Below are 112,581 nucleotides of genomic sequence, written 5' to 3' on the forward strand. Positions count from 1 at the left end.
TTGGGATTAGCAGACACAAACCACTATAAATAAAATAAACAACAAGGTCCTACTGTATAGCACAGGGAACTAACTATATTCAATATCCTGTAATAAACTATAATGGAAAAGAATACAAAAAAGAATATATATATATGTAACTGAATCACTTTGCTGTTTACCAGAAACTAACACAACACTGTAAATCAATTGTACTTCAAAAGAAAATAAAAATAAATAAATAATCAAGAAAATAGAGTTCTAGAGACCTCACTAGATTTAATCATTGTACTTTCAATAATAAATTCCTTTTTACTTTCCTTTGGCTTCTGGTAGAACTCCCAGCTGCGCTAAGGCACACGAGAGGAGGGGAGCAGGGTGTCTGGCAGATGGTAACCAGGAGGGGGTGAGGAAGAGGGGATGGCGAATGGCAGCAGGAATCCTGGTGAGGACACCAAGGGGAGCTGGGAAGATGGCATGGATGTTAAAGGGCAGCAGCTCCCCTTCAGCTCCCAGGGAGTCCCCTTCTAGAGTCCTATTCAGCTACAGTCTGGAGGGCTCAGTGTTCTGTCACCCCACCCATGACCACCCTTTACATTTCCCACAGGCCAAGATGCAGCCCATGACAAAAAGGAGCCAGTGGAGTACTTAGTGTGGGGATTTGATGCGGGTACTGACACCTTGACCACCTTTCTCTGGTAGGAACCGAAAGGAACTTCCCGCTGGCCTGTGGTTCCCTGAGGTCATTTCATTCTCTCCAGGGTCCTTGTTTCCTCCCCACAGTCTCTCACACTCTTGAGCTTCTGAGGAAGGGAGTGAGGTTTTGCCACCGAGAAGGAAAGTGGGGATGGAGTGGGGGAGTCCAGGGTCTCTGATGAAAGAGGGGAGGGGTGGCTGGGCCTTCCAGTTGAGGCTTCTTTGCTACTTGCCTCTCTTCCTCTTGTTTTGCCTTCCCAGACCATATGCCTGCATCTGCACCTGTTACTGCACCTGCAACTCTGAATCCACCTTTTCCTGGGTCAGGGTGCTGTGCTAGGTGGTCACCCAGCCTAGGGCCCTGTAGAACCCGGGCCTCCCATGTGAGTGGGATCTGGGCCTGTTCCTGCAACCAGCTCAGTGGTGCACCTGCAACTGAATGTCCCTCGTGGGGATGAGGGGTGCAGAGGACCAGAACCAACCTTACCGGAGGACGCTGGGCCACAGACTGGTTTGTCAAGGTAGCTGACAACATGTGTGTGGCTTTGCCCAGCCCGTGCAGGCTGCTGGCCCACCGCCGCCCGCCCGCCCCCGCGCCGGTCCCTCTACCAGGTCAAATGCTTTCAGCTGCACACAAGGAACAGCGGGACTGCCTATATGCTGAACCACGAGACGTTGCAGCTCTTGGCGGCTGCGCCGGCCTCAGGCTGCTGTGTCCTTGCAGTCCTGTGCATGACACGGGGGTGGGCAAATGTCTGCCTCAGCTGAACATGGAGTTTGTGACACCAGGGACATCTGTGATTGGGAGACCTTCCATCCCTTCCCTCCCTGCCAGGAGAGGGACCCCTACAATAAAGCTCTACTTCTGGTACCAGGTGCTCAAAGTGGGTAGGCTGGCCTGGGGCAGTCCTCCAGGACTGATGCTGGAGCCCCTACCAGGTGCCCTCTGAACAGATATTGTTCAGATTACAAATAAACAGATGCCACCAAGGTAACCTGCCCAAGATCACCTAACTATGAAGTGGAGGTACTGGTGTCAAAATCAGATCTGACTCCAAAGTTCCTGCTCTTAACCAAAGCTACTCTATCTTCTCACCCCTCCAGCAGCCCCCCTCCCCTGTCCTCTTCTCTAAGCTCCACACCCCAACTCCTTCCCAAAACAGGAGTCATCTTGGGAGTCAGTGACTTCTCTGCTCCCTGGGTCCCCACTGTTGCCCTGACCTGCCCATCTCCTTCCACTACATGAACCTGGAACTGTTGTACATGATGGAGCATCTGACCTACTGCCCCCGCGCCCTTGGATACTGCCCTGACACCAGCCCCAGCAGGAGGCACCCTCCCTGGCCCTCTCCCACCTCCAATTCCCCACCTTGACCAAGGCCATTCCCTGACCCAACTCTTCAAGAACAGACCAGCAGCTCACCCCCTAGACAAAATCACTTCCTCTTTAATTGCTGTTGAAGAAGATTCACACCACCTGCCTTGGAGGAGATGAGGGGCGGGTATTCCCCCCCTGCCCCCGCCCCTCTCCTCTCCCCAGTTACCTGGTCCTTTGCAAAATATTTTAGCCAGGAAAAAAAAAAAATACCGGAAACCACTGACACAGACGGCCCAAGGGCTGGGTTGACTGAGGGAGGCGGGGCTGGGCCAGGTAAATTCACCCCAGCACCCCCTTTCCGGAGATGAGGCAGGGGGCCTGGAGACCCTCCCAGCCACCTCACATTCTCTTAACCCTGGCTGGGAGGGATCCTGGGGTTGAGGGCTGGGTCTGGAGCTGCTCCAGTGGAAGGGAGGGGCTGGACAGGAAGAACAGTGGGGGAGGGGTCCCATTGTAGGGGTGCCGCCTACCCCAGATCACCACGGGCGCTGCACAGTCACAGGTACGCAGTCACGGTCACAGACACTCACAACCCGAGAGCACCCCACCCCACCCCACCCTCTGCCCACCCTTGGCTTCCCCTACCCTGAAACGCCCTCCCCAAGCCCTGCCCGCCCCCGCCCCCTTGTTGGGGAACAAAGCAATAAATTACAAGGCCCCTCCCAAGTCCCCCTTAGCCCGCTCCTGCTCCATCCCTTCTCCCTCCCGAGATGGTAGTGAGGAGGGACCCAGGCTTTAGGCTCCCCCGACCCTCTAGCTTCCATCCATGGGTGGATGTGGGGGGAACGTCCTGATTTCCACTCCTCATGGTCCCTTTCACGGAAAGGGTTGGGGACCCCCTACCCCCATGGGCAGCAGGGGTCCTGCCCCTCGCTGCCCTTCCCCCTTCACTGGGCAGTGAGATTAGCATAGAAAGGGTAGGGTCCCCCTTATTGGCCTCAAGTCCCAGGGCTAGCCCTCCCACTTACTAACACCTCCCTGTGGCGTGACGTCGCCCCAGGAGCCAGCCTGGGTAAGTGCTCGCGCGCCGTGGGACTGTCGAGCACAGGCAGGACTGGGTCTTTTCCCCCACCCCTAGGGGGCGCGAGCGGGCACATCCAAACGGCCAGGAGCAGGGACCGCGACGGGGGCGTCCCCTGCCAACACCCAGAGGGTAGACCCAGAGCAATCCGAGGGTGCAAACAGTGGAGAGGGGGCGTGTCAAGATGGGGTCTCCATGCCTCGTTGGGGAGAGGGAGGTGAGTTTGTGTCTTCTGGGAGGCGTGGGGGCTGTGCCCTCTTGGGGGGGGGTAAGAAGTGCTCCCATGGGACGGGGTGCGGATTGGAGAGGTGAGTGGGTGCATCTGTCCAGCGGTCCACCCAGTGTGGTCGTGCCCGGCCCGTGGTGGGGTAGGGGATGTCTCTCCGGCGGCGCAACTATACCAGCGCGACGGGGGCGTCGGCTCGGCCCACGCTGGCGGCGCTGCTCCGGCGACGGGGGCTGGGCGTGGCGGTAATGCTGGGGGTGGTGGCCGCGCTGGGGGTGGTGGCTGTGCTGCCGCCCTCACCCGGGCAGCCGTGCTGGAGGAGGATGTCGGCGCACAGCTGGCTGCCAGCCTGGCGGGCGTAGAACAGCGCCGTGCGGCCCTGCGCGTCGCGGGCGGACACGTCGGCGCCGTACTAAGGGGCGGAGACGGCCGCGTTACGGAGCGTCCCCGGGGCCAATCCCCGCCCGCCGGCTCCCCGGGATCGCTGGGCCCACTTCCAGGGTCCCTTTGGGGCCCTCGGGCTCTCCCGCGCCTGGCTGTTTGCCAGACGGAGCCCTCAGAGACCCCTTTACCATCTCCCCGCTCACGTACCCATAGCAGCAGTTGCGTGATGACGACGTGGGCGAGTTCGGCCGCCAGGTGAAGTGGAGAGCGAAGCTGCGGGTCCTCTGGGCTGGTGTCGAGCGGCCCGTGTCGCGCATGGGCCAGAAGCAGGAGAACGGCGGCCACGTCCTGGGCCTGCACCGCGGCCCACAGCTGGCAGCCCAGCGGCTCCTCGGAAGTGCCCAGCGGCGCCAGGAACAGCAGCTGCTCGTACTTGGCGCGAATCCATGACTCACGCTCCTCCCTGCAGGACCAGGGATCAACGGGAAGGGCTCTAGGGACCCCGCGCCCAGGACCTCTGCTCCCTACCCAGGGGACCCTCTCGGGAGCCGCACACCCTAAGTCTCCCCTACCCCTCTCCTGCACGCGTACCGCGAAGAGTCCCGCGTGGGTTTGGCACGGCCCCGCGTGTCACTCTCCCACACGCGATTGGCCATGTCGTTGCCAATGGCTGTCAGCACCAGGGTCAGCTCCCGCGGCCAGTCGTCCAAGTCGAGCGAGCGAACGCGGGACAGGTGTGTGCCCAGGTTCCGGTGAATGCCAGAACACTCGATGCAGATGAGAGCGCCCAAGTTCAAGCTGGCCCACGTGGGGTCTGGGGACGGAATGCAGGGGTCAGCTCCTGGCCGAGCAGCACGGGAACCCCAGCATTCATCAATTCCAGCGAACCACACTCCCTCCCACGTCCCTCCACTGCTCCCTTGCGCTCACTGGGGGCCCCGCAGTCCACGCAGATAGAGTTCCCCTTGGCATTCCGGATCGCCTGGATGGCCACGGCTTCGCTTTGGCTATCTGTGCGCAGCTGCAGGAAGGGTTGGGGTTAGTACTGACTCTCCCTCTGAGCCCTTATCCGGACTCCTCAGACACTCACCTCTGCTCTCCGCCCGACCCCCGACCCATTACCTTGACCTTGCTGCTCTCACAGCATTGCAGACTGGCTAGAATCTGACTTTCGATGGCCTGAACCCAGGCGTCCCGCTCCTCAAAACTGGCTGCCTCAAAGTGCCACGTCTGACCAGTGCTGGACACGATCAGGAACTCGAAGTTTTCCTCTGGGTGGGGGGATGGGATGGGGTCATGAGGGACAGAATTCCAACAGGAGCTGCCTTCCCCAAACCCTCTTCCTCCCTGATATCCATCCCAAGCCCCTGGGAGTGGGGCAGAGTCACTGGGGAAGCAGAGGGTGGGGGAGAGCAGGAAGCCCGAGCACATGCAGGGGAAGGCAGGAGCACCCCCGCCCCTCTGCACCCCAGCTGAGCGCCCCACCCAGCTCCCCGCTTGTTACCTGCTTTATAAATATTTCTTAAACTACCAAAGGATTTTAGTTTCCACATTTTGCGCTTGGCTGGTTTCCCGAAGCGAAGGAGATAGAGACAGAATGAAGAGCAGAAGAGAGAAAGAGACGAAGAAAGAAGAAAAAGAGGCAGATGGAGAGATGGAGAGAGAGATAGTGACAGACAGTTCCAGAGACAAAGCAGGACAGACAGATGGGGAGAGAAAGCAGAACTAAAGTCAGTGGCCCCGGAGCAGAGTAGAGCGGAAGCCAAGAGCCATGAGAGTAGGCAGATCTGGAACCCGGGTCTGAGCACCCGGCAGAGAGCAGGGGCGGTGGGGACTGGTTATCATGACCGGTGAGGAACCGGGTCTCTGGGAGGGGAAGGGATGGCCAGCATCTGAGTGAACACGGGGAAAGGGGACAGGAGTTCACAGGCCTGGGGTGAGGGGTCCCTGGGGTTCAGGGGGAGTCTCAAGGATCTGGGGGGAGTCGCTAGGGGCAGGAATGGGAATCATTGTAGTCAAAGGCTGTTGGGGGAGCTTGGCAATCACAGGATGTTATTGAGAACAGGAGCTGGGTGGTCAGAGCCCAGGAGCTGAGGAGTCGTGGGGGACATAGAGGTCAGGGGCTGAGTCCCTGGGGGTTGTGGGGCCTTCTGGGCGCAGGGGCTGGGGTGACAAGCAGAGTTGAGGGCAGCAACAGGAATGAGAGGGTCATTAGGAGGGGGGGCAGGAGCTGCAGACATGGGGGGTCACTGAGAACGGGCTGGGGACTATTGGGGTAAAAGGCATTGGCTGGGGAATGGGAGGAAGGACAGGGGCTGAGGGGCATCCATCCATTTTTCACTAAATAATGTGCAGAGTGGTAATCATAGTCAAGCACTCAGCTCAGGCACTTTTCCTCCTCCTGCAGGAGTGAGGTCAGGGATCTGGAGTTTAGGGGTGAGGGTGCAGGGTGGGAGTAGAACTGTCCGCCAGGGCCTCACCTTCAGCCTGCCCAGCCGAGCCTTCAGTTTTAGACGGTGTTGTCAACTTTTTCCTCCTCTGCTTCTTCACCATGGGAGAAGGAGGGGGTTCCCGACTCAGGGGGCTCAGGTCTCCAGATGGGGTACAGTCTTAGGGAGGGGGACACAGCTGCCTCAGCTGCCCCCTCCATAGATTTCCTGATTTCTCCATAGCCTGTCTCCCCTGAACTAGATTTGGCATTTTAGGGTCCCCCTCCTCACCAACCCTCTCTAGGAGGTCCCCCTTGGTCATTCCTGGGGAGGAGGGCAGATGAGTGGTTTAGAGTCAGACCTGTACTCAGATCCTGGCTCTGCCACTTACTGGCCTTGACACCTTGAGCAAGTCACTTAATCTTCTGAGCCTCAGTTTCTTCATCCCTAAAATGGGGATAATAATCTTGACCCGACAAAGTTGTTGTGAGGACCATTTGTTACGATGTTACTCGCTATTTTTAAAAAATACGTATTTCCAAACATTCCAAATATTGATGGCTGGCTATGTGCTGCACAACGTCCTCAGTATAAGCCTCAAAGCAACTGTCTGAGGTAGAAACTATTATCTCCCTCTTACAGATGAGGAAACTGAGGTGTGGAGAGGTCAAGTAACTTGCCCAAGTGGCAAGCCAGGATTCAAGTTCAAGTTCAGGCAGCTTAGCTCTAGAAGCCAGTTGTGTTAGCCATTATGCTAAACATGCCTGGGCACCCAGTTGATGCTCAAGGTGTCCACTCACGCATTCAGCCTCCAAGCTCCCACCCCAATTTCACTTCCCACTGCATCCCATCTGGATCTGGAAGACAGTGCAAGGAGGGTGAGTCCTCACTGACCAGTGCTGAGCGCTCGGGCCAAATTCCGGTCTGGCTTCAGCAGGTGCTTAGATGTCTGGTCTGGTGGTGGCTGCAGGGAACTGGGGCTGGGGCTCGGGCTTGGGGTAGGAGTGGTGGCTTCTGTCAGAAGGGGAAGAAGATAAATCCTCAGTGAGCTACTCAGTCTCTGGGCCCCACTCCTTACATGGTCCCTCTTCATCACCCACCTTCCCGCTTAACCAATCCCACTCCCTTCTTCCCTACTACCCCTCCTTTTCCTAGCCCTGGCCCCTCTCCTGCCCCTTTGTCATCAGCCCCACTCACCAGGGCCTTCCCCCATCTGGACAGTGCTCATGTCCTTCACCAGCCCATTGATGCTGGCTGAGGGGCCAAAAGCAGAGATGGCCCGTGGCGGCCGCTTGCCGGGGACTTTGACTGTTGTTCGTAGCAAGTCCATCTCCTTGCCATGGGTACTGTGGATGTAATCCTGCAGCAGTATAGGGGTTGAGAGTATAGGGAAGGTTGGGGTCCTCAGTGGTGCTGGGAAGCAGCCAATAATATCGGCTAGAGAAGGGCTGGAGAGGGGGCTCTAGGAGCGGACTGGGTTGGGATGAGCTCTAGGGGATGAGCTCAACAGACCGGGCCCAGCACTGTCTCCTCCAGAAAGCATCCCCGAATGGCAGGCCAGGTGGAGGTCCTTCCTCCATTTTCTCCCACTGGACTGCAAGTCCTAGGGAGATGTATTCACATTTCCATCTCCTGCATGGGCATATGGTAGGTGCCTAACAGATGTTTGCTAAACTGAAAAGAATAGGACTAGTGCTTCCGAGAACCGATGTTGGTGTTTGTCAGAGGCACAGACTAGGAGACCTAGAAGTGCATCCAAGGCCAGCCGGTGTGGCCCAGCCAGTCTCTAGCACTTACATTAATGCTGGGATGGTAGAGTAGGAAGCCATTACTGGACAGGGTCACATATTTCTTCTTCCATTCTTTGTTCAAGGAGTTGCCACTTCGCTTTAGTAGGAAGCTCTGGAGAACGGAAAGAGGCATATGGGAGAAAACCAGTTAAGAGCACCTACCCCCAGCCTGCCCCCGGTCCCTGGGCCACCCACCTGTTTGATGGGGATGGCTCGCCCACTCCCCGTTGTCTCTCCCCGACTGTCCAAGCTCCGCTTCTCAGAGTCACTGCCCCGACGATTCTGGAATGGTTACTGGCATCAGTTAGAGGGTGGATAGAGGGATATGCTGACGGAAGGACAGGGAAGACAGATGAAGAAGGGCCCAACAGAGAGGTCTAGGGATGAGGGAAGATGGGCAGGTAACAGAGGACAGGATGATAGGAGGTTACAATGTCCAATACCGCAAAAAGGCTGGTCCTGCGCTTGGCTGCCCGGTGCAGGGACCCTGGGGTGCTTAATCCAGCCACGGCAGCTGCCTCAGCTCGGAGCTCCCGGTGACCAACATTGGGTGAGGATGGGAGGGAAGAAGAGTAATCGCTAGTGTGGCCCCCGTTACTAGCCTGCAGGCAGATGGAGGGGTCAGAACAGTTGAGATGCCCCCCCCACCAAGCTACAGTTACATCTAGTTCTGAGGAATTTGAGATATTCCTTCATCTCATCACCATTTATTTGTATTATCATTAATAATAAAACTCCTCACTAGCACTGCCACAGTGCTTTAGATTTTGCAGAGGCTGACTTCACAAGTATCATGCCATACAACGTTCCTGACAACCTTGGGACGTTTAGGTGAGTTGCTCAAGGACGCTGCAAAGGGTGTTTCAAGCCCGGTTGATTTCCAGTCCAACGCACTTTCTACAAATGGTATCACTGCCATTTCCATCTGCCCCCCGCAACCTCCTTGGGTTCTCTGTACCTGTCCTTGGATCACCAGCCCTTCCTCTGATTCCTACCGGCCCCTCTGTGGACCCTGAAACCCCAACTCACCTGCCCAGCTACAGGAGTGGAAGCAGCTGAGTGGCTTGGGGAGCTGGGCAGGGACTTGCAGGCAGCCAGAAGCTGTTGCTGTTTGCGCAAGGTCACCACCTTCTGGGCCACTGAGGGGAGGGGGAGGAGGAGGAATGAGCGGGGCAGACACCCAAGACCACCCTTCGTTGCCCAGCTTTGAGAACTCCCCAGGAGATAACATAGGTCCCAACTTCCTTGTCACTGTGGCCTTCATGCCACCTGTAGCCTAGCCAGCTCCTCCTGTCCAGAAGGACCTGTGGCTATGAAGCAAACCTTCTCTGACCTCCCTGGTCCCTCCTCCCTCCTATGCAGGTTAATTTCCTGTCACTCACAGAGAGAGGCCTGGATGTGTGACCTCCAAGAATATCCTAGTCCCCAGCTCCCTGATTCCCACATATGTGGGGATCGCCACACTCACCCTCTTGGAAGACCCGGTCCACGTTGAGCCCATAGGTCGCACAAGTCTCATAGTAGCTGCAGCGCTTCATGTCGGCACACAGAGCCCTGGCACGAGCATCGCCCACAACCCGAGGGGAGGAAGCACTGATCCGGTCTAAGGGGACAAGAAAGGGGGAGGACTGGATGAGGGGGGCCCATCCCCACTCTGCTGCTTTCCTTTCTCTTGGGCTCTAGTCCTAGACTGGGACCACTAGGACAGGGTATGAGAGAATATCCCTCCTATGACCCAGGGCGATGGGAGCATATAAGCCTTTTGTGAATGCCGAGCCCAGCTCACATGCCCCGCTGCAGCATGAGTAGGGTGGGTTAGCCCTGTGTGAGTGTCTTCAAAGAATACTCCAGAGGTGAACGGAACGTCCTGATAAGGTCTGAAATGGCCGAGACTCATGAGTGACAGTCACCCAGCCTTGCAAATTCAATGAACCCTGAGCTGAGTGGGAGGACACCTGGCATATGAACCAGGAAGAGGTTGAATGTCCACGGATAACAGGTGGACTGTTCATCTGCAGCAAGAAAGCAGGAGGCAAGCGACAGGTGGAAGCAGCCACCTGCAAGATAGGCATCCAGATAGAAAGTCCTGCCGGCTTCATACAGGTGGGTACCGGAGAAGCTTTTCCTGGCTCGGCTGGAAAAGATGGCCTGGTGGCCCTCTCTGTGTTCTCTCCATCATTTCATTTGTGTCTTCTCTTTGTTTTTAGATAAGTTCCTTTGAAAAGTGTCAGCCTGACCCAGCTGTAGCAAGGGGAAGATGCAGAAGGCTTTCTAGCCACACTAGGGCCTGAGGTTTTCACTGTATTTACCATGGTGGTGGCATCAGGAAATGGCAGCGTGAGAAACACAAGGTAGGTGACATCTCAGAGGAATGAGGACTGCCACTGTAGCTGTCCCTTCCATCCTGGAGAGTCCTCTTTTCTCTCTCAGACCTTGGTAAGTTTATGCTTGCTTTAATGACTCTCTTATTTGGGAGATCAGGCTCCTTCCAGAGGGTTACTGAAGTTATTTGGAGACGAGGCTCCTTCCAGAGGGTTACTGTAGTCCAAGTAGCCGTGTCCACACATTACCAAGCTCTCACCTATGTTGGGTGATACCCAGTAGGAACTCCCCTGAAAGCAGCACTTCCCCAGCCCCTCCTTACCTTGTGTCCCCACCAATGCCAGGGCCAGGCCTCCTCGTCCCTCCCCCCGAAGGGAGCTCAGCTGCCCATGAAGACGGCTCACGGCCTGGAAACTGTTCTCATCCTCCAGGCTGAAGACGAAGATCACAGCATCTGCCCAGCCTGAGAACTTGCGGAGCGTGAGGGAGCAAACGGATGGTCAGACAGGTCCACTCCTCTGGATGCTATTCCCAAGGAGACCTGGGAAACCAGAGCCCTCTCCTTTGGCTAGTGCTGACCCCAGCCCACCTGCCTACCCCATCATCTCATCCCTCACCTTGGTATCAGGTGCCCCAGCTTCCTCTCGGATCAACACCAGATGAGTCTGTCCATCCACTAACATTTCTTTCTTGTGCTGCTCACCTGTCCAGAAGAGTTGGATGTGGTAGGAGGTCAGAGGTCACAGTCACCAAACCTCCCCATTCTCCGTGTACTTTAGCTATTCTGGCCTCATTCTTCCCTCTGGTCTCCATACCTGCATAGTCATTGATCACACTGCCTGGATCCCTGACCCCAATCCTTAGCTTACTATGGCTCCTGAGAACTCACTCTCTGTCTTCTCCAGCACCTGGTATGAACCGGTCAGGAATCGGTGGATGAGCGATGACTTCCCACTCCTGGCATCACCCAGCACACCCTGAGGACAAGGTTGTAGAACAGAGATTTCAGGAATTAAGAGGAAGGAGGATAATTGAGTCTGAACACTCCAGAGAACTCAAAGGGACTGGCAGTGTTAAATCATCCAAGCAGGGTCCTACAGGGCCTGGCTGACAGTCAGTCAGGAGACAGCATTTGGGAGGATCAGGCCATGCATGTATAAGAAATGATCTCAAGCTGGAAGTGTACAACAAGCTGAAGAATGTCAACAACTCAGTACCTTTTTTTTTTTTTTTTTTTGGTGTTGTGTTGTTTAGGAAACATACTAGATGCATGTCTGGTGGGGGGCATGTCACACCTCTGGGCACTAGTTGGAAAATTTTACCCAATTCTAGGCAACAGAACATGAAGGGCTAGAGGGGAGATGTCAGAAATAAGAAGCCTGGAAGAGGACCATGGACAAGCAGGAAGAAGGGAGACTATAGAAGAAAAGGTTGTGCGGATGTATCAAGTCCTAGGAAGGTGCCATGAAGGTAGAATCTCAGGAGAACTGGAAAACTATTCCCCATCCTCACAGAGAGGGAAGGGAAGAGGTGAAGAAGAGAGAGTTGAGAGTTTAGTGGCGGGCGGGGTTGGGGGGGGAGGTCAATCTTCATACAGACAAGGGGACTGGGTTACCTACCAGGCGCAGTTCAGGAATGGAGCGGCTCAAAGTCCATTCCTGGCTATTGACCACAGCTTCTGTAACGGAAAAGTTGTAAGAGGGGATGCTCCAGGCCAAGGAGGGCTCCCAAACCTCAGCTAGCCCTCCTCCTTTTGTAGCTGCCCAGCCTGGACTGGAGAGCTCTGTGGAAAGGCTAGGTTTGAGAGTGGTCCCCAGTCCTCCCATCCTAGCCACTCTCCCCACAGCTGTTGCTGCCGCTCAGTGGTTGCTTAGCAACGGAGCCAGCAAGACAAAAATACTTCGGTTGGCATCTCCCTTTAAGCACATCCCCAAACGTAGGTCCCTGCTCCAGACCGAGGGACCAAGGCTCTGACCGTGGCGGGTTCTTCCCTCGGGAAGGAGAAAAGGTGTCCTCTCCACCGGCCTGACAGATTCTCAGGGCAGATCTCAGGAAGAGGGGCTGGGACATAGAAGGGAGTGGGTCGTCCTCAATCTCCATTTCACAGGACAGAAACTGAGGTGAGGATATCCTTCCCCCTTTTCAAGGTCAACGGCACGGTGGCCCTGACCCCTCCCCACAGCCCAAGAAATGGAGCTTGGATTTTTTCTATACCTCCCTCTCCCATACCCTTCCCACAAGCACCCTCCAAGAGAACGGTGGGGAAGGGCTCCACTCCCTGGCCGAGAGAAGCCACAGGCCTGGGGAGGGATGGGGGGCACGGGGGAGGGAAGGATGCTCCTTCCGCCCGCCGGGTCCAGCCCCCGCGCCTGACACTAGCCGGACGTTCCCGGGGCGCCGCAGCTGCGGCGGGAACTCTGGGATCCGGAGCCATCTGCTCCCACCCGCACCAGAGCCAAACCCCGGGGGCCGCCCGCGCTCTCGGACCCGCCTCCTCTCCCGGGAGTGTGAGCTGAACCAAGACGCCCTCGCCTCTCTCTTCTAGAAAATAAATAAATAAAGACACCCCCCTCCCCGCAAAAAGACACTACTTTCTCCGCACCCTCTCCCAAGTCTCCAGGGGTAAGAATTGCCTTTGCAGCAGTTCCACCCCCCTGAGTCACTCCTGGTCGGTCCCCTGCGGGTTTCAATGCTGCTAGGGGGCCGGGGTGGGCGGTGGGGGAAGTGAGGCTTCCTATCAGCCCCTCTCCCTTCACATTCAAGTATTCAGCATGTTCCAGCCCCCACGTACTCCCGTACTGCCCAATCGGCCTTCACTGCCTGGAAAGAAACCCACTGCCTCCCTGCTGCCTCACTAGCCTGCTCTCAGCCCAGGAAAAGACCTGTCCCTGGCGAGGAGCTGCCTGCAAGGTCACGCTCATGCCACCTACCCCAAGTGCTCAGGAGAAACTGAGGCTTCCTCATCCCTTTCACCTTCAGTGTTCCTCTGGGTAAGGCAAAGCCCAGTTTCCATCTCCCAGAGTCCAGCTGAGGCTGGAAGTGGGGTCTGGGGCTTCTCTGGGAGCAATTTCCTACAGCCACGCTGACCAAGGGCATTATTTTCCCAGAAAGCTCTGAGGCTTTCTGAGTCCCTCTGAAATCAAGTCTTCTCTCATGTCTCGCAATGCCTACTCACCCCTCTCCAGGACCTCTCATCCTTTGCCCCAGTCCTTGGCAGAGAATTGAGCCTGGTTCATCCACCCACCCAAGAAAGAAGCTTCTCTAAGTCAGTCCTGCACACCGCTCCCCCACCCCAAGCTGAGCATTTCAGGTGCCCTCCCCTCGCTGTTCTCAGGCCCTGGTCCTACTCACTAGGGGAAGCGCGGAGCTCTGCACCCAGCAGCTCCCTAGACCCGCTGCCAGAAGACAGGACCGGGGGTCCGGGAGGAGGTCCGGAGCCAGGAGGGCCCCCTGTGCTCTTGGTAAAGATGCCGCTGATAAACTTGAGCATCTTGCGATCTCGAGTGGATGCTCGGCCCCCCTCCCGGCCCCGTTTCAGCCCGGGAGCTGGAGGCTCCAGAGTGATTGGAGGTGCAGGCCCAGTGGGCAGCGCGGAGGCGGCGGTGACAGCAGCGGCTGGAGCCAGGGTTGCTGGGACGGTTAGTGGAGGAGGAGAGCCAGCAGGCGGTCCCGGGTGCAAGTCACTGTTGTCCAAGGTCTTACTCTTGCCTTTCCGAGGGGACAACTTCCCGCGGGCTCCGGGCCCAGCCCCGACCCCACCTGCGGTCGTGGCTGCCGCTCCCCCTCCCCCGGCGGCGGCGGCGGCGGTGACAGCAGCAGCAGCGGCAGAAGCTCCAGTCCCGGTGCTGCTCTTTGACCCCTTGACCCTGGGCTTGCCCTCGCTTTCGGGCCATGACAGGCGGCTACCGGTGCCCTTGCCCCCGCCGGCTTTGGCGCCACTGGTGGTCACGGTCTTGCAAGGCTTGGGAGCCGGCGGAGGAGGCGCCACCTTGAGCCTCCGGCTGCCGGTGCCAGGGTGCGGGGAGGAAGAACCGGGGACGCCGCCGCCCGCCCGGCCTTCGGGTTCCGGACCTCCCCAGCTCGGGCTGCTGAGCAGGGGGCGCCGGGAGGAGGTGGGGGCGCCCCCGGGCTTAGGGTCGGGACTCAACCCCCCGGAGAGTGGGGGCCCGGGAGGGGCGGCCCAGAGGGAGAGGCGGCGGCCGGGAGCCGGGGAGACGGGGCGGGCCGGACTGGCCGGAGCCGGGGACAGGGCGGGGGGCTCGGTGCCCCCGGCGCCCGCGCTGCTCGTGCTGATCCACAGCGCATCCTGCCGGTGGAAGAGACGCTCGTGCCGCTTCTTGCCCGGCTCCTCCGCGCCTCGGGGGCTACCAGGATCCCTGGTCTCGGTACCTCTGGTCCCCGGGGCACCAGCTGCGGCCGCAGACGGAGAAGGCGGCGGCGGAGGCACCGACTCGAGCTTGACCAGGGTCAGCGAGATGAGGTAGGTCGTTGTCCGGCGCTGAAGCGCGCCCGCGCCCCGGCTCATGGGGCCCCGAGACCCCCGAGCTGGGGAGGGGAGGGGACTCCCCCGGACTGCCTCAGGGGGGCCCGGCCATGGGGCCGCCCTGCTCGCTGCCCCCAGCCCCCGGACCCCGCTGAGCCCCCGGCCCGGCTCCGCTGTCGCCGCCGCCGCCGCCGCCTCCGCTTGCGCCCCCCTCCCATCACACGGGGCGCCCCCTCCCCATGCTCCCCGCCCTGCCCCCCCACCCCTTTGGAGCCCCGGGACCTTGGTGCTGCTCCAGGGAGGCGCGCCGGACCCCGCACCCCGGCCTGGGTGGCGGCGCTGAGATGGGCGGGGGAGGGCGGGGAGGACTGTAGAGGGGCAAAGAGGGGAGAGGGAGGAAAAGGGGGCAGAAAAGAGGAACCCGAGGCTAGGGAGAAGAACCGGTGCGGGGGAGGCGGCGGGGATGGGGACTCAAGGGGCAGAGGCCGCGGATGGGGGGTCGGAGAGGGGGTCTTAAGGAGGGTGGGAAGCTAATGGGGCTGGTCGTGCGGGGGATTCGCAGGGGCGCGGGGAGGATGCTGGGGATGGAGATACAGGCGCCGGCGGGGGAGGAAGGAGGGAAGCCGGAGGGGGTGGGCACCCACGGGTCTGGGGTCTAGGAGAGGAGGGGCGTGAGATCCGGGCGCAGGGTCTGGGGGGCTCGCCGGGGCTCGGCTTGGTCCGGATGCGCGCTGTGTCCGGGCGCTCCCCTCACAGTGAGGAGGAGGCGGCCCCCGGCCCCCCTCCCCACTCTATCTCCCCCCGCACCTTCTCTCCCCCAGCACGGCTGTCTGCGAAGGCGGTGCAAAATCCAGGACTGGATTTCCCTCCCAAATCCTGGGCTGGATTTCCTGGAACTTGGACTCACCTACTCCAACACTCCAGCACCCTCCCTTAGCACACCCCGGTCAGGGAGCGCTACTGTTGGGTATGACATTTAGGCGCGAGAGTAAAGATCGGTGTATGGGTGGACAATCCTCGGAGAAAACGGAGCAAATGCGGGTTCACTGCCAACTCTGGGGAAGCTGATGTGGGAAAGTGGGGAGCCCTGAAATCCCTTTCCCAGGACCCCTTGTTTCCCCCAGGTACTTGCACGAGTCCCCTTCCCCATGACCCAGCCCCCTCGCCCACCCCCACCCTCCATACGCGGTGCATTGACTGGGCCGTACTTGAGCCTAACTGTCCCAAAGTGAACTTGGAAAGTGTTCCCTGGGGATGGGGACAAACATGGAACTTAGCAGGGTGGGTGGAAGGAGGGGGTGCCTCAGGAGGGGAAAGATCTGAGGAGTCGAGGAACACAGGCCGAAAAGTGAGTCAAAAGACTCGAGCTCGGGGTGGAAGGAGAAGGAATAAGTCTACAGACTGACACCACCCCCCATACCAAAATTCATCCGGTCTCCATAGCAACCGTAGCTCCAAGAGTGCCTCCGAAACAGCGGGGATAAGCAGAGAGGAGGATCGGTGTGCGTGGTGGGCGGGGGCGCCCGCCAGGGGATTCGGGGTTAATGGAGGCGCCACCTTCACACCTGGCTACCCACGTGTGGGGTATTTAGCGCCCCGAATATAAAGACCGCCCTCAGTTGAGGCAGAGGGTACAGGCCTCTTCTGGGTTTCCATTCAATCTCCTGAGGTTTTCGGGGTGGGGCTTTTTTAGAAGGTTAAAGAGGAGACAGACAGCAAGAATGGAAAACGTCTGCTCTGTGTCCTCCACCCCTTTAGGGACCTTGGAGTTGAAGGCTTACTGTCCTCCAGCCCAGGGAGAAGGTTGAAGTGGGTAGGCCGATGGGGGACAGAGGCTGAGACCAGCAGTTGTGGGGTGGGCGTCGAGGGAGGCCTCCTCTCAGCCTTGGAGACCCCTCCCTGGGACTCGGGGAGTCTCAGCGCTCCCCTAATTTGGCGTCCCACCCTCCTGACGCAGCGGAGACTATAATAAGTGCTGCCGTGGGCGGCTCTCGGAGGCTGGAGCCAGCGGCATGCTCGGCCTGGTAGGGGGTAAGGTAGGGGGGCAGTACCAGGATGCTGGGTGCCCTTTCCCTCCGCGGACCTGTCCCGAGGTCAGCACCGCCCCCCAGAGCCCCCCTCCCACCGCAGCATCAGGATGACACCATCCCCAGAACAGAAGACCCTTCAGCAGCCTTTTCTGAAAGAGAAGGTGAAGATTTGCTGATTCTGGCTTAATTCTCCTTCCTTCCTTTGGTGGCCTCAGTTTTCCTTTAAGTTCAATGGGAACAGAATACTGACTCTTAGAGTGGAACAAAAATCACTTATGAAGAGTGGTCTTCTCAAAGAGTTCAGCCTCCACCCCTCCTCACTCCCTCCTCTCCAGAGCTAAACTGAGTTCCTCTACCTGACTAAACCTCTTTCCTCCCCCACCCTTTTCTTTTCCTACTGGGGTGGAGCTTGGAGTTCCTCCCTAGGAGGCCCCATGGGGCCACTCCCCCCTAGGTCTGCCTTTCCAACAGCTGTAGGGAAGGTATCAGCTATAGTTCTTGGCAAATGGTGGGGGACAGGAGGTGAGAGGGGCACTACTGGAAGAAAGGAAATGGGAAGGAAATCAGACTGTTCCCTTAGGAACCTGAACCAAACTCGTTCTTCCCCAAGTTATGCTCTGACGGCCTCTACTATCAGAGGGGTCTGGCAGGAGGTATCCTTGATGGAAAGAACAGTATCTTGCCCATCCCCCCACCCCAACCCCCAGGTAAGCAGCTAAGAATGGAGAGGCTGGAAGAGACCAGGATATGATGGAGGATGTGCTTCTCCCAGACACCTTTCATGAGCAAAGCAGCCGGCTTTTATTGGCTCTCTGCAGCTTCGGGGCAAATTAGATGACACCAGACCAGAGGTGACCTCCAGTTCCACCAGTTCCTTAGTGGTGGGGCCTTGTGGATAGAGAGAAGCTGTTCCTGCCAGGGCCCCACCACAGGATTGAAGGCTGGGGTGGGCAGGAGGATGTGGCGGATGGTGTTGCCATAGCAGCACTTCCTCCCTGTGTTGTCATCACTTGCTCTAATGGCACTAAGGACGAAGGGCGGAAGGTGTGGGGGGGGGCAGACAGGAACGTGAGCACGGGGAGGAGAGGGGACCGAGGAGAGTCCTGGGAACTTCTTTGCACTTCGGCTGTGCAGAGCATGCTATGTGAGCGTTAGTGTATGTCTGGGAGCCTGAGATACTCTGCGTGGTGTATTTCAATCTGTTGTGGTGTGTGTGTGCGTGTGTGTGTGCGTGTGTGTGTGTGTGTGTGTGTGTGTGTGTTCTCTCTACAGCTGGAGAACAAGAGGTCACTGATCCTTCATGGGTCCTGGGAATGACCACATTATCCAGTCCCAGAACCTCCTGCCCCAAACTGCTTCCTGCGACGGACTCCCCAGGCAGGGTCCAAGTCTACCATGGGTCTGTCACGGCCTGTCTTCCCCATGCTCACCCACTTCTCCATTGTCAAGTTCAGCTCAGCAGTGACCTGTATTTTGATCCCCTGGGAGAAGGATCAGAGTTGGGGAAAGAGGAAGAATGATACCTCCCATGTCTTTTTCCATTCTTTCCAAATATATTCTTCCCCCAGAGTCCCAGCTCCATCTTGGGGACTAGAAAGTGGCTGATTGGGAAGTGCTGTATGATCCAGCAAGCCCTTATATGCCCCTGCTGGTCCCCAATACACCCAAGATGGGAGCTAATCCTTCTCTTACCTCGTATGCGGTCCACTGAGGTCTGAATGCTGTCCCGAAGTTCAGGGTCGCTCACCCTCTCTGCCAGCTTCCTGAGGCAGCTTAGAGCCTGCCTGGTCACCTCATGTCGTCTGACTTCTGCTCTCACTGCAGCTACAGCCAACTGCCTCTGGGCATTCATGTTGCCCAGATCTGTCTTGCTGGGCTAAAAGCAACCTCTGGCCCTGAAGCCCATGGCCCCACAGCCTCCAAACCCCAGAAGGCCTCTTCTGCTGCGCCCCAGAACTCCCCTCCCCTGCCTGCCCTTCCGTCTGTCGACTTCACTTCCTGACTGGTGAGTTTCAAACCCACAGCCTGGGTCGGCACTACCTCCTACACCACCCACCCCCTCTAGCGTTGGCCTATCAGCTCTGCCAGCTGGTCCCTGCTACGATTCCCCAGCCAGGTGGATGGAGAGACCTTAACAAGCATCCCAGGGCATCCTGCGGGAGGTGGCTAATTAAGATGGGTGTTGGTGCTGGGAGAATGTGGCACACCAGGTCCCAGGTGTAATCCCAAACTCTTGATGACCTACAGGTTTGTATTAAGTCTCAAACTCTTACAGGAATCCATACACACCCGGTCTGCCACCTTTAATGCCCTGCATTCCAGCTTACAGTTGTACTCCCCACCTACTCCGCACATCCAAAGAGTTCAAATACTTACCTCTTGCAATGTAACCCTTCCTTAGTCGGCTTCCCCACTGCAACCACCTCCTGCTTTAAAGGGCCAAGTAGGTACAGGGAGAACAGGTTATGGAGGACAGTAACCTATAATCAGACAAAACCACAAGGCTCCATGTTCAATTAGTTTCATAATAATTAACTCATCTATAACACTTAATAGTTTACAACACACTTTCACACATATAGACTTCACGACAGGCCCAAGGGGTAGGATTTTTATCCCTATTCTGCAGAAAAGGAAACTGAAGCTCAGAGAGGCCAGTAAGAGGTGACACAAGGATACCGATCTAGGTCTTCTGATTATAGTCCTGATACCCTTTTCACTACACCAGCCAACTAAGATGCTTGCCAACAAGTTCCCCTTATCCCCAATACCACTGTCTTGCCCTTGATTTAGGACCTGAGAGAGAAGAGGGTGGATGAGGAATTGAAGGACAGAATGAAGATGCAGGGGTGGGTGAGGGGGGAAATAGTGGATAGTTTGATGTAATCATTTTGTTTCAGAGCTCAAACCTTTCTGGCCCTGCCAAATGCCTCTTCTCCTGCGTATCTAACTGATACTAATTCGTGAAGGATAGCGGATTTTAATATATTAATGTGTAGCTGGAGAGGAGAATTAGGGTTAGGATTACCCACGGGCAACTGTAAAATAGCCCGAACAGTAATAACTAACAATGAGTGTTTACTATGTGCCGGGTACTGTTCTAAGCATTCTATATACATATATTAACTCATTCAATTTTCACAACAACCCAAGAGGTAGGTGTATTGTTACTTATCCCCATTTTACAGATGAGGAAACGGGCACAGGCCAAAGCTTAAGTAACTGGCCAAGGTTACACAGCTAGTAAGTGGCAAAGTTGGAACCCATGCAGTCTGACTCTAGCGGTAAGATGATGCCACTTACGCAGTCATAGAATCTAAGTACGCACAAATGTAAATCATTCTGTGGGTTTGAAGGGAGGTTTTTCATTTGTGTTCCTACTATGACTGCCTCTTTCTCTTGGGGGAAAGAGGAACTATGCCCTTTCCCATCCCCACGAAGAAGGCCGTGTGTCAAAGCACTTATTTAATAATAAACAAATATTGATCAACCACTATGGCCGCGCCTAGTGAAAATGTGGACTCCTCCTTCCCCTCATATTTATGCATATTCCAGACCCCTCCCTTTGTCTTTTTTTTTTTTTTTTTACGCGCCCAGGATCAGGCATGTACTCTGAAGACTCCAGCACACTCATGTCTGTACCTGTGGCTTTGTCACATACAGGAATGCGCTGGCCCGAGGCTGCTGTTTTTCATATTGAATGTCTAGCATGTTCACACATCCCGTTAGGAGGGGATATGGAACAGACTATGTGTACCAGTGGACGCACTTGCAAACATGTATTTGCTAGGTGTCGCTGTGCCCAACCCGGGGCCTCTGTAGCCGGGGTAAATAGCTCAATATTTTGCTTCTCTGGGTGTTCCAGCGTGTGACGCAATAGCAGCGAACGAGGGCGTCATCATGAAGTCACTGCAGGAGAAGGGGAAAGGGGCGGGAGGGCACTCCCTTGAGGGGAGGAGCCCTTTCACCCGGCCCTCGAAGCGGCACCTTCTCTCTCTTCACCGGCACCTTCTCTTTCTTCACCGGAGTTTCTCTAGAGCCTCCTCCCTCGGATAAGACCTCTTCCAGCTGCCACCACAGAAAGCTCTGTTTTCAATCCGGGGTTTTGAAGTTTAGGCTCTGGTCACTTTGAGAATCTCTGGAAGCCCTGCCCCCAGTTTTAAGTTTCATCCAATAAAGAACCTAAAGGAGGGGCCGGCAGGCGGTTCAGTGACGCAATGCAGATTGATTGGCATTCAGGCCATCGACGTCCTGGATTAGCCCCGAGTTTCGCCAATGCAAAGGCAGGGGTGGGACGGTGCAGGCGCAGAGGATTGGGTTTGGCTGGACTCGATTTAAAGAGACAGAAGCTGTCGGGGTCCAAGAAGACGGTACCCACGACCCTCCCCCCAAGTCCTTGGGACCACTTGGGTCCCCAAAGCTGGGGAGATGGTTTGCGGAGGCTTTGCCTGCTCCAAGAATGCGCTGTGCGCGCTCAACGTAGTCTACATGGTGAGGTTTTGGAGGTGGGGGAAGCTTCAGGGCGGAAAAGCGAGCAGGGAGAATCTCTAGGGTACTTCCGATGGGGAGAGGGGTGTACTGGGGATTCCGGGAAGATTCCCGGGAACTTCCGGCGAAGAGGGAATTCCTGGGGACTTCCGTGGGATGAGGGGAGACTTCCGGTGATCAGAGGGTTTGTCTGGGGGTGGGGGTAATGAACTGAAGGCTGTGGGCTTAAAGGCCCAGCCCTCCCTCTTGTGAACTTAAGTTTCTCCCAAATAGAAGTGATGGATGAAGCTAAACGTTCCATTTTACATTCATAGACTCTACTATCCCTGCCACCTCCCACCCCTATCCCAGCCGTTCTGACCTCTGATGGGAGGAACGCCCAGGGATGCTCCCGGCCCTGATAGTAGCACCTCCTCTCCTTCATTCACACAAAACTCAGTTCTTTTTTGTCCAACCCCCGGGCCCCGCCCCCCCCTCCCCGGCCATGGCCTTTGGCTGTGGTGCACACTAGAATTCTTTTGAGATGTACCTGCTCTGTTTCCCATAGCTGGTAGGCTTGTTGCTCATTGGAGTGGCTGCTTGGGCTAGGGGCCTGGGTCTGGTGTCCAGCATCCACATCATCGGAGGAGTCATCGTTGTGGGAGTCTTCCTTCTTCTCATCGCGGTGGCTGGACTGGTGGGTGCTGTCAACCACCACCAAGTACTGCTGTTCTTTGTATCCTGACCTGAACTGATGGGGGCACTGGGGCTCGTGGGAGGGCCGAGTCAGCTAGGAAGTTAGTGACAAGGGTAGGAGGCCTCAGGCACCTTGGGGATATGCCTCCTTGCCCTCCCTTATACCATACTCTATGAAACAGAAGCTGATGATTTTATTGTTTCCAACTGACATAATTTTATAAGTTCTATGACTAGATCAGATAGTTATTATAGGTGGAACATAAAAGAATCTAGGACTTTTTTTTTTTTCCCATAACTCTTCCTCTCAGTACATGATCATCCTTGGTTTGGTCTTCATCTTCCAGTTTGGAATCTCTTGCTCATGTCTGGCTATTAACCTAAGCAAACAGGTAAGAGGGTGCCCTTTCAGGTACTTGATTTTTTTCCGCCTCTAACCTCTAACTCTACTCTCAGTCTGGCCCCAAAGGTCATTCTTAGGTCCACTACTTCCAGCATCTGGAGCCATTTGCTTCCTCTGGGATGTCTGGCTAATTGTCCATGAGGACGATCCAGAGGAAGTGGGTAGCTATCATTGTGTCTGCACCTTTGCTTCTGAAGGATGTTAACTCCCTTTACTCGAACTGGGATCACGATGTAGGGGGTTCTTAAGGTTAGCAGCAAGTAATTTTCTTCTGCCTGTACCCTGCAGACAGATGTCATCAATGCTTCCTGGTGGGTCATGAGCAACAAGACCCGGGATGAACTGGAAAGAAGTTTTGATTGCTGTGGCCTGTTCAACCTCACAACCCTAGACCAACAAGATTATGCTTTCTGCACTGCAGTGAGTTGGTGTGGGAAAGCGTGCAGGGTGCCAGGGCGGGAATGGACTGACACTGGGCAAGGCCAATGCCCAAATTGGCAGATTTGAGTTTGAACGTGATTGCCTCTCTCTAGTAGCTCACTTGTATTGGGGCTGTGTGCTGGTGGGAGTGGTGGGGTGGATACAGAGACTAGAGAATTAGCCAAGTGAGATTCCAGTCTGTAGGGTACTGATCAGGAACTGGAAGATAGTTTCTAGGGTCATTCACCATAGATATTAGGATAGAGCACTGTAACGATTCTGCATCCTCAGACACACGTACGTGTGTTTTATCCTCAGATCTGCAAGAGCCGGAGCCCCACGTGCCAGATGTGTGGAGAGAAGTTTCTTAAGCATTCCGACGAAGCCCTGAAAATCCTGGGGGGCGTTGGGCTCTTCTTTAGCTTTACAGAGGTAACATTCTCTAGTTCCCTTATGTCCTTTCTCTGCATCTCTAAGGCTTAGCCCCAGAGATTCAGAAATGGTGCTTATCTCTTTCCCTTTGCTTCTACAGATCCTTGGTATGTGGCTAGCAATGAGATTTCGGAATCAGAAGGATCCTCGAGCCAACCCCAGTGCCTTTCTATGAGACTTTGGATCCTTCTGACTTCTCTCCTGCTGTCTGCTTTCCCTAAGCTTTTTCTTCCTCCCTTAGGGAAAACCTGGGGTCTACAGCCCTTTTTGTTTGAGAAAAAGGAAAGGCCCTTTGCTATGCTCCCTAAAGATGACTGAATAGCTAGGCTTTATGCCTTGGCATCTTTTGTTGGGAGTAAGATTATAAGGAATAAAGAAAAACCTTCCTTCCTCTCTCCCTAAGTGAATATGGGAAGCTCCTGGCAGTGCATGAAATGGGATGGGGATTGGAGTCATTCTTGGCTGTTTCCCCTCTTCTCCCTTCCACATACTAGACCATCTCAACACATCTTTGCTCCAAGAGTAAATCAGGGACAGATCCAGAGAGAAAACCAAGCACTCTTGTAATAAGCAGGACTCGGTTTGGGGAAGTTCAGTGAATATAAAAATAAAAACCATTTAAACTCCATAATCAAAGAAGCAACGTAAGTGCCTTTTCTTCTCTTTAGTTAGTTGAGGGGCTCCACTGACTATGTAGGCCCTGTGACCTAAGGAGAATGTGCGGGGAAGTTCCATCTTCCAAATGGTTTTTTCAAATCCCCAAACGGCAAAGCCAACCAGAGAAAGAAACATTAAAAAAAAAAAAAAAAAAAAAGACCAGATTTCTTTGTTTTGTTGTTTTTCCTGTATAAAAAAGGATCCCAATATCAAGGTATAGGGAAGGGGAAGAACAAGGGACATACCCCTTAGCGTAAGGACACAGAGGGGGCAAGAGGAGGATAAGCCTCAAAAGGAGGGGTGGGAGGGGAATGTCATTAAGGCAGCAAAATATTCTCTATAAAAAGTTGGAGTCATCTCCATAGCCTCAGAGATGAAGGCAGAGGATCACCTTCTTAGTGGGGGGCTCTCCACTCAAATGTTCAAAGGAAGGGAAATGTTGGCTTCTCTTCTCTTGGTTCTGCTGCAACCATTCCATGGCTCACTCTGGGTTACCTTCTGCCTTATGTAGATAGGAGTGCTGCAGGGCTCGGAAGGCAGAGATCCGCTTGTGTGGGTTAAAAGTCAGCATCTCCTGAGAAGGGAGGCAAAGGTCAGAAAACCATGAAAAAAGACTTCCGCTCACCCCCAACAATACCAGGGATGAGCTATTTTCTATATCCCTCTTTGTGGACAGCCATTCAAAGCAGCAATAAAAACTAGCCCATCCACCACCAAGTCTCAGTAACCACCATGTGTTTGGGTCCCTTTTATCCTGCTCCATTTTCCACCCCAATCTCACCCTATGCCCATGCCCAAGCCCAGTACCAGCAGCAGCTGTGCTCCAGACTCTTCCATCTCAGGTACCACCGACTGCACGGGGCGGGGCCCTCTAGGGGAAAAGGCTCCTCGGGGTAGAGACACATCTCGGGGCCAGTCATCCTCTGGGGGCAGTCCGATCAGGCTATGGGGAACAGGAGAATTCTGGTCAGGAGGGCCCTTCTCCAGCCCCCATCTCCAGGGGCAGAGCCAGTTGCCATTCAGGGCTCAGCAGAAAGAGAAGGACTCAGAATGGAAAACTCTTCCCCTCTGCAGGTCACTTACTCAAAGATTTTGCCTAACTGGTCAGCTTCAGAGTTTCCACAGAAGAGAGGCCTAAGGTGAAAAGAGACATTCATTTAGGTAGCAGTCATTTTCAAAGATACGGTAGTAGAACGACTACTGCTTAGTGGCTCAAAACATAGGGTAAGAAGAATAAAGGGTTACGAAATTCCTAATCCCACGACATTTCAGACCTGCTGGTTATGGACCAGGTGGCCAGAATTCAAGTGGAAGAGTGGGCAGGGGATGGATGTGGTTTATGAATATGAGATTTGGGAAATTCAAGATGTTCAGGATACTTGGGCCCCATACTTTCGACGAAACATCTCTGCAAAGATACAGCCAACACTCCACATGTCCACAGGTGTTGCGTATGTAGACTGCAAAAGAACTTCCGGAGCACGGTACCAGAGTGTAACAACCTAACGGGAATAAGAAGAGTGGATGAGGGCCCTACGAATTACCCTGAAGCACAACTGCTTCACTAAAGTCAAGGATGTGACAAACACATGCCTTCTCAACTGCTATGGACAATCACTCTCCTCCCCCAGCCAGAACCCATTTTGGCTGCCATCATTCTACTGACCACAGGTGTAAGTGCCATCTGGTAGCTGTAGATTCTGGCCAGGCCGAAGTCGGCCAGCTTGACTGTCCCACCACTCGTCACCAGAATGTTCTCTGGCTTCAAGTCTCGATGAACGATGCAGTTGGCATGAAGGAAATCTAGGCCTCTTAGAAACTGGCGCATCAGATCCTGGTTTGGAAGGGGGAGGTACAGAGAAACTGAACTAGGCACCATACCTGAAATCACAACAGATGCTACTACAAAGGTCCCAATCTACCTCTCAGTGTCTGCCCACCTTACTCACCTTGATGGTCTCCACTGGCAAGCCTGGCGGGGGTGCCTTGTCCAGATATGTCCTTAGGTCTTGGTCCACATGCTCAAACACCAGGGTCACTTTGGTCTCCCGGTCAGTTCGGGCTGTGGCACAGACGTCCATCAGCCTGTCCGGAACAAATGGTAACTCACTGTGCAATCATCTTTGACCCAACATGGCCTCCTCTATTCCCTCAGGGTCCCCACTTCTCTCCTGACCACCACTCCACACCTATAGGTTAGGTTGTCTTTTCCCTTTTACTACCCACTCCCAACCCTCCATCTTCTCACCGCACAACATTGGGATGCTCAAAAGCCTCCAGCCGCCGCAGTAAAGCCACCTCACGGACTGTGCTGATGGGCAGGCCCCCTCCAGCACCTCCTCCATTGGGGACTCTTACGCTCTTGAGGGCCACAAAGTGGCCACTGTGGGGATCACGGGCCTTATACACCGTCCCATAGGCACCAACACCAATCTCAGCCACTGGCTCATATCGAGGGGTAGCCATTCTCAGACCAGAGGAGACCCTACAATCACAGAGACTCCTACCACCGAAATTCCTTCCACAGTTCGGATGGTATGAGCCTGCAGCAACAAAGTGACTCCCACAAAAGACATCACAAAGACAACACCAACAGCATCCCGTCCCTTTCCCAAACTTCCATGATGCCGACTCCCAGGTAACACAATGACCCTAACCCCAACCCCTCCAGCCGCGTGAGCTCCTAGAATAAAAAAATGCATTTTCCTTTGGGGCGATCGAACCCCGCACAAGGTAAATGCCACACGACACACTCCCTACATCGAAGACCCTACACCCAGTCCCTGAAATTGCACCTTCCTACGGCCACAAAGGCACATATCACACCCTGCCCCACTTCCCGCCCTCGAGCGACCCTTCCATAACCAACCCGCGTAGGAAGCCGTGGAGGGCGAGTATGGTCTCCATTCCTGGAAAGGGCTACACTTACCTCACCCCGTGTCTGGAGCTGCGGGGGCGGCCCGTTATCGGGGCCCCGGAGCCGGTTCCTGCCGCGCCATACACTAGAGCTCGGTTCGGGGCAGCTGGACGCTACGGGCCCGACCATAGACACAGGCCACAGGCTAGAGCGGCCCCCTTTACCCCCACCCTCACCATGTGACCAGCTGCCAAAGAGGCGCGCGGAAATCGAGGGGGCGGGGAGAACGCCGGACGTTCGGAGCACGTGACCATACTACTCAGGCGCAGAGGGGCAGCCGGGAGCGGCTTTGAACGGGAAGGGGGCGGGGAGGGGAAAGGGGCGGAGGGGCGATGGCAACCACGTGATCTGTTGCTATCACACGTGACCGCTTGACATTGCTTGGAGAAGCAGAGGTGTGGTTACGCAGCAGGGCACGTGACTGGCTGCCGTAACTCTGGATCGGGGCTGGGGCGGGAGAAGAGAGAGGGTGGAGTCCAACGCGATGCCATGGCAACCTGGGCCACCCAGGATTCCCAACACTGGGCTGGAAGCCGAGCCTGAGTGCATCTCCAGTCTCACTACCCGTCTCTCACTCTCTCTCCTTGTGGGGAGGTGGGTCGGGGGACGGGAGGTGGTGCTGTCGTCTTTCTGCTCCACCGCTATCGGAAAAACATATTCTCATTTGTGTCTTTGTTTCACTCATTCAACAAATTTTTACTGAGTCCTGCTTCCTGTATTTATGTGGGGGTTTTGTTTGTGTCCTTTAAACTAGTGATAAGGCTATCTGTAAAGATATAGCCACATATTTTATATGTGGTCATATAAAATAGGGAGTAGACAGTACCCATATGAGGGCGAAACTAGGATTAAAGGATTGATGGAAGGAAGATTAATACAGTAATCCAACAGGAAGAGTGGCAAGGTAATACCCTTCCCTCTTCTCAACTTTCACCTTTTCCTGGGAGTGTTAAGGCAGAGACCAGATACCTTCTGGCAGAGAAGTTATTGATGAGCTGGAAACAGGAATACTTGACCTTTAAGGTTCTTTTCTGCAGTAAGATGCTATGACATATGTGTGTATGTGTATATATATGTGTATGATACTATATACAGCACATATAGATGGATAGATATAGGAGTGAGCATGTGCAAGGAAGTTACCACCACGCTGCATGAAAATGACTGTGCCCTTCTGCAAAACCTTGTGACTCCTTATATGGGGTCATTGTGTTTCCCTTTTTTCCCCTATCGCAAGCTTTCTTAGCCCTTGCCCCTCCTCAGAACAGACTTTTCCCAAATAGCCTCTGTTCACAGACATCTAGGTAGACAACAGGCAAGTTTCTCTGACTTCCCTTGTCTTACCGGCTCCAACTTCTTTATCTCCCAACCCTTTGGGTGAATGGGAATAAGGGAAGGAAGGAATCAGTGTCTCATGTATGATAAACTGTCTAAAATCTGAAACCATTCTATTACTCTATTTGCTCTCCTTGTGCCCTAACTTCTATTCTCCTTAACCATCTGCCTGAGGATGTAAGAGTTCAGGCTTGAGATTAATATAAACCATGCTCCAGGGCAAAATGGAAGACATGTCAGTATAGATTCCCCCTCTTTGCATTCTGCTGGTTGTAGTTCTGGGCCCTTGCTGGCAAAGGCAACTAGGACACTAGTAAGAAAAATCTCAAGGTCCTAACTGGCTAAGGGGCTTGTGAGGAGTATGTTTCATTGGCTATTTTGCTAGGATTGGTTGGTTTGTAAACCTTCTGGAAGGCTAAGTGTCTCTGAGTGTGTCAAACTTCCATCCTACACCAGCAGGGTCCACTTTAGCCTCACCCTCCACTCACTGTTTTTAAAATAGAAGTCATCCTCTATGTTGACTTGGGTTCCAGCCCCTTTTTCTGATTCATTCATCCACCATCCAAAATATTTGAATGCTTCATAAGAGCATTACTCTCCTTAATCACTTTCTATTGAGGATCTTTAGTTTGACAGTCTGTCCCTGATTACATACCCTCCCTTCTCCTGTTAATTACTCTTTCAGTAATTAGTTTTTTCCATTGTGTTTGATACAGTGAGCTCCCCTGGAATTCCTTTTCTCTAAGCACTGAAAAGGAGAGGAGAGGGAGAATGTAAGTGTAAGGCAGAAATAATGTGATGAGGGGGTACAACTGGTTCTCAGGGTCAAGACCCCCATAAAAGCAAAGAGCTAAGCATGTGTGTGTGTTACGTATTGTTCACTTCAGTTGCAGTGGTGGTGGATCAGGAGAATACCAGGAAAGACACTCATCCCTTTAGCACTCCAGTCTCCCTTGCTCACTCACCTCCCTCACACATTACAATTACACACTTCTGTTTCTCTTACAATCCAATTCGATCTCTTACACACTCATCTCTTTTCCATAGTCACACACCGTGCACACTTTTCAGTCTTTTGTGTAAAAGTGTTTATTGCTTGAGTCCATCTCTTGCTCACTCACCTCTGACAGTTGCATAGCTTGCTTTCTTTGCACACTCCCATTTTGCACAAGCCTCTCCCTCCCTGGTGCACCTGCGTCTTTGACCACTCACCTTCCATCCTCACCCGTTCACCCCCCCCAACACACACACACCCATTCACACACCTATTCTACCCGAGCACACACCCCTTTCCTTGGCCACTCCTCTCCCTCCACCCTCCCCCGGGCTCGCACACTCGCCCCCGCCTCTGGGGACACCTGCTCGTGCCGGGCAGGGCGGGGATGCGCAGCCGCGGCCACTTCTCCTCCTCTCCCCTTCCCCGCCCCGCCCCTCCCTCCATCCCTCACCGGCTCCCCGGCTCCCGCCCCGCCCGCCCGCCGCTCCGGGGGGGTCTCCGCCGCCGCCGCCGCCGCCGGAAGGAGCCGCCATTTGCCACCGCCGAGCGCACGGGCCGAGCCGGAGCCGCGAGCCGGAGCGGGACTGGGGCCAGGAGGACGGCGATGGGGGGCGGCCCCGCCGCAGGAGGACCGGGGCGCGTAACCCCGGGAGCCCGGCCCGCCCCGGACCCGGACCCGCGGGGCGCGACACCCTGAGCCCCCCTCCCCGCCCACTGCCCCGGCCATGGCTGCCCGCCCCCCCGCCCCCGGGCCGCCAGCCCTCTCGGCCCCGCAAGCCCCGCAACCCCGGCTGTGGCAGCAGTGAACGGCTCTCGCAGGCCCCGAAGACCCCGGCCGGGCTCGGCTCTCCAGCGCGCGCCCCCTTCCCGGCCTTGTCCTCTCCCTTCCCCCAGCCGCCCGAGAGTCCCCCTTGCACGCCGCCCCCCGCCCCCCGGCGCCCGGACGATGCTCAAGTCTCGGCTCCGCATGTTCCTGAACGAGCTGAAGCTGCTGGTGCTGACGGGCGGGGGGCGGCCCCGGGCCGAGCCGCAGCCCCGGGGGGGCGGGGGAGGCGGCTGCGGCTGGGCGCCCTTCGCCGGCTGCTCGACCCGGGACGGCGACGGAGACGAAGAGGAGTACTACGGGTCCCAGCCGAGGGTCCGGGGCCTGGCCGGCGACAAGGAGCCGCGGGCCGGACCCCCGCCGCCGCCCGCGCCGCCGCCGCCGCCCCCGGGCGCGCTGGACGCCCTGTCGCTCAGCAGCAGCCTGGACAGCGGGCTCCGAACCCCCCAGTGCCGAATTTGCTTCCAGGGCCCGGAGCAGGTAAGGCCCGGGCATCCGGCGGCGCAGGGAGGGGTGGGGCGCGCACCTGGGGCGCCCGGGGAGACCGGGAACAGGGGGCGGGGCCTGAGGAAGCTGGGCGGGACCCAGCGCCCGGGGTGGAAATGGAGTGAGGTTGGGGGGCTTGGCTGGAGACTCCGGGAGCGCAGATTTGGCGTGGAGGGGGATCAGGGGTCCCCAGGAAGGGGTGGGGCTTTCTCCTGGGAGGGTTCAAAATCTCTCCCCTTAACCGAGACACCCTTTCTCGCCCACTTCTCTCACCCCAGGGTCTCTGTAGGCTGAGAGGGCCTATCCTCTGAGAGGTGGGCAGAGAGAATAATGCTTCTTGAAGGGAGGGGTCCAGCCGGTGCCCTTGCCTTCCTCGATAGTTCTCTACGTGGGGCACTTTTCTTCATTTCCCATTCCACAACTTTCCTTCTCATTCCGAAGAATATCCTCTGTTTAAATGTTATGGACAAAGTTGTCCCGGGATAGTATGGGGGGGGGTCTCTATGTCGTGAGAAATTACTCTTTGATTAAAGGGGAACACCCTCCACTCACACCCTTAGGATTTCCCCCTTTTTGATACGTGGAAACTGAGGACTGTAACCTATCCCAGTCTGCACCACATCTGTGAAATACTTTACAGTGATGAGGAGTGGGTTAGGAAGGCATGGCTCAGAAGCTCTGACCCTGCCCTCCTGTCTCTCCAGATCCTAAGTGGTAGCCTTCCATTTGGGAACCTTTAAAGAGCACCCTTCTCAAACTCTGGAAACAGGGAAGACCCAGTATTCACCGGCCAACCCTCCCCCACCCCCCTAGTCCCTTTCCATGTCTCTTCTATTGGGCCAGGGAAGTTTACCTTGAGCTCTAATTTTTTTCTTTTAGGGTGCAGCCTTAGCTTCTTGCCTTGTTTTGGGTGAAAAGCCTGATTTTTTTTTTTTTTTTTTTTTTAAGGTGGGAGACTGACCTGGAGAGGAGGTTTTCCTCTCCTGTAGTGGAGAGGACTGGGGTCGGGTGGCGATAGCTGACAGGAACCCTCCTCACTCTTCCTCCAGGGGGAGCTCCTGAGCCCCTGCCGCTGCGACGGCTCCGTGCGCTGCACGCACCAGCCCTGCCTCATCCGCTGGATCAGCGAGCGGGGCTCCTGGAGCTGTGAGCTCTGCTACTTCAAGTACCAGGTCCTGGCGATCAGCACCAAGAATCCCTTGCAGGTGAGGTGCAAGGGGAGAACTCTGAGACTGGGGCAAGGGCCTTTCAGCAATTAGAATCAAGGACCCTCCAGGAAGCCTATTTATCCATTTACTCTTGATTTCAAAGTCACCCTCCCTACCATTGCCATAATTTAGTATCTGTCTGTAAATCCTCCCTTCCTTCATTTACTCACAAAGACATTTATTGGGCGCCACCTGTGTTCCAGGCCCTGGGATAACAAAAGAAGAAAAGATGGTAGTGCTGCTGCTACTGCTGGTAGCAAACATGTAGAGTTTTCTATGGGTCAAGTTCTTGGTGTGTATTAACTCTTTTAATCTTCATAATAATCCTAATAGTTATGTTACTCAGCCAGTAAGTAATGGAGTAAGGATTTGGAATTCAAACCTAGATGGTCTGGCTTCAGAGCACCTGCCTGATCATGCCTTTCTAAAATAAGACAGAAAATGGTCTCAATGTGAGAGATGCCACATTCTAGATGTGATCAAGGCACAGAGAAGCAGATTGTTAATCCTGCCTGAAGGGTTTCTGGAAGGCTCCTGGTGTATCCTTCTATTCAGGGCCACCCTAATCTGGCCCTCTGTCTCTTTCTGTGACTTTTTGGAGCCTTTTCTCCCACACAGTGGCAGGCCATCTCCCTGACGGTCATTGAGAAGGTCCAGATTGCAGCCATAGTTCTGGGCTCACTCTTCCTTGTCGCCAGCATCTCCTGGCTCATCTGGTCCTCACTCAGCCCTTCAGCCAAGTGGCAACGGCAAGATCTGCTTTTTCAGATCTGCTACGGCATGTACGGCTTCATGGATGTCGTCTGCATAGGTGAGGATACCTCTCTCTCTCTCACCTGCTCAGCATCTTTCTCCAACTCACACACTTAATTTTCCCTGCCCATTCCCTCAGTTTCATGGCCACATTTTCTACCATTGGGGGCCTTTAGGGCTATCTCCCTTCTCTGCTTCTCCAGGCCCTTTGCAAATTCTGTCTCCTCCCCCTGGAGAAATGCTTGCTTAAGTACCTCTGGCCTAGGTCTGGGCAGCAGTTGACCCTGGATTTCTTATCCTCTTGCTCAGGCCTCATCGTCCATGAAGGCTCCTCTGTCTACCGTATCTTCAAGCGCTGGCAGGCAGTAAACCAGCAGTGGAAGGTCCTGAATTACGACAAGACCAAGGACATAGGAGGAGATGCAGGGGGAGGGACGGCAGGGAAGCCGGGCCCCAGGACCTCACGGACGGGCCCCCCCACTGGGGCCCCCAGCCGCCCCCTGGCCGCCCAGCGCATGCGGACGCTCTTGCCTCAGCGCTGTGGTTACACAATCCTGCACCTACTTGGACAGCTGCGGCCACCAGATCCCCGTTCCAGTTCCCATTCCGGCCGCGAGGTTGTCATGAGGGTCACCACAGTCTGAACTAAACTCCAGGAGTGGGGATCTTGAAACAATGCATCAGCCAGAGATAAGCTGTCATGGCTGCTGGAGGTACCACCTGGACAAGGTGTTTGGGGCACACTGCCCCACCACTGAGGATCTCTGTGGGCAGCCTCAAGCTGGAGACATTGGCCTCTACTGCCCACTGGGTAGAGGTGCCTGGATGACATTCCAGCCCCCACTGACAGCTCCCCACACTCATCTTGCAGCAGCCAGTGGGCAGGTGGGGAGAGCATCTTTTCTTCCCTAGAGAACCGTCCTTACCTCAGCTCCTAGGGCCTCCAGCCCCCCAGCTCCACTATGGTGACTTGGTGAAGGGGGTCCAATGCGAGAAGAAAGGGGCTGTAGACCCCCCCCAATCCCCACCCCATGGCCACAGGGCAGCTGGCAATAAGACTAGTATACATTGACCTCCCATTCCCTGCATGAGGGTGGGGGTACTTCCCCCGCTCCACCCCCCATTGCATGGGGGGAGGGCATAAAGAATCATTTATATGCACGTGGAGACTCCTTTCTCATCTGGGGCTTTTCTGGAGGGTTGGGAGGTGTGGGCAGTTTTCTCTGCAGAGGCTGCAAATCCCAAATGCAGCAGTGGATTCTGAGTTGGAGGTGTAACTCCCACTTGGTGGTGAATAATTCACATTGGCTGCTAGGTGGCAGTGCTCAGAAGTATCTAAGGGGTGGACCTGACACCTGCGTGTTGTGTGATTTAGAAAAAAATCTCTCCACCGTGGTTTTCCTGTCTACCTCATAGGGTTGGACTGAGGATAAATGAGGGATAGGTTGAATGCCATTGCAAAGAAAATCAGTGATGGCATAAAAAGATCTCTAGACTAGTTGATGGTCCATTTATTTCAAATAATAGCTGGGTAACAAATTCCAAAATGTTTTTCATCTGCAGTTGCACAGAGCCTTGGAAATTCGTGTTAAATGTTATAATAGATATGGAAAATATGAGGGGAAATAGACACTGCACATGTGAAGGATCGTGGTTATTTGCAAGAATGAGAGCTCCTCCAGCCTCCCTAAACACTGGGGAATGGGAAAGGCTGGAGCAATCCTTCTAGTTCTGGGGATCTTGTGGGTTCTAGTAATCCCTACCAGGTAATGTGCTCACCCAGAGAAGTGGTATGCAGTGAATTTGGGCTCGTTTGGAGTAAGACAGACAGAATTTCCTAGAGTTATGAGTCTCCAACCCCAGTTTAAGCTACTGCTGTGGCAATTCAGGGTCACAGGTCTGATCCTCCTGTGCCCCAGCTAGTGATATTAACTGGAAGATGTGCTTGGAGGCAGCAGCATAGAGGGCTGTTGTTTATAGAGAAAAGGTTTGGGAAGGACTGGTTAATTGTCAGCCTAAAGCCTGGTCCCTTTCTCTCGAGGCCTTGGGGCTGTGTATTATATGAATGATGTCTTTTATGTGAACTATCCCTCAGCAATTAAAATAATTACTTCATAACATTGCTTAAGTCAGATCCAGAGACCTTTCCTATTATTGGTCCTTCTTTCAGGGAAGATTCTGCTCTGCCTTCTCCCTGGAGATGTTTTGGGGACAGTGCTTCTCTATTAAAGGTCACATATCCTTGCCCAGGAAATGGTCTTCTCCATCCCTCTCCAAAACGGGTCTTGGTCGCTGTCCACGGTGCTGGCACCCAGACTCGCCTGGGAATATAGGAACCAAAGCTGTACTTGGGTTTGAGTTACCTGGAAGTGTTGAAGTGCATCACCTCCAGCCTTGGAGGGGATCAAAGTGGAGAGAGGACTGAGGCTGAGCCTCCCATTTTTCCAGTGGGAAATCGTTTCCCAGAGAGAGAACCTTCCACATTCCCCACCTGGGGAGACAGAAGGGCCAAACTTCACTGATTTGCCTTTCACAGAATAGCTGGTGGAGACCAAAAGGGAGACAGTAAATCCAAGTGACTCTTAGTTCTTATCCTGGAAGACAGGGCTTAGGTAGCTATGACACAGTTGAGGCTTGTGCCAAGCCTGGGCTGTCCCCTACAATGGCCGCACATGGAGGCTCAGACATGCCCAAGAGCATAGGCACGCTTACACACAAACACACCGCCTCTGTTTCCACCCTGCGTCCTAAAACGAGGCCCAGTGAGAAGGTATGTTCCCCTCCCCTTCAGGACCATTGGAGGTCTCGGTATGGAAGTTGGGAACAGCGATCTGTAGGGTCCTCTCTCCTTTCCTTTTTCCACCTTTAAGAGATTCTTGTCCAGGAGAGGGGTCATAAGAACTGCTGCCCTCCTCAAGTGAGCCATCCTATTTTCCCATGAGGAGTGTGGGTGTGCAAAATCTTCCCCACTGATTCCAGGGGAAAGAGTCTGAGAGGAAGCTGGGCGTTACTTCCCCTCCAAGCTCAAAACTGCTAAATATCGGGTCACTTAGGTTCAAGTTGAGCTTAGTGGTAGGGAACGTGAGTGGAGACTGAGAACCCAGTAGAGAAGGAGCTGAGAGGAGGGGCAATAAGAGCACACAAACCTTGGTCTCTGCACAGGGCCTTGGGTATACCCTGCCCCTCTGTAGGTCTTACATAAATAGATACCTCCCAGAAGGCCAGTGGCTGACGGAGTTTCTGCAGTCAGGGAGCCATGTCTAGGGCAGGGGCTGAGGTGGTGAGAGGAGGGGGAAGTGTGAAGTGAAATCTCTGTCTCCATCTGCTAATTGGAGTGGAGGGGAGCAGGAGGAAGGGGAACAAGTCCTGACACGGGGAGGGTAAGCTAGGCTACAGAAGGAGCTGCAGGGAATGTGCTGAGAGATGTATTTGGATGGAAGATGAGTTAATCTATATACATCACAAGGGGAGAACGGAGCCCAGCCTCTGGGGGGCCAGATAATGCTGACTCAGGGAAACAGAGGCTCCTGCTGCCCACCCCTCTTCTCCTGCCTCGGTGCCCTAGGGCTCCTGGCCACCTCCACACTTGGCTTTCATCCTGTCTGTCTGACTTCACTTCTCTGTATCCCTGTCTTTCTCTGAAGGAAATTGCCTTGGAGCAACTTCTCCAGAGAGGACAGAGTGTCCATGCTAGGGTGTCCTTTGGTCCTGGCACTCCAGGTTCCAAAAGCACTCTTCTACCAAAGAGTCAGCCGTCTCTGGCCGTCTCAGCAAGTCCCTATCCACCCTTTTAACAGCCTAACCCTCGAAGCTACTTTTCACCACCATCCCCTTCATCTCTTACAGGGAGCCAGACTTGGCTGTTCCCACTACAGATAGAAATGTGTCTGGCAAAACTGACCAAACATAAAGAATAATTTAATAATTAGTCCTCTTCATGTACCTGTGATAGTCCCCCAAATTTTTATAAATCTTGTCCTCAATGATCTTCTCTATATTTTGGAGATAATTAAATGTAGAATGACAAGTGAATAGTAAGTTCTGTGGTTAGTCTTTAAGTTAAGATAATAAAAAATTAAAATTGCTAAATTACCTAGACCACAGTTCTGTAATTTAAATCACTGCCTCAACCTGTGATGGCCGTAATTATTAAAAGTATCTTCATTAATTAAGAAAAGAAAAGAAATGTGTCTGGGTTTGTGATGCAAACCATTCTCCCAGGTGTCTAGACCTCCCACTGTTATGGGGTCACTCCCAGGACCTAAGAAACCAAAGTGGAGGATTTGTATGATGGTCTGGCCTCCAGGTCTTCTAGGAAATGAGAGTGGAAAATAAGTCAGTCAAAAGTCAAGGATGGAACATTCAATTTTTTTTTTAATTTAAAAACTGAATATTTAAAAACTTCAATATATAAAAGGAAGGCTTGGGCAGGGACAGGTCCAAAGGTATCTCTGCCTGTGACCTAAGTGGTGGGACAAGCCAAACCTAATAGTGACCAGAGAGCCAAGGAGAGTTTTTTAAAAATCATACACCAGGTGAGGATAGACTCACCTTCCTAGGGGCAAGATGAGAAAGGAGCAGGGTAGACAGAGCCTGGTAAGCTGCTTATCCCTTCTGCCACATTGCCCAAATACAATCTGAGAATCGATATGGTGTCAACCAGTCAGGGATAGGCCCTGGCAGGGTGTATAAAGACAGAATAAGACCTCATCCTTCCTCTCAAAGAGCTCACATGCAAGGAGAGAGGATCAACCAGGTGCAGACCAGATGCACAATTACTTAGCTCATGCCATGATAAGTGCTTAGCCAGCAGCAAGAGTGAATACTGTGAAGCCCCAAAAGGCCAGTGGTCGAATTCTTCCTCAGGCCACCCAGCATTATTAGTTAAAATCAGAGCTGGCCCTTGAAGGATGCATATGATTTGACCAGAAGGGCTAAGCAGGCAAATGGACCATGGTTTTCTCAGGGCTTGCTGGGTCAGGCCAAGTGCATATTTCACACCTCGATCAGGGCTGCTTCAAGCACTTTGCTATGGTCTTTTAACCAGTTTGGTCAGATAGGCCACAGGGGAATACACATATCTTGGTCTTGTGCCTGATAAACGCCTATGATGAGAGAAACGGTGATGATGACAGTGTGCTTCCACGGGACTATCTGTCCACAAACTGTAGGTTGATGCTTCTCTCAGGTACCAGGACAGTCCGGGTCATGGGTCTGACGGGGGCAGCACCTGGCTCAGGCTGCACCTCAAAGTGGATCAAGATCTGGAAAGGGAGGAGGAAGGCTATCACTATGGGAGGGGTCTACAATGGTGGGCTTGACTGGTAACGGGCATTATTAGTGTTAGGATGGTCAGTGTTGGAATGGCACCTGTGGCGGGTAGGGGATGTCTTAGTTAATGACAGTAAGAGATTGTGGTAGGGAAAAAGATAGTCCAAATACCCTCACTCACCCTCCAGGCCTATGATGGGATTGACATATTTCAGAGGATTAGGTCTCCCAAGTCTTATATATTTTCCTATGCCTATCAGGAGAAGAGCTCATGGCTTTAGAGCTCCAGTCTGGGGAAGGTAGAAGATCTAGATCACTCACCTGGGCCAAAGCCATTTGCAGCTCAAGCTCTGCCAGGCGTCTCCCCATGCAGCTGCGCTTGCCAAAGCCAAAGGGGAGAGAGGCAAATGGGTGGGAGGCTGGACCATCCCCTAGCCAGCGAGCTGGACGAAAAGAATTTGGCTCTGGGAACTGGGCGGGATCCCTTGAAGTGGCATAGTGACACAGAGTGACCAGCGTCTGGTGAGGGAGGAACACAAACTTGTCAATTTGGGCTCAGGAACAACGCCAGGAGGGAATTAGAGAACAGAATCTCTGGACTGGGACAAAGGCAGGCTCTGGTTGGTTGTGATGTGGAAGTTTTCTGGGGCTACTTTTCTCTACTGCCCCATTATATCCTAGAGAGGCATTGAGGCCAAGGAGAGGGTTTGAAGGGCTTATTGGGAGTATTTGAGAACAGGAACAGTCCCAAGGTAGTGAGGGATGGCTTAGCAAAAGGGGCCCATAGGCTCTACTCACATTTTTGGGGATAATATATTCACCCACACAAATGTCTTTGTCTGGGACACGGGAATTTCCAGGTACCACAGGGTACAGTCTGGATTGCAGGGCACAAAAGGGAGACAACAAGATGAAGCTGGGGGCTGTAGCCTCCCTCTCATGCCCACCCCCCCAACTTCCAAACCCATTCTTGGCCAGGCGTAAAGTACCATTTTCCTCTGATCTCTCTCCCTGCTCCCATCTGCTAGCTGCTTCCCCAGCCCTTCCCCAGCATCTTCTCTAGCTCTCCTCTTCTGCCCCCTCACCTTAGCACTTCCTTGATCACAGCCTTCAGCAGGGGCATTTGCGACAGAGCAGTGGCTGAGGGGTGGGCACTGGAGCCGGGGCCCAAGGCAGCTGTGATCTCAGAACGGAGTGCCGTCTGGACTTCGGGGTGCCGAGAAAGTTCATACAGAGCCCAGGAGAGCGTGTTGGACACCTGAGGGGACAGGTGAGAGCGTCAGAGGGGTTGAGAGTGGGGACCCAGCATAGGGGGCAGAATCTGAGGCAGTCTGGAACCCAGGAGGTGCTAAGCCAGGCTGGCCTGGAGGACCATAATGGATCCCCTGCAGCAGGAAAATGGCCCCTGAGATTGAGGAGGTTAAGCTGCGGAAGTGGGACTCCCAACATGGAGGGAGGACCTCACCGTGTCCACTCCAGCTAGCAGCAGCTCCGTCACATTCCCTAGGATGGACGGGGCAGGCAACTCTTCCCGGAACAGGAAGTAGGTCAGGTGCGCCCCAAATCCCGTGTCCCCCTCAGACTTTCCCTGGCTCCTCATGGCTACTTCGGCCTCTCGCCGCTCCACGTGCTGCTGGGCTGCGGGCACAGGGGACAGGGACGCCTCACTACCGCTGAACAGCTCTATGCTCCCCCACTCCTACTTCATTTCTGTGCTTTACCAAATGCAAACATCTGGTCCCAGTCTCGGCAGAGGCGGTCCCAGGGTCCGGGCACGAGGCGGTGCAGCCAACCGGGCATCGCCATGGTCAACAGTGTGGACACAAACACCGATCTCACCGCGCGGATGAAGGTCTCTGTGTCTGGCGGCACTTCGGCCTCCAGGCAGCCGAGGCGGGAACCCAGCAGCACCGCAGCGATGCCTGGCCGGGAGGGGGCGCTGTCAGGGCACCGGGAGACCCGGACCAGGTGCTTCCTACACTTGCCCCTGTCTAGGGACTCACCTTCTAGTCCAAACTTGTAAAACTCTCCTGCCACGTCTCGAACCAGGGCGGGCGGCCCAGCGCCCAGTCCCCGCTGGCGCCGCAGTCGCCTCACAAGGTCACCGACCACGTCGTGCAGGGTCCCGGCATAGCGGGCGGCCGCCTGAGGCCGGAGGAGGAGCGGGGCCAGGAGGCTGCGGAGCCTCTGCCATTCTTCGCCTTCCCTGCGGGGGTGCGGAGAAGGGGCGCATCAGGGCAGACGGTGGTGTGTAGAGGCGGCCCGACGGGGCTGGCTGCGCTTGAGAAGGAGCGTGTTGGGCTGGGGTGGCCAGGAGGGGGGCTGCGTCTGTTCCCTTGGGGGTACAGAAACCTGCCCCTGCCTGCACCCGCTTTCCATCCACTCTCCTCCCCCCCTCCTCGTTACTCATTTCCTGCCCCGGAGGGGCCTGGGTTCCTGGGTAAGCTGAGTCACAGAATCTTACTTTACATCTAGATCCTGGTGCCTCAGCCCCTTCCGTGAGTTCCCAGGATTCTGGCTTCAAAAGAAAAAGAGCGGAAAGCGAGGCGAGAGCCGGGCTCTACCTGAGCTTGGGCGAAACAGACTGGGGTGGAAACGTCGATTTGCCAGAAGGTTGGGGGAAACGACCGACCTCCCTCCACATCCCCAGACTGCCTCCAGACCGGCCACAAAAGAGCAACGCAGCTGGGCGTCGGGGCTTTGGGGCCAGAGGACTCACGCGGTGAGCAGTCCGCAAGCCCGCTGGCGGCGGCGACGGTGCTCCGCCCAGGGTGAGAAGCTGCAGCGTTCGGGCCGGGGTCCCTCCTGTCGTAGCAGCTGCTCGACGAGTGTAGGGGTCGCCACGTACACAGTGCGCACCGTCCCGAAGCTGGCCAACCACACCGGCCCAAAGCGCGCGGCGCCCTGCACCTAGGAGTACAGGAGCAGCGGACACTGGAGACCCGGGCCGGCAACTGCCACCTCGGCTCGTGCCAACGCCAAGGGCGTCGTTTGGGGTTAGAAAAGGGGAGCTTCTGCTCTCAAGCAGTGTAAGGCTCTGATGCTGCAAACCCCTCCTCCTCTTTCCCTCACTTCCCATCCCTAGGAAGTTTGAGTGTGTTTGGCAAAACGGGGGGCTGGCGGGGAGGAGGGACTTGGTGCAAAGCTGACATTCTGGATCTCTCTTTGGTCACCTGGGCGGAGAAACCCCTAAAGGTTCCTCACGTGGGCTGTCCATCTCAGGACGAGCCTCCACTGAATGTACAGGAACGCACTAACTTTAAGCCAAACGTGCCTCCCGCGCACTTGTCCTGGATCTACCGAGTCTCCAGAATTCTGCACAGCGAGAAGGCGCTCTCTGAACGCACTCCTCTGCTGGGTGTTGGGACAGACTCCGCCCCTGGGGAACCACCGACCCCAGTCCCAACTTGTCTTTTCCATAATTCATGGGCATCTGTTCTCACTGGCCCTCCCTCCTACGTTCTGCACTAGGGTGTTGTTAAAGCCAACCTCCCCAGCTTGCAGTCCCGAGAACGGTGCCCTCTACCTGAAGCTCGTGTAGCCGTGACAGTCCCCCCTTGCAGAAAAGTTCAGCAAGGAAGCCCGGCGTGGAGGGGCCTGGGATGTCCGCCAAGCCCCGGGGCGCTGAGTCCGAGCCTCTGGAGCCCAGTGAGGCGCCCAGCTCAGGAGGGCAGCGGACGCGATGGAACACTCTGGAAGCGAGCTTGAGGGTCTGGGTCATGGTCTGGCTGGGGAACCCAGGAAAGAGTGCTTCTCCGGAGCGCCTTGCCCCAGCCCCTATTTAACTCTTCGGCGCGACAGTGGCGACGCCCCCTCTTCAAGCTCCTCAGCCAATCCCCTCTCCTGAGTGGTCTGTGCTGGGGATGAGCACCCAGGAACCGTAGGCGGGGCCGGAGCTGCCACAGAGGCTCCCGTGGACCTCATGTTGCAATGACCATCTTGGGAGGGGAGGCTTCTCCTCCCGGGCTGGTGCCCTAGTCCAGCAGCCTAAAGATCTCTTCCTCGGAAAGGCTATTTGGTGAGGCTTAGGTGACCAAGATACAGGCTGGGTCCCTGGTATTCCCATCACTTCCTCAGGCCCACTGGGGCCCATCCTCAGGAATTCCCCATCCTCCAGCTCCTCCGGGAAGGGAAGCAGGGGAGAGGCACAGCTGTAGCTGTCCTCAGATTCCAGGCTCATCGGGATGCACCTTTTTGGTATGTGAGCACAATTCTCCTGCATTACATCTCCCCCTCCCCCGTACCTGACACTGGGCAGATAGCAGGTGGGTTAACGGGTTAAGATGGTTCCAGGAGCCTTCATCTTTATTCCTTGGGAAGGGGGCTGGGTCTCTTCTGTCAACAAGCCCTGTCCCTCCAGTCTTGGTAATTTGGTGCTTGAGGAGCACAAATGAAGGAACTTTTTGCAAATGAGAAAAGTTGAGAGATTTATCTGGGCTCCTGGACAGAGCAAGGGCTAAGCGAGTGCTCTGAATCGCCAGCTGACTCAGTCCCCTTTGTGGGGCTTTCTAGTCAGCAGCCCCTTTCCACTTTTAGCCTCAGAATCCTCCCCAGTTCACCTCTGCTCCTCACTCCCGCGCCCCCGGCCCTGGCAGGCTCTGTGTCAGCAAGACAGCTCTGAAGTTCTGGGATCAAAGCAAAGGTCAACATGAAGAAGGAGAGGGGCTCCACCACCACACCCTCCCAGGATCTCCAGAGACAGTAACAATAAACGGAACACAGATTCCCCAGGTCAAGTCTTAGGCAGGGAGAGGACAGGAGTGATACACACTCTAGCCTTTCCTGAGAAACAGCAGCATGGGGTGTGCACACATACACGTTACCCCCTGAACTGCAAAGTAAACACGAGTGGGCAGGTGATTTGAGCTTAGAAGGCAGTTTAGATGGACAGTGGAGAACTGCGTTCTTCACTCCAGCTGAGAAGGAGAAATCCCAGGAGAAGGGACTGCTAAGGGAGAGCAAGATTCCACTCCCTTCCAAAGATCCCTTCTGGTCCAAGGTCTTGTGACCTTCCCAGTCAGCTGCTTTTGCTCTCTGCTGCCACTGGAAGGGTGAGAAGGTGAGAGGAGTCAGGGGTGGTCATGAACTCCAGGGTTCTGCCCTGGGCAGCTCCTCAACTTCTTTGAGAGACTGTTGCCGCTCAGCCCTAGGAGGCTCAGCTCGGAAGGTCCAAGGGCCCAGTCTTCTTTCCAGTCCCTGGAAGATGGGGTCCAACTAAGGCAAAGTCAGCAAAGGCAAAGTCAGTGATCAGGAAGGGTAGGATTGGGGGTCACTGCCTAGAAGGTGGGATCCTGTATTCTTCGGAAGATAGCTGGGAAATTCTTTCCTCCATTGCGTAGAACTTTCTTCCCCTCCTCGGTCGAGGTGCCCAGATGTCCCACAATGGGATCTTCACTCTGGGAGAAGGAAGGGTTCAATAAGTCCTTGCCCTGGTCCCCAGACACCCATCCCATCCTCCTGGCATTAAGCTAGATTCAAAGCATACAGAACCACTCTGGAAAGGACCTTTCCAGAAATCTTTGCAATTTCCCTTAGGCCCCCTACTTACCAGCTCCTCCAGAGGCACGCGCTCAAACAGGGGGTGCCCTTCAAAATGGGTGCACATCCAGTCATGTAGCTCCAGCACATCAGTTATGGTGTATACCAGCCCCTGCACGGCAAAGTCACCCTAGATGGGGGGCTGCATGCAACTGAGCAGCAGGATCACGGGGGTGGTGGTGAGTCCTAAATGCACCCCCACTGAATTCTTAGTGGAAGGTCCCTTATTAGGTCCCTGACCCCATCCTCCCTCCCACTCTCGACTCACCCCAACTCTCAGCACGTAGGCGTATTCTGCCAGCAGCGTGGGACTGATGATTCGCCACTTGTGCTTTGTCCGCTTGAAATGTGGGTCAGGGAAGAGGAAGAACATCTTTGTCAGCTGTGAGACAGACGTGCAACAACAGGATTGTGAGAGCCTGGCCTCCATGCCCCACCTGCTTACCAGACTAACCCATGGGTGCCCCTCCCCACCTGGCCCTTGCGGAAGAAGTTAGGAAGGTGTTTCATGGCATTGCTACGGAGACAGGCGATGTTCTGGAAACCACCTCCAGGAGCCGCTCGTAGGGCCCGAATCCGGTCTTGCACATAATCTGAGACTTTCACCCGGATCTCCAGACCCAGAATCAGCGTGTCTGGGAACAGCGGTGACAGTTCCACTGGTCACAGAAATAGGAATGGAATCATCAACCTCATACTTGCAGGATATTCAAAGGAGTCAACACAGGAAAGGAAGCCTCAATCTGCAATTACCAAAATCAATAATGACAAGTGTGGCAAGAGAGCTACCTGTATGGATGGCTCTGTGCTGTAGGAGTGGGCTGGGGGAGACCCAAAAAAAGTCACCAGGACTGGAAGTGGGAGGGCCTGGGAATACATGTATCTTTGCATGTGCTTTAAAGTCTTCACAGTGTTTTCACACATGTCTCATTTAATCCTCATTACATTCTGTGGTAAATTGCAAAGATGAGAAAACTGAGGGTCAGAAACACCCAAAGTCACAGAGCTAAGAAGAGGTAGAATCAGAACTTGAACCATGGTTTTCCGCCACCAAGTACCATGAGCTTCCTCTCTGTCATGCTGTTATTTCTATGGAAGATCTAAAAACAGAGAAGTCGGTCCAGCATGTATGGCTGGGACAATACAGACAACACAAGAGAAATTAGAAAATATGAGCATGGAGAAGGAATGAGTTCTGGTGAGGAAGGGGGGAGGGGGAGGGGTGGTGGTGGAATCCCTGAGAAAGACAGTTCAGGATCACTGGCCACAGCGACTAATCTCTGACGCTTGTGCTGACCAGCTCACTGACCCGGCACCTGGCAGGTGAAATGGCTCACGTAGGGACTGGGGCCAGGGGCAGGGCCAGACAAGACAACCCAATTTCTAAGAGGCTTTGAGGCAGCCCCCTCCCTTCTCCAGGGCAAAGGCCACAGACCCAGAGTGGAGGGAAAGTGGAGGTTCTCCACACTGATGTCACAGCACCAATGTCTGGTCCGAAGGGGAAAGGCCAACTATGCCCCCGCCCCAAACCTGCTGAGTTGGCAGAACCTAGGCGTTGCCTCTCCTTGCTCCAGAGAAAGGGCCAGAGTGTTACCTAACAGGCCGCCATAGCCACAGCCTATGTCTGCAAACTCCACTTGGGCTTCAGCTCTCTTTTCTTTCTTATCTTTTGGGTCATCGTGGCTCTGATTTTGAGTCAGTGGAGCAAAGAACTCTGGGTATAGCTCAGACCAATCCATGTCCTCTGGCTTCACAGGGCTATTGGAGAGAAGACGTGAGAAACATGAGAAGGTTGGTCATACCATTGCAGAAGCAGTACTGTGTGTGTGGGTGGATGGGTGAGGGTGGGAGATGGATGAGAGAAGGGTTTCTCAAAAATTCTGTCAGAGCGCGCCCTTTGGCCTCTAGGAAGCACAATGGAAACCACCCTTAACCTCCCAGTGTGAATCATAGGCCTATCAAGTGGCCCATTATTGCTGATCTGCCTGTCTCCATTTCCAGGGTTGATGTGACTCTGGCTGCGCGGCTCTCCTTTCTGGGGCTCAAGTTCCCCTTGTCCCAGAGACTGGCTTCCTAAGGCATAGGGACTTTGCTTTGTTGAAGTTCTCTGCGGGAAGAGGATGGAGTAAGGTGTGGGCAGATTGTGTATAAGTTTGTCTTCTTTTTTTTTTTTTTTGCGGTACGCGGGCCTCTCACTGTTGTGGCCTCTCCCATTGCGGAGCACAGGCTCCGGACGCGCAGGCTCAGCGGCCATGGCTCACGGGCCCAGCCGCTCCGCGGCATGTGGGATCTTCCGGGACCGGGGCACGAACCCGTGTCCCCTGCATCGGCAGGCGGACTCTCAACCACTGCGCCACCAGGGAAGCCCTGTCTTCTTTTAAAATTAATTTTTATTGGAGTATAGTTGATTTACAATGTTGTGTAAGTTTCTGCTGTACAGCAAAGTGAATCAGTTATACATATACATATATCCACTCTTTTTTAGATTCTTTCCCCATATAGGTCATTACAGAGTATCGAGTAGAGTTCCCTGTGCTATACAGTAGGCTCTTATTAGTTACCTACTTCATATATATAGTAGTGCATATGTCAATCCTAATCTCCCAATTAATCCCTCCCCCCAAGTTTGTCTTTTTTTAAATCCCACAGATGAAACTGAAAGATGGAAACGACATTCGGCCTCCATTACTCTAGTCTCGGTAACAATTTCTTTCTCTTCCCAGACTTGCAACCCTACCCAGCCTTCGGCCAGAACGCCACGCCCCCTCCCAACCCGCCAACTCCGCCCTCTGCCCAATCTCCCAGACCCACCCTCCGCAAACTGACGTCACCCAGCTGATCCTCCCGAGCCTACCCTAAACCCTCCAACCGTCGCAGCACAATCGCTTTTCCCGGCTACTCTGAGAATTCTGCCCTACTCTCCCTCCCCCGCTCGCCCCTGCCCTGCTCACTCACTAGCGCAACGTATGGTCCGCCATGGGGTTGGAGTGAGCCCGCTGCCGATAGTAGCGCTTCTGAGGCTGAGGGGCCTCGGCTCCTGCTGCGGCGTCCCCAGTCTCTGTTCCCGCCATGATCCCCAGCCCGGGTTTATCCACCGAACCCACGTGGACCACGACCGAGGCTCAGGGCGCACGAGGATGACGCACGAAGGCACGTAGTGAGCAGAGCCCACCCCTTAAAGCTCCAGGAGTGAATTCTAATGGGCTGGGCAGGGAGGAACGCAGGGGGGCCGCGCGGGAGGGCGCCTCCGGGCCGCTGGTCTTTAACTGGGCTGGCAAGGCCAGACCCCACCCAGCCTCTTTCCTTAGCCTGCTTCTGTTTGGTCTGGGTTACCACCCCGGTTGCAGGCCCCCGTGCACCCCGCAGGTGAGAGGAGTCCAGGGACCCCGCTTCCTACGGTGAGTTAATCCTCCCTCCTCTCCCCTTCTCCCGCTCTCCGAGCAGTCGACCGGGTCTGACCCCCGTGGTGCGGCGTGAGTCCCATCGTGTGTGCGCTGGGGACCGGAGCTAGGGAGGCAACTCCTCATTCCATCTCCAGGAAGTCAAACTGGAGGAAGGAGGGCAAACTCGGGGAGGCGGGGCTCGGTGCCACTGGGCAGCCGAGACGGCCCGCGGTCCTCAACCCCCACGCCGCTTCAGATCCGGGATCCGAGCGCTGGCCGGCGACCCGGCACTCTCGCGGCCAGATGGCGGATCCCCGCCCAGATCCTGAATCAGAGCCCGAATCCGTGTTCCCACGGGAGGTCAGACTCTTCGCCGACTCCTACTCGAAGAAAAGCCGGTTCTATTTCTGTGGTCACGTGCTGAGCATCACGGAGAACTTCGGGTCCCGCCTCGGGGTGGCAGCGCACGTGTGGGACGCGGTGAGGAGTGAGCGGCCCTGGGCTAGGGTCCGCGTAAGGTCAGACCCCGGACTCTCGCTTTCCCATATGGAGCCAATCCCCGCTGCAGTCTTATCTTTTCTCTCTTTTCTCCCATAGGCTCTAAGCCTGTGCAACTATTTCGAGAGTCAGAATGTGGATTTCCGAGGCAAGAAAGTGATCGAACTGGGCGCTGGGACGGGCATCGTGGGTATCTTGGCAGCGCTGCAGGGTGCGTGAGCTTTGCGGTGGGAGGGGGTGGGGGGGAGGAGGGGGATGTGGAGAAGTTGTCACTTCCTGTATTCTTGGGAGAGGGGAATGGTTTGGAACCAGCCTAGTCCCTTTTTTTAAACGTTTTTCGTGTGTGTGCCCCTACTTGCTCCTGTGTGCCAGACAGCGCAGATTGGCTGTCAGAGCACCCAAGGTGGTTAATTTGGGGGCAAGGAATAAAAATCGGGCAGGCCTTAGTAGAAGGAGTTTTTCCTAGCTTTTTGCTCTTTGTGATTTCATGGATATTTACAAGGAAAAATCTCCTTTGCTTTATATATGGTCTTCTGTCAAAATGCATATATGGGTATATCCTGTAGGGGGAGCAATTTGCAGGTATTAAACCTCATGAGTACTTTATGACTTCATTGTGAATATATTTTTGATTCTTTAGGATTTCATTGCTTGGGAGGAACAAGCTTATGAGTTTCTGAGGGTTAGGGTGTGTTTTGTGGGAAGTGGGGTAGGAATTAGGCACTGCAGACTTGGGAAAGGAAAAGGTAAGGAAAATTTTGCTCCATTTTTGTCAACCAAAAACTACAAAGGAAACGATTCCTTAGTTTATAATCTAACGGGCAGGCAAAACTTCACACCGAAAACGTTCCTTTAAAAACACTTATGATGTCATCTCCCTAGGAATGCAAATTAACATGTCCTTGTTCATAGGGACATAACACGAAACACATTCAGGGAAGTCTTCCCAGAGGCAGGCATTCTTTCTTCTATTCATCCAGCCAACATGTATTTGGAGTCCCCTGTGTGCCAAGAATCATGCTAGGTATTGGGATACAACAATGAGTAAGATAGATTTCCTCTCCCCAAGGAGTTTATGGTCTAGTGGTGAAGATGGGGAAAGATGTTACTGGATGAGAACTATGGCGAGGTATGTGCAGAGCCAGTGGACATGCTCTGGCCGTGTCTCCCTTGACTCTCTGGGAACCCATCAGGGAGAAGCTCTGTCAGATGAGGAATATGAACATAGCAGGATCAGAAAGAACCGAGGGAGTGTCAACAGCAGCTTTCCATGAAGGAATGGGTGGATGAGAAGTGGGCAGATATGCTAAAATGGGAGAAAAATGGGTGTAATATGGATGGAAACATCTTTCACTTGCTCCCAGACTGGCTTCTCCTTCTTTTGCTCCCTATTCTGCTGCCAAGTCGGAAATCTGGGTGTCATTCTCATCTGTTGCCCTCTCCACTCTCATCCTGGCAATCAGTGAGTCCTTTGGGTCATATGAACTTAATACTTCCCGAGTTCTCTATTCCTCTTCCCTCCATCTCTAGCTCAGGCCACTGCCATCTTTTCCCTGGATTTTCACAAGTGTCTTCGAGCTTCCCTATGGGGAAGTTTGGCTTGCCCAAACTAGATCTTGTGCTCTTCTGCCACCAAACCTGTTTCTCCCTCAGCCTTCCCCATCTCAGTGAATCAAATTACCATCCACCCAGTGGGACATCTAGACCCACAATTGACACGTCCCTTTTTCTCACCCCCAACTCCATTATCCAAGTCCGACGGATTTATCTCCTAATAATCTCTTGAATCTCCTGTTTTTCCATCCACACTGATGGCTCCCCAGTCCTTGTCACCATCACTTGCCTAGAAGGCTACAATTAGTCAAAATGGTCTTCCTGCTTCTACCCCTTGCCCACACCTAGACCTCTGCCCATTCCACCCGACTGGCAGAGTGATCTTTCGGCATCTCTTGCCCATCTTTCAATGGCTTCTTGCTGCTTTCAGGATAGAACTAACCCCTTTGGCATGGCCTCCAAGGCCCTGCGTCTCCCTCTAGCCTCTTTCTCTGCCTCTCCCTCTCCCTCTTGTACTCCTTGTGCTACCTAGTGCCCTCCTATCAGTTCCTCAAGCCTATCTCGATGTCCCCTTCCTTGGAGCCTTCACACTGGCTGCACTCTATGTCTGGAACCCTTGTACCACCTGGTTAATGCATATGCCTTCTTCAGCGCTCAGCTCAAACATCACTACCAAGGGAAAGCCTCCTGGACACTCCCACCCGCAGGCCCTCCTAGTATAATATACAACTGTGTTGACTGGTTTTATTTTATTTATTTATTTTGGCTGCTCCTCGCAGCATGCAAGATCTTCGTTCCCCAACCCGTGACCCCTGCAGTGGAAGCACAGAGTCCTAACCACTGGACCGCCAGGGAAGTCCCTGGTTTCATTTTAAATTTGTTGTCACTATCCTCAGATGCGTCCTTAAGCGCTGCCCAGCTAGCCTCTTACCCTGCCCTCACCCACTTATTATTCTGCTCTCCTAAACATCGTTTCTTACCTTTTTGCCCTTCAAACTTCCAAATGTCTCCTCAGCTGATGACTTTGTTTCCTAGCTCTTCTGATCGCTTCTGTTTTCTCATAGCAGATATCCACATGTTCTTATCACAGCATCTCTTCCCCAGCTGTGTCTGTGTCTGTCTGCACTGCCTTCTCTCCTGTTACCATGGCAGACGTGCTGTGCTCCTAGTTAAGGTCAAGTGTGTGTCATGAGACCCCAAACCTTCTCATCTACCTAAAGACATTGTTCCTGCAAACACCCTGCTCTACCACCTCTCCTGCATTATCCGTTTTCCCTTCTCTCGGGATCATTCCATATGTGTGTTTGTGTGTATTATGCACCTAAATAGGCTGTAATGTCTCCTATCAGAGAAAACTCTTGATCCCACACATCCCTCCAGTTCCCACTCCATTTCTCTGCTCTGCTTTATGACAAAACTCAAAAGAGTTAATGCTCATTGTCATTCCTCTCTTCCTATTGTTTCCTCAATTCCATTCTAGATTCTACCCCCCTCCCCAGCCCAGCCTGCCCCCTCCACTCCAGTTGCTCCAGAAAGGCTGTGAGCCTCACTTCTGACTCCATGTTGTTAAGTACAAGAGTCAGTTATGAGCCCACCTTACTGGACTTGGCAGTGTTTGTCTCTCCCTCCTTTGGCTTCCAGGGCACCCACCTCGCTGGCATTTGTTCCATTCTCCTTTGTTAGTTCCTGTTCTTCTTCACAACTGAAAGTCTGAGCGTGCCAGGGTTCAGGAGCTGTCCTCTGACCCCTCCCCTTTTCTGTCTACACTCACTTCCAAGCAGTTCCGTCACCTCGTGGCTTTAAATGCCCTTTCCATGCTGATGACTCTATGACTCTCCCATTTGTATCTCGAGATTTGTTTGTGTAATCAGCTACCTACTCGATATATTCCTGTGGTTGTCTGATGTACATCTCAAGCTTAATGTGCCCAGAAATACACTCATGATTTTCCTGTCCATACCTGTTCCTCCTGCAGCCTTCCTCACCTAAATAAATGACAACTTAGTCTTCTAGTTGGTCAGGCCAAATATCTTGGAGCCATCCTCAACCTCCCGCTCCCAGTGTTTTGTATCTAATCTGTCAGCAAATCCTCTTGACTGTACCTTCAAAATATATTCAGCATCTGACCCATTTCCTAGACATTGCTGCCCTGCCTAGAATCTGGCCCTACTATTATTTCTCTCACTTACTCTGCTCCAGCTACTGGCCTTCCTGCTGGTCCTTAGACTTGCCAGGCACACTCCTGCCTCACGGTCTTTACACTTGCTAGTCCCTCATTTGGTACATCTTAACCTGAGAGACCCACAGAGTTTGCTCCATCACTTCCTACAGGTCTTTACTCAAACATAATCTGCTCCATGAGGCTTTCCCTAACTACCCAATTTAAAATGACATTCCTGCCCTGTCCCTCAAGCAGTTCTTATCCTCCTTCCCTGCTTAATGCTTCAGCGTAGCATTTATTACCATCTGACTTACAGTGTGTTTTGTTTGTCTCATTTTGTTTGTTGTTGTAGGTCTCTTGCCACTAGACTGTAAGCCCCGGGAGCAGAGGGATTTTGTCTGATTGGTTCACTGCTGTATTCTCAGCACCTGGCATAGAGGCACATAATGAATATTAATGAATGAATTCTGAGTATTTTCTCTTTCTGTAATAATCACCATGATCGTGATTAAATAGTTTTGCATTACCTCGTTTGTCTCTACCTCTATAACAGAACTCAAGGGAGGCCAAGGTTTTGTTTTACTCATGCCTGTACCCCCAGAACTTAGTAGATGTTCAATAAATATATTTACTGCATGAACGAAGCTTTCTGAAGTCCTAATCTAATCATCTTCACCCTCTGCTTCTGCCCTTAAAACCTATTGCTCTCGGGATCAAGCCTGAATCTCCTTAGCATGTCATAATCATTTTCCTCTGTACTCTCCTGTTTTGACACTTTTCTCTTCCCTTCCACATCCTCTGAGATCCAGCCTTCCTTGAATACAGTGTGCTCTCTCCCAACCAGGCCTTTGTACTCTCTGATCTCTGCTTGGGAAGCTCCACTTGACTAACTCCTCCTTGTCCTTTAAGGCTTGCTGAGGTTATGTCTTCTGGGAAGCTTTCCAGATCCATGAGGGCTGGTTTGTGTCAGTAAGGGGTGGGTGTGCAGCCCACCTCCAGCTTAGTCCTGCCCAGGCTTCTGCTGACATCTAATTGTCGTGTGTTGGGCAGAGAGGTTGAAGATTAGCTTAGAGAGAATGTTGATGTTGTAGAATGTAGAGTAATGAGATGGCTGAGGTTGAGGTTAGGGCAACTAAAATTCAAAGTGTAGACTTTGGGCTGTCCAAACATTATCCTCTAAGCCCTGAGGTCCCTGCACCTTCTGGGCAGGAGCCGAAACCCCTTGGTTGGTTCCTCTGACTTGCATTTCTTCTCCTTCCTCTCTCTCAGGGGGGGATGTTACCATCACTGACCTGCCCCTGGTCCTAGAACAGATCCAGGGCAACGTCCAGGCCAATGTGCCGGCTGGAGGCCGGGCCCAGGTCCGCGCCTTGTCCTGGGGGATTGACCAGCATGTCTTCCCTGGAGACTATGACCTGGTGCTGGGGGCTGATATCGTGTATCTGGAGCCCACCTTCCCACTGCTGCTGGGGACCCTCCAACACCTGTGCGGGCCCCATGGCACCATCTATCTGGCTTCCAAGATGAGAGAGGAGCACGGGACAGAGAGCTTCTTTCAGCATCTCCTGCCCCAGCATTTCCAACTGGAGCTGGCCAAGCGGGATGAGAATGAGAATGTTAACATCTATAGGGCCAGGCACAGGGGACCAAGACCTGCTTGATGTCACCCTTCTGCTCCTCTGAACGCCTTGTTCTAATGAAGGAACTGCCATATGTCCAGAGCCGTAAACATAAGGACCAAAAACGATGGATTTCCCTTGCCTCTGTCTTTCCTCCTTCCCTTTTTGTTTCCTGAGATACTCTTGGGCAGGTGCAGGGAGGTGCTATGTGCTAGGAATACTAGAGCCCTAGCTGTACCGGGCTAGAGTGCAAAGGAAATTCCCAGTTCCTGTTCTCAGCAGTGGAAGATGGGAGGGTATCCAGGATTTTACGGGAAGGGGAGGTAAGTGGGATGTGTGAACAGTGGCTGCAGAGAGACAGTCATGATCCCATCTAGTCCTGCTGTTGTCTTTTTATACAGAATGGATTTTTTTTTTCCAGATTCTACTGGAATTTTTTAAAAAGGAAAATAGGGCTTCTCTGGTGGCGCAATGGTTGAGAGTCCGCCTGCCGATGCAGGGGACGCGGGTTCGTGCCCCCGGTCCGGGAAGGTCCCACATGCCGCGGAGCGGCTGGGCTCGTGAGCCATGGCCGCTGGGCCTGCGCGTCCCGAGCCTGTGCTCCGCAGCGGGAGAGGCCACAGCAGTGAGAGGCCCGCGTACAGCAAAAGAAAAAAAAAAAAAAAAAGGAAAATAAATAAGCATTAAAGATCTCTTCTGCATCCAGAGAACTCGGGCTTTTACTGGGGGGCTGGGAAGCAAGAAAACTCCGACCACCCACTTCTTGCTTCTAGAGATAGTCTGGAGGAACCATGGCTCTAACTGGGTTAAGTCCTCCCAGCCCGGAAGTTGGGGATAGGCAGCAGAGCTGTCCTTTGGACCATAGCTCCTTCACTCTTTCTGGAGTTGGACCCCTGATCACTAAGTACCAGGTTCTCTTTGATTTTTCTTTAGGTTTCCAGTCCCTATCAGTCCTTCCTTCCTAATGTGTTTTGCCTTCACCTCTTTTCTCCTCCCACTGTGGGGCCTCTGATAGGGGCTCTTCTGACTTACTCCTTGGGCCACACATCACCTCCTGGGGCCTCCTGGCCTCCATTCACTCCCCTTCAAACCATTTTGTAAACTCTGGTGATCATCCAAAATCAGCTCTGATTAGCTTCTGCTGCTGCCCAACAGAAGCAAGAATAAGCTCTTCTGCTTGGTACTCAGTGTGTCCCGTGTGATCCCAAATTATCCTGCTACTTCATTTCCTACTGGTCTCCTACATGTATGGCAACCTCTGGCCAAATTACAAAAGGTCTACTCTTTGTTCCCTAAATCCACACCAAGATTCCCTGGCTTCTTCCTTCATTCTTTTTGATGATTCCCTGCCTGGAAGGGCTATTTCTACCTCTCAAACTCTTCATTATTCTTAGCTTCTCTCCTGAAGAAAGCTTTTCCTGAGCCTCCTGTTTGAATGTGATTTCTTTCTCCCTTGAGACGCTTTAACTAACTGTTCGTCTTGTGAGGCTTACCTTGTCTCGTGTGATCATTTGTCTGCTCCCTATTTTCTCACCATTAGATTACCTTGGAGGGCAGGGCTATGGTTCCTGGCACACAGTTGGTGTTCATCAAATATTTTTGTTCGTTCAACAAATATTTACTCCTCCTCCCTGTGTGACCTTGGCCAAACTTCTGAACCTCACCCAACTACCTCACAAGTTTGTCATGAGTCATAAATGGATAATGAATATGAAGTACATTGGAAATAAACATGAAGTGTTACCACGTGTCTTGTATTGTTATTTTGTGACACTTCTGTCTCATGCTTTCTGTTATTTTACCTGCGGGGGGTAATTCCCTTGTGAAATGTAGTCTCAATACGCCAAGTAGAGGAGGCGAATGCACCCCCCGGACAGCAGGTGGCGCCATCTCCTCTTGGCGCGTTCCGGTGGAGAGTTTTGGCCGCGCCGCTACGCCGTAGGCCCGTGGCCTCACGGGTGCGGCAACAGCGTACGGCCCCCGGAAAGATGTCGCTGCTGCGCTCGCTGCGCTCGCTGCGCCTCTGTTTGGTCGCGCGGGCCGGGAGCTGCCCAGTGAGTGCTCTTGGTCCTGGCCCCGTTCTGCCTTCCTTGCAGGTCTCCCGTGCGCCGGGCACGCTCACTCCCCTTCCGCTGGCTGCGTTCGGCTCCATCTCCCCCTTCCCCGCACCTCAGTCCCTCTTCATGGTGCAGCGTCCGGGCGCTGCCTTTCCCCCACCCCCGGGTCTGTCTCTACTAAGGTCGCCTCCCGGCCGACGTGCTCCCACCCCACGAGTTCCTTGCTGCTTCCTGCTTCTCATGCTTTCTTACTCCCTCCAGGTGGGGCCCCTTCTGCTTCAGTCGCCCCAGCCGTGGCATACATTTCACGCTGGGCCCTGGCTGTCCTCCTCGGCTTCCAGCAAGGAGCTCCTCATGAAGCTGCGGCGGAGAACGGGCTACTCCTTTGTAAACTGCAAGAAGGCTCTGGAGACTTGTGGCGGGGATCTCAAACAGGTGTGGGAGAGGAAGTAGAGGGGAGCAGGCGCGGGGGTGGGAGTGGGGTACTGGGGCCCGACCCCAGTGCGTTTGGGAGGTCGCGTAGAAGTCAGATCTGCTGCCCAGTGATCCATAACGATAGAGTCCTAGATAGGATTCTGACTTCAATGACAGTCTCACCCATTGACTCTTACCTATTTCGAAGCAATTGACTCAGGGTCGCAGGGCTAAGAAACTATTCCATGCAAGGCTGCTATGAGGTTTCCTGCTGCTTGGGGCTGAAAGGGCTCGTGGGAGCTTTGGAGTCAGACCGACGACTAAGACCCAAATCGTGGTATCCTCACACTAATCCTGTGACCTTGGACACCTTACTTAATATTTCAGAGTTGCATTGGTTTTTTTTATATAAAGAAAATAGTACTATCTTCCCCATAGAGTTGTTGTGAAGATTAAACTTATTCAAAACACCAGGCACAATGCCCACTGTTTGTCATTTAGTGGTAGGCTGCCAATAAATGATAGATTAGTTTCTCTTGTAGGGCTGAGGGGAAGGAGAAAGAACTGGGGAACCTGAGGTATTTTAGAGCTCCATTCTGTTCTAAATTCTGTGCCTTTGTCATCTGCCTTTTATCTTTTTTATTTATAGGCAGAGAGCTGGCTCCACAAACAGGCCCAGAAGGAGGGCTGGAGTAAAGCTGCCAGGCTCCATGGCAGGAAGACCAAAGAAGGTCTGATTGGGCTGCTGCAGGAAGGAAACACGACTGTGTTAGTAGAGGTGAGTTGTCAGAGTTCCAGATGCCAGGAACAGCTGTCCCTTGGGTGTAGGCTTTGTGGTAGACCCTTTGCATTCTTAAAGAAGAGGTGTTTGAGAACCATAAAAGCTAGTTAGAATTAAGCCCGTGAGACCGCAGTTACTAGCTATGGATTCATTTAAGTATAGAAATGCACAGGTTGTGGGTGAGAAAAGGCCTAGTAGTGTAGACTGTTATTCCTAAATGTGAGTCAATTGTGGCCTTACACCTCGTCACTGATTGTTTCCTGGAATAGTTAGATTTTAAAGCTAGGAATTAGACTAATCAGATGATGAACAGCAAGCAGCTGTTTTAGAGGAGGTTTAGGGGCCCAGCTGGTGAAGAATCAGGTGTGGATTAGTCTAGAGCGAGAGAAGAGATAAACAAGCTGATAAAAGTGGTTTGGCATTGGAGGAGCCTAGGGAATGAGGCGATTATGGCATGTGCCACAGGCAGGTGGTGAACTTGTAGTGAATCCTTTGGGGGACGTTATGGAACCGTCCTGTGAATGCACAGGTTATTGCTAACTCATTGGCACAGCAGGAATCACTTCATTCAGTTTCTGGCCTCAAGCTAGTAGAGGAACTGTGGATTTAATCTTAGAGACATTTATTTCTGTTTTGTTGCGTCTGCTGCCTGTATTACCAATACCTTGCTTTAAAGCATTTTTGGAGACTATTAGTAAACAGCTTATACAGCAACATCAATTTCTTCCCACAGGTGAACTGTGAGACAGATTTTGTTTCCAGAAATTTAAAATTTCAACAATTGGTCCAGCAAGTAGCCCTGGGAACCCTGTTGCATTGTCAGAGCCTAAAGGATCAACTGTCTACATATAGTAAAGTGAGTTTGGGGGTTGTCTCCAACATGCTGGATTTGTTCCTCCCCTCTTAGGGTCTTTGCTATTCCATTTTTTCAGACATTCTCATGTCTCACTTCCTTATTTTATGTTTCTGCTTAAATGTTATCTCTCTGGAGAGGAGTACCTTCCTCCTATTGCTCTATCCCCTTATTTTGCTTCATTTAAAATTTGTTGTTATAGTTCTTATATATTACGTTTTAATTTATTTATTTCTCGTTTGCCTTCCCCAATAGAATGTAAGCTTCATAAGGCAGGAGATTTGTCTTTTCACTAGTGTGTCTCTGGTGCATGAGGAGTGGGCCCAGCGCTTGCTAGGGGCTCTGTTGAATGAATGAATGAATGCCAGTGCAATACAGTCCATAAATCAGGTGAAGCTTTGTGTTCAGAAATCTAGAATGGCCTGAGGAAAGGATTTCTAAATATAGATACTGGAGAAGGCACAATTTAGGAGACTAAGCATATTCTTATCTATAGAAGGATCAAGGAAGGAATTGTATCAGTACGCCTTTGATCCATCCTTATGGCCAAGGCAAAAATGAACCAACTACTCACAACAATTTTTTTGTTTAGTACCACCCTTTTCCTTCTGTTTATCTTTCTTTTGAGATCTTGTGGTAAATGTTAATTATTACTGCCATTAAATAGTCATATTACATGGAAAACTATGTTGAGATTATTTTTTAGAATTGTACTGAATAGATGAGTCACTTGAAGTAGAAATTCTAATCTTGACTTTGCCAGTAGCTGTTTGTAACCCTGAGCTATTCACTTACTTTACTGTGTCTCTGTTTCATTATCTGTAACAAGGGACTTTGGTCCCTTTTAGCTTTATTAATTTTTTCCTTTTGGGCTTTATCTTTTTAAAACTTTTATTTTGAAGAAAATTCAAATTTGCAGAAAAGTTGCCAGTATTCTACAGTAAACTAGAGAGTAAATTTATCTAGATTCACCATTTGTTAACATTTTGCCTTATTTACTTTATCACTTTTTATATTCATATTATCGTCATTCCTATTGTTTTTTTATCCTTTTGGGAGTATGTTGCGGACATTAGAACCCTTTATCCCTTCAGCATGTATCTCCTAAAAACAAGGACATTTTCCTATATAACCACAGTACAGTGATCACATTCAGGAATTTTAACATTGATACAATATTTTTATTTAGATAATATACAATATACATTCCGTTTTTGGCAACTAGCAGTTTTTCTTGTGATCCAGGATCCAGTCCAGTAGCATGTGTTGCAATTAGTTGCCATGTCAGTTTGGTTTCCTTTCTTTGTTCCTCAGCCTTTCTTTGTCTTTCATTACATTGACATTTTTGAAGGGTACAGGACAGTTGTGTAGAATGTCCTTCAATTTGGGTTCAACTGATGTTTCTTCATACTTAGAATATGGATTTTTATAAGAATCTTAAATAAATTACCCTCTGTTTTTCTCAGAACATCACATCAGGAGGCACAGGGGGTTAGGACTGTGGTCTTGTTATTGATGGTGCTAATTTTGATCTCTTGGTTAAGGTAGTATCTGCCAGGTTTCTCCACTCTAAACTTACCATGTTCCTTTTTTGTAACTAGTAAGTAATCTGTATGGGAGATTTTTTTGAGACTGTGTAGACATCCAGTTCCTCAAAAAACTTGTGCCTAAAAGTTTTAGCATCCCTTGATGATTCTTGTCAGGACCAGTTGTTACTGTGATAGTTGCATAATGGTTATTTTTCTAACCCTTATAGTTTCTTTCACATGGGTTAGTTTTATTAGGTGGCATTCTATTGTAATAAGGAGATATCTCCTTCTCCCTTTATTTAGGGATTTACTTAGTAGCAACACTGACTCATAGATACTTTTTTTATACAATTCATTATACAATCCATTAGTCTTTTTCTTTTTTTTAAAAAAATATATGTATTTATTTATTTATTTTCGGCTGCGTTGGGTCTTTGTTGCTGCACGCGGGTCCATTCGTCATTTTAATGCTCAAATTATCCCCGGATTTGGCAAGTTTAAGCCAAGCCTATGCAAGCTGGCTCCATTGTCTTTTTGGTATGGCCGTATTATTTTCTGACTATTTCCGTACTTTTTGGCATAACAGAGTATTCTGGGTTTATGTCATACTTTCCTTGCCCCAGCCATGGGATTGGCAACTTCTCCAAGGGGTCCTGATCCTTTCTGGTGGGGGAATGGTTTTTAGAAACCAAGATCTGGGCAGCATTAGGTATGCTTAATTCTACTGAGATGTCATTGCTGCTCTGCTCTTTCAGCAGAGCTAGGAAATGTGTGTGTGTGTGTACGTTTCGGTTCTAATCTTGCACCACAGGCTTCTTTCTTTTCTTCCCCCTTTCTGTATTTGTACCTTCCTTCTCTCATAGTGAATACACTGGCTTCTAGCAATTTCAGTATGTTTGCTTATTTACTCTCTGTAGGGTACACACTTTGTTTCAGAGTTACTACCCCTGACCGCTGCAAATAACAAACCTACTAAGGAGTTCAGGATTTCTTTGATGTTCTTTTTGTCCTTACTTTGAAGTTATGTGGCCAAAGGATTGTATCGAAAGTAACTTGGATTAGTTTTTTCCCCCCTTTTGAGATTGTGTTATTCCTTTGAAATACAGTTAGAATCTCTGTTTCTGTTTAGTCAGTGTTTGTTTTCACCCCCAATCCTTGTTAATTTAATTTTATTTTTGTGGTTTGTTTTGTTTTGTTTTGTTTTTTTGCGGTATGTGGGCCTCTCACTGTTGTGGCCTCTCCCGTTGCGGAGCACAGGCTCCGGACATGCAGGCCCAGCGGCCATGGCTCACAGGCCCAGCCGCTCTGCAGCATGTGGGAACTTCCCGGACTGGGGCACGAACCCATGTACCCTGCATTGACAGGCAGACTCTCAACCACTGCGCCACCAGGGAAGCCCCTAATTTTATTTTTGAATATGTAAAACATTAACAAGGTTCTGGAAGTTAAAACTCTCCTCCCCCCTCCCCCAGCCACATACACAAGTCTTACTTCCCTCCTCTCCCTTCCACCCCATTCCTGTCCACTCCTGTGGATAACCATCTCCACTAATTTCAGGTTATCCTTTTTGCAAAAATAAGCATATTTACACAAATATTTATTACACAAGTGTTGGTATAATATGTATGTATTCTTTTAATTTGCTTTTTTCACTTAATATATCCTGGAAATACTCCATAGCAGCTCATGGAGACCATCTTTTTTTCTCTCTCTTTTTCCAGCTGCATAGTATTCCATTTTGTGACAGTACTGTGGTTTATTCAGCCAGACTCTGCCTGTTTGGACATTTAGACTTCCCAGTATTTTACGATTAGAAATAATTGCTCAATGAATAACTTTGTGCCTATGTACTTTTGTATTGTTGGAAGTGTATTAGAGTAAATTTCTAGAAATAGGATTGCAGGGTCAAAGGATAAAAGTGTATGTAGTTTTTTTTTGTTTTGTTTTTTTATTTTATTTATTTTTTTAAAAGTGTATGTAGTTTTGTTAGCTATTGTCCAATTCCCTGCCATTGGATTTGCACCATTTTTCATTCCTACCAACAATCTACAAACCTTTTAGTTTCAACATTTTATGATTGTATGAAAATATTGTTTCTGATTTCTAGGAAACTGCATTCTAAGAAGTTAGGCCAGAGATTGGGATGGCTTGGGGTGGAGCGCTTAGCAATTTTTAACGTTCTTGGCTTAATGAAAACAATGTCTATTTATACTTAGTTGTCTTAAATCATTTTCTGAGAAATAGACTATATTTTTGCTTAGTCTCTTGGTAATTTTAATTACACAGACTGACTCGTGTTCATTTTCTTTGTGCACTTAGGGCTTCTTGAATTCCTCTGAGCTCTCTGAACTTCCAGCTGGGCGTGAGAGAGAAGGCTGTCTCAGGGATCAGCTGGCCTTAGCAATTGGTGAGTATTTGTAAGGATCTGGAAACGGGAGATTGATAACTGGATCTCCTGGTATCTTTGGTATTCCTCCAAATCTAGATCAAGAATTACAAGGTCAAGTTCCTTCAGGGGTCTGATAATCTGATTGCGAGAGGTGGGTTGTGTGTTAGATATTAGTGAGCAGTGGACACCCTGAAAAGCTCACACTCTGCTGAAGAAAACCATTACCAAGCCACCTGTTATTACTTTGAGGGAAATGGGATCCCAGTGTCATCAGAATTTCTAAATTCCTTTAAAAGAATTTGGATTTGCATGAAAAAAAATTTAGTTTCTAGCTGTTTGCAACTACTTAAAATTAGTAGGCATCACTGTGCTGACCAAACAAAGCATGTCTTTAGGCAGAGATGGCCTTTTGACCTCCGGTTGACTACCTCTCTGTACACTATGAAGGAAATAGTCCGTCAGAGGTCATTTCATCTTCTTTATGAAGGGATCCAGGAGTATTTCAGGGCATCATGTTTAGGAATTTGTCCTCTCTTAAAAAAAAAATCTGATCCTGAATTTGTGAAGGTACATTCTTTCAGAACCACTGGCTATAGGAGCCGTATCTGGATCATTGGCAGTGGGAGTAGTAGGGATTTTGCCTTCTTCGTACATGTCCTTGATGGAAGGAGGGAGGTACGGCTGGGGTTGGAGCTTGCTGGGAATTTACTGCTCATCTGATGTTTCCAGTCAGGACATCAATTCTGTTTTTATCAGGTCATCTTGAAGTATGTATGATGTTTCAGTGAGTCATGGTTGAAAAACTAGATAGACAGCCGTGTATGGAACTTATTAAGAAATTCTGGAAGAATTGGGTGTTTCAGCCTTGCCAGTTTCTGGGAATTAACTATTGGGTAGATGCTTTGAGCTGTTTTAAGATTCCTTTTGGTTTCTGGATACTTCCCTTTTATGACTTTTAGTTATAACAATGGCTAATTCAGGGATATTTACCCAGACCCCTTTGTCTATTCTCCTACCCCTACCTACCTTTTGGCTTCTTTGGACTTGTGTTAGAGGGGATAGCATCCTAGAATCTGTTTTTGGTTCTTATAAATAACTCTGAAAATATTATCTTTTAATTTTTGATGAGGGGAAGCTGAAACCACCATATGACACAGGGCTTTGGATTTTCTGGGGCTTTTAGTTTTGGACTTTTTCCTGTTACAATGGATGATCAGGAGTTGTCTGTGTCAGTTATAGTGGTTTTTGGGAGGGATGGTGATTTGGTGGGGAAAAAACACAATTGGTTTGGAGTCAGATCTGAGGGGGTTATTTTTGTTTTTTTTGTTTTTTTAAAGATTTTTTTTTGATATGGATCATTTTTAAAGTCTTTATTGAATGTGTTACAGTATTGCTTCTGTTTGACTTTTTTTTTTTTTTTTGCGGTACGCGGGCCTCTCACTGTCGTGGCCTCTCCCATTGCGGAGCACAGGCTCCGGACGCGCAGGCTCAGCGGCCATGGCTCACGGGCCCAGCCGCTCCGCGGCATGTGGGATCTTCCTGGACCGGGGCACGAACCCGTGTCCCCTGCATCGGCAGGCGGACTCTCAACCACTGTGCCACCAGGGAAGCCCTGTTTGACATTTTTGTTTTTTGGCTACGAGGCATGTGGGATCTTAGCTCCCCGACCAGGGATTGAACCTGCACCCCCTGCATTGGAAGGCGAAGTCTTAACCACTGGACCTCCAGGGAAGTCCCTAGATCTGAGTTTTAATTCCAGCTCTGCCATACATTAGCTCTGTAGCCTTAGGCAGCTTCCTTAAGCTCTCTAAGCCTGAGTTTAAGGTAGTGATGATAGCCAGATTGGAGCACTCACTATGTGCAGATACTGTAATAAGTTCTTTTACACATCTTATTTATTTCTCCCAATAACCCTGTTTTCAGGTTATTTAAGTGGCATCCTCTCCATTTTACAGAAGAGAAAATGAAGGCTTGATGAATTAGTAAATGGGGTTATATCATTAAGTTACTTGCCTAAGGTCGAAGCCAGTGAGAGGCAGAACTGAGACCCGCGCCCAGAATATGTGTGACACCAGAGCCTGTGTTTCTGAATACCAGCATGGCGCCTAGTTGGTGTTCACTCCATTTCTCCCACCCTCTCCCCCCACACCCCTTTTCCTGTTTACGCTGAAAATGGTATCTCTCCCTCTGTGGCACATCCACGGTGTGAATGCGGAGGACCGTCTCCCAGACTTGGCTGCTTCTGTGCATATTTTGGTACTACCACGAGCATCATATTCTGGAAGTGTGTTTTTTGTTTTTGCTCTCTCACAGGGAAGCTGGGAGAAAACATGATTCTTAAACGAGCTGCATGGGTGAAGGTGCCAGCTGGGTTCTATGTTGGCTCTTATGTCCATGGGGCAATGCACAGTCCCTCGCTCCACAACCTGGTTCTGGGGAAATATGGGGCCCTGGTCATCTGCGAGACGTCTGAGCAGAAGGCAAACCTTGAAGACCTTGGCCGCCGCCTTGGGCAGCATGTGGTGGGCATGGCTCCTCTCTCTGTTGGCTCCCTGGACGATGAGCCTGGGGGAGAGGCAGAAACCAAGATGCTGTCCCAGCCGTACTTGCTGGATCCCTCCATCACACTGGGACAGTATGTGCAGCCCCAAGGGGTGTCTGTAGTAGACTTCGTGCGGTTTGAATGTGGAGAAGGCAAAGAGGCAGCAGAGGCTGAATAGGTTCCAGAGACTTTTGGCCCAGGAGAAAATGTTTATTCTTAACTCTGGACATTATTACAAAAAGGAGTTATTTCCTAAGCCTCTTCAAACCCAGCATTTGTTTTTCATTTGAGTTTATAATGAAATTATATACTTCATGGGTTAAGCTATTAAATAAAATTGTTATATAATAAAGAGAGTAGAATCTTTTCTTTGTTTGTGTAGTGCTGGGTCTAGCTTTTTTGTGCCTGACTTGTGACAGGTTTTAGAAAACAACAGGTGGGTCTCACTGAAGTGACTGACAGTGTCTGGGAGAACAGGCGTCACCAACTGTGCTGCTGCCCCCTTCAATGCAGATTTATTATGGTGTCCCTAAAATGTCTACCTTGTTCCATCCTACTCCTGTGACATAGAACTCTCTTGTTCGGTTTTGCTTTGTGACGCTTTGGACTATGCTTCTATCCTGGAACTTCCCCAGTTACATTACTTGTGCCACATGGATTCTTTGGAATTGTTGACTCAAACTTGGAGTTGTCTGGAAAATGTGGTTCATTTGTTGATGTCCATAGCGTGCTTTGAATTCTCTCTGCAGTGGTATACACATTGATTCTGTCCTCATTACTGAAATTAATAACACATGGCCTTGTTTCTCCTCTGGATAGCGGGGTGGGGATGGGTGGGGACTGAGGTTTCCTGGACAGCTGTAAGGCAGATTTTGGCATTCTTAGGTCAACAGGGATTCCAGTTATCCAGAGAGCTCACTCAGCAGTGTCTCTTTACTTGCCCAGTACTGAGACATTTCTCCCAGTAGAACAAAATAGTTATCATAATGGGCAGACCCAAAATACTGAAAAAAAAACTCCCTTTTGCTCTTACAGGTATCTTTATTTGAAAATTTCAAAGTCTCTGGCACATACAGTTCTGAGCATTTAGATTTTGACTTCAGGGTGTATATGTGAATAACTTCAGTGATTTGTGGGTTAAACAGGAAATACCGATCTTAAGATTTAAAACAAACTTAGGCCCTTGCCCCAATATTAAACACTTTAAACTTAGTTTTTTTGTTCTCTTACTTTTGACTTCTCCAGATTCCTGCAGTTTTAGTGCTTTCTGCTGAGGCCACAAAAATTAAAAAGTGGGTAGCTAACATTTTAGGTATATAACAACGAAGGAACGCAGGGATGAGAAAAATGGAGAACATGCTGTGATTTGCAGAGCCTACTGTATCAACATTAAGTAGCTGGATGTTAGGCAGAAATTAGTAGAGAAATTCTTTCCCGGTACTGGCACTATCTGCTTTCTCCTGGGGTCTCGCAGTAGGCAGATGCCTTCTTGCCTCAGAAAAGCCCCTTTTCTTTCTTCATCTGGAGCTGTTTCCAGCCAGGCAGAGCAACAAATTGCCCTCTTGTGATGCCAAACACAGAAACAAAGTCCTGTTCAGAGAGGTAATTCTAAGAGAGAAGACAAAGTTTCTAGTTAGAAGGAAGACCTAACACCTGTCAGTGCTAACGGGGTCGGGGAAATGGGGCCAAGAGAGAGTCCCAGGTAGTTCCCTGAAAGGGGAAGTAGAATGATTTCTTCAGAAAGTTTTTAATGGACTTAAATTATTCATTGGAGAGTTCTTTGGCTTGTGGAGTCCCACCTTGGCCTCTGAAAGCCCTGGCTGGATTTGCGCACAGTCCCACCTGGCACCAGTGTCTTGCCAGAAGGACAAGAAATGGGTTATATATTATGTACAAGTTCTGAACATTAGGCTTTGGCTGAATGGAGAACTAAATCGATGGTTTTCCTTGCTTTCTGCCCTTATCTGCCATTTTTTATCTGGACATTTTCAAATGCAAGATCAGGTGGACCTTAATGAGAGCATAAAATTCTCCTAACATGTATTTATTAATGATTAATGAATATTTACTGTGCAAGTAAAATTATTAAGATATGGTCTCTGTTTGCAAGAAAGTTGCAGCCCAGATACTTAAGAGTTGGTTAGATAAGACACTGTGGAAAATCCAGAGGCCCTTCCCCTTCAAGGGGGAAATAAATTAGTTCATTCAACATGACTGTTAATTCAATCAGCTGAAACTTAAGGTGTGCCTGTGATCTGCTGGGCACCATTCTAGATGCTGAAAAGCTGAGAATGTGGGCGTGAACAAAACAGACAAGGTCCTTGCCCTTGAGGGTATCACTGGAGTGGGGCAGATAGACGGTGACCCAGTATAAAGGGACTATAGGCGGTGAGGGAGGCAGTGTCGGGGTGGTCAGGGGAGGCCTTCCTGGGGAGGTGGCATTGCAACTGAGACCTAAATAGTGAGGAGGAGCTGGTTGTCTGATGATCTGGGAGAAAAATGTTTTGCTTGCTCCTGAAGCAGGAGCAATAGCAAGCATAAAGGCTCATGTTCGAGGAACGGAAAAACAGCTACCGGCTGAAGGGCGGTAAGTGAAGAGGGTAGTGGTCTGTGAGATGAAGTCAGAGGTGGGCAGGGGCCAGATTGTTTGGGGCCTTGGAGGCCATCAGAAGAACTTTGGATTCTAAGTGTAGTGGGAAGCCATTCAGGGTGTTTTAAATAGAAAAGTATCATCTGTTGTAGAAGCCTATTGGTTGTTATGTGGGGAACAGATTGTAGGGCAGGGGTGGAAACCAGTTGGGGGCCTATGGCAGTGGTCCATGATGGCTGGACCGTACTGGCAGCAGAGAGGTGGAGAGCAGTGAATGGAAGCTAGCTGATGGATTGATGTGGGAGGTGAGGAAAAAGAAGCAAGAAGGAGCCCTGGGTTTTCGGCTTGAGCTCCTGGGTGACTCAGATGTCTATTGAGTGCTTTACAGTGTTCCAGATCTGTCCTAGGCTGTATACTGAGAAGGTGCTTTACTCACGGAGAGCTCCACGTACATCACATGCAGCCACTCACCTCCTTTCTGGCAGGGTTCACATCCTCAGGCAACTCCTGACTCTGATTTTTCAACAGAACTTCTACGGGGTAATATTTTGGCTCAGAATTTAGGGAGAGGGTTGTGTCCCTCATATCCTAGGGAAGATAAGAATGTAGACACTGGATAAGACTCTTCAGGTCTGTGCCGTTGAAGTTCTGTGTTTATAATATTTAAATTTTGGTTTTTACCACTTCATACTTTATAATCATCCTTTAGAACAATGGTCCCCAAAACTGGCTGCATGTCAGAATCATCTGGGAATCTAAAATATTCAGATTTTAGGGTCCTTCTTGGGAAAGTGATTCAGTAAGTCTAAGGTAAATCCTGTATAGCCAGTTTGGCGTAGATGTTTTGCTTAAACATCATTTAAATACTGTGATCACATTCCTTCTATTGGTACTTTTACTTGGGCTCTACATTTCCAGTCTTCAAATGACTTCAAATTCAAGTCATACTTCTTTTAAATATTTTTTAAAGATGCTACATTGCCATTAGCTTTGGAATCTTGAGTTTGTACAGCACAAAGGACAAAACTGCCAGATGGTTCGGACAGTGGTGCCATGTACTTGTCCTGATGTTAAAGAGCTGTTGGATTCCCGGCCAGAAGCTCCACTTCTTTTGGCCATTAAAATAGGGGTAAAAGGGCTTCCCTGGTGGCACAGTGGTTGAGAGTCCGCCTGCCGATGCAGGGGACACGGGTTCGTGCCCCGGTCCGGGAAGATCCCACATGCCGAGGAGCGGCTGGGCCCGTGAGCCATGGCCGCTGAGGCTGCGCGTCCGGAGCTTGTGCTCCGCAACGGGAGAGGCCACAACAGTGAGAGGCCTGTGTATCGCAAAAAACAAAAACCACCACCACCAACAACAACAACAAAAAAATAGGGGTAATGGCCTGAGTTTCTGTGGACGCCTCTGTCAAAAACTGATAAACATTATCATGTGGGTTAGAAGCTTATTATTTCTGAAAAATACTAACAGTAAGTTTAATCTGTCCTGAATGACAGAGTTGAATAATAAAATTTGGTTTTGTTTTCATTGTTTTTTTAAACAGCAAGTCTGTTCTAAATTCTGGAAGGCAGTAAAATAAGGAACTTGGCTCTGAGACCTGCATTTCTACCGATTAAAACAATCTTCATATCAAAATAGACCACCAGAGTCATGCTAAGAAGGACATGATAGGATTTTGGCCATGTTGCATCTGTAGCATTTACTGTTTCTCTCTGGCTCTGGTTGTCTGTGAATAGCTCCTCCAAGAAACTCACAGCAGTGATTCTCGTGATAGCAGCAGCGTCTCCCAGCTCTTCTTTTAACTGTTCATATGATTTCCCTGCCTGAAAAGAAGAAATAGAAAATACAGCATGAGATGCTGCTTATAGGGGAGGGACATGTCAGGCCTGGTCTGTACCCTCGAGAGAAGCAAAAAAGCCAGGGGACAGAAGACATTTCAGGATAAGCAAAAATGAAAATCCCCCCTTCTGGGTCTATGCAGGGTTGGGAGGTACTTAAACATGGTCTGCATTCTTTGCTGGTGGCCCCTCAATGCTCCATACTAAAAGCGGTTGACTAGGAGTCAGTAAACCTGGCTTCCTTCCACTGGTTAATTGTGACTTCAGACAAATAACTTCTCCTCTGAGATTCCTCATCTGTTAACACAGGAAACTGTTCCCTAGCTATCAGGATGTAGAGCTCAAAAAGTAATGTGTGTGGATACACTTTATAAACTTTATTACTTTTTCACACACTGCTTGTTCCTGAGGCAAGCTGTGAATTCTCTAACTGGACTTAGTGCCCTGGTGGGCGCGAAAGAGAAGGAAAGTAAAAAGCGGGGAGGGGAGAGGGAGTGGGGGAGATGCGGTCCTGGGTTTACTAAGCCCTTGAGTACCCCGCCATCCCACTGAGCTCTTAGTGCCGAGCGCCCTGGCAGTAAGAACATCTTCCCGGTCCTCTCTGTTCTTACGCTCCAAATGTGGGGGTCCCAGGCCAAGAACCAGCCTGTGAATATGGGAGGCTCAAACCCCTGTTTAATGATCAGGATTGGTGTGCCGGTGTCGCGGCCGCTGGGGTGAGTGTGCAGGTACTCCTGGGCGGTAGCAAGAGCGCTCTCCTTCTCTGTGGCGTTGGCCTCAGCCCCAATCCACAAGAACACCTGTTGTGGTAGAGACTGAGTATTTGTTATTGAGCTCATACCAAGGGCTAAGTATCAATACTAGATCATACGTGCTGCCCTGTCTTTACCTGTCAGCAGTTCACAGCCTCATCAGAGTAAAGCTTTTCTCAGATTCATTTTGATTTATGTATCTCCCCAATCTACATCTCCAGTCCTGAACTCTCTCTCTCTGAACTTTAGCTTCCTGGATCCAGCTTCTTGCAAAACACCTCCTCTTGGCTGACTCCAAGCACGTCAAGTGTAACACCCCCCAAATGTAGCTCTTTTCTAAACTTGTATCTGTGTCTCCATTCTTGGTGAATGGTGTCCATTCAGTCACCCAAGGCAATAACCTGGGAGTCATCCTAAATGCCTTCCATAACACCAGGACTTAGCTAATTTACCTCCTATGCTTTTGTCCAATCTGTCACCATCCCTCTGTCTCTACTCCACAGCTCCTGTGTGGGCCAGCAGCTGCTCTTACTGGACTAGGACAGTAGTCTGCTGATTGGTCTCCCAACATACAGTCTTTTTCCTCATAAGCCATCCCTCCTTTCCTGCACTCGCCAGAGTGATCTATCTAAAGCACAGTCTGACCATGTCACTCGCCTGCTTAAATTTCAGTAGCTTTCCCGGATGAAATTCAAACTTCTTGACGTGGTAGGTAAGGCCCACCCCTACTTCTTTAGCTCCACCTCTAGCGTGCTCTTTAACTCTGTCTTATGCTCTGACGATACTATTTGTAGTTCCCTGTATACTAGACTATTCATGCCTTGGTTTTCCTTTGCCTGAATGCCCTCTACCTGATTAATGCCTGTTTATCCTTTGAGTCTGGGAGCCATCTCCTCCAGAAAGTCTTCACTGAGCCCCTAAACTGTGTTGAGTGCCCCTTATTTGTGCTCCCATGGCACCTCATACGTACCTCCCTCATACTAAAATGATGTTTCTATGTCCGGTCTCCTCCACCCCCGCTCAGCCTGTAAACTCTGAGAGTAGGATGAGGCCCTTGGCCTTGGTGACACCACACCCAGCACAGTGATTAGAACAGACAAGGTGTTGAGTATGTTTGCTGAGCCAAACTGAAGAAAATGGGATGTGGCGAAGGGGTGGCCTTGAAGATACGCTTTCATATCCCTTTGTTCCCTAAAAGGCCCATATCCCTGGGTGTGGAGCCTGCTGCCCTTGGTCCTGAGAGAATGGGGTGCATGATGATAGGATGGCGTGATTTTCCTAAAGCAAAGTGGGAAAATTCCCAGGATGGTGAGTTTTAAACAACATTCTATTCTCTCCAGGCCTGGCAAAAAGCAGGTTCTTCCTTTGGTCACCACTGACAAATGTTTGATTGGCTTGGGGATGGTCCAGGGCTACCCTGGCTTTATCTGGGGGGGTTGGGGAGAGGTACTACACAAAAAATAGCCTAAAGCTTGAGGATCTTTGTCATTTGTTCCAAGCTCTTTGGCTGTCTTACCTGGTCCCAGGTATCCAGGAGCATCACGTCATCTGGGTTCAGGTCATCCTGGGTGAAGTCTGTGATCTCAGTGACAGTGAAATGGCCAGTCTTATTGGAACATTCAAAGAGACGAGACTGGACATCTAGGATTTCCTGCTGTAGTCTGCAATACAGTCCATTTAGTAGAGGAACTGAGCTGCTTAGAAATCATGTGCAGTTCACAAGTCTGTAGGCAGGGGGAGCCAAGAGGAGGGGATGCTGTGGTCCTGTACCTTTTGTCATTGGCATAGGGAGTTTTTCCTCCCAGCAGGTCCCAGAACTCAGCTGGCTCCTGGCCCTCAGCCACTGTGTTCTCGGAGCCATCACAGAGAAGCCCGGCCAGCTCCTTAGCCATTGCCCGCTCATCCCCACTGGACCCCTGAGAGTGGGGTGGGGAGAACACAGATGTTAGCTGCACACAGGCACGTTGATGTGGGAAAAAAGTGTCTGAGACTAATAGCTCAGTGCAGCCAGGATCATCTACCAAGCCACAGTACCTCAGGACGGGGAGATAGATAGGTTTGTTCTGGTGCTGGGAAGGGCAGGGGGCAAGGGGCGGGGACACGGAGGAAAACAGTGGTGGCAAAGGACAAGACTAAACTCTGAAACCCACAGTGGATATTGACAAGTCACCTTTGTTTTGCTTTCAGTTGGAATTTTAGCACCTACTTTTGACTATTTTTTAAGAGAAAATTTAAGTGTATTTTAAAAATTATATACAGGAAAATTCACTTTTTTTGCCGTGGAGTTCTATGACTCCTGACGAATGCATAGAATCATGCTACCACCACCACAACAAAAACAGAACAGTCATCTCACCACTGCAAAAAATTTCCCTCGGGCTACCTACCCCTTTGTAGTCAAACCCTCCCTGAATCCTTAACCTCTGGCAACCACTGATCTGTTCCCCATCATGATAGTTTTGCCTTTTCCAGCATGTCATAAATGGAATCATACACTATGTGGCCTCTGTGCTAGTGCACTGTGCACTTAGCATAATGCATTTGAGATTCATCCTTGCAGTTGTGGGTATCCACAGCTTGTTTCTGTCCATAGCTGAGTAGTATCCCATTGTATGGATGCACCACTGTTTGTTTATCCATCCTCCAGTTGGTTTGCTTCCAGTGTTTGGTGATTACAAATAATGGTGCTATAAACATTTGTGTACAGGTTTTTGTGTGAAGATAGTTTTTTATTTCGCATGGGTACATACCCAGGAATGGGGTTGCTGGGTCATACGGTAAGTGTATGTTTTATAAGAAACTGTCAAATTGTTCTCCAAAGGCCATATTTGCATTCCCACCAGCAGTGTGTGAGAATTCCTATTGCTTCGCATCCTCACCAGCACTTGATATTATCTTTTTTTTTTTTCAGTCATTCTAATAGGTGTGTAGTGGTATCTCATTGGGGTTTTCATTTGCATTTCCCTAATGACTAATGAAGTTGAGCATCTTTTCCTGTTCAATTCTCTTTTGCAAAACAATTTTAGTGCTTTCTAATACAGATGCAATCTAAATTGACAAAAATCACATTTTTAGTGTTTCTGTTCAGTGTTCATGGCCGTCCTGTTACAGTCCACCAAACTGGTGTGGAAAGATTGACTTATCCAGCCTGCATCCAGCCTCCATGTGTTCAGAGGTTTATGGAGGGTCTCCTGGATGTAAGCAGTGTGTTAGTGAGTTTCTAATTGGAGGCCTGATTGTGGGGAACATTGTCAGTCCCTTTGAAGATCCTTTAGGAAAAGGCTCCTTTTTCTGAGGACTGCTCCAGCCCACTCTTTAGTTCCTTTGCCCTTGCTGACAGGAGGGTTGGTGCAGCGCTGGGCTCTGAGGGGCTGGTATGACCACTGGGCCAGCCATCCTACCTTGCCATACCACAGGTAGTGCTCTGCCTGGGTCCGCAGCAGAAAGACATCATTGGAGTTCAGGGAGGAGGTGAAGGCTGGAACCTCCACCGCTTTGGTGTTAGATTTGTCATTTCCTTGAATCTGGAAGAGGCTTACCGGAGGATCGGGCTCGGCATTTCCCTTCCTGGAAGTCCCACCCTAGAGAGAGAGAAAAGCAGCGTCTGGAACTAAGGTGCACCATATGCACCGGGCACTGGGCTAGCATTGTGGAGAACATGGATGTGTTTGACACCGTCTTTGCCCTCAAGGAGCGTCTAGGCTAACTGGGAGAGGTTGAGGTGAGCTGGAGTTATGGTACCAATAGTATTAGCTTTCATTATGAGACCCTGGTTATATGCCAGGCTCTTTGCTGGTGCCTTATCTACATCATCTTATAGATCCTCATAATAACTTTGTGAAGTGGGTATTATTATCCCACAGTGCAGATGGGGAAACAGGCTTAGAAACTTGGCTAATAAATGACAAGACTAGGACTTGACCACAGACTTGCGTATATCAAACATGTGACATTATACATTTGGGGTAGTGCTTCAGCCAGGGCTTCATGGAAGAAATGGAACTTGAATCTGAAGGGGCACATTCTCTGGGGGAGGTGGACAGGTAATGATATGGCACATGTGAGGTCTAATGAGGACACCCACCTGACTGGCGTGGAGTGTGTAGGCTAGGGAGCTGAGGGTGATGTGCCTGCACAGGTAATACGGGTCAGATTATAAAAGACCTTGAACATGAATTAGGCAGTGGTTTGGACTTGAAGCCCTAGGCAGTCGGGATTCACTTCAATGTCTTAGAGAGATTCACCCGCTTCTTGTCTATGTCTTCCCCAAGCCCTGCTCTCTACCCCTCCTCTCCTCTACTGTAGTCTCCTGCTGACCTGCTGGTTCTGAGCATTCTGCTTATGGTATAATTTTATCTGAGGGCTCTCACCTCAAAGATAACCAGCTTTCCTTTGAAGATGGCCATGAAGTGGCGTGGCTCCTTCCCCATGGTAACCCGAACCTGCACAGGGGCCCCATCAAACTGCCGGTCCACCGCCACCGCCTGGTATGCCGAGGCTGCCAGCTCATCCTGTGAGGCGTGGCGGCCCTGTAGTGGTGAGCGGGTGCGATGGGTCCCTGCTACCCCCGGCCCTAGCTCAGTGGCCAGAGGAGGCGCCAGGATCCAAAGCTGAGAGGCTGCCCCAGGCCTACCTGCCAGATGTACAAGATGTAGTGCGGCTTCCCGTGCACCTCGTACGTATAGAGAACCAGATAGCAGTCTCCCCCATAAAAGAAGCCATACTGCTGATGCTCCACGGGGACCAGCTCTAGGTTTTCAATTCTCCAGACCTAGGCATAGAAGGAGACACAGTTCCCCAGAGATGGGAGTCCCGTGAAGAAACAGCTACCTGGAGGGAACTGGGCCATGCTTAGCAGAGAATCCAGGTGGGTGAGGCACTAACGTCCATTCAAAGTATACCTTCCCGCTCTGGTGCTTCTTTCCAGTGGTGAGGGCTTATCACATTTGCATGATTTGAATCCCAAGAACTGGATCGTCCCTGGTCAGATGCATCTCCATCATGGCTCAGAGATGATTTGAATATGTCTGCCAGGTGAGTTATTGATAGCACACTGGAGTATCTACCTTTCACTTATGTGAAGAATTGTGGGAAAACCCTGCAGACTCAGACACCTCTTTGAATAGTCCTGAGGTGCCAGAGGTGGAAAGGAAAGCAAAGCAGACACGGAATCACGTGTCTCTTCTGTAGAGCAGAGCAGCCAGGAGGGCCAGTGCTGCCGCCTGCCCTGGGATGTGGGTCACTGGGCTTACCTCAACGTTGCCGTTGCCGTTGTCGACCATTCTTTCCTGGGCTGCCACCTCTGGTTTGGTGTGCAGCAGAGTCACATCAAATTTATCCTGGGAAACGTTAGCTGCACGGAAGGGGTTAGGAGAAGCCAAGTGAGCAAAAAGCACCTGTGCCTGCCTTTCTACAGAGTCCCGGCAGTGAAAACACGATCTGGGGGCAATCTTACCGATTTTACCAATGCTGCACGTTTTCCCCAGACCCACGGTCTGTTCCTTCACTGACCACTTCTGGAACAGCTGCTTGAACATGGCTGACTCGGCACCGTCACTGACGGTCTCCACGTTGGTACTGCTGGGGTAGCCCTTCATCTCGATGAAGTTCTGCGGGTGCCCCCCCGCCCCCAAAGGACAGGTCAGTCCGGGAGTGCACTGGGCTCTTGACTTGGCTGGTGATTCAACCCTGTGAAGCCAGTTGGTAGGACTGTTCCCTTCTCAGAGTTAGAGTCAAATTCTAACTCACTTCTGTCTAGGGACCAAGTTACCTGCCTCAAGGAAAGGACTGAGTAGAACATTTTGACATCTCTTCATTGGCCTGTCATGATTATTACTGATTTTTTTTTTTTGTAAGATCCTCTATTCTGTGTTCCTTCAGCACTCCTGTACTCTACTGACTTTGTATCACCTTCATTTGCCCCTTTTTTGCTTTGTAAGTGCATCCTGCCTGGTTCATCTGCATGGGTCTGCACAATGTCATAAGCTCCTTGAGGACAGGGCCGTTGACCTTGATATGTGATACCTCCTTCAATAATAACAGCCACCTTTTACTGAGCAGGTGTGTGTGCCAGGTATTGTTCTGAGTGCTTTATAAATGTTACTTAATCCTCGCAACAACCCCAGGAGATGGCATTAAACCTGGATTTGAATCCCAGTTTGTCTGTCTGACTTTGAAGTTATGTATGTAACTGCGATGTTCTATGCTCTGGTGCCTAATATGGCTCTCTGAGCACATCTGATGTGTTATGGACAGAATTTTTTGGACAATATTGCACATCCATAGCTCCTACCAGAGCTTTAGACATGGCCATCTGTTTCTCAACCTTTGTGGCTCCTCTTCCTTTCCACACATAGATCTTGGTTCCACTTTGGTCCAGGATGTAGCAGTCCTGAAGCAGACGGTCAGGGATAAAAGTGGTTACTCCTGCCCAAGACCATGAGGAAGGCCTTTCCCTAGAGTCTGCCTCTGAAGCCAGATCTGGCTACCCCAAGCCAAGCCCACCCAAGCTCTACTTACATCATGGTTCAGTAAGCCCTGGACCAGAGGCCTCGTTGCTACATCTGTGACCGCCAGCTGCCCAGCTGAGTCTGAGACACTAGAGAAGGGGAGAGGTTAGCCTGTACCTTCTCTTCTACAAAGCATCGTGTAGTCAATCTGATATTTCATGGTTTTGTCTTAGAATGGAGTTTCTGGGTAGAGTTCAACTTCTTGTGACAGGCATGGCTTGAATGCAGACAGGAATGTGATGGACTCTGTTCTGTGGAGGAGACTTTTGTGCATCTCTCTTCCGAACGTTATCCTGTCCACATCCCTAGGCACGTATAGATCTGAGCAAAGAAATGGTCTCCCCCAGAGACGAGGAAGAGTTGCTAACAAGAGCAGATGGTAGCTGCTCAGGGAACACCGAGCTCCTTATAGAAGCTGCATTTGAAAAAGACCGAAAGAAAGCCAGTCACTTGCACCCCAAACGAGGAGCGAAGCAGAAGTTTTCTGGGGGGACACCTTCCCCCTACCCCAGCTTCCAGCCAGCAGCCAGGCTTAGCTACTCACTGATACAGCGTGATATTTGATTTCTGCTGCTGATCTGTGATCTCATCGGGGACTGCAGGCTTGATAATGGAGTGCTGCCCGAGGGTGTCCTGAAGGACCTTCATCAGCTCTGGACTGGCCGCCTCCTTGTCTCCCTCGATCACTCCTATTTCAGCACGGCCCCCTCGCTCCCTGTCCCGAATATGCTTTGCCAGGAGCATAGCCTGTAAAGAAGCCCGAGGACCGGAGGAGCAGCCTGGATCCCAGACACAGAAGTTACCCTGATGCTGAGTCGCAGGCTCACATACGTGGCCTGTCTCTGAAACAGATGCTGCTCAAAGGCAGGGGTCTGGCTTGAAGGGCAGGAAAGAGCCAGCAAGGAAAGAAGAAGGAAAGGGCAACTGAGGGAGTGCAAGCCCGTGAGGCCCCGCGGCGGGTGGGGGAGGGAGCAGCAGAACAGGCCACACCTTCAGACGCTCCCTGCTGCTGCTCTCTGGGCCATTCCACTGGATGATGACCTTCCCAAGGTCCAGCAGGAAGACATCACCTCGGTTAAAACTGTCCCAGCTCATTTCCACCTGCAGGAGAGAGGTAGACATTATGTAGGAGGAGTTCTTAGGTGCTAGGCGGAGAGGCCCTGGGCCCAGGACAGACAAAGGGCAGGACTTACCTCGGTGGCCCTGATGTTTCTCTTCCCCTTCACGTGCAGCAACCGCTTCACATCGTAGGTATTGGTCTCCACGTGCTTCATCCCGGAGGCCACACCCCCCTTCTTGTAGCTGAGGGAACATCCGTTATTTATTGAGCACCTGCTATGTGCTAGGTACTGGGGAGACAGTTGTGGATCACACACATGCAACCTCTGCCCACGTGGGTGACGACAGTAAATGAGCAGGTAAACATAGATGCTGGTCACCACTGCCACAGAGGTGCACTCAGACAGCATGTTCAGGGCAGTCTTCTCCGAAGGACTGACATTTGAGCTGGGATATTAAGAGTAGGAACCAACCACCAGAGGACTAGTTCTCCAGACAGAGGGTGCATCACTGATGAAGTCCCCAGAGCACAGAAGAACTTGTTTTGTTTCGTTCTAGAAACTGTGTGAATGTCGCGTGTGATGGGGAGAGGGGCACAAGTCAGGCGGGAGCAGAAACATTAATGACACCGTGGCCTTAAAAACCATCTCACTCCAAGAATCCGCTCTCCCGCCCCTGGCCCTCACCCCAGCCCAGCCTCCTCCAGGGGTCCCATACGTGAAGGGCACGCAGAAAGCCACGGGGAGCAGAGGGTTCCTTGGTGACTCAGTGTGGTGCTCTGTGCCCAGTAGGTCCTCAGTGGGGACTGCTGACCTGCAAGAAGCTGGCCTTGGACCAGCCTCAGAACTCTCAAGCTCATTGGAATTCCTTTTTCTTTTCAATCTCAAGTGCAAAGTTTTGAGGTAATCAAGCTCCTCAGTTCGTGGAAGGTTTTCACCATTGGCCTTTATTGAGACCCCTCTCTTGTAGTAAGTATTTATGTGTTCCCTTTTATCTGCATACCCTACCCCCCTTTCTCTCCCCGCCATAAGCATCCATTCTAACAGTTTAACATCAGTCTTTTTATTTTCATTCTGGTAAAATGTGGCCTGTTGTTTTGAGTTTATGTACTTTTTTTAAAACAGAAATTGGCATTCTGTTCTATATTTCAAGCCTGTTTCTACCTGTGCTCCCTAAGCCCCATGTTTTTAAGGTCTGTCCACATGTCAAATGTGCCTCTAATCTGTTGCTTCCAGCTGTGGCATTGTACTCCGCTGTGTCGCGGAGTGTTTTTCCTGTCCACATTGCCTGCAGCTTCCCACCACCACTAATGTGAACGTTCTGGTTCATGTGCCCTTGTGGACCTGGGAAGGTGAGCGCTCCTTTGGGTCACACGCCGGGGGTGAGATCTGCCCCAGTGGCAGCAGACTACTCTCCGGAATGCTGGGCCAGTTCTCACTTGCACCAGCAGGGCACCTGTCTCCCCAGAGCTTCGAGGACACTTGGCGCCTCTCAGCTCTCTGAGTTACTCTGCTCTAGTAGGCGGAAATGATGGCTTTGTTTGGATTTGCATTTCTCTGATGACTTTCTTCATATACATTTTGGCCCTTTTGGTTTCCTCTTTGGTAAACTGCGCTTACGTCCTTGCTCTGTGCATAGCTACTCACATGATGCCCTGCTTGAAGTAGCCGTGGAAGGTGTCGGACTCGTGGCACTGGACCTCCCGGTGCTGCACAGGGCTGCCCCCCAGGTAGTCATCCAGCTGCGTAGTGTAGATGGCTGCGCAGCTCTTCTCATCCTGCGAGGAGTCCTTCCCAATCCAGAAGTGGATGTCCTGGGAGAGGATGCTGCCCACTCTCCGGGTCTGGGATGTAGTCAGAGAGATCAGGTCAGGGGCCAGCTCGCCTCCCCTTCGCTGCTGGCCCTTCTGGCGTGGGAAGAACGTGGCCTACGGTGACTTGTGTCCTGCCCTTGGCAGGCTCGGGGCCTCTCCCTCCCTGCAGTGGCCCGGGTGCAGACCTCCTCCGTGGCTCAAGCCCTGGCAGCGCAAATCCCTCCCCACATTTGGGGAATGTTGACAGCTTATTGTTCTCAAAATAAACAGAGACCAATGGGGATCTTTTCCGGGTTGGACTGCAGGCTTTTCTTGCTGCTCTTTCGCACCCCTGCACTTGCACATCTGGCACAGCGCTGCTGTCCATCTGCATGGCTCTGTCAGTGCTGTCCACGTGGGAGATTGTTTCCTCCGCTAGATGAGTACTTTGAGGCTAGAGGTGGCCTTGTATCCACCTGGCCTTCCTTCACAGCACTGTAATCTGGGGTCTGGGTCCCAGAGGGAGAAGTGCTGCTGTAGGCGACTCGCTGAGGTTCAGACTGAGGGCCACACCCATACCCTCTGATGCAAAATTTAAAACCCTGGCCTAAGAAACCCTTTGATAGTCAAACTGGAGGCCTGTTCTATATAAAAGCGAGGAAGAATCAAGATGGATACCAGATTAACCTCACGGGCAGATCTCCCAGTGGGGCCCCAGAGCTGGCTCTCAGGGGAGCAGCTCATGGGAATGGGGGGCATGGTGCTCACCGAGAGGATGATGTAGCAGTCCCCCTCATAGAAGGTGCCGTGGGCATTCAGGGGCACCAGTGCCAGCTCCATTTTCTGGAAGGACAAGGGGTGTGTATAGGCTGCATTCTCTCCCTCCTCCCCCAACCCCCCCAGGCCTCCCCCTGCACGCCGTCATTTGACACAGGCGGCAGGGGAGAGTGGGGAGATGTCCCCACGGGGCGTAGCGGCCAGCCACAGGATTAGCGCGGTCACCCCTCTGGCTTCTGCTGAACTCCACCTGCCCGGCCCTGGGTCTGGATCCGGGTGCCTGTCCTCACCCCATCCTCCTCGCACCGCCTGCCCGGCCTCTTCTTGCTACACTGTGAAGAGCCTGTGCGCCGCCTCAGTCCTTTGCAGAGTTGGGTGTAAGCCCTCAAGTAAAAGCCCATCTCTGAGCCGCTGCACCAGAGTGCCTCAGCGCTGACTCTGACCACCCAGAGCTGGCCAAGTTCTGACAGAATGGGGAGCCAGGATTCTGTGAGGCTCTGGGGGGGACTGCCGGCCATGTGCAGGCTCCCTGCCAAGGGCTCTGTATTTGGAGTCTGGGTGGGAGCCCTGATGCACCTGTCACCAGCATGTGTGGCTCGTCCCAGGAGAGCCATTCCCATGGCCTCAGATGTGGACTTTCATCATACCTCCTAGTAGGTAAGCCTGCAGTCATGTTTGAATGTATTCTGTGTAAAATACGTGTTAAATGTAAAAATGTTAAATATCCCACAGTTTGCGTAACTCTTCTAGTACCTATTAGTTTTTAAATCAACCGGGAGCCTTAAAACAGTGGGAGTGACCTGGGCTCTCACAAGCTCTGAGCTGCTTGCTAGGGGGCTGTGGCCCCCCTCGTGGTGGAGGATGGTGAGGTGGGGCATCACCTCTGGGTTTTCTGCAGCAGAGCCACTCACTGGGCTCAGAGCAGGGAGGTGGGGTGAGGCTGCCAGGCCAGGGCGGTTCCCAACTATAGACCGCTAGAGCTCGAGGTCAGCCAGAGGGGCTCAGGCCCCGAGTGGGAGAAGGGATGAGCAGGGCACCGATCTGTGCTGTACTCGCCAAATCTTCCTACCACCTTGCAGGAGCCAGAGTGCCCCGTGGAAGACAGGTTCCATTGTCCTGACAGAAGCGGCCAGGTGTCTCAGGGCTCCGTGGGTGGGCCTGGGCCCCACCCATCTCTCCAGGGCATTTACTAGAAGTGCAGATGGCTAGATAAAAGGCAAGCCTATTTTTGCTTTCCTCCACCTGTCACCCGCCTGCTCTGAGCACCCAGGAGGGGTCAAGGATCGGAAAATGTGCCCTTTGGAGCTGCCTCTCACTGTTGATGAACCACAGACAGGAGATCGAGGCATGTGGAGGGCCTTCAGCAGACCACAGTCTCCTGCCCCCATCCAGCCCAGCTCACCTCTATTCTCCAGGTGATGATCCCAGGGTCGTTGCCCACAGCCTGAAAGGCACTGCTCAGAGACATGGCGCTTGTCTTCCTGGGACTGAAACATCACAGAGCAAGCACGGAGATGACGCCTCTCACAGCAGTCATCCAGCCAGTTTTCCTCCTAACTCACTTCCCAATCTCTTGTCAGCCATCCTGCCAGGTCCTTGTGGTGCATCCCTGCACTATCTCACAGTGATGCGGAAAATGACTTGTCCAAGTTCATGTCGTAAGGCTGGCTGGCCCAGGGATCCCCACCGGAAATTCTGCTTCCCACTTGCCACTTTCCTTGTTAAGAGCTCTGATAACACAGCCATGACTATTTACTGAAGGGGTGACAAATATGCTAAGCCCTGTGTGGGTTCACTTTATGTTCTCTCATTTAATTCTCATGAGCTGAGTATATTTTCTTTGTCTTACATTGTGCGAAAATTGAGGTTCAGAGAGGTTAAATAATTTACTCAGTATCACTAGAATGAAATCCATACCTGATCTTAAAATCTGTGCTCTTTTCTAGTTTCTGTGATGTACTGCAGCCCTTCCTAACTTACGTAAATTTAGTGGCACATGGGATTGAAAAGCTTATGTCGGAATAACTATTTCCAAACTGGGTTTCCTTCTTTCATTCCCAGTCCCTCTAACTCTCCCAGACTCCCTGCTTGCCAGGTCCTCTCCACAGTCAACAATTTGAGCTTTTACTTCCCAGACTTTTTTAAGTAAACTATCCTAAAACTCAGACAACCCATTCTGCTTCTGTCACATGACTAATATATTCCCTGTGCCTCACAGAAGAGGGAAAGTAAAATGGCAGGGCTGGGCCTGGGACAAAGAGTGCAGGGTGCCAGCAGGGGCAGGTGGGCGTGGCCTGTGGGCAGATCCTCCCCCCGGCCCCTCCCACACAGACCCAAACAGTCGTGCTGTGGCCGCCCACAGACAGGGTGGGGAGAGGGAGGAAGAGGTAAAGAGAAGTATGGATTGTGTACCATCTCTGTTCGAAGTGTGTCTAGGGTTATTAAGCACCTACACATGTCCATGGCCACACAGGCTTGAAATAATGAAAATTCCTGCCTGGTTCTTTTTTTTTTTTTTTTTTTTTGCGGTACGGGGGCCTCTCACTGTTGTGGCCTCTCCTGTTGCGGAGCACTGGCTCCGAACACGCAGGCTCCGCGGCATGTGGGATCTTCCCGGACCGGGGCACGAACCCGCGTTCCCTGCATCGGCAGGCGGACTCTCAGCCACTGCGCCACCAGGGAAGCCCCTCCTGCCTGGTTCTTGCTCTCAAGGGGCTTGCAATCTGATTGATACACATCACTGATGAATGCTTCCAAGAGGCAAAGGAAAAAGGAAGGGCTTGACGAAGTTACATAGGACAAAGAAAAAGAAAAATAAAGAAAAAACAACCCCACCCAGAAAGGACTATCTGGGGTTTTGCTATTTGGAGGCATATTGTGCTTGTTAAGAGGAGCATGTCTGGCCATTCTTTCTTAAGCCTTGGTGGATGAACCCAGGTTTGGAGAGTATGTGCCATTATCTAGTATGGACGTTGGCAAAAAAACAAAAGAAAAGACAAAAAACTCTCTTTGTCTACTGCTACAGCAGGACTACAGCAGAGCAGTGATGTGGAGCTGCCAGTGTTTAAGGATTTAATTTGATAATTGGCACTGCCCCACCCTGTGCTGCTTAGAATTGCCAGGAAATATTTGTTCAGGTTTTCTTCAGACCCTAGATTTCAGTCATTAAAGGCAAATGCTGTGACCCAACTAGGGGAAGGGGACAAGGAATTCATTCCTTGGAGAGAGGTAAGAGTAAACCTGGTAAAAGTCAAACCAGCTGGCACTAATTAGAACTGTGAGTCCAGAGGCCAAAAGCAGTCCCATTTTCCAGCAGGGACTTGGCAATCAAAATGCTCACTGGGCCAGGGTCCCTGAAATGCAGGAGAGGACATGCTCAAAGCAGGGACTTTGCCATACTGGAAAACCCAGGAAATGTGATTGGGGGACTGAGCAAAGTCCCCCAAAGCTCAGTCTCTCCCTCCCTCCTCCTCAAGTCCTAATTTATCAACTCAGCACCCTTTGAGACCACTGCACAAACTGCTGGGCGGGGTGCAGTTTTGAAATCCCAGCTTAAAAGCTGGTGGCCCTTAATTCTTACCAATACTCCTAGGAATGGACCCCAAGCAGAGGAAGCTGGTGTAAATTTCTGCCTTGCCCCACACCATCTCTTTGAGATGGGTGAATCTTTCCAAGCTTTTGAAAGTGTGTCCTATGTTTAGTGGTCTCTAGAAAGCACCTCGACTTCTCAGCAGGAAGTTTGCAAAACTGGCCACAAACTCCTGGTTCAACCCTTTAAAAGCCTCATCCGAGAACACAAAGCCAAGGAAATTTTAATCTCCTCTCTTTTGTTTCTTTCTAGTTCAAGTAAAATTGCTCTATTGACGTGCATCCATAAACCATATAGAACTTACCTTGCCTTCGCTCTCAGCGGTCTTCCCAGTTTTCTGGCGGGTAAGCACTGTTGAGGAACCACCCAATGCTGGAGGTTCCAGGTCCTGCTGCCTTACCTTAGTAATGGCTGCACATACACTGGGTTATATTTGCTTGCATTTGCATCCTAACTGCATTTTCCTAGTCCTGGCCAATCACAGCCAACCTAGCCCTGGGCTTGACTTATTCAAACCAGAGAGAAAGCTGTATCTGTTCCTATTCAAAACAGCAAAAACAAGAGCAGACTTTTAAAGGCTTCTTTTAACTCCAGCTCCACACCCTGATCTAATTGATTTTTTTAAAGTGCACAGCCCATCAATAATGCAGGAAAGAGGGTGGGAGGATATGAAATTTGCCATATTGTAGATATGGATGCATTACACCGATGACAGGAAGCAGGGGCTGGGGCTGCCCCCCGCCCTCCAAGTGCATGGGATGTCCAGGCTGGCAAGCACCTCCCGAGAAGCTCCTGGGCATTTCTCAGAGGGGAAGTCTGGGAGAAGGACCTGGAGTGAGTTATTAGGTCATTCTGTTTTGCCCCTTGGGATCTCCCTTGGGGTCATAGATCAGCCCAGTCAATATCTGAGTGCCTACTATGTGCCAAGAACCATGCCGGGCTCTGAGTTTCAAGGCTCCTAGTTTGGGGAAATCAGTAAGGGGCACAGAAGGAAGACTCTAAATCCCTTGGGGCTTCTGGTTCCTCCCCAGAAGTCAACAGGACACCAAGCATATGCTTATTAAGCACCTGGATGGCAATGCGGTTGATTCCACATGGGGGCCAGGGAAGAGCTAATGTAGCCCGACTTCTGTAACCTTGAGCAAAATCCCTGTGCTGAGTGTGCGGCTGGTCCCCCAGCTTGGGCGCTCCAGCCTCGTCATGACAGAGGCGTTTTAAGGGAAGAAGGGGGGGTAAGTGCCCGAATGAACAACAGGAGGGTCAGGAGGCAGTGCCCATTCACGGATGGGTTTTTTAAACCCACTTTTATTCATTAATTGTAAGTAGTACAAATATTCCAAAAATATAAACAGACACTTAATGGCGTCCTACATTTCAAGTTTTTGAATACAAGTTTATCAAACCATGAACCTGTGAGCAAGGTAGTCAGAACCCCACAGCCCAGTCACATTGGGAAGCAGATCTCCCCCACCCTCCAAACGGTATCTTGAAGGGGGTTACGTGGCACGACGTGGAACATGTAAAATCTGAGATACTACAAGCAAAGAAGCTCACGGGGCGCAAAGAGGAGGGTCTGCTCCAGGGGCAAACCCCACAGCAGTAAAGGAATGGTGCAGGGGGCCAGACCCCTGCCTTCCCTCCCCTGCTTGAATGCAAGTATTTACCAGTATTAAAATAAAAGGACAAAACTAAAACCCCATTTTACAAAAAAGGCGACTGAGGGACAGTAGTGGCAAGTAACTGACTGAGACCTGAAGGGGAAAACAGGCTTACTTTCCGCAGACACTTGACCTTTCTGGGACATGGGATACAGGACAGCCTTACGGGGGGTTGCCTTATTGAATGAGGCCTCATGAACAGGGTAGGGGTAGCAAAACAGGACGGGATCCATTTCCCAGGGAATGACTGCCTTTAGACTTCCCATGCTTTTAGCACAGAGAAGTTTCTGGGCCACTGTTAACAGAGGTGAATTTGTAAAATGGTCAAAATCTTTGGGAGGCAGGAGGGAATTAAACAGAAGGTCCCAGGTTAACTGAAGGCAAATTTACTCAACCTCGCTATAGTAAGGGACCCATGGACCTACAGAGTGTCCCCTCTACAATGTGCAGAGTGGAAACTCTTACCTGACCCTTTCCAAACCGGTCCTGTGTCCAAAGCTCCCCCTATGAGAGGGACACGAACATCAGGCTTTTGATTTAGAAGCCCAATCAGAGAGACACACTGTGTCCCTGAAGAGGCACCTTAAAGAACTGAACCTGGCAGGTGGGCAGATTCCTGGCACGGCGTGAACTGGGGTCGACCAGGCCTGGTGGCCTATTGCTTCCCGAAGACCAGCCTCAAACAGGAAGGGCTGGTAGGAAACCCCGGAAGAGATCCTGGGGTGAACTGGCTCCCTCTCAAGCTTGCCTTCCTCCAAAACTGAGTCTGGCCTGATTCCTCTAAGGAGCACGTCTTGCAGTCATCTCTTGCCCCTAACACACTGTGAAACTGGAGACCAGAAGGTGCATAATGACTTCAGGCTGGCTCTGGTCCACACCGATGGACCCTGCCTAGACCTATTTGGCTGAGCTGCCTCTCCAGGGAAGGGAGGAGAGGGTGAGTGGGGGTGTGGCATTTCCGGTGAGGAACTGCATGGGGGCAGGGCAGGGTTCTGGCGAGAACGAGGCCTATGGAGCCAGGCTTCATGCAGAAGCAGCGGGGACACTCCCACCAAGCCATCCTGGGCTCTGGTCATGAGTCCCTTGGAACACCTGGATAAGTCTGATAGGAAAGCGGGTGGCACCAGCTCTTCCTTCACCTGGAGGCAAGGAGACCCAAAGCAGGGCAGAAAGGGGCCTCGGAACTGGATCAGCTTAGAGCCTCTTATTGCTTATTTAGTCAGAAAAGCATAGCTGGACCCCATGGCAGACTTGGCCCAAGGGCTAATCCTTAGGATGGGGCTTGGGAGAGAGGTCCCTCCTGCAATATTAGGATAGAGGCCTAGGCCAGGGCCTTAGAATCAGAAGCTCCCACTTTCCTTCAGGAGGTGTCGCTCCCGGCCAGCCCTGGAGCCCTCTTCCCCTACCTGCATGAAGCAGGATCCCACAGGCACCAGGGAATGATGCCTGGGAAATGATCACATGGGCTTTGGGGACCCTGTTCTACTCATGTGATACCAAAGGGAAAGACAAAGCCTCACAACCTTGGGACAAGGAGGGGAGGTGGCATCACAATGCTAGAGAAGGATGCTAGGCGCTCAGAACGCCACGCTGCTGTTCCACCACCTGGTCCCGGCTAGCTCCTCACACTGCCCTAGTGTGTGGCCAGTCTGAAAAGGATAATGGGGGTAAGTCCTGAGTGGGCGGTGTTCTTGCACCTGAAGCAACTTACAAATGCTTTGTGACATCTGCCTCCAGGGAAAACAGAGAGGGGGATAGGAACCCCCTCCCGCCCGACGGAGGGAGGGGAGGCCATGGCTAAGGCAGTGATGCTGAAGTGGGGCTCCCTCTAGGGGATCCCTTGTGCTCCCAATTACAGCAGCACTTCCCCTTTTGTTTTCCATCCTGGGGAAACTTCCTTTGTGTGACTTATTTTTTAAAGCATTCACTATTAAGAAACTTTGAAAGCAAAGAGACACGCAAAGCGCAGGTGTGTGAAGAGCTCACTCACACCTGTTACCATTGGCAGGAGGCACGTGCGTTACGTTGGCAAACTAAACGGTGAGAACACCCAGCCCCTCAGCCCAGGAAACGCAGGAGTGCCTGAGACCCTGGAGAGAAAAAGCAACAGCCAGGAAGGACGAAGACACCTGGCCCTGGGGGAAGACACGAGAGAAAAGAGCCCTGCCCAAGAAACAGGTGGGTGGGACCCAGAGCGCCCTTCCCAGGCTTGGGGACAAAGTCCCTGCGGCAGCACCAGCACAGAATGCCTGAAGAGCAGACTTCGGGACACATCCCGAGCCCAGCTGACCTACAAGCCAAGGGGACACACACACTCATGCCCTTGGGATTCTCCTCTTCCCTGCACCACCAGGGCCTCCCACGTTCACCTCAGGCCCAGGGCTGTAGCTCTGTCAGAAACAAAACAGCCCAACACTCCATATTTCGAAAGAGAATTTTAAAACAGAGTCAAAAGAACGGAAATCAGTTATCTGTCCTCTTCCAGGGCAGGGAGAAGACCTCCTTCCCCACAGGTTCAAGACTATGGCTAGGTGGTGAGGAAGGCAGGCCTGGCACCCAAGCCTTGGGGAGACACAGAAAGAGCCCGAGCCAGGCACTCGGCCAGAGGCTAGTGCAGCCCTTGGGCCACAGGACCTGATGGCCACTGGGGCTACCAGTTCTGGATACAAGCTTTCATCTCCCCAGAAGTGTCGTCTTTCTGTCTGCAGCAGTCGGCGAGAGAAAGGCTTCAGGAAGATGTGTGCCTGGGGCACCCGAAGGCAGCCTCTGACCCTACCTTTCTCCGTGGCATAAGCCTTACAATGCTGAGGAAAGGCCATAGGTTTGGCGACGGAGCTTTCAATGGTCTTCATCCCTATAGAGCTCGGTGGCTCTCAGGGTGACAGGAGAGGAGACAAACTAACTTGGGGAGAGTCTTGATCATTCACTTTCTCCCCCAACCTGAAACACATATCCCGGGACCACAGTTGAACGCAAGACACACTCATACACACACACACACACACACACAAATACACTTACTCACATCTCGGGAACCCAACTCAGGGAGCAGGCAGCTCTGGTATCGCTGGTCTGATATCTGCCCACTCAGCATCTAACCTGTCCTAAAGCTCTTTGCAATCACTTCTATTTCCAGGTCTCATTTGGTGAGATGCTCCAGATTCCGCTCTGTCAGGCTGATCATAAAGGCACAGTGTAGGAAAGTCCCCTACTGGGATGGCCATTGCTTGGCAGCAGGGAAGGCTAAGGGGCCCGCAGCTGCCCAAGGCTGGTGTAGACATCCTCTGCTGCGCTCAGCTCCTCAAAGATTGGGATCAGGTTCAGCAACTCAGTGTCTGCCATGTCATCAAACCAAGACTGCACAGGCACCTGGAGAGGGAAAAGGCAGCGTTAAGTCTCCCGACCGCCACTGCTTCCCTCCCTTGCCCCAGACCCCCCGGAGGCTGGCTGGTCCACCTGGGGTGGTGCCCTCCTCTGGTAAAGCCCATGGTTCCACCACCATCCCCTTCTCCCTCCTCCTTCCAGGGCAGGGACTCTCCCAATCCCTGCAATATGGGTGTATCTGGACCACTCACTGCATTCTCTGGGTGGAAGATGTAAGAAGCAGGCGAGTTGTCCAGAATGAGGGTTTTCCTCAGGTCCCTTCCCAGGCGGCTGAGGTCCTTGACATAGCAGCCCTGGTGAAACACACAGGACTCACGGAACAGGCGGGCCCGGAACACCCCACACCTGTCCAGCAGATCCGTCACAGGGTCAGCATACTGAGAAGAGAGCAGAAGCTTTTTGTTTGGATGCAGTCGTGGTTTCCCCGTGGCATCCTGTGACCTGCAAGGAGCTGCCACACCTGCTCCCAGTTCTTTACTCCCCTCCTGCCCCCAGGTACCTTGGCTAAGCTGGCAGTGAAGAGAACACATTCAAAGAGTTCCCCCATTCGTCTCAGGAACTCATCCACGTAAGGCCTCTTGAGCACGTACACCTGAGGAAAAGCAGAAAGGCTTGTTGGAGGCATCCCTACGAGGGTGAAGCCTCACGGCATCGGTCACCATCACCACCTACACAAAGAGCAGTAAGTCGGTTCAGACCTTACTCTGTCTGGACTCCCACACCCCAGCCTCTGGGACCACCTGGCTGGAAGCCTTCTGCCCCGCAGACCAGGGCACGAGCGTCACCTCCTCACCAGGCTTCTGCCGGCTCAGTGGTCCCAACCTTGACCCAGCTCAGGAAGAAACAAAAACACCTAATGTCCCAGGAGCCATCTGTTTCCGGCGGCGAACCATCAGCTGCCTCCAGAAACAAGTAATCAAGAATAGGCCTCACAGATGGAAACAGCCTATCCTGGATTACTTGAATCCAGCCACAGCCTCTGTGGGAGTTTCCTGTCCTTGGCTCTGACAGGACAGTTAGTCCAGGACCCCATCAGGCAGGGTCGCAGATACTTCCTGAAACCTCATGCCCTCGCAGAGCTTCTCTGAAATGCACCAGGGGAAAGTGACTTTTTCCCCTCAGTGACCACAGATCTGACACCCTGCAGCATCTCGCTCTAGTGACGCCCCCATTTTGTGCTTGCCCCTGACAGCCACCCCTAACCCTGGTGTCCACCTTTCATAACCTTGCACATTATGGCCTAAAAGCTTCACTGGCCGCATGTCCCTCATGGGCCTGCTGTCTGTTGCTTCCCTGTCTCCATCCAGGTGTTCTCCTCTCAGCCAGCCTACACAGGGGCTACTGGAACCACTCCTTCAAAGTTCTTTTCATCCAGCTCACTCCCTGCTCAAGTGTATGTGCCTGCCATGACTCTCCCTCCTGGAGACGGCCTGGACTGGCCATCGACTCACCAGACCCCTCCCAGCTCTGCTGCAGGAACCCTCTGCTCCAGGTAGCCACAACCGGGCCTCCTTTCATTTACCATTTCTTTTTTTTTGGCGGTACACAGGCCTCTCACTGTTGTGGCCTCTCCCGTTGCGGAGCACAGGCTCCGGATGCGCAGGCTCAGCGGCCATGGCTCACGGGCCCAGCCGCTCCGCGGCATGTGGGATCTTCCCGGACAGGGGCACGAACCCGGGTCCCCTGCATCGGCAGGCGGACTCTCAACCACTGCGCCACCAGGGAAGCCCTCATTTACCATTTCTTTAACCTTCAACAAGTCCCTCCCTCCTCCTGGCTATTCATCAAGCTTGGCATCGTCTCAACACTCTTTGCTGAAAACGCACCTTCTGCAGGTAGACACCTCACCCCCACCCCCCACTCATGTAAATGTCATCCCTTTTCCATTATTCACACCTCTCCTTGTTAGCCAGGAGTTCACAGTGTTTGAAGATACGCCTTTTTAAAAAATCTGTGGGTTCTGTATATTTCTCTATACCCTCAACTAGACTGTAAAGAGCTGCTGTGCAGAGTCCAGCACTGGGACTGGGAGAGCACCTCAGCTGGGAGGAGGGTGGTGGGGTGAAGAAAGCTTCTAATGGACACAGGATAGTGCTGACCACCCATGGAAGCCTCAAACCCCATCTCCCTACAAGTAACTCTTCTATCTGACTATCAACACCACAGGATCCTTAACCCTGGACTGAGCAGGTTGTGTAGGGCCAGAGCCTCACCTTATTTAGATTCAAGCGCTGTTTGATAGATGTGTACTGAGTATGTATTGTGGCAGAATCCAGTGTAGGGACCCCAAGGGGAGGGGAATTGGAGAAAGCTTTACAGAGGAGGAGATGCCTTTTCTGGGGAGAAAGAAATTCACCGGCTAGATGGAATGGGTGGGCAGGGGAGGAGAGAAAACAGCTAGTACTGACTTCCTTGTCTGTAACAGGCAGATACACCAACTCTTCAGCTTTAGAGAAAATGTATTAAGTCATATAACAGTGCTGGTCACATTCAGTAGGACCAGGGGAGATAAATAAATGATAGCTATTACTACTATTAAATAATTTAATTTTAAACAGCTTGGCTGCAAAGAGAAAAAAAGTGACAGCTAGAGGGGGATGAGGGGCTGCATTTTTTAAGATGCGAAAGCCTCGAATGTGAAAGGTTACCAATAAAAGCAGAGAGGCTGAAGTTACAGGAAAGGATCAACTGATGGAACACAAGCCCCGAGGAGCAGAAGACCCCGAGTTCCTGGGCTGGGCGTGGCCTGGCAGCAGCTCACCTGGTGAGTGGTCCCTTCGATCTCTACAGGCACTATGAAGTCAGCGTTGTTGATTGGCTGGAAGACAGAAGAGTTAATGAGTCAGCTAGTGGGAAGGGACAAGAGCCCAGCCACACCCCAGTCCCTGCCACAGCCAGTGCTCCACCCCCTGGGCGGGGTGGGGAGGGACAGATATCAGAGGCCCTAGGAAGCTCCTGCTGTCCCAACTAAGTGGCTCTCACCCAAGTACAGGCTGCGACACCCCTTCTGGTTTTCCCTACTTACCACCACCTGCAAATTCTACCTGAGCTCAGACAGTCTCTGGGCTTTCTTGAGTTAACAAACATCCTGATAAAATGGATAGGGGCATGGCCCAAGGCTGACTTAACCCCTCTTTCGTACCCCTGTACAGAGCCCTGGTGGCTGTGCTGCGACGGGGCTGGGGGGCAGCTGTAGCCTGTTGTCAGCAACTGCGGAGAGCAGGGGCTCCCACTCAACATCATTCTCTGGTGGGGCCTCCAGGTATCTGTGATGCGACTGTGGCCAAATGCCAGAGGCCGGCCCTCCTACTTCTGATCACTCTTCCATCATCAACTTTAGGCCACTTCACTGGCACCTGCAGTCAGGCTTCCAAGACAGCCCAGGACGAGTGTAAGAAGAGCTCCAGATGTCCAGTTACCTTAAAGGAGCTATGCACAAGGGTTTCATCCAAGTCAATGACCACGCAGATTCTTCCTTGATCTTCCTCGGTCACCTCCGGGAGCAGACAGGTCCCTGGAATCTAAAACCAGAGCCAGGCTACTGAATCTGCCACCAAGAAAGACTAATTTTCCCCAATAGAACTCTGGGAAGAGCTGGGCCCACTGAGGAGATGGAAGCCCCCTACTTCAACCCAAGAGAGGCGACACTTAAAGGCCAAGAGGTAGAGAAAGAAGAGACTGAGCTGGCTCCTTCCTTCAGCCTGGGACTGTGAAGTGATCCGGATACTGGAGCTGGAGGCCAGAGCTGGTGATGGATACCGGCTGTCCCCCGCACAATCTAATGCCTTGCACGTGGTGGGCCCTCAGCAAATATCTGGGACAAACAGCTTCCAAGGGCAGGGAGTTAGCCAGCCAGACACAGAGGAATGAGGGCTTCACTGCATGGGGCATGGGGTTAGAAGGTATCACTGGGTGTTGGGGCTTCTGAGGCCATACCCTGTGAGATTCACATACCTGATAAAACTGGTACTGGAGACACTGGAGCAGATCCGACTACGGGAGAAAAGAAGGTGGTCAGTGCCAGCCCACTAATGCCTTTCCTGGTTGTCTAAAGCCCACTCAGGCCTGGAGGGGAATTTTCTCCCCAAGACCCCAGCCCCCTGGAAAGCTCTGACACGACAAAAGTGACTTTCCTTAAGAGCTGGGCAGGAAAGGGGCCAAAATCTTCTTTCCACACTCGGCCTGATGCAGGATGGAGAAGGAAGTGTCCCTGTTCTCAGCTGCCATTGCCTCTCCAAGGAACAGGGGACTCAAGCAGCTGACGCAGGGACACAGAGTCAGAGGCAGAATCAAAATCGGAACTCCTCACTGTGGAGGTCTGGCCTCTTGCTTAGTCCCGAAACCCAGGCTTCTCTTTGAGAACATGTGTTCTCTCCATCCTCCTTGGGGGCCTTGATTAGGGGGAGGTGCACTGAGCCCCTACAAAGCACAAGTAAGCCAATGTGAGCCCACACTGTGGGTCCTGAAACGTGAGGGGAGGTAGAGTGCAGAGAGCTCAGAAAGCCTCTTCCCGCCTTCGGCTAATAAGTAAAACGTTATAATGTAACAAGTAAGTGATCTTAATGGAAACCCTGAAGAAAAATTAAAATCCTAGCACTTAGAAAAACTTAATGTTGGCATTTCAGTGCATTTCCTTCAAGCTTGCTTTGGCAAGCAGTCTTTTTTCTTCATGACATATAATCTTGCATTCTGCTTTTTTTTTTTTTTTTTGGGGGGGGTGGTACGCGGGCCTCTCACTGTTGTGGCCTTTCCTGTTGTGGAGCGCAGGCTCCGGACGCGCAGGCTCAGTGGCCACGGCTCACGGGCCCGACCGCTCCGCAGCATGTGGGATCGTCCCGGACCGGGGCACGAACCCGTGTCCCCTGCATTGGCAGGCAGACTCCCAACCACTGCGCCACCAGGGAAGCCCTGCATTCTGCTTTTTGACTTAATGTTGCAACTCAATACTCTTCCACATTGTTGTGAACTCTTAGTAAAAATTAATAGTTCGGTTAATACCGTCATGTTGTACTTCATTTAACCATTGTCCCCTTTTGGATAATGAGGTGATTTTTCACTGATGTACGTATCTTTAGCCTGGTTTTGAAAGAGAGGAAGGACAGCTAAACCTTGGTGTTTCAGAAAGAAGTACAAATGGCACTGCAGAAAGGAGGATTTCTGTCCCCCGCCTCTGAAATGCCAGACGTATCTTCTGGTAATTATAAGAATCAAAGACACCCACACATTTCCAAATGTCTCTCACAGGTACAGGTGATAGTGCTGGAAGGGGTTATCAAGAACGTGATAGAATTTCAATTCCTTGGTTCCCTGAAAGCCTAGTAACTTGGAAGGTATTTTTGCTTAGTTAAAAATAAAAAACAACAATCACAGGACTTACAACCAGAGAGATCTGAGTTCAAACCCTGATACTACCACTTATTAACCATTAACTACTCAGCGGCTACACACACCCTCTGAGTCTCAGTTTCCGTCTGTGAGGGGAATCCTGTGGCTCTCCTCGCAGGGCTGCTGTGGGTCACATGAGACAACCTACGCAAAGCACCCTGCACGGTTCCTGGAACCTGGAAGGATCTGGACCGCGGGGCCCCTCAGAAACCACAGGGACACCCAGATGGCCCACACCACAAATGGGAATCAACAGGAAGAAGATGGACCACTATGGGAAGGACAGAGGAAGGGCCTCCTCCGGGCCACAGATCTTCCAACTCAGGCAAGGCTGCCCTGTCTCCCTGCCGTGGTTGCGGGGACCCCCACTCACTCACAGCAGTCCCGTCCTTGCTGGCATCACACCACCCTGGATCCAGCTACCTTAGCAATGGTGTTGGCTTCCTCCTTGTATGCGGAGAGCTCAGTGGAGGAGCTTGACTGGCCAACATGCTGGGCGCGAAAACAGCAGAAAAGGGCCTTGAAGATGTTACGTCCACGAGGCTTCTTAGGAGAGGACTTGGAGACCAGGCCTAGAGTGGAGGGAACGACAGAGGCGTTAGCTACAGGGCGTCTGTCCACAAATACCCACCCCCATGCTATATCCCCTCTAGTTTATAAGCTCCACTGGGGCACAAGTCACGTGCTTGGCGAACAACCAAATACAGTCAATGGTGAAATGTACATGTTTATTCCAACATCTTCTCTGTAAACTAGAAACAGCAGGAATGCCCAGTCCCTGGTTTGGGAAGTGAACTGCAGAAAACTTGCTCTTCGTTCCGTGGGGGTGAAGGGGCACTGAGAGATGGGCCAGCTATAGAATCTACTTTGGTAGCAGCACACTGAGGGAACACTCCAAGGTAATTCACAAAAATCCTCCCTAACACCAGTTCCCAGAATACTACCCATTCTAGAGAAGGGAGTGAGCTAGACCGCTTCAAGTCGGTGCAGCTACAGCCCCGTTCTAGGTCAGCTTCCTTCAATCCGTTAGTTGGCAGCACTGAGCCCAGGCTAGAACAACAGACTAGAAAATAGAACAGCTTCAGCCCCAAGAAACTACAAGTTTCATTCACACCCTTGCGTCCATCCCACACTCCAGTCACTTTCCTTAACACTCCCTCCCCTCAAAGACCACAGGCATATCACTCTCTTGGGACACATACATCCAGCGCTGGGTTCTGCGTTGACGTCCCTGCTTCTCGGCTACAGCTGCTAAGTCCTGCCTTGACAGTTTGGGCTTTGGAAATACAAAGCCATTTTAATAGAAGGCTTGGCAAGGCAGCCCCAGAATGGCCAAGCTGATAGAAAAAGCTACAGGCATTTACAGGATCAACCAGAAATGGACTTCGGAAAGTCTTTTTCAGGTTCCTTTTATTATTATTATTTTTTAATTGGAGTATAACTGCTTTACAATGTTGTGTTAGTTTCTGCTGTACAGTGAAGTGAATCAGCTATATGTGTATATACACCTCCCTCTTGGACCGCCTTCCTCCCCTCCCCCCACCAAGCTCCTTTTATTTTACAGGAACTGTGCCGGCAACTGTTGAGGATGAGCAGGGAGCCAGGATGGGTACTGTGGCCAGGAGGTGGCGCCGCACAACCGCTGCCAGAATGGTCCTCAGCCACAGGTCTCCTCTCCGGGGGCCAGGGCGGGGGCCAGGCCTTGGGATGAAATCCACCCCACTCGGCTTTAAAGCACAGGGCAAACTCCTGTGCAGGGAAGTAAGTGCCAGAAATGTCTCTGCCTTTATGTAGGCGGGGGGGGGGGGGACAGAACGTGGCACTGAGGATAACCTTCCCCGTGCTGTTGGGTTTAAGAAGGGAAAGGGGGGGCAATGTGGTGAGCCCCCCACCCCAGCAAGGCCAAGCTCCCTGGCTCAGTCCTCAGAGTACATGCTGTACCTGCACGGAGGCGGCTCTGGCAGAAGAGGTGATGGGAGAGCCATTAAACACCCATTAAACACCCAGTTACTGGGCTGCCTGAGCCCCTGGAGAGGAGAGAAAACCAAACTGTTCCCTGGACCAAAGGTGAGGCCGCTGACCCTCAGTCAAAGGGCAGCCAGCACTGCCCCAGGACAACCGACTCAGCTGTGGCTCAACAGGAAGGCTGAGGGCTTCCTGCAGGTGCAGGCTGGGCACCCCAGTCCGTCTGGTCCAGTGCTCTCTCCTTTCCCTCCCTGGGTCAGACAGATCCCTTGACACTGGTATGACCATTAGAAACCTTTTAGAAAATGTTCAGGCTTCCCCAGCAATTAGCCTAAAAACCTGGATATCACTCTCAAGCTCCTGGCCCTGCTGGAAGAGTCAAGATTTCCAGGGACTGGGGATTTTGCCCTGAAGGAAAAAGTTGCGTTGGAGGCCTCGCCCAAGGCCCCTGAGTCCAGGAGACAAACTTGAGAGCAGAGCCCAGTACTTAAAGACAGCAAGATGAGAGGTTCCTCGGACCCTCTCCTACTCTGAATAATCTATCCAGAAATCGGAAGGAAAGGACAGCTTCTCCACCTGCCTGTACGGCCCACCCTCAATTCCGAGCCCAGGGACGCAAGCAGACGCTGACACAAAGCTCTAAGACCAAAGCTGAACCATCCCTTTTCCTTTGGTTTACGGTTTCTTCATGCAGAACCACAATCAGAGGCTTAACCCGGGCACTGAGCCTTTCTTAAAAGGCCACACAGCCCAAGCCTTTCCTGAAGAGAGGCCATCAAGAACGCACTCAGCATCTTAGTGACAGACGCTGTGAAGGCTGAGTAATCCTGAGAGGCAGGGGTTGAAAGGGGCAGCTGGCTGGGGCCGTGGAGAGGCCTCGCCGGTGCCCCCTGCGGGAGGCCCAACAGGCAGGAGCGCTCCAGCCTCAGACAGGGAGCTTGGGAGGGGGCAGGGGCGCTCCTCAGCTGGTTCGGACTCTGCAGGGGATGAGGTCTTCTTAAAACACAATGCAGCCAGGCAGCCCCTGGGCCTCAGAGACCACAGATGCCTTGACCCCGGGGGCAGGCGCTCAGAGCAGAGCAAAGAGCTGTGGCGCCTGGGGAAGGGACCCCAGACCCACAACAGCAAGGTCAGCACCCCAGGTGTTCCTCACTACCCCCTCCCCCACTGGGGCCCCACTTCCCTCAGTCCTTCTCCAGGCTGTGTGTCCTCCTCACCTTTACAAACACTGCCACTGACAATCAGTGGCCATCAGGGCCTCTTCAGCCTCCCCCTAACATGGCTGCCTCCTGACGGGGCCTGCAGTGGCCTCAGCTGGGTACATTCACTGGCCTCTGGCTTCTGAGCAGCAGGTGCTCGTGACTCTGGCTGAGTGAATAACTCTGGGGCCTCTAGGGCCTTTGTTGCTTCTACAGAGCCAGGACCTGTGGAAGCCTTTGCTGGTCTGCAACCGCCCAGAAGAGTTAGAAACAGAAAGACTCCCTCCCTTACGAGGACAGGGAAGTGGGCTATGACGAGCTGGGCACCTGAGGCAAGCCACTCGGTCTTTCTGGGCCTTGATCATGTTTACTGAGCACCAGTGATGGGCCAGGCCTGTGTCAAGACACTTGACATCATTACTTCATTTAATCCTCACTACAAACCCATTTCTAAGCACTAATCCCCCATTTCACAGAAGGGAAACCAAAGCACAGAGAGCTTAAGTAACCTGCTTGAGGTTACACGGGTAGTAGGACAGCAGAGCCAGGATCTGAACCCAGATCTGCCTGAACCCAGAGGCAGGGCTCTTAACAACTACTCTGTAGGGTCCCCTACAGCTCAGGCATCGTGTACGATTACTCCTGCAACAGGTGGGAAGTGGCAGTGCACTCTTAAGATCTCTCAAGTGTGTGCCCTACTCCTCTCTAGGCTGGGCTGGTGAAGGATCACTTTGGGGTCCAGCCCCCCTCCTTTGCTGTCCTCTTGGGCAGTCCATGAAAGGTGTAAGGGGTGAAATAGTACAAGGCTCCCTTCACCGCCACCCCGGCCCTGCACCTGCTCCGACTGGCAGATACCTCTGGGAGATCAAGAGGACAATGTGGGTGCGGGGGGAGGAACGTGAACCAGGAGATTTGGTCCAAGAGCCACTTTGTTGAGGGGGTTTAAGGATGAGGGGATACACCCAGAGAGGGATCTGAGACTCGTATCAAAGAGCCTTTCAAAGGACTCCTTTCAACCAGCGCTCAGCACTGTGTCCCTGACAGCCAGGTGCAGGTCACCCCCACCCCTCCGTGTGTGACAGGAAGGGGCAGTGGCCCCTCCCGGGAGACGAACACTGGCACAAGAGGGTTTACAGGCCGGTGAGGATTTCATTGCACAGGTTTCCCCAGTGAGGGAGGGCAGGATTCCAGTGGGTACCACAAAGCTCCATTACTGATGTGCATCTGTTCTCCCGGCTCCGAACATCTGGTTTGGGGCTGAATGTCGGAAAGGACCAGCACAGACCTAACGGGGGGAGCTCTGGCTCAAGAAGAAAGTGCGCAGGTTGCTGAGAACAGGGAAGCCAAGCCACCCCTTCATCTCACTGCTGTGAGGCTTCCTATGGAGGCAGGATGTGAAGAGAAGTGGGGATGTGGGAGGTATTCCCCCTCCCCCTCCCCCCAGGATCACCTGGGCTGGGGTCCAGGCTCTGCCAGTTACTACTCAGCCACACAGCCTCTTTGCGCCTTAGTTTCCTCATCCGTTAACTGGGATAACAGCAAGACCACTCTGACTGAACACAGTAACGCACTGTGCAGACTAAACTTAAATGCCGTGCTCATTTTCACATTATCTAAGGGGAGATGACCACTCCTTGGCAACACTGTGGCCACCCACCCAGCATGTGGTTGAAGCTCAAGAACAGAAGATGAGAAAGGTGCCAGAGGAACTCTGATCGTGAGCAGGTTTCAGAAAGTCAAAACCACCCCTATACCTTCTCCCAAATTCACCACAAAACTTGTTTTCCAGTTGCAAACTCCTTGGCTGGTCTCTGCAAGTAACAGGAAAGCAGGTGAGGTTGTTCCACTTGAGACAAAGAATGCCCTCTCCCCTTGTGTCCACCATCACTGGCCCCCAAGAGGCACCAGGTGGGGATACTATTTGCCTCTGACTCTCAAGGAGCCTGTGCGCATACACGTATGCGTGTACACACACATGCGTGCACACACAGATGAAGACTGGCTTTGCCTGGACAACACTATTTTTAATCTTCTTCTGAAGGTCAGGTTGAGATATCACTGTTGCCAACAACGCAGCTTTGTGTCCCAGCAAAGGAACTCCTCACACATCCGCCTGGGATTCGGCAGAAGGCAAGCTCTCAGGCTGTCGGATTTTAACAAGCCCATTCATGTAGAAGGATGCTTTCTTGGTTCATCTCTCAGAGTACTTCTTTCTCCACCATCTCTCATTCCCCCCACAGCAAAGGATTTAGTCTGGCTATCACTATAAAATGGCCTCCCGGAGGGGCCTCCCTCCCCTTAGCTTTTGGAGGAAGGAGAGTATTTGGAGCATTTCTGGCCTTTCTTGGCCAGCTGCCTGGGCCTTGCAGCCAAGATGCATGTGATTGGGGCTCCCCGTGGAGAGGAGTCCTCCCAGGTCCTCAGCAAGGGGCATCTGTGCCTTGGCTAAGGACAGGCCCTAAAGCGCCAGGTGGACAGAAGGACTCTTGGACCATCAGGTGAGTCAGCAGGGGAACAAGAAGGTGAGAGATGCCTAGACATCCCCCACACAGGAAAGACTGGAAGCCAGACGCAGGGTGTACCAGTTTCCACAGTGCGCAACTGCTGACACTGCTCTCTTCAGGTGACAACGCAGGGGGGCCTCACCCAGCTCGGCACCAGTTCCTGAAGTTCCAGAAAGCAGCTGTGAAGTTGACATCATGGACTTTTTTTTTTTTTTTTTTTTTTGCGGTACGTGGGCCTCTCACTGTTGTGGCCTCTCCCGTTGCGGAGCACAGGCTCTGGACGCGCAGGCTCAGCGGCCATGGCTCACGGGCCCAGCCGCTCCGCGGCATGTGGGATCTTCCCGGACCAGGACACGAACCCGTGTCCTCCGCATTGGCAGGCGGACTCTCAACCACTGCGCCACCAGGGAAGCCCAGCATGGACTTTTAAAAAGTAGTTTTAGCCATGTTGTTTGGCTCACACCAGCATGTTCTACACTAGCACCCTCCCTGCGACCAGCAGCCAGGACGTCCTACCTACGCAGACGTCTCCATTAGTTCCCCTTCCCTGGACAGGACAGCTCCCTGCCTCTACCTGTCTTCTAAGAGAGGAGGGCTTCTTTCAGTCCTGGGTCCTTAATGCCACTTGTGGGGTGAGGGTGGGGGACCCGGTCACTCACTGCCTAGCCTGCCTTTTCCCTGCCCCTCCAGCAGTCGTCACTGATCTCAACATAGGGCCTCAACTTCAGGACCTTCCCTCAAGAAGCACTAAGTTTTGGAAGCACGGGATCCCTAGCAACTTCTAAAACAGGATCAAGATACTCTGTCAATTTCCAAATCAGCCTTTAAAAGAGTTATTGGCAGAACACCCGCCTGGGCAGCTGTAACATATTTTAGAAACATGCTGGGGCTGGGGGTGGGTTCCCAGAAGCAGCAACAGGCCCTGGACCAGAGCAATTTCCTCACGGATACGTCAGCAGCAGGCTCAGCCCCCAGCCCCACACCAGAGTGCTCTTGGTGGATGTCAGGAAGTGATCTGAAGTGATCTGCTCACAGCAGCAGCAGGGATAGACCTGAGATGCCATCCAGGAAAACCCAAAGGGCTGGACCCTGCCCTTGTTTTACTGTATGCAATGCCTGCTAGAGCAGAGATGTCATTGTGGGGGACTGGAAGCCATACTTGCCCGCCTTGAGCCTCCCGCTCCTCCTAAGGAGGTGCGGAGCAAGGCCCTGTGGGAGGCCGGGAGGCTAAAAGAAACCTGCCAGCAGGACACAAACACCCTCTTAGTGGCTGTTTCAGCCCCTGACTTGGTTCTCTGCCCGATTCCTGAAATGCTTGGGTCTGGTGGAAGACCTGAAGAATCTAGTGCCTCTTTCCTCTCCAGCTAAGAAGCCTGCTTTAGGTGACATATGCATGAGAGTGAGATGGAGGAAGAAGAACGAAAGCTCAGGACAAAGCAAGGGACCCTCAACCGTCTCTCCTCTGACCAGTGAACAACAGAGTGGTTACATAGGTGCCATGGACTTAGGCTTAAATCCTGGCTCTGCCACATATAAGGTGTGTGGCCTTGGGCCTCAGTTTCTTCATCTGTAAAATGGAAAGACTAACATTACCTATATTACATAGAGCTGTGAGAATTACAATGCGGTCTGGGTGTGTCCTGACCCTAGTAAAACGCTCAGTAAATCTCAGCTGCTAGTCATTCAGTACAAAGCACTTTCATACCTTTATCTCACTCAGTCTCAATCTCAAAATGTTCACAGTGAAAGAGAGCACAGAGATTTCTTCTCATTCCAGAGGTCACAGAGGAGTAGTGGCAGGGTCAATCCTGGGAAATGGCCTTTTCCAGGACTCCACAAAAACCAATCCCAGACACACACACACACACACACACACACACACACACACACACACACACACACACACACACACACACACGCTCGTTGAGGGTGGCCAACCGGTTCCTTCCGTCCTTCCTCTCATGGCTGGCCCCTGCAAAAGGAATGGAAGCAGCCTGCCAGGGAGTCTGTCCCACCTACAGGGTCACTCACCTACTCCTCCCACACCCCAGCTGCATCTGGGACCAGCCCACCAGTATAGGTGTGTCCGCTGAGAGAGCACTGAGCTGGAGTCAGGAAGCCTGGCTCTTGCCCCACTTCAGCCTCTCAAGCAGCCTTGTGGTCTCACCTAAGGCACCACCACCCTGGGTTGTTTCCTCGCAGGCCGATCAGAAAAGGTCTACACTGCATGGTGTCTTACAAGGTGGCTTCAGATCCCCTGAAAGCTTGAACAGGCACTCTAAAAAGTGGAATGCGCCACGCGAATGAGAGGCAGTGCGGGTCAGCGTTAGGTTTGACTCTGAGCCAGTCCTAGCTGACACGAACCAGCCACGTTCCTGTGGACAAGGTGCTTGGGGTTTCTCAGCGGAGGTTTTCCTCACTTGTCAAGTGGGGATCATTCCTATCTCACAACGTCATTGTGAGGCTCAAGTGAGACACTATCAATAGATATAAAAGGCTAGGGCAGTGCCTGCCCCACAGTGAGTGCTCTATAAATATCACGTGATCATTACTGGTAAGTGGGGATCACGACTCTGTCCATTCACACTCAGAAAACTTTTGGACTCCCCTTTAGGAGCCGCAGGATCTTTAACAAACAGGAAAACTGGATCCCTCCAGGGACTCTTCCTGCTCAGGGCTAAACAGGCAGCTGGGGCCGCTGCTGCGCTCACCTGGCTCTTCTCCAGGGACACCTGTCAGAATCACAGGGAGCATTTGGAACACACGGATGCCCGGCCCACCTGCTCATGCTCTGATTCAGTTAAGACCCAGGTGGAGTCTGTATTTTTAGTAAGTGTCACAGGAGTTTCTGATGTGTGTCCCTGGCTGGGAGCCAATGTCTAAAGGTTGCCAGTGGTCCCTGACTAACCCCTGCAAGACTGGAGGGTGATTCAGCCAGAGTCCCCGTGGCCCCTTTCCCCACCACATCTCACTGGCTCAATGTCTCTGCAGGTCTCAGGGGACTTGCACCCCAGAGCCTGATTTTCCTTTCTAGGGGCACTCGCTCTAATCCGTCACAAGGCAAAACACCCAAGCCTCCTGTCTCTTCCTGCAGGTCCCTGTTCCTGGGAAGGAGGAGCCCTAGCCCCATTCTGCCATGGAGGCAGAAGAGCTGGGACCCACGTCCTGGGAAGGCACTTCCACACACCAGCGGTATGTGCTCTGAGCCTTCCCATGAATCTGCTTGGCTCTCATTGGGGTTGGGGCCACATTTGTTCCCTGAGAACTGTGTGGGTGGGAAAGAGCAAATTCTACAGGATGCGAAAACTATTCATATGTCAAGAGAGAAAAAGAAGGTAGTGAATAAAGAGAGAATAAGAGCAAAGCCTGATTTGGGGTGGGGGGCAGGGTGGGAGGGGAGGACGGCGCACCTGGGAAAAGAAAGGAAATGCCAGCAGGTCCACTGAGAGATCGGGTTTAAGGCTATAACCCTTAGAACAGCTGACGAATATAAAACAGGACATCCTTGCACCTCCTGCCCAGAAGGCCATGTGCTCGCTGGAGTACCCATTCTGTAATAACAGACCTGGTGCAGGCACACTCAGACCTGAAGGGCTGGGCACTCTGCCAGACAAAGAAACTCTGTTCTATTTGGCCTCTGGTCCAGAGAGGCTTCAAGTTCTAAGTCAACTTCTCCACTTTGATTTCTACTAGTTCCTTCATAAGATTTGCACGTTAATAAGCTCATCTGCATCCCAGTTGGGAACTATTCCTCCATTTCAGAAGAGGGAGGGAATCATGACAGAGCCACACCCAACCCGGTGTCAGCAGGACAAGTGAGTTAATTCTGTGCTTCCCGAGCTGGCTGGCCTGAGACAGGGTGAAAAGCAATTTAATGCTGAGTTTGTGCTTTCTCAAGGTTATACCCCAAAACCACAGCAGCAAAGACATAGCTTAAGAACATCTATTTCTCTTCAAAATCCCAGCTTCTTTTTCTTTCCTTGTTACTAGCATTCCTTAAAGAAATCTGAATCTCACTGGGTTCTTTAACTCTCAAAACAAATGCAGACGGTAAGAGAACGCAGCACACAGTTGTCTCAAGTCTTCATTACATCCACTTCTGAGGGGCCGAGCAACTGCTCACAAGGTTTAGACTTCAGAGACTCTTCATAGGAGGTGCGTGGCTCCCCGGCCTCCTCCCATCCCAGATGCCCGGGCGCCAGGCAGGATGGCAAAAGCCCCAAGGCACATGCTACTCACATAAAAATCCCATCCTATGTAACAGGGGCACAAAGAAGGGGTCTGTGCAGCAAGGCTGTTTGTCAGTCTCAAAGGGTGATTCTTCCAGAAGGCCTAAGCCCTCACATTAGTGTCCCCTCTGACCCCCGGCCACCTGTCTTTAACAATAAAACCCACATGACCGTGTGCTGTTTGCACTATGTCCTTGGGGGAATGGAGGAGAACCGGAGTGGTGGTCTAGCTGTCTAAAAAGGAAGGACATTAACATCTATCAATTATCTGCTAAGTACAAGGCATTGGAGAAGGGTAGAGACCGATACTCCTATTTTATAGATAAGTCACCCAGCACAGTAAAGTGATTCGTCAAGTCTCACTGCAAATAGGGATTTGCATCCAGGCCTGAGGCAACCAATTTTGCTCCTGGAGCAATTCTTCTGAACACTTCTAACTGCTGCCCCTGCCCCCCAATCCCCTCTTCACCCTGAGAGACAAACTTCCCAAGATGGTAATAAAAGATAATAACCCAACTTACACAAAAGCTAGGAGGAAGAAAGTTGAGAAGGGGAAGAGATATATACTTACATATAAATACGTATTGTCTTTCTCTTGCTTAGTTATGAACACATGTATTAATTTTCCACAGAAAGGCTGGAAGCATCAACTCACCTTGGCTAGAAATGTGACTTCTATCGTATTTACCGTTTTAACAAAGTCCGTGTTCATGAGGGATTTGGAAGGTCCCACCGAGAGCATGAAACGGGACCTCTCTTCCACCCAGTTTCTTTAAGACCCCTATAGTTGAGAAGGAGGAGACAGGATTCAGGGACACTACCACCCCTTGCCGTGTCTCAAGGGGTTTTCACAGTACTTCCTGAGTCCTGGTCCGTTGCAAGCTCTGCAAGTTAAACTCAGCAGCAGAACTGCGAACTCCCAGTCCCGGGATGGTGGGCATTTACAAACGTTGCTGAGTTAGCAGGGCTCCCTTGGGTTGCTTCGGGAGAGAGCAAACACAAGCTTAAGTCACCACACAAGCCCCTACCTCACTCCAAGATGGGGGAACAACTCCAAAGGAGACAGAGGAGCGAGACTCAGCAGCCACAGAGGCCAAGGCTGAGGCTGCGCAGGGAGGGGAGAGGCTCCAGTGGGGCGGGAGGAGCCAGCTGCGCACACACACCCTGGATGCTCACAGAACAAGCTAAGGAGGAAAGCCCCAGGGAGGCTGAGACTTGGTCTAAACTTTTCAAGGTAAGGGCCTAGCTACAGCCACAGCGAAAGGTGTTTAAGCTTTTACATGAGAGAGAGAGGCAGAATTTCTCCCTTATGGGGAGAAAGCAAGAGTTAGAAAAACCTGCCACCTGCCTAATTCTTAGGGGTGCTCAGTTACCAGAACCTGTTGTTCAGTTCTACATGTGAAAAGACAACTCAAGGCATCATCATCCCCTCCCTGAAAGGAAGGGGCTCAGGCCTCACAAAACAAAACAGGTCCCAACTCCCCCAGAGGGGCTGTGGGTCACTCAAGCTCTGGAGGAACTTGCCTCCGCCCTCTCATTTCACACGGGGAGGTTATAAGGTGGGCCCACTTCCCTGGTTTCTCCCCATCTAGCCTCGAAGCCCGAGGCACAATCTCCCAGCAATGGGGCGACACCCTCGTATGGGGCTGCAATAAATGGCCATTTTCTGGCCACACTGATATTAACTTTTCTCTTTTACTTTGGTATCGTACACACCCCTATCCTTGCTGTACCAGGAAGCCATTTCACCCTTCTGTTTGGGAAGATGATCCAATTTGGGTCCTTTTATCATCAAAGCTTTCAGCAACTTTGTTTGTTCTGCTTCCCCTACTATAATTACTTTTGAATCATCAACACACCCAGCCAGCCTTAAAGCTCCCAGAACAAAATGCTAAAAAAGAAGAAAAAAAAAACCTGCAATGGCAAACAACTGCACTAAAAAACCGCCCATGCTAGGAGCAATTTGTATTTTTCTAGAAATTTACTGATTAATAAACTGCCTCAGTACTCCTTCCCCTTTTTCCAAAGGGAGGCAGAGCCTAGAAATGGGACACTGTGGGGAGGGGAGAGGGCACGGAACTCCAAAGGAGCTAAATAAAACATCTGCTCCCCACCCCTACTTTTATTTTATTTTATTTTATTTTTTTAAAGATGCAGGGTTTGTTTGTAAGTGATGAGGGATTCAGAAAGTTGGTTTGCTGGTTGCTGGATGCCCAAGCAGCCTAGGAAGAAAGTATGTCTTCTCTGGAATGCAGTCAAATTACACAGGGGGGAAAGAGAACCCCAAGCTGTCCGCTTGAGAATTCAGATTCCTCCAGGGATAAGTCTGAAGGACAAACCACACAAAAAACGAAAAACATAACTCTAAGAAAAATCCAACCAACATCAGCAGCTGAACACTGTCAAGAAGCCAGCTGCTTGCCTTCTACTGTCATCTATTCTGTTCCCTACCACTTGCCCTGGTGGATGAAACTTCCAACTCTGATTTGTAAGCTGTCCCTTCAGAAGTCCAGCTTTCCCTCATTCCTGGTGTGGTCCCCTCACTGGGAAGGCACCCTCCTGAGCCCCACCAGGAGGAGAGGACCAGAGTACGGAAGCTCAGGACTCTTCTTTCCCTTCTCATCAACACTGCCCCCTCTGGAATCCTTCCACATCCACATTTCTTCCTTTCTGGCTAGCACTTGGAGTCCCTTCCTGAGATGAGGTTAGGAAGAGAGCGGGAAGAGTCCGAAGTTAAGTTATAAACACAGAAAGCCTCCCTTCTTCAGCCCTCAGCACAGCTGAGCAGGCAGTAGAGGGGTGAAGTTGTAGCCTGGTTAGTGATGCAGTCAGGAGAGCATCGGGTCAGGGTCTTTTGCGGGGGTTGGGATCTGAGCAGGCAAGGCTTATTGAAAGTAGGGCCAGCGACGCAGGAAACACACACTACACCCTGCCGCCCCCCTCCCCCCCCACTGCACCGGGGAATTAGGGAATGGCTGAAACCACCAGGCCAGCCCGTTTGCCCCTAGGCAAGTTGGGGGAGCTCCTTGGGACCGGGAACCCCTGAAATAAATGATCTGCTGACTAATGTTGCCAAATACGGGGATGTGGGGCTATACCCAGGCTCCACAGCTGGGCCCCCCCCGCAGGCTCTAGGCCTCAATATGTTCAAGTGCAGCACTGGCCCTTCTTGCCCTCTTCTGGGGGCGTTGAGGGGACGGGCAGGGACGCTCCGAATTTGGGCCCAAGAGCGTGATCTCCCCAGCCTCAGGCCAGGTGGCCCCAGTCTGGGAAGTTCTCCAGAAAAAAAACGCTAGTCCTTACTCCCCGCGGAAATTCTGTCCACTATTTTAGACACATTCCTCAAGGCCCCGAAGAAGAACGTGGGGGAGGGGAAAAGAGTTTCGGGGCCTCCACCGTGACCAAACTCAGAGATTCCACCCTCAGGCCTCAACCTTTCCCCCGCCCCCAGGAGAGGCCTCGGCCTCATCACCCTCCGGTCCCCAAATCCGCCCCCGAGAGGGCCCGCGACCCCCCTCGTGTCTCCACCCGACCCGCAGGAAGGCGGGGGCCGCGAGCCGCTGCCCACGAAGAACTCGCACTTTTTCGCGGCGCGATTCAGAAACACGCCGGGTCTGATGCCATTCGGCGAATTATATAACCAGGGACACCAATCTCGGGCTAAACAAACGCGGCTGTGTGTGTGCGGCGGCGGCCCCGGGGAAGCGCACCGGGGCAGGGAGGGGCTCCGACCGGGCCTCGGGGTCGCGCTTGTTTGCTCAGCGAAAGAGGCAGGAGGCGTCCGGGCCAGAGTCCCGCGCGCCGAGGTCCCAGGCCGAGCGCAGGGCCGCGCGCGGACCAAGTCCGGTCAGCCAGAGCTCGGCCCCTCCCCCACCGCGGCTGCCCCCGCCTCCGGGCGGTGAACTTGGTCCCAAGTCCCGCCGGACGCCGTCACCGACCACTGCCTGAGCAACCTCGGGCTTGGGGGCGGGAGGGGTGGGGGCTGGGAAGTGCTGGACTCCAGTCCCGGCTCCATTCTAGCTCGGGATCGTCCGGGACCCCCTCGTTCCCCTCCCCTCCCCACCTCTCTCCCCGCGGTCCTGGGGCAGCCGCGCGCTCTGGTGCGGGAAAGTGACGACCCCACCCCCCAACTCTGGAGAGGATGGGCGCGAGTGGACTCGCGCTACGAGCGCTTACCCCTCTGTCTCTCTGCCCGGGGGGAGGGAGTGCAGGACAGAGTGACAGCTGCGCGGATGACGCCCCTCCCCCTCGGGCGCTGGGAGCCCGGGGCCCCGCGCAACCCTCCCCGGGGCCTGGGTGCGCACCAGGTCGCAGAGGCGGATGGAGTAGGGGGTCGGGTGGGAATCCCCCACTCTGAGCCCCGGGAGATCTGGGGCCGAGACTCGGGTTCTGGGCTGTACTAGCCCCCTCCCCGCCCGGGGGCGACGCAAAGTTTTGGGAAGTTGCTGCCCCTACCTTGCTTGGTGAGCACCAGGGCGTCTTCCCTCCGCGCCTGGGTGATGATGGAGCCGTGTTCCATCTAACAATCCCGCGGGCCCGGGCTGGCTGGGCGGGAGGACGCGCGGGCGCACAGGCTGGGCTGGGCTGGGCTGGGGGGCCTGGGCGGGGGCCCGCTCCGGCTCCGGCTGCCGAGACTCGGACTCCCACTGCTGTTCACATCCCTGCTCTTGTTCCTCCCCTGGGCCGGGAAGGGAGGCGGCCTGTACGGAGAGCGGGAGGCCCGGGCAACGGCTCCCCCGGTTGCCCCCGGCCCCGATCCCCCGGCGGCAGCTCCGGGCTCCTCAGTTTGGGTCCAACATGGAGAATCCGGAGCGAAAACAAGAGGAGGAAATGGGACACGGGGCGGTTTCCAGGCTCCCCCCTCCCCTCCGTACTCCAGATAAACAACCCGCGGCTGCAGCGCCCACCCCCGCGCGCCTCCAGGATCTCAACCCGGCCTCTCTACAGCCCGCTGGCGCCTCCCGCTCCGAAGCACCGTCATAGGCCCCGGGATCCTCCACCTGTGAGCGGCCCGGGTTGCGGAACATCCGGAGCTTTGCAATTTTGTTACGGAAAAAGCGAATCCCCGAGGGGGGTGGGGTAGCGGGCGGGCAGGCTGGCAGGGGAGACTTGAAACCGCTCCGGTGTTCCGATTGGCCCCCTCCGAGAAAAGGGGCGTGACCCCTCCTTACTATGCGGTGCGAGGACCCAACAACATTCCAGACGCTACGGCCACGCCCCCGGGCCACTCCCCCCCTCACCGGGCTGCGGCCTCCCAGCCTCCTCGGCCACACCCCCTTCCCAACTACTTAAAAGGACACTCCAAAGCTCACGTTTCCCTACTTTGTGCTGGGGTGTTCCCGTCTGTGCAGTTCTACGTGGGTAAGGTAGAATGGTTCCGCCCTTCCGGTAACCGAGCAAGCCGCGAAGCCTAACTCACGTCGGGCCAGGATGAGAGAGAGGGTTCGGACAGTTGTTTTACTTCCTATTTGGCGCTCGAATTGTGGACCCACTGTTTCACATAAGAGTACAACCATCGAACCCTGAAAGGGATATGTGTGTGTGTAGGCGGACTCAGGACCTCAGAGAATGAGAGCTGTAACTGACCTCGGGATGGTCTGACCCCCCCCCCCGCCCCACTTCAAATGAGACCTAAGGAGCCAAGCTTTGCTCAAAGCCACTCACTTATTCCCATTCAAGTCTTCCCCCGCTTTCTTCCCCTCCTCCCAATCCAGCCCTGCCCGCCTCGCTCCCCCTCCCTCACAATCCCAGCCTCAGTTTAGATGGATAGAGGTCTTTAAGGGTAGAGCTTCAGCTCTGTGGACTCTTGCTGCCCTCCCTCCTTGCTTTTAGGCCCCAGGCACCTTTCGCTCCTGGGCTCTCGTGAGCCTCCGGCTCAAGATACTAGGTGAGGGATATACATTTGTTCCCAAGAAGTGGGAGCTCCAGAAGGGCAGGTTTCAGCTCAGTATCAGGTCTTTTCCAGTGAGCTACAGCTGTCCACAGGTGACACGGGCTGCCTTGGGAGAAAGGGAGCTGTTCACGTCAAGGCTGGTGAGAGTATTGTCCAGTGAGATTGCACTGGGTGACTTCTGAGCTACTTCCAACCCCCGTAGTTTATGATTCAATGGAGCTCACCCTGCCAAGGAAGGAACTTTCAGGAAGGTCAGGATTTTTCTGGTCCCTGGGGGGTGGGGGCAGCTGATGGCCTTCCTGCTGCAGTTCCCATTGCCCAACATGCACCAGGTCTCACTGGGGGTTGGAGGACAAGCAAGCGGGTCACATCTTAACTCACCAGGAACTATCAAACACCTGCTCCCCATAAGGACAGGTGAGGTTGTGATGTGTATGTGCCTGTGTGCCTTCACAGTGCTCACGTGTACCTGTTCCTTCTGTTCCTACACATACATACATAAAACCTTTTTATATAACACCATTTTAATGGAAATGCAGTTTTTCCAAAATGAAAGTAGCTGGTACAGATCTGAATGATGCTTATGTAACTTTAAACACTGAGTTTGGGTAGATCCTAATTCATTAACAGAAGGGGAAAGGGAGGAGTTCTCACATATTTACCTCCCATCTTTGTCAGAAGGTCAAAAGGTCATGAATAGAAAAGGATTTTTGAGGTAAATCTTTAATAGGTTGCTAGGGGGCCTTTTGGGGCCCTCCCCCCACCCTCTAGTGGGGTAGTTAAGCTGCTGCGGTGGGAGGAGGGGGGAGTGCAGGCAGGAGCTGAGGACTGAGGATTGAGGGGTACCTGCTCCCCCCCACCCCTCCCATCCCACTCTGTAGTGTTGGGCGGGACACTTCACCTCTCTACACTGTAATTTTCCTCCTCCATAGAGACAATCCCTCCCCCTTTTATAGTTTACAAAGTACTTTTCACATACATTTTCTGTCACATTTGATCTCTTATTGCTTCGAGGTTGACAGAGCAGATATGCCCATTTTGTAGATGAGGAAACAGGGTTTGGAAAGGTTAACTGACTCACCTAAGGTCTCACAGCTTGTTAAGAAGAGGAGGCAGGACTAGAAGTTGTCTTTTTATTTATCTATTTATTTATTTTTGACCACGCCACGCAGCTTGCGGGATCCTAGTTTCCGGACCAGGGACTGAAACTGGGCCCACGGCAGTGAAAGCGCTGACTCCCACTGGACTGCCAGGGAACTCCCTAGAAGTTCTCTTTTGACTTTAAGACTTGAATCTTGACACTTCACCTAGTTCCTTTCCTATCTATAAGATGGAGGAGATACCAGAACCTAGTCACTGTCCTTTCTTTTTTTTTTTTGGTCACTGTCTTTTCTTGCTAAGAACTCTGACTGCATCACCTCCTCTGGGAAGCCCTCCCAGATACCCACTCTCAAGCCAGAGCTTTATAGCCTCCTACGTACTCTCTCAGAGCACTTAGCATCATTTCTTGCAGATAGTTTGCTTACAGACTTCCCCACCAGAAGATGGATTAAGACTGTATTATTCATTTTGGATCTAGCATAGTGCCTGACACAGAGCAGGCAGACTTTCTTTATGTATTTGTGAGTCTATGTCTTAACCAGTGCTCTGAACCAGGGGTTCAGTAAGACACACAGCAAGAAATACATTTTTTGTTGTGAGATAACTGAAACAAAAGTTCCATGGGACAATACTTATCCTTGCTATGTGCATGCACTCTGATACTTTCTATTTATTGTATTCTGTTTTTTTAAGATGCTGGTCATGACTCTCTAAATGGATCTCATGACCCACCACCAGGTTGTGACCCATAGTTGGAACCACACTGCTTTCATCTCTGTGTGCTGTGGACGCCTTCCGTGTGTACGGCTCTAGCTGTCCCTGAAAGATACAGAGGAGGTGGCCCTCAAGTACCTCTTGCTCTGAGGTCAAAGAAAGGTTCATTTTTAAGAAAACACACAGAACCCTTCTAAGACCAGAGGCACTGGGGTGCTAATAGAACCAAGGGCAGAGGAGTGAGACGACAGAAGGTCCCTGTGAAGCCTGGTGAGCACCTCTGTGCCCCCAGAAACTACAAAAGCAATGGCAGCTTTACTGGAGCCTGGAACACGGACAGGCAGGGCTTGCACTCTTGATGCCATGGGCTTCTCACTGCTCTGTCCCCAGATTACAGGTCTTTAGCCCAGAAAGCTGTCTGGGGTCATGATGGGCATCTTTCCTACAGTTAAGGGGGTTGGGGAAGTGGGAGGCCTAACTTCTGCCTCAAACAGCCTCAAAAATACCCTCCTCCCTCCAGGCCCTGGGCCAGTTGCTGGTTGTGTGACTTTGGGTGGGCCCCATTTAATTAGGTTCAAGGGTGACAGCTGAGGCCAGGGCTCTCAGGGCCTAACACCTCTCCCAAGAGAAAGCTTACAAACTATCTCTGGTCACCTACCTGTGTCTTCCCCGTATCTTACCTTTACCTCTACCGGAAGGCTGTTGAGAGGCAATCTGGAAGCAACAGCCCCTTCCTGCCCCTACCGCCACCTGAATGCAGGCAGTGGGGTAGTGAGGGTGTGGCTCAAAGGAGTGCCATTCCTGTCTCCAATGGCTCCTCCGGTTGGACTGGCTGTTCCTGAGCCAAGGTTTGGGAAAGGGAAATAGCTGAAGGAGCTTCCTCCATGGGAGGTGCACGCTTACTCCAGAACCCTGCCCCTTTCCCCACAGAAAATAAACACAGGGTTGGGCGGAGACAGACCTTTCCTGACCCTCTGATGTCATTGAAATGTTCCATTAAAATGTTTTAAGAAAATTTTTATTACAAACAGAACACATCCATGTTCTTGCTTTCTCTGATTGTTCCTGGCAGAGTCTCAGTTCCGTTTTGTATTGTAACTGGGAAGGTGGGGTCTCAGCACCAGGGTTCCGGACCCCTGTGCCCTCCTGTCACAAGGCTTTTGCCTGGCTGTTTCAGGCAAGGTCCTGGGGGTGAGGTGGGGTGGGATGCAAAGACAGATCTGGTGACAGTGACTGAACAGTTGTGGGGGGTGCCAGATGTGGAGGCTGGGGAGGGAGGGAGGAGCCAGTGGTGGTGAGTATAGCTTCTACGTAGAGTAGCCCGGGGAACCTCACTGGGGCTTCAGATTTGGGATGATGCATTCTGCAAGGTGCAGGCATGTTCATCATCCCAACCCTACCACTTAGTTATTGAGCCTCTTGATTTAGTTTCCTCATCTTAAAATGGGGATAATGTTAGTACCTACTTCATAGAGCACTGTGACAATTAAATGAGATAATATGCAAAGCAATGAGCGCCTGAAACACCGGAGGTGCTCAATAGATATCACTCTCATCCTCATCAAGCTTGCCTTCTGCATCCATCATCTGCCCAGTTCCCCACGCCAGAAACCTGAGGTCACCCAAGACTCCTCCTCCCCACTCATACCCACCCCCACAATCCATCCTGAGGCCAAGTGGCTCTTCCCCTCGCAAGTATTTGTCAGGCCTTTTCATTCTCCCCATTCCCACTACCTCTCTCTCAGGGGACGCTGGCATCAAGCTCTCTCCTCCTCTAGGGCCCAAATCCAAATCCATCCCCAGCTCTCCTAGAAGATGATGCAAATCTGATCCTGGCTATATGGAATGATTCAGCAGTTCCCCACGACTTTCAGAACAAGCACAGATGCCTGGCTCTGGCTCCTGGTGGCTTACCCCACCCATCTCGCACACCTTCCCCACACTCACCCGTGATTCCGTCCGGAGGAAAGAGGCACCTGTGATTCTTTGGCACCGTGTGCTTCCACGCTTTTGCAAAGGCCGGCCTTTCTGCCTGCGTGCCCTTCCCCCTCCGGTGTGTGATGACTCCTCAACCTTTAACATACAATTCAAGTGCCACCTCTTCCTCAAATCCTCCCAGGTCCCCAGCGGGACTTAGATGCTTCTCTGTGCTCCTGTATTTTCATTCTGGTTTACTTGACGGTTGCCCCCACTCCAGAGTAAGCTCCTTTGAGGGCAGGCACTGTCTTTTTTCCTCCACTCCCCTCATGCCCTCACAGAGTGGCAAACAGTAGGCTCTGTTGGAAGCCAGTCCCGCTGGGCACTTTCCTCCCCGGGCACTGCCGGTCTCCCGGGCCAGTGAGCCAGGGAAGCTCGGAGGCAGAACGCCAGCCTCCTAGACACTTTCTCCACCACCCAGGACAGGGAGTCCCAGACCCGGAGCGGAGCCTCGGAGCCTGACGGCCACCACAGGCACAAGAGTCTGGAACTCGGAAGTCTGGTCACATCTAACCCGGGCTTTGCAAACGAGGCCGGAGCCGACTGAGGCTTGGTGAAACCGACAGACACACCTCGCCCAGCACTCAGAAAGGGCGCGTGCCGTGGACGAACCCGCAGCAGGGTAGACCCTCGACCCTCCCACCCCACAGGCAGTATGTGAGCGTGTAAGATAAGGACAAATGAAACTATTTGGGACAGGAGCCGCCGGGCCTGGCCGGGATTTCGGCCTCCCTAGATCCCGGTTCC

At 52.1% G+C, this 112,581-nt stretch overlaps 10 protein-coding genes across 23 annotated transcripts; 4 read left to right on the top strand and 6 right to left on the bottom strand.

The window, feature by feature from the left end:
* Positions 1-2,658: 2,658 nt before the first annotated feature.
* AGAP2 (ArfGAP with GTPase domain, ankyrin repeat and PH domain 2) lies at positions 2,659-20,885 on the bottom strand. Of its 4 annotated transcripts, XM_067697143.1 has the most exons (20): positions 20,381-20,885; positions 19,115-19,218; positions 11,845-11,903; positions 11,115-11,202; positions 10,843-10,928; positions 10,548-10,695; positions 9,372-9,506; positions 8,933-9,042; positions 8,347-8,505; positions 8,099-8,185; positions 7,911-8,015; positions 7,311-7,473; positions 7,008-7,127; positions 6,165-6,293; positions 5,189-5,248; positions 4,807-4,955; positions 4,615-4,705; positions 4,276-4,498; positions 3,892-4,147; positions 2,659-3,712 (listed from the first exon to the last, which is right to left on the bottom strand). In XM_067697143.1, the coding sequence occupies exons 5-20, from the start codon at positions 10,906-10,908 to the stop codon at positions 3,470-3,472; spliced, it is 2,244 nt and encodes a 747-aa protein (XP_067553244.1). In that variant the 5' UTR covers positions 10,909-10,928; positions 11,115-11,202; positions 11,845-11,903; positions 19,115-19,218; positions 20,381-20,885; the 3' UTR covers positions 2,659-3,469. The 4 variants fall into 4 exon arrangements, with proteins under 4 accessions (XP_067553244.1, XP_067553242.1, XP_067553245.1 ...); XM_067697141.1 differs by lacking the exons at positions 19,115-19,218; positions 20,381-20,885 and adding an exon at positions 13,577-15,495; XM_067697144.1 differs by lacking the exons at positions 5,189-5,248; positions 19,115-19,218; positions 20,381-20,885 and adding an exon at positions 18,431-18,605.
* A 69-nt stretch (positions 20,886-20,954) lies between these two features.
* On the top strand, positions 20,955-23,795 carry TSPAN31 (tetraspanin 31). 3 transcript variants are annotated; one of them, XM_067697154.1, is made up of 6 exons: positions 20,967-21,229; positions 21,774-21,941; positions 22,213-22,293; positions 22,593-22,724; positions 23,043-23,156; positions 23,257-23,795. In XM_067697154.1, exons 1-6 carry the CDS (start codon positions 21,167-21,169, stop codon positions 23,329-23,331), a joined length of 633 nt encoding a protein of 210 aa, XP_067553255.1. In that variant the 5' UTR covers positions 20,967-21,166; the 3' UTR covers positions 23,332-23,795. The 3 variants fall into 3 exon arrangements, with proteins under 3 accessions (XP_067553257.1, XP_067553256.1, XP_067553255.1); XM_067697155.1 differs by lacking the exon at positions 21,774-21,941 and having other exon boundaries at positions 20,957-21,229; XM_067697156.1 differs by lacking the exons at positions 21,774-21,941; positions 22,213-22,293 and having other exon boundaries at positions 20,955-21,229.
* Positions 23,796-23,977: 182 nt separating this feature from the next.
* Positions 23,978-26,952, bottom strand: CDK4 (cyclin dependent kinase 4). 4 transcript variants are annotated; one of them, XM_067697152.1, is made up of 8 exons: positions 26,743-26,952; positions 26,062-26,316; positions 25,763-25,898; positions 25,480-25,647; positions 25,206-25,315; positions 24,897-24,947; positions 24,621-24,756; positions 23,978-24,387 (listed from the first exon to the last, which is right to left on the bottom strand). In XM_067697152.1, exons 2-8 carry the CDS (start codon positions 26,277-26,279, stop codon positions 24,295-24,297), a joined length of 912 nt encoding a protein of 303 aa, XP_067553253.1. In that variant the 5' UTR covers positions 26,280-26,316; positions 26,743-26,952; the 3' UTR covers positions 23,978-24,294. The 4 variants fall into 4 exon arrangements, with proteins under 4 accessions (XP_067553253.1, XP_067553252.1, XP_067553251.1 ...); XM_067697151.1 differs by having other exon boundaries at positions 26,062-26,356; XM_067697150.1 differs by having other exon boundaries at positions 26,062-26,298; positions 26,743-26,950.
* Positions 26,953-29,840: 2,888 nt separating this feature from the next.
* MARCHF9 (membrane associated ring-CH-type finger 9) lies at positions 29,841-33,493 on the top strand. Its single transcript, XM_067697157.1, has 4 exons — positions 29,841-30,365; positions 31,421-31,576; positions 32,198-32,390; positions 32,642-33,493. Exons 1-4 carry the CDS (start codon positions 30,009-30,011, stop codon positions 32,974-32,976), a joined length of 1,041 nt encoding a protein of 346 aa, XP_067553258.1. The 5' UTR covers positions 29,841-30,008; the 3' UTR covers positions 32,977-33,493.
* Positions 33,494-36,688: 3,195 nt separating this feature from the next.
* On the bottom strand, positions 36,689-41,877 carry CYP27B1 (cytochrome P450 family 27 subfamily B member 1). 2 transcript variants are annotated; one of them, XM_067697162.1, is made up of 9 exons: positions 41,130-41,877; positions 40,323-40,513; positions 39,607-39,809; positions 39,325-39,525; positions 39,069-39,241; positions 38,689-38,861; positions 38,402-38,480; positions 37,925-38,122; positions 36,689-37,596 (listed from the first exon to the last, which is right to left on the bottom strand). In XM_067697162.1, the coding sequence occupies exons 1-9, from the start codon at positions 41,322-41,324 to the stop codon at positions 37,483-37,485; spliced, it is 1,527 nt and encodes a 508-aa protein (XP_067553263.1). In that variant the 5' UTR covers positions 41,325-41,877; the 3' UTR covers positions 36,689-37,482. The 2 variants fall into 2 exon arrangements, 1 of the variants encoding a protein (XP_067553263.1); XR_010932461.1 differs by lacking the exon at positions 38,402-38,480.
* A 449-nt stretch (positions 41,878-42,326) lies between these two features.
* Positions 42,327-46,349, bottom strand: METTL1 (methyltransferase 1, tRNA methylguanosine). Its single transcript, XM_067697182.1, has 6 exons — positions 46,097-46,349; positions 44,736-44,899; positions 43,616-43,800; positions 43,410-43,523; positions 43,152-43,253; positions 42,327-42,999 (listed from the first exon to the last, which is right to left on the bottom strand). The coding sequence occupies exons 1-6, from the start codon at positions 46,210-46,212 to the stop codon at positions 42,880-42,882; spliced, it is 801 nt and encodes a 266-aa protein (XP_067553283.1). The 5' UTR covers positions 46,213-46,349; the 3' UTR covers positions 42,327-42,879.
* A 43-nt stretch (positions 46,350-46,392) lies between these two features.
* On the top strand, positions 46,393-54,099 carry EEF1AKMT3 (EEF1A lysine methyltransferase 3). Its single transcript, XM_067697183.1, has 4 exons — positions 46,393-46,539; positions 46,781-47,004; positions 47,122-47,233; positions 52,007-54,099. The coding sequence occupies exons 2-4, from the start codon at positions 46,828-46,830 to the stop codon at positions 52,396-52,398; spliced, it is 681 nt and encodes a 226-aa protein (XP_067553284.1). The 5' UTR covers positions 46,393-46,539; positions 46,781-46,827; the 3' UTR covers positions 52,399-54,099.
* A 167-nt stretch (positions 54,100-54,266) lies between these two features.
* Positions 54,267-63,273, top strand: TSFM (Ts translation elongation factor, mitochondrial). Of its 3 annotated transcripts, none has more exons than XM_067697164.1 (6): positions 54,267-54,410; positions 54,675-54,848; positions 55,477-55,605; positions 56,342-56,464; positions 60,310-60,397; positions 62,693-63,273. In XM_067697164.1, the coding sequence occupies exons 1-6, from the start codon at positions 54,345-54,347 to the stop codon at positions 63,097-63,099; spliced, it is 987 nt and encodes a 328-aa protein (XP_067553265.1). In that variant the 5' UTR covers positions 54,267-54,344; the 3' UTR covers positions 63,100-63,273. The 3 variants fall into 3 exon arrangements, with proteins under 3 accessions (XP_067553265.1, XP_067553266.1, XP_067553264.1); XM_067697163.1 differs by having other exon boundaries at positions 54,322-54,452; XM_067697165.1 differs by lacking the exon at positions 54,675-54,848 and having other exon boundaries at positions 54,291-54,410.
* Positions 63,274-63,942: 669 nt separating this feature from the next.
* Positions 63,943-82,425, bottom strand: AVIL (advillin). 3 transcript variants are annotated; one of them, XM_067697161.1, is made up of 20 exons: positions 82,130-82,421; positions 79,639-79,723; positions 78,228-78,302; positions 77,314-77,510; positions 75,802-75,910; positions 75,599-75,709; positions 75,153-75,355; positions 74,619-74,697; positions 74,392-74,490; positions 73,555-73,708; positions 73,352-73,452; positions 72,733-72,870; positions 72,470-72,628; positions 71,501-71,680; positions 69,870-70,015; positions 69,616-69,760; positions 67,959-68,147; positions 67,264-67,332; positions 65,983-66,099; positions 63,943-64,529 (listed from the first exon to the last, which is right to left on the bottom strand). In XM_067697161.1, the coding sequence occupies exons 2-20, from the start codon at positions 79,702-79,704 to the stop codon at positions 64,416-64,418; spliced, it is 2,451 nt and encodes an 816-aa protein (XP_067553262.1). In that variant the 5' UTR covers positions 79,705-79,723; positions 82,130-82,421; the 3' UTR covers positions 63,943-64,415. The 3 variants fall into 3 exon arrangements, with proteins under 3 accessions (XP_067553262.1, XP_067553259.1, XP_067553261.1); XM_067697158.1 differs by having other exon boundaries at positions 73,352-73,708; positions 82,130-82,423; XM_067697160.1 differs by lacking the exon at positions 78,228-78,302 and having other exon boundaries at positions 73,352-73,708; positions 82,130-82,425.
* A 673-nt stretch (positions 82,426-83,098) lies between these two features.
* CTDSP2 (CTD small phosphatase 2) lies at positions 83,099-107,200 on the bottom strand. Its single transcript, XM_067697181.1, has 8 exons — positions 106,605-107,200; positions 92,676-92,824; positions 90,822-90,860; positions 90,287-90,388; positions 89,629-89,685; positions 87,367-87,459; positions 87,059-87,244; positions 83,099-86,852 (listed from the first exon to the last, which is right to left on the bottom strand). The coding sequence occupies exons 1-8, from the start codon at positions 106,666-106,668 to the stop codon at positions 86,727-86,729; spliced, it is 816 nt and encodes a 271-aa protein (XP_067553282.1). The 5' UTR covers positions 106,669-107,200; the 3' UTR covers positions 83,099-86,726.
* Between the last annotated feature and the right edge of the window lie 5,381 nt (positions 107,201-112,581).

The sequence above is a fragment of the Pseudorca crassidens genome, chromosome 11, assembly GCF_039906515.1.
Source record: "Pseudorca crassidens isolate mPseCra1 chromosome 11, mPseCra1.hap1, whole genome shotgun sequence".
Lineage (NCBI taxonomy): Eukaryota > Metazoa > Chordata > Mammalia > Artiodactyla > Delphinidae > Pseudorca > Pseudorca crassidens.

Excerpts from the sequence above, each read along its gene's own strand:
- AGAP2 (XM_067697141.1), bottom strand. The coding sequence starts at position 14,750 with ATGAGCCGGGGCGCGGGCGCGCTTCAGCGCCGGACAACGACCTACCTC. Across the intron at positions 6,294-7,007 it reads GGCCCGAGCGCTCAGCACTG|ACTGTACCCCATCTGGAGAC; the intron begins GTCAGTGAGGAC and ends CCCCTCCCTAAG. Across the intron at positions 4,499-4,614 it reads CGTGGACTGCGGGGCCCCCA|ACCCCACGTGGGCCAGCTTG; the intron begins GTGAGCGCAAGG and ends TTCCGTCCCCAG.
- TSPAN31 (XM_067697154.1), top strand. The coding sequence starts at position 21,167 with ATGGTTTGCGGAGGCTTTGCCTGCTCCAAGAATGCGCTGTGCGCGCTC. Across the intron at positions 22,294-22,592 it reads CTATTAACCTAAGCAAACAG|ACAGATGTCATCAATGCTTC; the intron begins GTAAGAGGGTGC and ends TGTACCCTGCAG. Across the intron at positions 22,725-23,042 it reads ATTATGCTTTCTGCACTGCA|ATCTGCAAGAGCCGGAGCCC; the intron begins GTGAGTTGGTGT and ends TTTTATCCTCAG.
- CDK4 (XM_067697152.1), bottom strand. The coding sequence starts at position 26,279 with ATGGCTACCCCTCGATATGAGCCAGTGGCTGAGATTGGTGTTGGTGCC. Across the intron at positions 25,648-25,762 it reads TGCCAGTGGAGACCATCAAG|GATCTGATGCGCCAGTTTCT; the intron begins GTGAGTAAGGTG and ends CTTCCAAACCAG. Across the intron at positions 24,757-24,896 it reads CAGTTAGGCAAAATCTTTGA|CCTGATCGGACTGCCCCCAG; the intron begins GTAAGTGACCTG and ends TGTTCCCCATAG.
- MARCHF9 (XM_067697157.1), top strand. The coding sequence starts at position 30,009 with ATGCTCAAGTCTCGGCTCCGCATGTTCCTGAACGAGCTGAAGCTGCTG. Across the intron at positions 31,577-32,197 it reads GCACCAAGAATCCCTTGCAG|TGGCAGGCCATCTCCCTGAC; the intron begins GTGAGGTGCAAG and ends TCTCCCACACAG. Across the intron at positions 32,391-32,641 it reads CATGGATGTCGTCTGCATAG|GCCTCATCGTCCATGAAGGC; the intron begins GTGAGGATACCT and ends CCTCTTGCTCAG.
- CYP27B1 (XM_067697162.1), bottom strand. The coding sequence starts at position 41,324 with ATGACCCAGACCCTCAAGCTCGCTTCCAGAGTGTTCCATCGCGTCCGC. Across the intron at positions 38,862-39,068 it reads TGCTAGCTGGAGTGGACACG|GTGTCCAACACGCTCTCCTG; the intron begins GTGAGGTCCTCC and ends CTGTCCCCTCAG. Across the intron at positions 38,123-38,401 it reads AATATATTATCCCCAAAAAT|ACGCTGGTCACTCTGTGTCA; the intron begins GTGAGTAGAGCC and ends CTCCCTCACCAG.
- METTL1 (XM_067697182.1), bottom strand. The coding sequence starts at position 46,212 with ATGGCGGGAACAGAGACTGGGGACGCCGCAGCAGGAGCCGAGGCCCCT. Across the intron at positions 44,900-46,096 it reads GCGGACCATACGTTGCGCTA|CCCTGTGAAGCCAGAGGACA; the intron begins GTGAGTGAGCAG and ends TCTCTCCAATAG. Across the intron at positions 43,254-43,409 it reads CCTACGTGCTGAGAGTTGGG|GGGCTGGTATACACCATAAC; the intron begins GTGAGTCGAGAG and ends TTTGCCGTGCAG.
- EEF1AKMT3 (XM_067697183.1), top strand. The coding sequence starts at position 46,828 with ATGGCGGATCCCCGCCCAGATCCTGAATCAGAGCCCGAATCCGTGTTC. Across the intron at positions 47,005-47,121 it reads CAGCGCACGTGTGGGACGCG|GCTCTAAGCCTGTGCAACTA; the intron begins GTGAGGAGTGAG and ends TTTCTCCCATAG. Across the intron at positions 47,234-52,006 it reads TATCTTGGCAGCGCTGCAGG|GGGGGGATGTTACCATCACT; the intron begins GTGCGTGAGCTT and ends CCTCTCTCTCAG.
- TSFM (XM_067697163.1), top strand. The coding sequence starts at position 54,345 with ATGTCGCTGCTGCGCTCGCTGCGCTCGCTGCGCCTCTGTTTGGTCGCG. Across the intron at positions 54,849-55,476 it reads GTGGCGGGGATCTCAAACAG|GCAGAGAGCTGGCTCCACAA; the intron begins GTGTGGGAGAGG and ends TTTTATTTATAG. Across the intron at positions 56,465-60,309 it reads AACTGTCTACATATAGTAAA|GGCTTCTTGAATTCCTCTGA; the intron begins GTGAGTTTGGGG and ends TTGTGCACTTAG.
- AVIL (XM_067697158.1), bottom strand. The coding sequence starts at position 79,704 with ATGTCTCTGAGCAGTGCCTTTCAGGCTGTGGGCAACGACCCTGGGATC. Across the intron at positions 75,356-75,598 it reads GCAGCAGGGAGCGTCTGAAG|GCTATGCTCCTGGCAAAGCA; the intron begins GTGTGGCCTGTT and ends GCTTCTTTACAG. Across the intron at positions 66,100-67,263 it reads CTATCACGAGAATCACTGCT|GATATGAGGGACACAACCCT; the intron begins GTGAGTTTCTTG and ends TATCTTCCCTAG.
- CTDSP2 (XM_067697181.1), bottom strand. The coding sequence starts at position 106,668 with ATGGAACACGGCTCCATCATCACCCAGGCGCGGAGGGAAGACGCCCTG. Across the intron at positions 87,460-89,628 it reads TCGAAGGGACCACTCACCAG|GTGTACGTGCTCAAGAGGCC; the intron begins GTGAGCTGCTGC and ends GCTTTTCCTCAG. Across the intron at positions 86,853-87,058 it reads TCTTCCACCCAGAGAATGCA|GTGCCTGTGCAGTCTTGGTT; the intron begins GTGAGTGGTCCA and ends TTCCCTCTCCAG.